The following is a 137137-nucleotide window of genomic DNA, read 5'->3' as shown; positions in this document are numbered from 1 at the left end:
TTATGGGAGAGGAACTGAGGCACAAAAAGGTTGAGTGTGTTGCCCAAGATCAAACAGCTGATAGAGATGCCAGGATTTCATCAAGGTGTCCTGGCCCCAGCACCTCCACCGTGAGGAGCACACACAGTGCTTGGCACACGGGAAGCACTGGACAAGTGACCGGGGTGCACCCGATGTCACCATGTATGCCTGTGAGAGTTTGTTCTTCACTCGCTGCTGTGTTCTACGGCCTGTGGCAGTCCTCAAGCCTCCCCACAATTTCTTCTTATTCCGGAGTGGGGCGTGGAGGGCAAAGCAATGCTCCCTCAGCCCCTCTGCTTCCAGCTCCTGTGTCCCCACTGGACCCTGAACCAGCCTAAGAGTGAAATCCAGTGGTGAGTCTAGCCCCTGTACTGGGCCCCACAACGTGTCCACAAACACCAAGAACAGCAAGCATTTTGCGAGCAACTGTTCTGATGGTCTAGGGTCACAGAGAAGGGTCTTGTTGTGTACACAGCCCTTGGCCATCTGTCTTGTGGGTTCCCACCAAATTCTCCCAAGAGCTCCAAATCCTCTCCCTGTGCCAAGCAGAGAGCACGGCCACCAGAGACCCTCCTAGTTCTAGGCTCGAATTGGCCACACCCGACTCTACCAAGGAGCTCAGAAAGCAATGAACCTTCCATTTACTAGGTCTGCCTTCTTTTCAAGGCATCAGGGAAAATGGAAAGAATTCCCTTTTGCTGTCATTGTCTCCATCACCGTCATCATCACGGAATAAAGGAGGATTCAGGGTCATGAGCAAGAATTGGCATATAATTGGCCAAGAATTTTAGAGCCAGGGATATTAATGACAGCGACAACGATGGTTAACAGTGATGACGGTGACAGCACGCTTACCGAGTACTTGCTGCCTGCCAGGCACTGTTCTAAGCCCGGCACGTAATTATCACCAGTACAGGTAAAACCCATGGAGGGTGGACTCTACGTTTACTGTGTTTAGTGCTTTACATAAGTTGCGTTAATTTTAAGCAGGTACATGATTAGCCCTATTTTACAGATGAGGAATCCAGTGCTCACAGATGAGAAGAGGCTCGCTCGAGAGCTCAGAGGTTGTAAGGGCGGGATCATTGCACACATGCCACCCCATGAGTCTGCACGGAACCAGGATGACTCGGATTTGGAGTGGAGTTTGGGGTGGAGGGTGGAGGGGAGAGGAGCAGCTGGTGGGAGGGGAGGGGAGGCACTGCAGACAGATGGCCGAGCTGCAGAGCGAGGTGGCGGTGGGGCCGAGGCCGCAGTGCATGCCCGGGTCTGTGTACCGATGTGCGTGCATCTGCATGTGGCTGTGGGCATGCACCGGGGGAGGGGGAAGCCGGCGCCAAGCACAAAGGTCAAGAACTAACCTCCCACCTCCCGGATTCGGGCAGCTGAGAGAGCCAGCTGCTGTCATAGGGGGCGGCTAAGCGTCCGCATCCGTCAGCCAGCCGTCATCGCTGCCCACCCCCGGGTCACGAATCAGCAGCTCCACTTACCTCCTGCCAGCAAGCGCTCTCGGGCCAGCTCTGTCACTGGCCGCTGAGCCTTTGGAAAATGTAACCCTGTCAGCCCTCACTCTGAGGGAAGGGGGTTTATGCTTCAATGCCTGCACACGGGTGCATGAGCTCGGCCACGTGCTCACACCAGCACAGGATGCACGCAGGTGTGCCCCCCCCAACATGCTCCCACCTGGGTGCACAGTGCTGACATACACATGCTCGCGGCCATGCACATAGAGCATATCTGCAGGTCTGCAAATGTGGTCACAGGCTGGCACACTACGTGTACTGAAGGCAAGCTTTCGTGTGTGCACTCACATTTGTACACAAACCACATACATACCTTCTGCAGGTGTGTTCTCTTACATGCATGAGCATGTGTATCCACCGATCCGCTTCCATTTTCCAACGCAAACAGGCACTCATACACATTCATGACATTCCCATGCAGTTACCCAGCACATAAATGTGTATCCCCTCAGATGTGCTTGTGCACACAAACCCCTAGCTCCACACATACATTCATACTGCCATATGCACATTTGTGTCCTTGCAGAAGAAAGCATGTGTGGCCTCAGGAACAACTGTCAGTTACAAATTCTAAATTCCAGGGCATAATGCCTATAGACCTGTATATGAGCACATAAGTCTATGTGCACGTAATAAACATGATCAGTTATAAGCATCTAAACAACAAGGCATCCTGAACAAGCATTCAGAACTACTCCACGCAGGGTAGCGCCTCGGTGGTTAGTCAGTGAGGCATCCAACTCTTGGTTTCAGCTCAGGTCATGATCCCAGGATCATGGGATTGAGACCCACTTCAAACTTTGCACTGATCGTGGGACCTGCTTGAGATTTTCTCTCTCCCTCTGCCCCTACTCTCTCTCAAAAAAGAAAAGAAAAACAATGAATGATATATACCCCATGCATCTGCCTGCCTACATGTATGTACCTCTACTTCTAGACCACAGTCCTCAGGCACCTAACCACCTCCAGTCACATGTACCTTCAGACAGACCCACCATGGTTCACGCACACTGCGTCACATGGGCCTGACTCACACACAAGCATGCACTCACACAGACTCGTGCATGGGGTCAGAGCCCTGGCACTCTGGTGCACCCCTTCTAGCGTGTAGCCTGCCCTGGTCCCAGATTGTCAGGTGTGCTGGGGACAGCAGGAATAGTGCCCGCACACAGAAATCGCCACTCATGCAGAATTGCATCTGCCGCAAACTTCTCATCTGCTGTGCAAATGATGATTAAATGTTATTGTGCTAGAGAAACCGGCAAGGAGGGATTCATTAGCTTTATTGTCAGGAAGGACTCCATGGGCTCCAGCGCCCAGCTCCAAGGCTGGCTTAACCCCTTGCGTGCTGGGGCTGCCATGCTTGCAGAGAATGAAGGCCCAAGAGACGGATCCCAGTGCTGGGCCCACGTGAGCCAGCCAGGGTGCAGAGAGCACTGGGGAGAGAATCATGAGTCCAGGCGCCCGCTCCAACCTCACCCCTTGTTGGCTGTGCAGCCTTGGGCTTGTTTCATTCATCAAATAATCTCTCACTCAGGTCACAGGAACATAAAAACACAGAGGCCATGGTTCCTCCTGAATGCATGGGGCTTCCTGGATGGAACAGCATTCCAGGCCAATGAAACAAAGACTGGAAAGCTTGGAGACATAGTAGCAGTGTAGGGCTTGTCCAGGAAACACTGGGCTGGGCTGGCTAGGGCAGGTGGAGGGCAGATCTTAAGAGGCCCAGAAAGCCCTTCCAAAGAGCTTAGGCCTTTTCCCCAGAACATCGGAGAAGCAGGAAAGGTACTTAGGGTTGACAGATAAAATACAGGGTGCCCAGTTCGATGTGAACTTCAGATAAATATCAGATAATTATTTTAGCATTAGTATGTTCTAAACATTGCAGACGACATACTTACACTAAAACACTTAGTCATTGTTTATCTGAAATTCACAGTGGACTGGGAATCCTGTATTTTTATTTGCCAAATCTGGCAACTCTATATATGGATTAGCATCTTAGACAGATCCTCCTGGCTGCTGGGTCCAAGGTAGGTTAGAGGGTGAGAGAAGAGAGAGGGAGATCCGTGAAGAGGTGGGGAGGCCACAGTCTCACCCTCCTCTCTAATCAAAGAGCCCTCAATTTTTAGCTGGGCACATGGCCATCTATCATAAAGACCACATTTCCTGGCCTCCCTCACAACTGTATTGTATGGACTGAGTTGCAGCCAGTACAATCCAAGTAGAATGGTCATATGGCAGCTTCTGGATACCTCCTCAAAAGACTGTTGACCAATGCCTTTTGCCTTTTCGTTCCTGCTCTTCCTCTTTTCTGCTGGGTGAACACAACCTGGGCCACAAGGACAAAGGCTGTACCCCATGGATGGCAAAATAATGAGCTAGGAGACGTGGTTCCTTTCAACCTCATGGGCCCACCATACCAATCCTGAACTGCCCCTATCCACACCTGGATTCCATTGAGAGAGAAATAAACTTTCAATTGTTGAAGGCACCTTTGTTTTTCTTCCCAAATAGCCAAGTCTACTTCTAGCAGATACAAGAAACTGACACAGGAATCTCAGCGAGAGACATTGAAGCTTAATCTGGAGCCAGCAACAGTGGGTTTGAAAAATATTTAAGAGGAAGACCCAGCAGGAGTAGGTGGGTGTGTAGATATGGGGAGTAGGAGCAGGAGTAGGGATGGGGGATAGAAGAGATCCAAGGCCAGAGGGTAAAGAAGGTTGAGGGGATAAGGACAATGGAGCTGGTATGGACCAGGGAAATCAGGAGAAGCCTAGAATCTGGATCATGGGAAGTCAGTGTGGTTTGGGTAGGTTGAGTGTGAGGGGCCTAAAGGTCATGTACCCTAGATGTGGAAATTCAGGACTGGAGCACAGGAAAGAGGAGGGGCTCACAAGCTCTGCTGGTCACCCTCATCTATAGGATCCCTAGAGCCATAAGAATAAGAGAGGCCTGAGCAGAGTGCAGAACTGTGGGATCAGAGGGTCCAGAGGAACGCTGAGAAAGCATCAGGCATGGATGGAGAGAGAGGAGCTATTTGGACCTCAGTTTCTCCAGCTATAAAATGGGGCAGGAGAGAGGGGTAACCTAACTTATTCCTAAAGTTTCTTCTTGATCTAACATTCAAGAATTCTTAGGTGTGATCTTAGGCCATTTATTTCCCCTCCCTGTGATCAGTTTCCCCTTTGGAAAATGGGGCTTGGGCAGCCCAGGTGACTCAGCGGTTTAGCACCGCCTTCAGCCCAGGGCCTGATTCTAGACCCAGGATCGAGTCCCACCTCAGGCTCCCTGCATGGAGCCTGCTTCTCCCTCTGCCTGTGTCTCTGCCTCTCTGTCTCTCTCTGTGTGTCTCTCATGAATAAACAAGATCTTAAAAAAAGAAAAAAAAGGAAAATGGGGCTAAAAAGAGTACCTACCTCATGGGGTTGTTTGGAGGACAAAGTGACCCACACTAGCACCCAGTTCAGTCCCCACAGAGAATAAGCAAAATAGACGAGAGTTGTCAGGACATGGACTCGAGGCTGCATGTGGGCAAAGGAGCAGTGGGGATGAGTCCTCTTCCCACTCCAAGCCCAGAAAGAAGTGCAAGCCTGGGGCCCTTCACCGGGATCTCTAGTGGGCACCTGCCTGTATACAGAACACAGAGCCAGGTGGGGAAAGGGGGGAAAATGTGGAGAAGGCACACTTACCCCAAGGAGATAAAGCCCAGCCTTGCCTGGAGAGACTGGAGGAAGCGAAGATCCAGGGACTGGACAGGCGTTAAGAGGGGGCAGAGGTAGGGTTATCTAGCCCAGAGGAAGGGCCGATAAGCTGAGGCCTTGGGGCTGAGGGCTCTGAGCTGGATCCCACTGGGCAGAGTGAAGATGTGCCAGCCAGCCGAGGACCCCAGAGAAACCTGTGAAATGGGCCTTCTGGGACCAGAAGAGCATGGAAGGAGAAGTGCTTTTAACCCTACACGTCCCGGGCCTCAGTTTGGTAGGGCCACCATAACAAAGCCCAGAAGCCGAGTTGTCTAAACAAGTGGACAAGAAGGATTCATTATTTCACAGTGCTGGAGGCGGGAAGGCTGAAATGCAGGTGTCAGCAGATTTGGTTCCTTCGGAGAACTAGAGGGGAAGGTCTGTGAGAGCAGGCCTCTCCCCAGCTTCCTTCCATGTGCTGCCTTCTCCTGTGTCTCTTCATCCCTGTCTTCCCTCTGTGTCTGTCTCTCTGTCCAGATTTCTCCTTCTTAGAACACCGGTCACATTGGATGAGGGCCCCACCCAAACTCTAGCATGACCTTATCTTGACCAATCACATCTGCAATGGCCCAATTTCCACATCAGGTCACGTTCTAAAGTACTGCCAGTTAGGAGAGCAGCATATGAATTGTAGGGGGACACCCCCTAATCCCGGACTCAGCACTTGCTGTCACCACAGACCCCTTGCTGGGCTCCCTTACTGGGCTGTGTGTGTGTCCTCTGCCCTTTGGTGGAGGCTTGTGTAATCTGACAGAGGAGGCCCTGGGACCCCAATGCCAGCTGGGATGGGTTAGGGATAGACTACTGTTTCCTCTCTTGTTCTTCCTTCATATCCATTGATTCACTCAGAACCTCACATTTAGGGACACCTGGGGGGCTCAGTGGTTGAGCATCTGCCTTTGGCTCAGGGCGTGATCCCAGGGTCCTGGGATCGAGTCCCACATCGGGCTCCCTGCATGGAGCCTGTTTCTCCCTCTGCCTGTGTCTCTGCCTGTGTCTCTGCCTCTCTCTCTCTGTCTCTCATGAATAGACAAATAAAATCTTAAAAGAAAAAAAAAAGAACCTCACATTTAACCACAGTCACACACAAATACACACACACAGACTCTCCATTCAGAGAAAACCTCAGAGACCCACCCATATACACGAAGGCACACAGACACACAGACACACACACCTGCAGAATCTTACACATCTTTTCTTGAATGTACCCGCTCAGAGCCATGGAGACACGCACCGAGATAGACCACGACTCACACATATCTCCAGACACACAGCCACATGCTAGCACATCCACATGGGCACAATGACAGTTGTGTCCAGATAGATGCACAGGGAGGGACACAGCTGTGACCTCACAATCACACAGCACAGATCTGCCCGCCTGCACTCTCATAGGCCTATACACCCACACGCAGACACAAAACCCACGGACAGAGGCATTCACGTGCACGCAAAGGCTGTCCCCATACACAGGACTTTTTAATCCAGCAGTGGTTAGCAGATCCTGGCATGCACACAGCATCCCTGTGGCCTCACAGCTCACCACTCACTCCCTAGTAATTGGAGGCAATTTAATCCCCATCCCGCCCAGCCAATCGTAGGCTCCCCAGAACAGGCAGTCATCAAAATGCGAAGCAGAGAGCCTCCTCCCCACTCTGGTTTCCCCATCTACCTCCGCAGTCGAGATGGGGATTTGCAAACCTAGACACACACACACTAAAATCCTGAGACTGTACACATACACACAATCACATATACACAGAAACAGGCACAATAGCGTGCATACACACACAGGCACAGGAAGAGAGCATACACAACACGTAGAAGGCACCATGAGACAGCTGGCAGCTCTATCTATCTACCCAGATACAAGCAGTTTCAGGTTTGGTGTGTATGCGTACACCTTTCCAGGAGTTCTGCTACTGTGTTTGAACACAGTCCACGGCACCTTGAGATGGAGGGCACATTGAACATAACTACACACAGACCTCAACCTGTCCTCAGTGAACATCCTCCCAGGGCGGCTGAGCATGTGACACCGACACGCGATGACAATGAAGCAGTGTGCAGGCACAGACACATGGGAGCAGGGGTACACATGCATGCACACAAAACACACAGGATGCCTCGCTGGCCCTCTGCACATCGCCACAGAGACCCATGGTCCCCGCCGCTGAACCCAGAAATGGCCCTGTTCCCTCACTACCTGGGGTGATTTCCCAGGAGAGGGGGAGCCACTCCCCCCACACACACTCCTGTCAACCTGCTGTTTGTCACTCCATCAAGGCCGGTGTGCTGACATTCAGAGCCAGCACTGAGATGATCACATTTAGCTGTAATGTACCACAGATTGCACTGACATTTGGAAAATATCCCACCTCGGGACCCATTCGACTTCAAACTTTTTTTTGTGGAAAAGGAGAGAAATGGCAGAGAGGGGGCAGAGAGGGCTTGCAATGTTCTGAAAAGGAGCTGAGACTCTCAGCCTCTCCTCCCAGAGATCCAGGGGCACTGACTGCTCCTGGGCATCTGCCTGGGGATGGGGGCATGGGGGAGGAGGGATGGAGGTCCCCAAGACAGAGACAAACTTCCAGACCACACAGCAAGTCTTCACAGGTGATCCACTGGGAGTCCCTCTATCTGGTCTGGGGCCAGTGCCAACCAAGTACCAGGCTTTGTTTTAAGCATGTTACGTCCATGTCTTCATTTGGGATTGGAAAACCTTAAAAAGTAGGAACTGCTATTGTCCATTTAAATGATGAGGGATCTAAAGCTCAGAGAGGTGAACTGACTTGCTCAAGGCCACACAACCAGGAAAGGCTGGAGCTAAGATCTGAACTCCAGGCTGTCTGACTTCATACCCCACCCTCTTTCCATCCACACAGGGCAAATACGTCAGGTGTGCAGTGGAGTCAGACAGATGCTGAATCCTACCCAGTCCCTGCCACAGAAAATGTTCCCCTCCTTCCCCTCTTCTCCCCTACCTCTCTCTGGCTGCCTTGCTTTCCTCTCCCCTCCCCTCCTCTCCACCTCTTTAAGCAGACCAGCAGTCCCCAGAATGATGACACAGTCTGGGCTGGCTTCCTGGAAGGGAGGAGGGGACTGTGCTGCCCCTGGAAACTTAGAGGTGAGGATAGTTAGGCCTGACATCTGCAGAATTGATGTGCAAGCTTCACAGAAAAGCCACTGGAAGCCATCGCCTTCTAGTAAATGGAACAATTGGACCCTTGCTATGTGACAGCTGCAGAGAGGCCAGGGTTTGGATGAGGGAGACTTGCCTGGGGTGGCCCAGGTCTCTCTGAGGTTGTGTCCAGATGGGGTCTGGGCAATAGGTGGCCGTCTGCATAAACAAATATCAGCCATAGATGTGCCTACCTTTTCCCCGGAGAAGAACCCACAGAGGACCCTGCTTAACTGAACTGGGCAATAATGGTGGAAATGCACACGGTGTGGTGGAAAAAAGATATTTCAAAGGGAGAGTGAAAATGACACAGTCTCAGGTAGTCCAAAAAGAATGGAAGAGGCGGGAAGATTGTCTGGTTCTCTGATGAGCTGATTAATCTCCTTAAATAACTTACAGTCCAACTTCCCAAAAGGCAAAAGAAAGTTAGGTTAATCTACTCTAAATGATTCCTGAGCTTCTCGGGGGTGGTAATCAATACACACACTCTCTCTCTTCATAAGTAATTCTCAGTAATTGCAAGAAGGAGGGTTTTTCTGTGGAAAATGACATTCTAGCCACAGAGAGAATCCCAGGCAAGGGGATCAATTCGCCTCCAGCTGGGGAGCCAGCCCTGCCAGTGGGAAGAAGCGGTGGGATGACCACCAGCACATTACATTGTGGACCACAGTGTCATCCCAATGTCTGTCTTCCTGCAGGAGCTGTAATTGATTGGGGAGGAAAGGGAGATGAAATGGGGAGAAAACTGAGATCTCCAGCAGAAGCAAAGACTGATCCCTCCCAGGGCCTATGTGATCGAGAGCACCACTAGTGCTCAGCACCAGTGCCCACCCTTGATACCATAGGAGCACCATCAATGGCCATTACCAATGCCCTTGGAAACACAACAGTGCTTAGCACCTGAGAACAGTTCTCGCCTGAGAACACTGTCAGTGACTTTGGGGCACCATCAAGGTTCACCAGTGCCCTTGCAAGCCCATCACCTATATTCTCAGGAGCACCCATCTGTGTCCATCTCCAAAGCCCTTGGGTAAACAACCTAACTGATGCCCGCAAGCATAGGGACTGGGTCCTTGTTAGTCATCACTATATCCCCGTTAGCCATAGTGCCCGGCACATAATAGGAGCTCAATAACTATCCTCTGAATAGATGAATAAGTGATTGAATAGGAAGGACAGGAACTTCTTCTTTGCCCCGTTGGCCACTCTACCACCCTATCCTCAGAACCTTACCAGGTAGGTGGTTGGATGGTGGATGGATGGTTGGTTGGATGGAAGGGTGGGTGGAAGGAAGGATGGAAGGAAGGAAAAAGAAGAAAGAGAGAAAGAAAGAAAGAAAGAAAGAAAGAAAGAAAGAAAGAAAGAAAGAAAGAAAGAAAAAAGAAAGAAAGAAAGAAAGAAAGAAGAAAGAAAGAAAGAAAGAAAAAAGAAAGAAAGAAAGAAAGAAGAAAGAAAGAAAGAAAGAAAGAAAGAAAGAAAGAAAGAAAGAAAGAAAAGAAAGAAAGACCTTCAGAGCAAAGATAAGTACCATCTGTAATTCCAAGCAATCAGCTCCTGAGATCAAAGTTCAATATGAAGTAATCCTGAAACAGAAGACAAGTCCACCTACTGGGCCCCTGTGTGGTTCTGGGCCTCCATGTGAGCCTGATGGCTTCACCTGATTCTCTGATGCAGTGGGGCTGAGGGTGGGGGTGGAGATGGGCAGAGGCAGGGAGGGCCTCTCACCTCCCAGCCCTACTCTCCCTGCTCCCACTCTCCAATTCGAATACCATTTTCTAGAATGTCCCCAGGTACTGGAGGGGAGAGCTCATTACCTGTGATCCACCCATAAAACCGTCAGTAGCTGCCTGCCGGCTGGAGAGCCAATTGCCATCAACTCTGCCTGGCAGCAAAGTGGGCAGGTAGGTTGAGGTGAGGGTACACAAGCTCTAGTCATCAGCCCAGCCCCTCTGCAGATGCCAGCTTTGTGCAGATCCAGCCATGACCCCTGGCAGAGCTGACTGCCTGGTACCTCCCAGAGGGCCACCCCAGGATGAGGAATGCTCAGTCCACCTGCCATGTATTCCACATCCACTGCATGCCACCCACTCCCTTGCACCACCTAATCCAGACCCTCAGGGCAACCCAGGAGGTAGGTCCAATCACTAAAGAGCCCCCTCTCACAGTTGAGGAAACAGGCTCAGAGAGGTGAAGAAAGTTGCCTAAAGTCACACTGCAGGGATGTAGCAGAGTCAGCATCTGACTGATCCCAGATTGATCTGACCGATCCCAGAGCCTGGCTCCTGTGGATGGCAGTTGGCAGCCTCTGAAGCCAAGTCACCCAATGCCAGCATGGGCATTGCTACACAGCAGCTCGGGATGAGAGCCCTCGCTACAGACACGGTTGACCACGTGGCACACCCCCCCACCCCCCGCAACCTATAACCTCTGTCAGTCACCTGGCTGTCTCCAAAATCCCAGCGCCATAGGATCAGTATCTAAAGTCAGAAGGCAGGGGTGATGGAACCTGGTGGGGAGTCTGCTAGCCCATAGCACACCTTCCCATAAATTAGAAAAAGTGACCCTCTTTGTCCAGGGGAGGGCCTGGTAACCTTGTGCAGTACCCAGCCTGCACCACCATGCATAACAGCCCGATCTTTGCTTTGAAATGAGATTCTGCTGCTAAATCACAGAACCTTGGAACTTCAGCTCTAGAAATATTATTGAATCGATCCGGTTTTCCCCATTTCAGCTATTCGAATACCATATTCATGATTTCTGACATATCTAAGTGCCACCTGGACTATTATTTACTGAATCTTTTTCTTCCAATGACCCCCATTTTACACCTAATTTTATTTGGGAAGTAAAACTTACATCAATACATTAAATGGATAAACAGTAACACAGGACATAGACGGTGACACAAAACACACATACTCAGGTAAAACGATATTATCATGGCCTGCTCTGATAATGCTACCAATCGAAGATTTAGTCTGTCTTAAGCCCTCTTTATTTTTTTTAAAAGATTGTATTTATTTATTCACACTGAGGGGCAAAGACGTAGGCAGAGGGAGAAACAGGCTCTCCTCCAGAGTCTGATGTGGGACTCGGTCCCAGGACCCCAGGATCACGCCCTGAGCCGAAGGCAGATGCTCAACCACTGAACCACCCAGGTGCCCCATTATGCCCTCTTATAACAAAGGGAGGTTACTGAGAATTAGGTGTTTCAGACATGCTAGCACCAGATCTGCTCAGAGAAGAAGGAAAGAGCTGGAAAGGAGCCCCCTCTCTTGCCAGGTGGTAGTTCAGTGTTATTTAATTCTGTTTATGGATCTTGGGGCCAAGCAAGTCACACTTTTGGAAGCACTAGGCTCGATGCTAACGGTCAGGGTTTCCCAGGGCTGACCCACTTGGCCACCACAACAGCCCAACATGAGAGCTGAGGAGGGTTCTCACTCGCCTTGATTCTTTCACTATGTGCTGTGTGTCTTTGGGTGAATCCTCTCCCCTCTCTGTGCCTCAGTTGGACAGAATATCCTCTATGGATGCTTTCAGCTCTGATATTCTAAAATTCTGAGATCTAAAAGGGGATGATTATATTGTCTAGGATGAGGGTTGGCAAACTTTATCTGTAAAAGGCCAGATCAAATAATAAACATTGTCCATTCTGAGAGCCATATGGTAGCTGATAACCGCTCATTTGTGCCATTGTAGTGTGAAAGCAGCCACAGACAATACGGGCGGGCATGGTTGTGTTCCAGTAGACCTCTTGTGACAAGGACAAGCAGGGACCAGCCACAGGTGGTAGTTTGCAAAGCCCTAGTCTAGATCTGGGAGGACAGAGGAGGCCCCAGGGTCAAGGGAAATCCCCACAAGGTCTGTGATGGGTCGGGTCTAGGTCCCCTGTGAGGCCCCAGCCTCCCCTCCAGGAGGGCTCACCACATGCTTCCTGGGGCAGCCGTGATCGTGCGTGCTCCCTTCTTTCCCCTTTCAAAACTTACTCATCGGAAAAGATCAAAGTCACTCTTCGAGGTGAAATCATGAACCCACTCAGAGCTGACAGGGCACTTCCACCCCGCATAGCCAAGACACACCTAAATCTCTGGACACTGACAGGTTTGGACCTGAAATCTCACTCCCCCTCCTCACCTGTCATGAAGACAAATGTCTTCACCTTCTGGACCTGGTTTATTCAACTGCAAAAAAGAAGAGAGAGGACTGATACATACCCATCCTCGTAAAGCTAATTGCAAAGGGGAAAAGAAGTTAATCTTTACAAAGCACTCAGCAAGTATTAGCAAGCGATAAGCCCTCCACACGTTACCTGTTATTATTATGAATAACAATACAGCCAACTCAGGCTGGCTCAACTCCCCCACGCAGCCCCGCCCGCTGTCCAGCAGGGCTTCCCCGCCACACATCTGCTGCACAAATCACCGTCATCGATTTCTTGGAAGGCAGCTTTAGGGGTTTTGTGATTTTTTTTTTTTTTAGTTTGATTTTAAATCCTGGTTTATTCTTAGTGCCTTAAAAGAGGAAGTGGAGATTTGGAGGCAGGCTGGATCTTTCTTGATGCTTGCTTTTCCTGCTCTTCCACCCCTGGCTCCCCACCCTCCCAAGCCCCAAGCCCAACCCACCTCTGCTAACCAGCATATGTTGTCTCTGACCTCTGCCCTGCCCTGGCATGGGAGGAGGGGATGGAGCCCCTCGTCCTCCTGGTGACTACCCTCACCCAAACCCACCCAGCATCTTTCTGGGCCTCCCTTTGCCATCCACCCCCAACCTTGGATGGGCACAGGCTCAAGAGCGCCCTAAAAGTCTGCCACTTTCTAGCTGTGTGGCCTTGAGCATATCATTAAAACTCTCAAGACCTCTGTTTCTTCCTCTGCAAAATGGGTACAGAGGTGCCATCTCCCAGCACTACGGGAGGAGAGAGTCAGGTGGAGGGGGGCTTTGCGAGTCCTCCAATGTTATGAGAGGGTCTCAGGGATCATTGCCTTCCTGGGACAGGGTCTGGCTGCCTCCCAGGGGCTGCTGGGTTCAGATGGAATCAGGCAGAGAGGACTTCCCAGCTGAGTGCTTCAAGCTCAGGCTCTGGAAATGTTGCAGCTGCCGCTCTGCTATGACCCAGCTGGGACCCACTGACAGCATCTTAATTTCAGCCCAAGCTCTTTTCCAGACGGGCTGCTAATTAGGGCTAATGGGCAGCTCTTCCTGCTGGCTTCCGGGGCCGCCTCCTCCTCTATAAAGCAGGCCACTGAACAGGGTCGTTGGGCTGATGCCTTAGGCCCCCTCGGCCAGTCAGTCCTCTGGGGTAGGCATTGCTCTCCATGTTTCTAGGCAAAGATGAGGTTTTTTTTGTCTTTTCACCTGACAAATGGGAGGTAGGGGAAGGAGCAATATTCATCCAGGCAGGCAGGCACTCCTTTTACCCTCTTCCTACTTTATGCTGGGCCTGTGGGCAGCACTGAGGACATGCACATAGTCTGAACCAGAAGCTAGACGTTCCTGCATTCAAAACTTAATTTCAAATCATTCCGGCTGTGTGACCTTGGGCAAATTATTTAACCTCCCTGTACTCAGTCTCCATGTTTATTATAACATAGTCCCTACCTCACAGGGATGGTGTAAGGATGAGATGGGGCATGACGGGCTGAACACAGTGGCCGGCAGCACAGCCCCACGAAGTTGGCAGAAGTCAGAGGAAGCATAAAGGGCCTTGAGTGCCATCTCAAGAAGCTGGACCTTCATGCCCAGAGAGCAATACACTGTGACTATTATTCTTACCTTGTTTACTTCTGTTCAATGCTTACTAAGCATCTCCAGAGTGCTGAGAATATGACAATAGCTACACTTATATAGCACTTACTGTATACCAGGCACTGTCCTAAGTACTAACTCATTTAATCTGTACAACAGCTTGACAAAATGGGTGTGATAATTAGCCCTATTTTACAGATATAGAAACTGAGACACAGATCAAGTAACTTGCCCATGAACACAGTCAGTATGGAGTCACCTACTGCTGTATAGACACGTTAGACCAAAATGTAGCAGCTTAACACAATCAATGTTTATTCTCTTAGTTTCTGTATGTCAGGAATCCTGATGCCATTTAGCTGGGGCCTCAGGCCTCACAGCTCCTGGCCAGAGACATCAGCTCCTTGGCATGTGGGCCTCCCCCAGGTGGCAGTTCACAACTTAGCAGCTGGCTTCCCTCAAGCAGCAGAGGGGGTCCAACATGGAAGCCTCCAGCTTCTTATAACCCACTCTCAGAAGTGAAATCCCCCCCCCAAAAAAAGTGATATCCCATCATCCTTGCTGTATTGTGTTTACCCAAAGCTAGCCCCACTAGGTCCAACCCACACTACAGAAAGCGGGAATATCAGATGCCACCACCTTACTGGGGCCATCTTACTGGCCTAGCACAGCCAGTAAATAGGGGAGCTGGGGTATGAATCCAGGGAGGCTGGCTCCAGAATCCGTGTTCTTTTCTTTTTTAAGATTTAAAAAAAATGTATTTATTCATGAGAGACACAGAGAGGCAGAGACATACGCAGAGGGGGAAGTACGCTCCATGCAAGGAGCCCAACGTGGGACTTGATCGTGAACCCAGGGATATGCCCTGAGCTGAAGGCAGATGCTCAACCACTGAGCCACCCAGGTGTCCCCAGAATCCCCATTCTTAATCCAGAATCTGGCTACACAATTGTTTGATGATTGAATGATGAGAAATTAGACATCATCCCCCGCCCCTCCTGAAAGTCTCCGTCTAGAGAGAAGCAGAAAAGTAAGAGAGTGAGATGCAAGTGCATTCCTGGAGGAAGGCAAAGCAGATGAAGCGGGAAGCCTGCCTGGAGGAGGTGATGCCCAAGCTGAGAAACAAAAGACAAGGCAGAGTTGACCAAGCAAAGAGGAGTGTGGGAGAAAATTTGGTGGCTAGAACAATTTGTGCCATGGCTCATGTGGAAGACTGGTGCTTCGTGTGAAGGCCAATGTGTGTGGGAGGAAGAGAGCCAGGGTGGACAGAGAAGGAAGGAGAGGTAAACAGGCCAGGTTGCAAAGGGGCAGTGGATATTATTCCAAAGAACTAAGGAGCCGTGGAATGTTGTCCACAGTGAGATTCTTGTCTTCAAAAGACTATCCTAAATGCTGTGGACAAGGGAAGAGGGTGGCTGGGGACAGAGGGAGGAGTGAGGAGGCTCTTCCATCCTCCCTCCCTCCCTCCCTCTCCCTCCCTTCTTTCCTTCCTTCTTTCCTTCCTTCCTTCCTTCCTTCCTTCCTTCCTTCCTTCCTTCCATCCGGTAATGTATGTTTAGCAAGACCAGCAATGTACTGTTCTAGGCACCAGAGATATAGCAATAAATAATACAAGGCTGTTGTGTCTTAGATGTCACATTCTAGGGGCGCTCGGGTGGCTCAGTGGTTGAGCGTCTGCCTTTGGCTCAGGGCAGGATCCCAGGGTCCTGGGATTGAGTCCTACATCGGGCTCCCCATGGGGAACCTGCTTCTCCTTCTGCCTATGTCTCTGCCTCTCTCTATGTCTCTCAGGAATAAATAAAATATTAACAAAAAAATTTTAAGAGAAGTCACATTCTAGGGGAAGAAAAAATTAAACTTACAAAGCTAATAAATAAAAAAGGAGAATTAGCAAGGTGATAGATGCCATGGGGGACAAAAAAAAGCAGAGTAGCATAAAAGTAGAAATGACCACGTTAGCCACATGGATTTAAACTTGAATGACAAGAAGGAGCTGGCTGTGGGAATGTAACATTGCAGGCAGAGAAACAGCCAGTGCAAAGGTCCTGAGGTAGAGGGGGTTTAGTTGGAGGTCAGCACGGCTGAGGCATACTAGCGAAGAGGGAGCAGAATAGGAAACAAAGTAGGAGACAGAGCCAGAACAAGAGAGGATGGTGCCAGATGCTGAGCCCTGGCAGCAGGGACGAGCGATGGGAATGCTGAGGAGCAGCATAAAGACGGCAAAATTGCCCTGCTGTGGGTAAGCAAATTGGAGTAACAATGCTGGGCCCCGTGAACCTGGGGAGCCCTAGCAGGTGAGAGAGGGAGGGGAGGCTGGCTCAGCCCTGACCCACTTTGCGTATAGGCCTGCTCCCTGTGGCCCCGGCCGCAGATTAACAGTCATCCCTGCAGCAGACCCAGGAGAAGGCAGCCGGTTAGGCAGCATTTGCATATTTGTTTAATAAAAAGTTATGGATGTACAAAGACGGATAATTAATTACCCAGCATATTTTCCCTCCCGTCCCTCCCCTCCTTCCCACATTGCCACCATGGCCCCAATTGCCTTCCTCGATTTCTGGCTGAGTCAGCAGAATCCTTGCCTCTTCTTGGGGGGGGCGGGGGTACAGGACCAATAAATATGTACTTATTAAGTGGGTATTGCGGCCACAGTCAGGCCTGCACAAGCAGCAATCCCCAAGCGTTCTGCTTGAAGTATTTATGCCGGTACCTAGGGCCACTTTAGCTATTTATTTTTGCAAAGAAATTAAATTAGATAGTTTGATAGCTTTCAGTGTAATTATGAAAAAAATTTACATGAGATGTTTATGAGGAGGGGATCATTAGGCACCCGAACCCCGAGGATATCCATTTGTTGGGACCCCCCCTTATTTCCTCTCCAGCCACTATGAGGAGGTGGGGAAGTATCCCTCCCCGGGGTGGGGGGGCTAAGGTTGGGGGTGGGGTGTGATTCAAATTGCTGGACCTTGAGCCCCTAGAGGGTGGGAGCTGTCTGTCCATTTCAGCAGTGGGCTTGGAGCTCCCCGGGGAACGGATGCCAGCCCCACAAAGCAAGGGGCTCCTCCCCTGGAGGACTCAGTTTCCTCATCTGTGACAATGCCTCCCTCGCCACACTGTTCTGGGAATTAAATGAGATAATGCAAGCAAAATGTTCCCTAACCAGAGCTGCCATTTATTGGGCTCTTACACTATGTCAGGAACAGCTCCTAAGGACTGTCTTGCATCCTTGTAACAATCGTTTTAAGCAGATGTCAGCGGGACCCAAGTGGATCAGCCGGTTGAGTGCCCAGGGTCTGATTTCAGCTGGGGTCACAATCTCAGGGTCGTAGGATCGAGCCCCTGAGGCAGGCTCCATGTTCAGAATGGAGTCTGCTTGTCCCTCTCCCTCTGCTCATCTCCTCCACTCATGCTCAATCTTTTTCTCTCTCCCAAATAAATAAATAAATAAATAAATAAATAAATAAATAAATAAAAGTCTTTAAGCAGATGTCCGTACTCCAAGCTTATCCCCATCTAATGGATGGGAAAAGTGAGACCAGGCTGAATTAGTTACCCCAGCAGCTCAGGACAGAGCCAGGTTTTAAACTGGGCAGCTGGGCTAAGCCCACTCCTCTGGTCAGGAGCTATGCAGCCACCCTGGCTTTCTTTGAGGTAGGTGGCTAGGCTCTTTCCCTTGCATTTCAGAGCTAAAGACCTACTACCTTCACCCACACCAGTGTGTAGCCAGGGAAACCCAGACCCAGAAGGAAGAGCACTGTGCCAGTGTCCCACTGCGCCAGCCGCGGGGCTGGAACCCTCCTAGAGTCTCTGCTTGCTCACCTCCCTGTGGGCTGAGTAATTAGCCAGGCTGATTAGCACTGATTGCAGCCCCCGCTCTGCAGGGCAGAAAGGGAGCCCTGCCTGGGAGCTGGGCCTGAGGGGGGGAGTGCAGGGCACCAGGGGTCCCTCTCATCCACCTGGTCCCTCTCTCACCAGCCCTGGAGGAGGCTGGCTCCTGGGGGCTAAAATCTGAGCTGCAGAGGGACAGGCCAGGAGACATACTTTTAAGTCCAAAACTGGGAAACTGAGGCTGGGTTGAGGGGCCTCCATGGGCCAAAGTGCTTTAATTCTAATTCTGGCTCTGCCACTTAAGCTAGCCATGTAGCAATTACTTAACCTCCCTGAGCCTCAGTTTCTTCATAAAATGGGAAGATGACAGTAGTCCCTTCTTCTCTGGGTTGTCATGAGGACAAAATAAGCTTCTGCAAGTGACACGCCTGATAAGACATGAGCATTTAAGAAACATCATTTCTTAAATGATAATAAAATCTAATAAAATCTTAACTTTATTTATTTATTTATATTTAAGATTTTATTATTTATTTATTTATTTATTTGAGAGAGAGAGGGAGAGAAAGCATAAGAGGGGGGAGGACCAGAGGGAGACAGAGAAGCAGATTCCATGTTGAGTGTGGATCCCCACTCAGGGGTGGATCCCTGGACCCTGAGATCATGACCTGAGCCAAAATCAAGAGTCAGATGCTTAACTGAATGAGCCACCCGGGTGCCCCAATATCATTTTAGTTTATTAATTACCCAAATCCCTGAAAGTAGGAAAAAGAGGGAACTGTCTTCTTAACCAGAGGCTGGATAGCTGATGCAGGCAGGGCGTAAAGGCAGGGTGGAGTGGCCCTCCTCTCACTATAGGAAGCCACCCCCCACACCCCCACACATTTGGAGATGGGCTGAAGAAGGCAACATCAGGGACTGATTGAATGTACCCGGTAAAATCACTCAGGTGAACCCTGATGAGGACGTGGGCCTAGCCAGCAGACGAGCAGGGTGCCTCGCACAGATCACTGGATAGAGTCAAAATTCCAACTTGGGCCACCCTGACCCCAGAGCCTCTAGGGCAGCTGGGGCACCAGCCTGAAGCCGCATTCTCTACGTGGGGAGTCACCCAGGCCCTGTAGAGGGCAGGAAACTGGCTAACCAGAGCACAGAGGAATCAATGGAGGAAGCTAATCAGGGAATCCTAGAGAGGACGCCAGACAAGATCCAATTAAAATGCCAGCCTCTATGAGTTCCCCATTTTAATTTTCCACAAATTAGCTTAAAAGGGGGAGGATGGAAATGAAGATATTAGTTTTTCTTTTCTTTTTTCTTTTTTCTTTCTTTCTCTCTTTTTTTTTCTTTAGAGCCAAGAGGGAAAATCCTTTGAGTATTATATTACTTGTTTCTCTTTTTAAAAATAAAATAAAATAAAATCACTCTCAGCTGAGGGATTTGGGTTCTGACTCTACCCTCGTTGGAGGCTCTTTCCAGGGCCTGCTTATTAGATTGTAGACATGGTAAGCCCTTTATAATATGAAGCACCATTTTTTGAAAGAGCACTGACTGTATACCTTCCAACCCTCACAAACCCCCAAGGTCAGCATGATTGCACCTGTTCACAGGTACCTGAGGCTCAGAGAGGTGAGGTGATTAGCCCAGGTCACACAGCAGGGATTTGGTAGAGCCTTGTCCTGACCTCCCAATGGCAGCCAGGGTCCTATCCAACCCCATTCCCCGGTCCCAGTCCCCACAGAAACCTACCAGATTGAGGATGGGGAGCCAGGCAGGGGCTCCAGCCTGCCTGCTGCATCCTGTGGGGCTAGTCAGAGGTCATTAGTAGTCAAGAGGCCCCACAGACTTCCCAGCCTGCACTCATGATGGGGTGGTCCCCCCTCCTGGCTCCTCCAGGGTGGCAGTGATTTCTGACACCCCTCCACACACACCTAGGAACCAGATCTCCATTTGCCATTCACCCCATGGCTGCGACCCAGCCTATTCATAACTGTCTCCTGGCAAAGGCCGGCTCCTGCCACCCCCACCACGGTGACTGGCCCGGGGAACCGGTACCCTTGACCTCATTGCAGTTTTCTCTGCTCCCTGCCCACCCCATCCTCTGGTCTACTGGAAAGAATTAATTTTGTTAGTGTGGAAATAATACAGACTTAGCTCAATGACAATAGCCTCCCCCCACCCAGCCTCCTACCTTAGGTGATAGCCCTTTCAAGTCCTAAAGCCTGAGAGCTCTCCAAAGCTCTGCTCCAAGTCCTGGGGCAGGATCCTGGCAGAAAAAGCTCTCCCCCTTCTGAGCTGTGTACCTTTGGAGGTCTCTGTGCCCTGTTTTCTCATCTGTAGAAGAGGATGATGAAAATCTAGCTGGAAAAGCTGTGGTGATGTTTCCAGGAGACCACAGACATGTGAGGCTATGGCACATAGGATGCTCAGTAAACGTGACCTTCCTTCCTAAAGGTGAAAGGCCCGGCTGGGATGAGGATCCCAGATGGAAGAAGAGGCTAAAAGGGTGAGAGAGGTCCCAAAAGGGATGGGGAAGGTGGGAAAATTAGGCATCAGGGGGTGGGTGACAGGTGAAAATACCTCCACTGCCTCCCTGGCCTGGTAGGAAGGGCCATGACAGGCCTGAAACATCCCAGGCCATTGGAAGTGAAGCAGCTCCCCTGCACATGGGGGGCACTGGGAGAGCCAGAGCTGGCAGTGACCCCCAAGGCTTGGTATGAACTTATTTAGGGGGACCTGGAGTGACCCCTCAGAGTCTGGGGGAGCCCAAACTAGGGTTTGAGGTCTAGTTCAGGGAGATATCTGATTCTGGATTTGTGCCAAATCTGTAGGTAAGCCCAAGTTTGGGGGATGTCAGTACTGGAGGGAGAGCTCTGAACTTGGGGCTGAGCCTGGTTGTGATGCTCCAGGTTTGGGGGTCTGCACATCCAAATTTAGTATTATCAGGACCGAGCTGAGCCCCCAAGCCTGTCAGCCTGTGCCTGGAACATATCAGAATTTGAAGTGAGCTCTGAATTGGGGTACACCAATATCAAGTATATGAACCCCACATCCGAGGAATGAAGTCTTTTTTGGGGAGCCCTGCTGTAAGGGTCTGAGCCAGCCCCGGAAGTGTGTTTAGGAAGGAGCTGGGCATCTCAGGGCAGTAAGGTGTGAGTCCTGGGTGGATCCCCAGGCAGCAGATGAAGACAGACAGCTTCCCCATCCTTCGTTTCTTCCTCCCTCCTCTCTCGGTGCACACAATCTCCTTTCTCTGGTTTCACCCTCCATCACCCATTCAGCCTCCGTCCCTCACCCCCACTTCTGCCCAGAACTGCTGACTCTCCAGGAGCTAGTGTTCTGAACCCCAAGCCTCAGGAGCCTCCACATTCCTTCCCTGGGGTGAGGAGGATCAAGGGATGAGGTGAGGAGAGAACCTACCATCCCCTCCTCCCCCAACAAGGCAAATCCTCCCCAAAGCACCCTTTGGGGCCCAGGGAAGACGGATCCTATTCTTGGGGAGCTCAGAGGCCTGCTGCCTTATCTAAGTCTCTGGAACAAGCATTTTGCATTTATTCCCCCAAATGTGTTGCCGAATTGCGTTCCAGCCCATGGCTCCCAGCCATCTGCAGAGAGAAATCCAGTTAGACCTTGTATAATAAGTTCCTGACAATCTTGCCGAGGACGCTGGGTCATAAAAGTCTCCTGGTTTTATCGCCGGTAACAGACACGGAGTGAAATTAAGTTGTCTTATCAAATTTAGATAATATATATCCCTCTAGAGTAGAAGGCTCTGCACGGGGCTTTCATGGTATGAGCCCAGGAGGGGAACGGAGTGTGTTTGGGGGGGTGTTCCTAGGGCTGTGGCACGGGGTGGGGGCCGTCCTGGAGAGCCTGGCAGGACTGAGTGACAACTGGACAGGGTGACTGGCATTCTAGGTTTCAGTGTCATCTGGGCCTGGATTTGAGACCTGCCTCTGTCATTTCCGTGCTGGATGAACTTGAACAACTTACTTGACTTCAGAGGGCCTCAGCTTCTTCATCTGTAAACTGGGTGGGACAGTAGCAATGCCTGCCTCCTGGGTTGTTGTGATATTTAAATGAGATGCTACATCCAACAGGCTAAGCTCAGTGCAGGACATGGCATGAGCATCCGATACATGTTTTCTGTCATTTGGGAATGGGAGAAGGGAAACAAGGGCTGGACATTGATATGATCTGGCCCATTCTCTTCCCATTTCATCAAGTGGGTTCCCAAGTCACCCCTTCAAGATCGAGCCATCTCAACTCTCTCCCACTTCAACTTGGACGCCCCCCACAAAGGGGCTGGAGGCTGCTGTGTTCCTGCCTCTGCCTGTGGTCCTACCGTTCAGTGCCTTGCCCCAGGCAATGGGCATGGGTGATAGGAAGCTTGGTTGTCCCTTTGCTAGTGGGATGGACTTCCAGGACATTACCCAGTGCTGCAGCTGGCCCTGGGAAACTTGTCCCACTGTCCCAGGAGAGGGCTGCCACACCCCAAGCAGTATCTGCCTGATGGAATTGACCTGCCTTTCTCCCACAGCTGGGGTCCTCTCTGTGGCAACCTCATACTTTGGCATACCTCCAGTGATGGAGACCTCACTACCTTGCCAGGCAATCATTCCATTTCCCTAGCCTGGACTTGAAACAACCTCACCTTATCTGACCCCTAAGCTAAGACTCATCCATGGCTTTCTTCCAGCACAGCTCGAGTATATATGAGCCTGTATGTGCTAATGGATTTCTCTGTGTGTGTTCCACCCTGTGAGTTCTAAAGGGAGAGAAAACTGAATGGGTACAGATCTGTATTTCCAAGGAACATACAATAAGACTCAAAAGAAAAAAAAGCTAATCTTTATTGAGCACTTACTATGTGTCAGGCATGAGTTACATGCATTAACTAATCACTATATTAACCCTGAAATGCTGTTGCTGTTATTTTTTTAAAGATTTTATTTATTTATTCATGAGAGACACAGAGAGAGAGAGGGGGGCAGAGACACAGGCAGAGGGAGAAGCAGGCTCCATGCAGGGAGCCTGATGTGGGACTCGATCCTGGGACACCAGGATCACACCCTGGGCCGAAGGCAGGCACCAAATCGCTGAGCCACCCAGGTGTCCCTGCTGTTGCCATTATTATCTCCAATTTACAGAGAGGAAATCTAAGGCACAGAGAGGTTAGTGACTTGCCCAAGGTCACACAGCCAGGACATGGTAGAGCAGTGTGAGTCCAGAGCTATTACTCTCATTTCCTAGGTATTCCTAAAGATTATTTAGCATGAAGGAAGGAAAGGAAAAAAGGAAGGGCAGACCCAGCTGTGAATATCCATCTCTTCCAAGTAATCTGGGCTCCTGAAGGGCAGGAAATGCATGTTATTCATATCTCTCTTCCCCAGAACCTAACACAGTGCTCAGCAAACATTAGGTCCTCAACAAATATTTGTGAAATGGCTATTTACTCATTTTTTTTCTCCCCCATTATCCCAGGAGCCCTCGGATGAAGAATTGAATTCTATTCATCTCTCCAGAACTATCACTAGCCCACTCTATGTGGATTAGGAAAAAAGCCGCAATCTTGTGACTATGGTTTGCCAAGCTGATGGCCCATTGTGGAAAGAGAAAGAAAAATTCCCTTTCTCTGGCATCAGGAGTTCCAGGTTGGCAAATGGAGCCCCGCTCTCCCAGGGATGAGGCTTTGTGCAGTACACAACCTAAATGACTGTCCATGGAAATCCTGCTCTGGCTCTCTAGGGCCCAGTACCGGGTCTGAATATGCAGTAGCCACCGTGTTTGTTGAACAACTATTTGCCAGTATTTGCCTCTCTTCTACCTTGTTTTGCCCATAGCCAATCTAAGCCCCAGGAGAACGATTGGTGGAAGAGCCACCAGCTGGGTGTCATGCGGCCATGGTGCTGATGGGGGAGTTTGCAGACATAAGGGGGACAGGCAGGGTCAAACATAATTGGTAAATATTTGTCTATCTAATCAGAGGGCCTTTTAATTAGCAATTTCATCCTTGCAACTGGTTTATTTTTTTTTTTTCTTTCTGCTGGAAGTCAATTAAATGTAACAGATGGAGGAGAACATGGGGGTTTCCTTGTCTCCTACCATCTGTCCTATCCCACCACCACCTCGCTCCGCCAGTAGCACCCACACCTTATTGGTGGAGCTGCCTGCCAGTTTCCAGAGGAGGGCGGGGCTAGGGCACTGAAGCGCTGAGGCAGTCTCTGAACCTGCCCCTGCACCCTTCCCAGGAAGCCCTCTTTGGTGCTCCAGGTCTCCCTGGCCACCCCACACATCTAGGCTGATCCTGTTGACTCGCCTATGACTCTCAAGTCCTGACACCCTCTGCCAGCTGGGCATCTCTACTTCCTGCCTGGGAGCCAGTATCGTGGGCTTGTTTCAGCTCCCACTGCAGGCCTGCCAGGGGCCCCGGTCCAGAGGGGACTCCGCTTTAATTCAACAAACCTTTACTGAGTGTCTGCTCTCCGCCAGGCAATGTATTGGGCACTGGGGATATAAATCGGGTCGTCCCTGCCCTTCTGGAACTTGTAGCCCACTGGGGGCAAGGGGACATTCATTCATTCATTCGCTTATCCTTTAAATATTTATTAAGCAGCACACCTACGCCAAGCTCTGTACTAGGCCCCAAGAACACAGGGATGAATCCATCCCTCCCCTTACTTTAAATAACTCAGTCAAGCAGAGGTGACAGATACATAAATTCATGCATTTAATAGTATTTATTGAGTGACTACATGAGCTAGGCATTGTCCTGGCTGTTAGGGACACAGCAGTGAACAGCACAGAGTTCATGTCTTCTCTAGCAGGGGGAGAGAGACAATAAGCAGATGGACGTATAATGGCAGAGGTGATCAGTGATTTGAAAAAATTGCCCATCATATTGTGTAGTGTGGAATCTGAGCTCCAAAATTAGAAGTCCAGAGCCTCCAGCAGGGCCTGCAAAGGGCCCTGATCACAGCCCTGCTTTCTCTGTAGGATCGTTTCTTGCCACTCCCCATGTCCCAGGCTACATCCCAGCCACAACCACCTTCTGATAATTCCTCCAACCTGCCATGCTCTGTCTTCAGACCTTCCCCCAGACTGTTCCTCGACTGCCACACTCTTCCCCTTACTTTTTGCCTGGCTAACTCCTCAGCTGAAATGTCCCTCACTGTCCCCTTTGGGTCTCTCAGGCCACGTGAAGTTTCTTTCACTACATTCCTGCAGTCACAGCATTCTTTCTATCCCAGGTCCTCCTTCCAGCTTGGCTGTTGCCCTCGTCCTGTGTGGGAGCCAGCCTGGGGCCCAGACTATGTCTGTCCTGCTCCTCTGCAATTTATCTATCACCAGCACCAGTCACGGCGCCTGGCATATGCCTAATCACCTATCTCACCAATATTGACTGGACCAAATTAAATCAAGTAGAGAAGAGGAGAGAGGACATCTCAGTCAGGGGCCAAGATTTGTAAAGACAAGGCAGCTTGAAAGATTCCTAAGTGTTTCAGAAATAGGGAGCACCCTGATGTGCCCAGATTAAGGAGAAGAGCAGTGTATGAAGCTGGAGTTAAACCTTGAATGTTAAACTGAAATGTCTAGACTTTATCCTTATTAAGCCAATAAGCCAACTTCAATCACTCACATTCCTCTTCCATGATTTTGCCAGAGATCCATGTTTCTGTACTACTGTCGGCTTTTTTCTTCGAATGATTGCTTTTTTTTTTCTTTTTTAAAAAAAATAATAGCTTTATCGAGATATAATCCACATGGCATAAAATCCACCCTTTTAAAAAAGATTTTGTTTATTTATTTATTTAGAAAGAGAATGTGACCGGGGAGAGGGGCAGGGGGAAGGGAGAGTCTCAAGCAAACTCCCTGCTGAACACAAAACCCAGCGCAGGGCTCTGTCTCCACGACCCTGAGATCATGACCTGAGCTGAAATCAAGGATTGGATGCTTAACTGACTGAATCACCCATCCTTTTAAAGTGTACAATTCAGGGGCACTTGGGTGGCTCAGTGGTCGAGCATCTGCCTTTGGCTCAGGGCGTGATCCCGGGGTCCTGGGATTCAGTCACATCAGGATCCCCCCAGGGAGCCTGCTTCTCTCTCTGCCTGTGTCTCTGTCTCTGTCTCTGTCTCTCTGTGTCTCTCATGAATAAATAAATTAGTTTAAAGAAATAAATAGGGTGTACAATTCGGGTCTGGGATTGAGCTCCACATTGGGCTCCCCACTCAGTGGGGAGTAGGCTTCTCCCTCTCCTTCTGCCCTTCCCCCTGTTCCTGCTCTCTCTGATAATAAATAGAATCTTTTAAAAAATAAACAAATAAATAATAACATGGGAAAAACAGTAACAGATGTCAAATAAACAAATAGGCAGCCCGGGTGGCTCAGCGGTTTAGCGCCGCCTTCAGCCCAGGGCTGATCCTGGGGACCCGGGATCGAGTCCCATATCAGGCTCCCTGCGTGGAGCCTGCTTCACCCTCTGCCTGTGTCTCTGTCTCTCTCTCCCTCTGTGTGTTTCTCATGAATAAATAAATAAAATCTTTTTTTTAAAATAAACAAATAAATAAATAATAAAATGGGAAAAACAGTACAGAAGTCATAAATCAAAGGTGATTCTAAAAATTAATATAATTCATGTATTCAATCAATAAACAATAATACTCTCTGATGACCCAGGCACCATTCTTGACACTGGGGAATACAGGCCTGAGCCAGACAAGTAAAGATCTTACTTAAACTTCCTGGTTTATAATGATATGGGGCAAAGCAAAAACCAAACAAAGGAAATAAATAAAAATGTCCTGCTCTGCAGAGAAGAGGCATCTATGATTGTATCTAGGGGTGACTTTGCTGTTGGATGATGAGGGAAGGCCTCTCTGAGGAGGTGGCCCTCAAGCAGACAGCTAAAGGAGGGGAATGCACTGGACATGTGAGGATCAAGGGGAAGAGAATTCTGGACAGAGAGAAGAAGGCAGAACTGAGCTGAGTGTGATTAGAACAGAGTGGACAGGAGAGAGACTCCCACGGGATGAACAGGGAGAAACAGACAGAAAGTCCCCCATCACATGGGGCCGCATAAACCACAGCGAAGAACTTAGATTTGGCGTAAGCCCAGAAAATGCCCTTTGAGAATTTTAAGCAGTGGAGCAGTATAATCTGATTAATGTTTTTAAAAGCCACTCCGGCTACTGGGTGGCAGAGTGCTGGGGTGCAAGGGGGAAGCAAGAGCAGTGCAGAGGCTACTCCAATGAGCAACTGAGGGGTGATGATGGCTCGGACGAGGGCCAGAAGCCATAAAGAGAAGTGGCTATTGCAGGATGTGTTTCACAGGTGAGGTTGACAGGCATGGCTGATGGATTGGATGGGGCAGGCCAGCAAGAGAGAGCCATCAAGGATAACTCCTGGATGCTCAGCCATCTACTGCAACAGCCGGCGAGAGGGGAGGAGAGCGCTGGGGTATCTCAAGGCTCTAGTTTGGACTTTCAGGTAGAGATTCTCATTGGCATCCAAGGGGTGTTGTCAAGAAGGCAGCCGGAAATCTCTGAGTCCGGAGAGGTGCAACCGGGAATCACAGGTGGTGTTTATGGCCACGGGACTGGAAAAGGTCCAGAACCCCCTGGCACACCAGCTCTAGAGGGCTAGCTGTGGAGGGAAAACCAACACAGGAGACTGGGGAGGAGCAGCCAGTGAAGAGGAGGCAAGCAAGAAAGGGTGGAGTGAGAAGCCTGGGGGGAGAAAGTGTTTTGAGAAGAAGGAAATGGTTGGGAAAATCTAGTTTTAAAACACATTGCGTTACTGAGTTCTAACCGGATACACTTGTTTGCTCACAGCTCTGAATCTGATCTCTCTGTGGCAAGAGGTGTGAAAGACAAACCACCCCCAAACCGAGATGTCCTCTCTAGCATTGAAAGAGAACTGAGAAGTTCCCAAGGAACACCAGATCATGTACCACCTAACGTTAATCCCTAACTTCCCGGGTTCTCCTGGGAAAGCACTTGGAGAACCAATTCTAGGGGCAAAGGGGAGTCATGGGACGCTGTGGATGAGGGCAGTGACAGGGTCAGATTAATGAGAGTAGAGAATGGACTGGGGGAAGAGAGACCAGGCAGGAAGAGAAGGGAGGAAGGAGAAGCACTGGGCCCGGCGAGAGGTGTGAGGTCAGGACTAAAGCAGAGAAGGCTGAGCCTAGAACTCTTCAGGGGGGTCACCTGAGCCCCCACTCAGACCGGACACTTACATTTCCATCTTGCTTTCTGCTCACCTCAAGTCCCATCCCTCCCGCCAGCTCTCTCTGGCCCTCCACATCCACCCATTCATTCCTACTCTGCCCAAGCTCTACAATGCTAGTTTATTGAGTACTTACTATGTGCCAGGCACTGTTCTAAGCACTTTACATGCATTACGCATTCAATCACCCCTCCATTTTACACATGAGAAAACTGAAGCACAGAGAGGACTAGCAAGTTGCCCAAGGCCACATAGTAAGTGAACAGTGGAGCTGGGATTCAAACCCAGGAGCTCTGACTTGAGTCCATATTACCGGTGACAGAGAAAATGGAACCCAATGTCCTCTCCTGCAAGAAGCCCTTTGTCAGTGAGTCACTCCTTGCATACCTCCTGTGATGGGTATTTCATCACCTCTCAGCCAGACTGCTTTGTTAGTCAGGTTGATTCCTAAATCTCTCTTTTTCTGTCCCTGCAATCTGTCCCCGGTAACGCCTTCCTACAGGTGATGCAGCAAAGGGCTAGGGGGTGGCACGGCGACACAAAGGTTAGAAGAAGGGCCCTAAAATCCAGTTGAGCTGGATTAGTAGCTGTGTCACCTTAAGCAAGTCCCCTCACCTCTCTGGACATCCATTTCTTCATCTGGCAACCTGGCTTGTGACAGAACCCACTTCTGTGTTGTGAGGATTGTGTGACAGATGCTTAGCCCTTGGCCTGGCCCCCTGTGCACTCTGGTAGGAGGCAACTGCTGGGGCGACAGTGATATATCTGCTTGGTGCAGACTGTCCCCTCCTCCCTGTGAGCCCTAGCTCCTCCCCTTAGGGTCTTCAATCCAGGTCCTCAGCCTCTGGCCACGCTGCTGTTTGTCCCTGTGCCACCCCTGGGCTCCCCCTCTGCCCCCCTCTCCCACTGCCCACCCTCCTGTGGCTCAGGTGAGCCCAGCTGCACCTGCTCTCTAATCAAGACGCCAGGGCCCCGCACCACCCGCAGGGCCCCGCAAGGCTCCTCACTAATTCCCTTTCCTCAATCAGTGGGCCACTGGCACTCTCATGGACTCTCTGCTGATTGCCCCTTTGTTCCCTGCCAGGCCGGCACCACCTCCAGGACTCAGTGAACCCCAGACCACCCTCTGGGTGCCCAGCTCACCTGGCTCTGTCCCTTAGGCTGAGGCAGGGCCTGTAGGCTTCTAAGGGGCTAGAGTGTGACTGGGGTGTGTACAAACAAAACCATCAGGAGTGTGTGGTTGTACACACACACACACACACACACACACTAAAAAACATCGACACACATGGGCAGGATGCAAAGCACTTACACATGTTTTCTTAAAGGACATCCACACTAACCAGGAAAAAACACACTTTTGGAGACAAAAACACACAAATACACACCAGGTGCATGAGCACATACAGGCACACATGGCACATATGCTCCAGCAGGTACCCTATCCATTCCAGCCTCTTTCAGCTCCCCCCACCCTTCTGCTTCTAGCCCCTCCCCACTTCTTAACTCTATGGATGGGTTAGTTAACGCCCAAGGCCCTCGGCCTGAGCGAGCACAGATAACAAGGCAAATCTCATTTCCAGAGCGAGTCTGTGCCTGGCTGCCCACCCCCCACCTTGCTACCGTGAACCTCAGGGCTGCATTCACAACCAGCCCCCCACCAAGCCTGCAACATCAGTAGGTGCTGATGGGCCAGCTGTCTGGCTCTTATCATCCCCCCAAATCATCGTGTCCCTTCCTGGGAAGAGGAGGCCAAGGCAGTCCCAGGGCAAGACCAAGACAAGCTGGGGAGGGCCTCTCCTGCCCAGTGACCCCAGTGGGACCTCAGCCCTCATTGTTTCCCTCTGGCTAGGACTGGCCTTGCTCAGGAGGCGAATGATCGCATCCCAGCCAGCTGGCTGCATCCACTTCCAGCCCAGTGGTCAGGGTAGATAGGGGTCCTCTGAGACCTGGGTTGGGGGGCAGGAAGACTCTGGCACTCTGGGTTTGATGAGTCCCTGGGTGCCATTCAGCACTGAGCCCGTCCCCCTGATTCACCTGGCCTAAAGCCCAGGGTTTTTGGGGAGGTTGTCCCAGACACTGTTGGCCAAAAGAGAGGGAGAAAGGGCCCCAGGGCTTTGGGGACCTACCGCCCCAACCCTTGCCCTGTTCCAAGACCGACTTTCAATTGAAACACACCAGTCACGCCATAGGACATTAGAATAACTGAACTACTTCCCCCGTGTTGTCAAACAGGGGCTGCCCAGAGCGCTCCCAGTAGCCCCAACACACTGGTCCCTACCCTGGCTCTCCCCTCTTTCCCAGAAATTAGGACTTCACGCCTCCATACAGGTGGGTAACTAAAGATGTGGAGTGTTACCCAGGACCAGGGTCCTGATCCTGACTCTGTTATCGGGCAGGGGGGCTTCAAGGAAGAGTTGGTGCCATAAAGAGAACACAGCCCCCCAGCCGAGGATCTGAAAGGGAAGAAGAAAGTCAGCAGAGTCTTCTCTCCGGGTCTCAGCCAAGGAGGAGTGGCAATGGCTCCCAACCTGAGCCCGAGCTTCCTCTGCCACTCACACTCTTTGCCACCCCCGCCCCCACCAGTACCTCCATCATCTATACAGATTTATTTCACGATAATTTCATTTCGTCCCTGGCTCCGGAAAGATGGATTGCCCACCGAGGTGATTGGGGAATCTGTGTTGGCTTATAAATTTGCTGCCCCTCTACGAAGCTCCCATGAAGTGTGCCACACTTGGGGGGAGGGGGAGGAGGATGGAGACGGGTGAATGTGACTACAGTCCATCTCTCCCTGCCACCTGAGGGGAGGGGTGGCAGGAAAACATAGGGAAGGGGGAATTTCCCTGCCTTAGAACCAGTGGGGTTCTCTGGGGTTCTCTCTCCACCTTTGCACAAATAAGTCTATTTGTCACTTGGCTGGCAGGATGACCCGCCCTCCTCCACGCCCCCACTCCCCACCCCCCCTACCCCCGGGGAGGCCTTCTCCTGCTGGCAGGCACTGAGCCTGCAGTGGAAAGAGGGGGCAAGAAGAAGCAGGGGCGGCTGCCCCCTCCTCCCTCCTCTCACTGGTCAGCAGGAGGCACTGTGCTGGAAGGGAGTGGGAGGCTTGTTGAAAGCTAGCCCCTTAGGGGAGGGAGAGCTCACGCTCGCATACATCTAACAAGCATGCACACACACACACAGAATAGTAGCACGCCCACACCAGCACCTGCTAGAAAGAGATTACAAACGCAATAGCAAAATCGAAGCAGCGTAGGAGAAAGGAGTGTGGGACTCGGAATGTAGGAGAGCCCGAAATTGGATACTGGCTGTCCTGTGTTCCCTTGGACCACGAACTCAACCTCTCTGAGCTTCACCTGTTCGACTGTAAGGATAACTAATATTCCCTCAAAGGGCTGCTGTCAGGATCAAATGAGGTGCTGTGTGAGAAGTGCTCTTGGTAGGCAGAATCATGATCACTGTGCCCCCCACCCGAGTGTGCGAGTGGGCACACACACACATGCATGTGTGCACGCACACTCACCTCTACCTTCTTTCTGCATCTCTCCATAGCCTGATCCACCCCTCTTTCCATTTCTGCACAATCCCTAACTGACCTCTCACCTCTGAACTCCAGGAACTGCCCAGAATGGTGCAGCTCAGAGCCCCCTGGGGCCACATTCGGGCCCTGTTCCCTCTCTGTCCTCTCCCACCCAAGTCACTTTATCAGCCCAAGCCACATAGCCCCTGCTGCCCCCATCCTTCACGCTCCTGGGTGTCAGGAACCCGGGTGACAAGTAAGGCTAGGGCTCGGAGGTCATATGGGACAACGGACGGGGGAACAGAAAGGACAGAAGTGAGTGGAGGAAGGGAAGCCACAAATGCCAAAAATTCAAAAATTTGGAGCAGAGACTCCAATGGGGAACAGGTGGTTTTCAGTCCCGGTGGAATGTTAGCATCGCCGGGAAGCTCTTGAAAAATACAGGTGCCTGAACTACCAGCATCACACCTCCAGCCCACGGACATTTTATGTGGTTGGTCAGGGATGAGGCCTGGGTCACTCTAGAGGGTCAGGAACTGGGAGCCAGGTGGTCCCCTCGCTGTGGGTGGGCCAGAGGTTTCCTGGCACCCCGCCACCCACCCCCCACCCAGCACATCCCCTGCAGGCCCCACCTGCTGTGCCCTCCTCCTGTCTCTGATCACACATTAGCCCCCTGCCTGCCTCCAGCCCCAGCATTTCATTTCCCCAGCCCTCCTCCCCACCTGAGCCCTTCCCAGGGGTCCGGGGTGGGACCTGGCCTCCTGGGGGATTCACCAAGGACCACCCTTCCACCCCAGCTGCTCAGGTGGGAGGGCGCCGGGAGAGGGCTCAGTTCCCAGTTGTGTGTATCCCGTGGCTTCTGCCTCATTAGTATTCCACGGAGAGCTGGCTCCACAGGCCCCAGGATTCGTTTGCCAGCCGGCCAGTTCCCCATCTCCCCAGTTCAGAGTGAGTAATTCTGTCCCTCCCAGGCCCATTTAAGGGAGTGAATAATTAGTTACATTCAATTAGGCCTCTCGCTGCCACTGTGGCTCCTGCCTGCCTCACTTGGGGGGACAGGCGCACTAATGAGCCGGCGCATGTCTGACACGGGGGAGCGGGTGTTAAACACCAGGAACCCAGCCACCCCTCCACCGGTGAGGGCTTGGAGGGAACAGGAGGCAGGAGATGAGAAAGGAGGGTGGAACCCTGGGGTGAAGGCGGGAGAGGAGGGAAGCAGAGAGAAGGAGGGGAAGCAGAGGAGGGGTGGGGCAAGAAGGAAGGGGCTCCGGAGGAAAAGGAAAAGAGAGGAGCCACTGGAAGTCCATCAGGGTGGAGTCCTTCCATGAGGCAGGCTCAGCCCTCCATGGAATCCTATGCAGCACTTAAAAAGTGTGTTTTCCATCTATATTTATCCGCAAGGACAGACGCCCACCATATACTGCTAGGCAAAGACTGCTTACAACACTGTATATGTAATAATAGCCTAAGTTAAAATATATATATATTTTTGGCACAGAAAACAAGCCTAGAAGGACCTGTAACTTGCTGTTGGCGGGATTGGTGGGGAGGCTTACAGGTGGTCTTATTTTCCTGTTTATTGCTTAGATGGGGGCGATGCAATGTACAGGTATGATTCTCATAATTAGCCAAAATAACACTTGTTCCAAAAAGAACAGGGGGAAATGGAATTGCCTGGAGAAAGAAGGAGGTGGGTGGGCAGGGAGCGAGCAGACCGCAGGGGGAGGGAGGGAGGGATGGGCTGAGACTGCGGGTGGGGGTGGGGTGGGCGGAGTCCTGGAGGGAGGCTGCTGCAGGGAAGTCACTGGGCACCGAGGCCCAGGGGACGCCGGTCTGCAGGAATAGAGGCAGGGAGCCCCAGGGACAGGGAGGGGGTGGGAATGGAGAAGCGACAGGGCCCGCTGGCCCCATCTGTCTGGGCAGGAGCTGCTCACTGACCTCGCCGGGCCCCTCCCAGAGCCGCCCCTCCCTGAACAGTCCTGGCTGGTCCCAGAGGCGCCTTCCCCTGAGCTGCCCCCAGCCCCCAGACTCCAGGATCACAGCATGGGGTGTTTCTTTTTCCTGTTTTTTTTTTTTTTTTTTAAATAAATTAAAACTGTATCTCCCCACCCCTGCAGGTGGGTTTTTAATTTTCTGTGCCAGAATCACTCTGGGGGAGAGAAATCCTTCGGGGCAGAGTCTTTAATAACTTCTGCTGCCCAAGGAATCCACTGTAGGCCTGCAAGCTGATGGGGAAGGTTTGTGCAAGCCTGCCTGGGGGGGAAGGGGGGCTGACAGTGGGGGCAGGAAGGGAGTATCACAGGATGAAAAGGACACCAAACCGAGCTTTGCTGCAGTCCCAAGGCAATTCCCTCAGTCTTAGAGCTTTGCAATATCTTAAACATAGGTAGAGCCTGGGCCCCCAGGAACTCCCTCCAGCTGCCTGGCTGGGATGTGGAGGAAGAAGATAGTCTGTCTTTGACATTGGCTTAACTCGGTTCTGGAACTTCCCAGGGCCTCAGTTTCCATATATATATAAAACAAAAGGATCGTACACAATCGCGTTCCTAGCCTCTTTTAATTCCAACCCTCTATGACATGTTTTCTTGGGTCCTCACTGACTTTTTATAATTTTTTAATTTAAAATTTTTTTTTATTCATGAGAGACACACAGAGAGAGGCAGAGACTAGGTAGAGGGAGAAGCAGGTTCCCTGCAGGGAGCCCAATGTGGAAATCGATCCCAGGACCCCAGTATCATGGCCAGAGCCAAAGGCAGACACAACCACTGAGTCACCCAGGTGCCCCTCTTTTTAATTTTTTTTAAATTTAAATTCAATTAATTAACATATAATGCATTATTGATTTCAGAGGTAGAGGTCAGTGATTCATTAGTCTTATATAACACCCAGAGCTCATTACATCACGTGCCCTCCTTAATGTCCATCACCCAGTTACCCCATCCCCCCCACTCCCCTCCCCTCCAGCAACCCTGTTTGTTTCATATGATTAAGAGTTTTATGGTTTGTCTCACTCTCTCATTTGGTCTTGTTTTATTTTTTCCTCTCTTCCTCTATGATTCTCTGTTTTCTTTCTTTTTTAAAAAAGATTTTATTTATGTATTCGTGAGAGACACAGAGAGGCAGAGACATAGGCAGAGAGAGAAGCAGGCTTCCTGCAGGGACCCCAATGAGGGACTCGATCCTAGGACCCCAGGCATCACGACCTGAGCCAAAGGCAGACACTCAACCACTGTGTCCCTGTTTTCTTTTTTTAATTACACACATGAGTGGGATCACACGATAACTGTCTTTCTCTGATTGACTTACTTCACTTAGCATAATACCCCCTAGTTCCATCCACATCACTGCATATGGCAAGATTTCATTTTTTGATGGCTGAGTAGTATCCCATTGTATATATATACCACATCTTCTTTATCCATTCATCTGTCGATGGATATCTGGGCTCTTTCCATAGTTTGGCTATTGAAGGCATTGCTGCTATAAACACTGGGGTGCAGGTGCCCCTTCAGATCACTACATTTGTATATTTGGGGTAAATCCCTTGTAGTGTAGTTGCTGGGTCTCAGGGTAGCTCTATTTTCAACTTTTTGAGGAACCTTCCTACTGTTTTCCAGAGTGGCTGTACCAGCTTACGTTCCCACCAACTGTGTAAAAGGGTTCCCCTTTCTCCACATCCTTGCCAACATCTGTTGTTTCCTGAGTGGTTTAATTTTAGCCATTCTAACCAGTGTGAGGTGGTATTTCATTGTAGTTTTGATTTGCATTTCCCTGATGCCAAGTGATGTTGAGCACTTTTTCATGTGTCTTGGCCATTTGTATGTCTTCTTTGGAGAAATGTCTGTTTATGTCTCCTGCCCATTTCTTGACTGAATTATTTGTTCTTTGGGTGTTGAGTTTGATAAGTTCTTTATAGATTTTGGATCCTAGCCCCCTATCTGATAAGACATTTGCAAATATCTTCTCCCATTCTGTCAGTTGTCCTTTGGTTTTCTCTCCCCGACTTTTAAAATTCTTAGAATTGGTATCATTTCAACATTGGGAGATTTCACATGGAAATCTGGTGGCAGCAATATACAACTCCTATTCCTTCAGGGCAACATTGAAAGGGATCGATTGGCTGCCCCCCAAAGATAGGCAGAGCCGGAGGCATAGTCACTTTGCCATAGTCTCTGCCTTCCTGACTCTTCTTGCCCCAGCCTGCCTCACTCTTTGGCTCCAAGGCAGGTGACTTTGCAATGCCTACCCTGGAGGTTAGTTGCTCTGGGCTTTCCCTATGCCCTGGACAGTCACACTGTCTCTTAATGGCCCTGCAACATGCACTTGTTCCCCTATTTGATGACCGGGCAAAATTCACAGGCTTTGGGTCAGCCTACTTAGGCCCAAATCCTAGCTCTAGACTTCAGACCTTAGCAAGTCATTCAGTCTGAGCTCACTGTAAAATGGGTCTTTTTAAAAAAGATTTTATTTATTCATGAGAGACACACAGAGAGAGGCAGAGACATAGGCAGAGGGAGAAGCAGACTCCTGGCAAGGAGCCCAATGCGGGACTTGATCCCACACCCTGGGATCACGTCCTGAGCTGAAGGTAGATACTCAACCACAAGCCACCAGGCATCCCTGTAAAATGGGTCTTATGAGATTGTGCATTATGTACAGTAAACCTATGGACTAAGACAATGCATAGGAAGTTCTTAGCACTGTGCCTCGTATACAGCGAGCACTTGAGCCACACACACTTTCAGCGACACCATGCACAGCCCTAGCTGGGGATGAGGCCACAGTGGGAATGAAGTTGATGCCCATCTAAGGAAGGAGGAAATAGAGAGGGTGGCTTCCAAATGGCCAGAAACTGAAGAAGATGCAGAGTATAAGTCGCAGGAGGCTCAGGCCTAGGGGACCCAAGAGAGAGGAAAGGCCTCTTCTCCAAAGTGAGGGTGGGATGTAGCTTGAAAGGCTGCACAAACCGCGGCCAGGGTCTTCGCATGTTACGCTGGTGCCACCTTCTGGCTGAATCGGACCTCACACCCACCAGCTACTCCTTCCAACCACAGGCCAGAGTGGCTCCTACAGTAGGGTGATCTTCTTCACTTATTTTTAGAATTGGCTGGACCCTTAGAATTCTTAGGGCACAAGTCTTTCTTTACACATTAGGAGGGAAAATTTCCAGAACTAAAGAGTAACTTTCCCAAGGTCACATAGAAAATTTCTGGCTGAGCTCCATAGAACCCAGAACCTGTTACAGCTGCCAAGCACCCCTTCCTTTTGTCAGGGACGCTGAGATACAAAAAAATGTACCTTCTCATGCATGAGCTCTGCTGACTCTTAGGGGGAGCCCCTCCCAGACTCTGTGTGATAAGGAAAGAATCCAGGTAGTTTATTAGGAGATTGAACTCAAGCACCAGTGGGGGGCATGATGGTGGAGTGGAGACAGGGGAGGGAAGGAAACCAGTGGCAGAGGGGCACCTGGGGCTTGATCCTGCTAGGAAACCTAGGAAAACCTACACTGCCCTTCAGATTTGTCCCTTCCAAGGGCAAGGAGGATGGGGCATCTATCCTCCACCTTTCATTTCTATTTGGTTGAGAGTATTCTGGGGGCATTAACTCTCCGGGGTATAGCTGACCCTCCGCATACCTGTACTAAGCATGCTTTAGAGACCAGGGAAAGCCCCCCAGGCAATCCATCCCAAGTGCTCCTAATAGGAAACTGTGGGAGGGCGGTAGTTCTCAAAGTGTGGTCCCTGGACCACCAGCTTGAGCATCACCTAGGGAACTTGTTAGAAATGCAAATTACCGAGCTCCATTTCAGACCTACTCAATCAAACACTGGCCATGAGCCAATCTTTTAATAAGTCTGATAGGTGGTTCTGACCTCTGCTCAAGATTGAGAACCTCTGACCTAGGAGAACACAAAGAAGACTCAATACCCCCTATTTTAAAAAAAAGAAAAAAAATACCCCCTATTAGGGGTATGGGGTACGGTCTCCATTTGCCAGATGAGGAAACTAAGCTCCTCAGAGATGAAAATGACACACCCAAGGTCACACATCACACAGACAATAGGTGACTGAGGAGGGTCTTTTGCCTCTTTCCACCATACTGCCCTGCACCGAAGTAAGTGACACTAGGATTTGGACTCTAGGTAGAGGATAAGGGTGCAGTCCCAAAGCTCCTCTTTCTCCACCCCGCAACCACCACTTTGTTCTGCTTTCTAAACCAAATGTCTCCACCTGGTTCATCCAAATGGTTCTTAAAGCTCTTCTGGGATGTCTGCCAAGCCAGGTGCCCTTCTCTTGGCTCTCAGCTGTCCCCAGTCTCCATCCAGGACAAGCCCTCTCCACCCTCACCCTCCAGCCAGCAGGACATAACGGGGGAATCCAAGGCAGCTTCTTGCTGGGGGAAAGGTTGAGATTCCCTGGGTTGAACCAGCCTGGTCTCATCCTCACCATGAATTTTTGTCCAGGAGCTTTGTGTGGCTCTTCCCTCTCCTTGTCCTATAACCTCCCTTCCCTCCCCTCCCCTCCCCTCCCCTCCCCTCCTCTCCCTTCCCCTCTGCTCCCACTCCATCTGCTGCTCCTCCTGGCTAGGCTCCCCCTCAGTTGGCACAGCAGGAAAAGAGAACAGGATGGTTTATTTTTATCCTAAGATACTGCTGGGGGGAAGGGGGCACCATCTGACCAAGAAGCAGGCAGCTCCTGTAGCAGTTGGGAGGTCAGAAGGAAGTGGGAGGCCCAGGACCTCCCCAGGAAGGAGCTACAGATGTAGGTTCCAGAGAGCAGGAAAATCTGGAAGAAGCAGCATAGGACCGAGAGTGGTGAGCTTTGAGTGGCACCACTGAGAATTGCTGTGTGACCACAGGCAAATCCCTTTACCTCTCTGGGCTCCCATTTTCACCTCTGTTAAAGAGGGATGTGGACCCTGCCTGCCCTCAAGGCTGTTTTTTTATGAACATGAATAAAATGAGGAGAGCGTTTTCCAAACACAATGCCAAATGTGAGCACACATGGAAACCGCCCCAGAAGGGCAGCAGCCTGGGGACGTTCTTATTATCCTCAGCAAGTGCCCTAATTCTGTGAGCCTGACAGCAAGTGAAACAGCTCATGTCACTCAGCATTTCCACCCTCATTTTCCTTTATACATGTTTGATGACTTTTTAATTATATAAGCATTAAATGGACTCACTTTCCTTTTGGGGAAAAAAAGTCAAACCTTCTTTTAACCCTTCCCCAGTGCTTCTCCCCCAACCCAGATATTACAACTCTTGAAGCTGTGCATTTCCTGTGTATCCTTCCAGAACACTTGTCATATCTACATATACCTTAGTGTGTTATGTTTACACACATCATATTGTTTGGGGGCAGGTGCTTTAAAAAAAATTTTTCCATACCCATCATTCTGCAACCTGCTTTTTTTTTTTTTTCACAACAGTGTTTCTGAGATCCTGTTGTATAAATATATTACAAATTTTATTTAGCCAGTCCCCTGCTGCTGAACAGCTAAGTGGCCTCCAGTTGTCCACTGTCACAAACAATGCCACAATGGCTCTTCGTGGGTCTTCCTGGGCTCGTAGAAACCACCGTGATATACACCTCAGGGCCCTGAAATGCTGGGTTGGTGGATATTACTATCTGGCCCCCCAAAAGTTTCATCTCCATCTTTAAAAGCAAGTTGGGAGGTGGAATGGGCTCCAGGGGTGGGGTGGAAGGTTCTCTGTTTCTGCAGCACAGGGGTGCAGGCAGGGGAGCACCGCCCCTTCATGCCCCTCCAGCAGCTCCAGGCTCTCCGGCCACGCGCCCACTCTCCCACGCTGTCACACTCCTGGGCACACGCTGCCTCACACTCTCTCCTGCACGGAGATGCGGCTCTCTTTGCCGTCCTCCTGGGTGACCGGCTGGCACCCATGTAAGGTCTCTTGCACCGGAGCAATGGAGTGCGGGGGCATAGGAAATTCCTCCAAGTCCTCCACAGGGTCCTGATACATAACCTTAGGGCAGCCAAGGTGTGAGGTAGCCAACCCTCCCCCGCCCCCCCAACACCTCTGAGTAGCCTTTCCCTTAGGAGACCCCTCCCCCAAACATAAGCCCCCTTCCCCTTTCCCAAAGGGAGGGTGGGTGCTGATTCAATGGGTGCCTCCTGCCCCCTGCTGGCCACACAGAGAGCATTGAGAAGCTTCCAGAGTGGAAGTCAGTGGATCCAAGGAGCTGCCCCTCCAGCCCCCACCCAGTGACCTGGCACCAACGCCCCCAGAGACATGGTTCCCCATGTATGAAATGCCAGGAAACATCAGATTTTGCCAACGGTGCCAGGGCTGCCCCATGGGGAGACTAACTCTGGAGATGAATGTAGGTTGGTGGTGCAAGGGGGTGAAGGGGAAAAGCCCTGCAGCCCAGCACTGGGAGTGAAAGTAGCTAATTCTGCTGCCTCCCCACTGGCCACAGGGGCAGATTCTGAATCAGTTGTACTGCTATAGAGGCAACAATGAGTCAGGCTTTCTTTCCAGTTTGCCAAAACCCTGAGCTGTTTCCCAGAGCTAACCTACCTTATTCTCTGGCTTCTTGACCACCTTTCCTAGAGAGACAGAGAGAGAGAGAGAGGAAAAACAAGATGGGATGGGCAGTTGGTGAAGCCAAATCAGGAAACAGGTGCCCAGTTCTACGGTACCATCTCCTCCCTCCCTCCTTCCCTCATTGTCTCCCCACCTGGGGACTCACGGATGCAGGCAGACACCAACAGGACAACAAGCAGGATCCCCATAATGATGGGGATCACCACTAGGGCTCTTAACCGAGGCTGGGGACCTGGAGAAATCAAGATTTCAATGATGGCTCCCCATCAGCAGCAGCCCCTGCCCCCATGCCCAAAGCTGCTGCACCTGGCTATACTCTAAAATCCTTCCATGCCTGAACTTATCTAAAATCAGGGGATTCAAACAGGTGGCCCTGGCAAAAATGAGGCCAGATGTGTTTAGTGTAACCAGCACATTAAAAAAGAATTCTTGAAATATTTGTCAAGTTTTTAAAGTTAGGGGATTGCATATTTAATATCAAGATATCTGGTTTCTCTAAGAAGTTTTGAAAGATCCAGAGACAGTGGGCCGGTAGCCCTACCGGGCACCCCTCGCCAGAACTGAGGAGTGGCAGCTGTCTCCACCAGCTCACCGCATGCCCCATCCCTCCCTACTCTGTGCCCAATGCTGAGGTCCATCAGCATTTGTTACAGAGGAATGGGGGGGAAGTAAAGTGTTTCTTAGGCCTAAGACTCTATCCTAAATGGAGATATGAAGGAAAGACCAGGGACTAGGGGAAGGCAAGTGAAGCATTCATCTTGGGACAAAATCTAAGGGGACAACAAAAAAACTCAGTAATCAATATAGTAATATTGATAATATTTTAATGTCATGTTTTGAAAAATCATATCAACAAACTATGGCCCACATGTTGGCTGCCTTTTCTAAGAGTTATATATTTATTTGAGAGGGAGAGAGAGAGATAGCACGAGTGGGGGAGGGGCAGAGGGAGAGGGAGAGAATCTCAAGCAGACTCCCCACTGAGTGGGGAGCCCCACACAGGCTCAATCTCATGACCCTGAGATCATGACCTGAGCCGAAATTGAGATCATAGCCTAAGCCGAAATCAGGAGTCGGACGTTTAACCGATTGAACCACCCAGGCATCCTTGACTGCCTGTTTTTTAAGTAAAGTTTTATTGGAACCAGGGCTGGGATTAAGCTGAGGCAAGTGAGGTGGGGCTGGATCACAGGGTTTGTTTGTTTGTTTTGTAAATTTGGTATTTTGTTCATTATGGACTTTTTTTTACATTAGTTTTGATTTTTTTAAAAACATGTATTAAATGTTATTTATCTTGATGACTGCATTTTCCTGGCACCTCCTTAAATACTGTGTCCAAGGCAAGTGTCTCACTCACCTCACTCCAGCCCCAGCCCTGCCAAGGGGAAAAAAACAGAGTGTCTTTGTCTTAGCCGTGACTTTTCAACTCATTAACATGACCTGCCCGTCCTTGAGTCTGTGACTGTGCTGTAGGTCAACCTCCTCATTCTAAAATCAAAACCGAGGCCCCGAGAGGAACAATGTCACACCACATTGGTACTTGAGATGCAGGGTGGCAGCAGATCATTGACAGAACACGTCCAAAGTACAAGAACCCATGCCAGGCACTTATCCCAAGCTGCTAAGGGAGCTGCTGTTATCATCTCATTTCACAGATGAAGAAACTGAGGCTCAGAGTAAGGAGGTGACTGGCCCAGGCAAAGCTGGGATACCTCAACCCCAAAAAGCTGCCTCCTCCTCTCATGTCACCTGCTCTCCCTCTTTCACCACCAGTGTTCCCTTTCAGTTCCCTGCCTCCCGGGCCTGCTGCCAGGGCCCATTCCCCAAGACTCACCACAGATAACATCAGTCTTGTTAGTTCCCGCCTGAACCTTCACCAGGCCTTTGGTTTCACAGCTGTGCACAGACAGATGTGCGCGCGCGCACACACACACACAAGGAACAGAAAGAAAGAGAAATTAAATTTCCCCAACCACAAGATTTCCAACCCGAGGGAGACCATCAAAACCAACAAGTTCAGGTTCACTGAGCATGGATGGTATGCAACCTCCTATGCTGATTATTATGGGAATGACACAGACTCTGTTCGCATGGAATTCATGAGTGCAGAGAAAAAACATCTTAAAGGAGGAATAATCAGTTGGAGAGTCCCTAATGAGTGCCATGCTTTGTCACATAGGCTAAAGTGAACTGGGACTCATTCAGAGAAGGGGAGACAAAGCCCACAATAGCTGGAATAGAAGTGTAATGAGTTCAGTCCTAAGGCAGGGCTTCTCAGTCTCAGCCCTACTGCATTTGGGGCCACATCTCTCTCTATTGCAGGGCTATCCTGTGCTCTCGTAGGATGCTTAGCAACATGACTGGCCTCTACCTTCAAGATGCCAGTAGCAGTCCCTCCCCAGTTGTGACAACCAAAATATCTCCATATATTGCCAGATGTGCCCTGGAAAGAAGAATCGCTCCATTGAGAACCTGTGGGTTAAGAGAAAGCCTGCCCTAGTGGAAGCAAGATCTGAGTGGCCCTGAAGGATGTAAATTTAGACCAGCAGCACATTCTGGCTAAAGCAAGACAACGTGATTTGAAGGATTCAGTGATGGGGGGGTGGGGAACATGCCAGATGAGGTTAGGGAACGACGCAAAATTGGGCTTTAGAACTAGAGCACTGGTAATCAGCCATGAAGGTTTCAACCGGATTCAGCTGGTAAGTTGCATCAGCATCCAACCAGATGACTACCCAGTGACAGCACTCAGGGGGCCAGAGAGCTCACAGGAGAAATTATGGAAAAGTGGACAGCCAGGAGCCCTTGCAGGCATCTCGATATGGGATGATCAAGACATGGTCCCAGGAGAAGTAGATAGAAGAGAACATCACCAAGAAATTTACTTCTAAAGTGGGAAAAAAGCTTCAAAGCTTCAAAGAAAGCACATACATACCAGTGCTTAGGCATCTAACAGACATTCCTATGTGTCTTTTCTTCATGCCTTGTGAGATGAAAGTCATTCGCATTTTCCAAATGAGGGCACCAAGGCCCAGAGGGTCACACACTTATTGTAGAGTCACGTCCTTTCTAAGCTGTCCTGAGGCTGGAACCCAGAGCTCTGATTCTACTAACCAAGATGCCCCCGGGTTATCATTCAACATTTATCAGTAAAGATTTATTGAGCACCTACTGTGCATTGGGCATTGTTCTGGGCATAAGGAATGCATCATTGGAAGGAAAAAAAAAAGCCAACTCTCTACACTGAAGGAATTTGCAGTCTACTGGAGCAAGGCAGAAGGAAACAAATAATAAAGTATATATGGAATACTAGTATTTGTGTGGAAAATACGTGTGTCTGCATGTGTATGTGTGTTTATTTGTACATAGAATCTCTGGAAGGACACACAAGGAACAGTAGCTGCCTCCAGGGAGGACCGAGTGGCTGAGGAACAGAGTGAAAGGAGACTTATCACCATAGGCCCTTTTGTGCCTTGTATCCCATGAGCCTGTCTTACCCATTTTTTAAGAATTAAGTGTAAACAGTTAATTAGGCATGTGTTTAAGGGTATTCCAGACAGGAGAGTTTGATGCAAGAGAACAGACGGTGTTGAGGGGATTACAAAGTAGCATGCGGAAAGCAGTCAGGAAGTGGAGCTGGAAGGTTGGGGCCCGTGCGAAGGAGTCTGGGTTTCGTCCTCAAGGCACAGAGAGCCATGAAGCATTTTAAATAGGGAGTGCCGTGATCCAAAATACACTGTAGAAAATTCACTTTGGCAAGAGGGTGCAGAGAGAGAGCAGAGCCAGGGAGGCCGGTAAGGAGGTGAAAGCACCATCCAGACCACAGTGATGACTGTGAAGATAATGAGATGGAATCCCAAAACATCTGGAAGACCAGATGGACAAGATCTGCTGACTGCTTAGGGAGGGACCATGGGACAAGTGCCCAGACCCATGGGACTGTCTTCCCACAGGGTGAGAGGGGTGGGCAAGTGAGCCCATTTGGTGCCTGTGGATCACCTGCATGGAGGTGGACCCTCAGTGGTGGCATGTGATTGTCTGGGACCTAGGACACAGATCAAGATGTTATTTGGGAACCATGGATACAGATGAGATGCTCAGAGGAGGTGGGCAAAGTGATTGGAGAGTAGAGCCTAGAACAAAGGACAAGGAAACCAGGTTGGAGAAGCAGAGGAGGGGTAGAAGGAAAGCAAGATAGGTGCCACGGTGCCCCCAAGAAGGGAGTTTCATGAAGATTGAGAGATCAGCAGCATCTGTTACCACCAGAGACACACCAGGCAAAAAAAAAAAAAAAAAAAGCTGAAAAATGGTCTTTTGGTCAGCCACGGGGATACTTTAGAAGTTCTATGAGTGCACAAGCGTGTGGACATGGGGAGCAGGGCCTAAAGGACAGGTGACCAGATAGAATGGAAGTAGTCTCACATCCCTCTTATGGCAGGAAACACAAGGAATGAATCTTTGTACCTTGTCCAAGGGTGACACTTTTCCAAAGCAGAAGACACATTGGAGAAGAAGCCGATGGGGCAGGGATCGCAGATGGTATCAGAAATCCCTGTAGCTGGAAGGGAGAAGGTGGCATTCATCATCACAGTGGACTACCTGTCCGGCTCTCAGGGGAACTAGTGGATAGGCAGGGCAGGAAGAACTGCCTATGTCACTGGCTGTCCCCCAGCACAGAGCTTCCCTGACCACTGCAGTCTCTAGGAAGCCTCCTCCCACTGCCCTCCCAAGGCAGATACCCAGGGCTGGAGGCAGGATGAGAAAGGTTCCATTTCCTGCTCACCAAGCGGAGATACCAGTGCAGGTGGTCCCTCCGCCTCCAAGGCTGAGTGCACGGCCCACCCCCTCACCTGGAGCCTCAGCTCCTCTCTCCTGCCTGAGGAGCTGATTCCCAGACAGGCCACATACCGATCTGTTTGACTCCCAGGCCAGGGGGGCACAGGCTGTGCATGGTGCAGCTCTCACAGGCAGCGTTGGTACAATGCAGACCTTCATCGCATGTGCAAGTGGTGTCTGTTTCTGACGTGCCCTCCTTCTCGACATGGAGCCCTAGGTCTGAGTAGAGATGGCAGGAAGGATGAGGACCCCTTACCAGTCATCCTCGGGGGATCTGCTCCTCACACATCCCGCTTTAATTTCCTTAGACCCTCTTCCAAGTATGGGTGGGAATCAAACTGTTTAACAACCAGTACAACCCAGACTGCAGCCAATCAGAATCGACCTTGACTAGAAAAAAAAAGCTAAGGCTGCATTGTCAGGAATGAGCTAGACTATCAGCCTAGCTCCCGCTCACCCCTTCCCCAGCAGCCCACGCACTGGGGTCGCAGTATTTGTGCTGGTGACAGTGTCTCTCTGCGTTCCAAGTGTCTAGGAATTCGCCTGTTTGGCAACGAGTGCATTCCGTGTCAATGGTATGTAGGCAGTCATTCACCAGTTTCTCTCCTGCAAAACATTGGGAAATGAGATGGCTCCCGCCAGCTCAATGAGTCAGACACTTACCAAAAACTGAACAGACTGGGGTTTTAGGGCGAAGGGGTTCAAAGATGACTTTCTCGGACCCTTCCAGACTCCATAGTCTGTTGGAGTTCATGGGAGAGATTGGAACCCTGGTCCTGGGTAGGCAGAGAGGGAACCCAGAACATTCTGACAGCAGGGAAGGGATGGGAAGACTCGCAGGAGTCATTTAAGACTCGAGTTGACAGCAGACACTTGGAGTCTGCCTCTGCCAGCAAACCAAGAAGGGTCGCACTCTGGGGCCAAGGGTTTAGCAGCAGCTCACCTGGTGGGCACATATTACAGCACTGACTGTCTACTAGGTATTGCTTTTCTCTGCATGCAGTGCGTGGTTCTGGGTAGACCTAAAAACAGAATTGGGTGATTTGAGGGAATCTTGAAATCTCTGCTGCAGCCTCTATGGCAGGAAATCAGCCAGGACAGAGGTTAGAACTGAAATGAAGTCCAAAGCAGAAAAAATGGAGCCTGCATATTACTTCGTGTGTTTGTTTTTAACTAAACTGCCAACTGATGTGATTATAAAAGCACCCAGAGGATCGGTCTGGCATTTTACAAAGCGATTGCGCTGGAACATCACAATATTCTCTGAACTAAACAGATCTGCCTTTTGGCTTGACTCCTGAGTCTTTCCTCCTCCCAAAGACCCAGAAGCACATGAAGGCTCCTGTACCTCCCCTGGAGTCCTGAGGCTGTCTGGCTTCAGCTAGTCCTAGTTCTGGCTGGGGCTATATTTAGTATTTGGCCGCTTCCTTCTATTCTTCTGCTCCCCACCCCTTTCCCCTCTCCAAACCCTCGTCATCTGATCATCCAACGCCTCCCTGACGAAATGTCAGGACTGTGAAGCTGGCAAGATAAAACCCATTGCTTTTGCTTTACAAATGGTAAGCTGAAGGTCCAGGGCGGCTGAGGTACTTGCCCACAGCCACACAGGAATAGAATCCGATGAGAACTCCGGTCTCAATACTCCCCCATCTCCATCAACTTAGGTCTTGACTGTACTATTTTTATTCCGTCCAGTTACCAGCCATGCTATTAATTACTTCTCATTAATTTAAGGACATCGATTTTAAATGTAAACCTTATATCATTGCCATGAGAGAAGAGCCAGTATCACTTCTCATAAATAAAAGGTAACCCTAAAAATAAATTCAACTTCAGAAGCACAGCAATGTTATTAAAACCCAGCTGGTTGCTCTGCTTGCTGACAGGCCTCTTCTCCAAGCTCGCTCTTGGTTTTTGTTTAAAAAGGAGGATTAGCAAGTGCTGGAGAGGTTTTAACTATATTCTAGCTCCAGAGACTTCCTCCTTGAAAAAAATGAGAAGGATTTTAATAAAAGTATAAAGTGAATTTTTGTTGTTTAGTTCTATATCCACGTGTTCCCTAAAATCATGCTACACTTTGGGAACAGCCAGTGAAAAAGAACATAGGCTTGAAAGTCAAAGCGCTTAAGGCTCCAATCTTGCCTTTGTAACGCTTACTAGTTATTTTGTTTCTCATAGCCTCAGTTTCCATATCTCTCAAATGGGAGTATTGACCGCTCCATGGATAAGGTTGTGAAAATCGGAATGAATACATGTATGCAGCCTAGCACAATAGCTAGCCCATAGTAGAGGCTCATTAAATAGTAATTTCAATTACCATAAATATGTAGCAAATATCTGCTGGGATGACTAACACTCTGGATTCTGCCTAATTGGTGGCTTTCATTCAGCCTGGGTGAGAAAACTACTTAGAATCACCTTACTCCAAATGGAGAGGGAAATATAAAGGTCTGTTGCTTCTTCCTGCAACCCTATGGACTCTCCCACCAGACTCCCAGTGCAACGGAAGTCCTCTGTGCCATTTTCAAACCCATAAAAAATACAGCTCCTTCTCTGAAGGTTTGTCAACCCTCAGTTCCTGCTCCATAGCTCCAGTCCTTCTGACACAAAGCATCTCAGGACCAAGACTCCCAGAGGCAGGCTCTGGAATCAGGCAGAGGTAGACTTATATCCAGGTTCCACCTAACTATGAGAACTTTGGCAAGTTATTTCCTCTCTCTGAGCCTCAGTTTGCTTATCTGTATAATGGAGGAGTTGAAAAAATCAGACCAAGAATGCATGCATGTAAAGCGTTTTGCTGAGAGCCTGACACACGGGAAGCTCTCAAAAGTAGCCCTTGCCATTGTTGTCACCATCCAGTCTACCTGGAACCAAAGTTGGCAGTATGCTCATGAGAAGCCCAGATCACCCTTCACCTTACCTCCCCTGGCTCTTCCTCCAATCAATCCCTCCTACAAGACTCCTCCTCCTCCTCTCTCCAGCTCCACCTTCTTCCTGCCTCCTTTTTCCCTAAGTAAGAACCATGGCTTAGAGTGAAAATGAAAGCTCTGGGAGCAAAGCAGCTTCCCCACTGACTCTCTTCCCTTGTTGCTGACTCCCCTCCCCAACCCCTCCAAGGGTCTTTCCTACTCAGCCTTCAGTGCCAGAAACTACACCCCTTGAAACCAGTGGGGGGGCCAGAGGGGCTGGGATGAGAGGGGCAGGTACATGGGGAATTCCCAGCCTCCAGAATGAGGAACTACAAAAATACTCTTAAACAAAAAGTGAGTCAAGTGTGGGCTTCTGAAAATCCCGGAGACATGCTTGGTTGGGCATAACTGAGACTTTCTGGTACCCAGAGAAACCCCTGCTGGTCTCCTAACCCTTTCTTGGGTCCCACTAACTCTTCACCACCACCACCCCCAGGGGTCCTCTATGTCATCTTAAATTCAATGAGACAGCCACACAGCCTTGGGTATTCCTCCTAGGTTGGATCACCCAGGATTGTGGGGTAGGGGTGGGAGAGTTCAAAGTTCCTTGCCTTCTTAAAGAAGCACCCACGCTTGTTCCCACAAGATGCTCTGGAAGAAGGCAGCCCCAGATGGCCAGACCATGATAACCACTCACAAGAGGCTAGCATCTGTCCACAACGAAAAGGAACAGGAAACCGGCCAGACCCGCCTCTTCCCTTGTCTGGCCTCCCTTCTCGCCTCTGAAACCCCTCACCAGTCTTCCAGGCGGCCAGCCTCTGAGGCAAACCCAGACTTCAGTCTTTTGACCAAATAAAGGCTTGAGGCTCCCCAAATCCCAACCCCATCCACGCCGGAGATGCACATTTCTTGCAGTGCCCCCAGTTTGCGCCCTCTGTAGGCTACCTGGGACCCCAACCTGGAAGGAGACAGAAGCAGCCTACCTGGTCCAGTCGGGACCCGAGGTACCTTACCCAACTTCTACCCACGCTTCTGTCCCCCCAAAATCAACTGGGAAGGTCCCGTCCCCGAAATATTGCTTCTCTTCCCATTTCCCCACTCTCAAGTCCCCAAATTCCCCTTCGGGTCAGAGCAGAAGCTCAACTCACGGTGGTCAACAAGGAGCCCCAGAAGAGACAGCGCAGAGGCAGGAGAACCATGGCGAGGTGAATAGCAGGCAGCGGAGTAGGGGCGCGGGACGTCTCTAGTAACTCCCCAGCCCCTGCCCCCGCCCGCCCCGCCCAGGAGATGGGCGGGGTCTTCGGGGACCAATCGTGGCCGGCTTCGTTGGGCAGGGCGGAGCTCCTGGAGACCCTTAGCGCCGGGAGTTCCCCTGAATATTCCCGGGAGTCTAACTGTCCCGGGAGTTTAGGGACGCGCTTTAGGCGCAGGGGAGGGCGCGTGGGCCCAGGAAGAGCACTTCCTCCTCGCCCCTGGGGCTCAGAGGCCACGCTGAAGAGGACAGAGAGCTAGCAGTCTTCCCGGAAGGCTAAGGGATAGACTAGAGATCCCCACGTGCTGGGAAGATGCCCCAGGGACCACCCCCACGGTTCTTCCCCGCAGCCTCCGGGAATTCCGGCAGAACCGAAAGTGTCCCCACCGCGGATGGAGAGGCCTGAGGAAGTTCCCCTCATCCCTGCAAACGGGAAGGCCACCGCTGGGGCTCGGGTGACATTTCAAGGAAAAGAGTTAGTTTCCCAGCTTAAAATTTCGCTCTCTTTCAAAGGAAATTCCCTCAAGGGGGCACCGCGTCCCAGCCTCCGCATCCATCCATCCATCCATCCATGCATCTATGCATCCCCACCAGAGTATATTCCATCCCATTCCAGGCCGGTCCCTGGAGAGAGGCACTTAGAGTAGTAGTACATCAACCTTTCGTGGGATCGTAGGACCCACGAGAATCTCAGGGGACTCGGGACCCTCTCATTCTGCAGCAATCCCGACACCCCTGTGCCTACATTTCCTGGGTTCTGGCTTCTAAGCGGTTCTTCAACCAGTGTTAGCACTCTCTATTCAGTGGCACCAAACCCCTGAATTCTATTCTAGGCTCTTCCTCTGATGGATTGAATTTTGTTGAGCCTCAGTTGTCCCCAATGGAACCTAAGGAACTTGAACTAGACAGGTGTTGGGGTGATGATGACCTTCCAAGTTCTGCATTTCTGGACCAGGCCAAAAGGCCAGCTGCATAGATCAGGGAGGATGGGAGAGGAACGGGCTGCTAACCCCACCCTCCTGGTTCAGCCACAAAGGGCATCCTCCTTTCCAACACATCTGCTACTCATTCAGAGGCTCATCATCTCTCACCTAGGCTGTCCCATTGGTCTCACTCGTTCACTAGGCCCCTGTTGAGGCCCTACCAAGAGCCAGGCAACTCTCAACTAACCCTCGCCCACTCTTTCCCCCTCTCATTGTTCGTCCTGGTCAGTTCTCTTTGCAAACGCCAGATCTGATCTGATGAGGACACTTCCCTGCTGAAAAAACGGCTTTGGGCTCCCCCACCCTCAGGATGGTCCAGACTCTTTCTCAGAGCACAGCAAGCCCTCCTCCACTCTATCCCCACCTGTCTTTCCAAGTTCACTTCCCGCCATGTCCTCCCATCCACACTGGCTTCCTCTATACTCTCCTTCTCCCCATTTTCAAACAATCTTTTCTCCTTTCTTTTTCTTTTTTTTTTTTTAAGATTTATTTATTTATTCATTCAGAGAGAGCTAAGAGAGAGGCAGAGACACAGGCAGATGGAGAAGCAGGCTCCACGCAGGAAGCCCGATGCGGGACTCGATCCTGGGTCTCCAGGATCACACCCTGGGCTGCAGGCGGCGCTAAACCGCTGCGCCACCGGGGCTGCCCTCCTTTTTTTTCTTTAAGATTTTATTTATTTATTCATGAAAGACCCAGAGAGAGAGGCAGAGATGTAGGTAGAGAGAGAAGCAGGCTCCTTGCAGAGAGCCTGATGTGGGATTCAATCCCAGGACTCCAGGATCATGACCTGAATCAAAGGCAGACACTCAACCACTGAGCCACTCAGGTGCCCCAAACAATCTTTCCTTCTTACTGTGTCTTGCTGTTTCCTTCTTTCCCTCTCCTTCCTGGAACCAGCTTAAATTTTGCTTCTTCTTCAGTTAAGCTTCCTGTTAACTCCCGGAAATACAGATAGTCGCTCTACCTTAGCCCGTCCTCTGTGTTCCTGCAGCATTGGTATGCTGGACTAGAACTCCATCTGTCTGGCCTCATTGGACTGTGAGCATCTTGAGGACAGGACTGAATACATCCCAGTTCTGGGCATCTAACAGGACACCAATACACATTTGCTGAATGAATAAAAGAGTAAGTGGGTTCAGTAACTTCTCATTCCCAGCACAACCTCCATCAGGAAGGATGTGGGGAGAGGAAGTGCAAAGCTGGTTGGTAGTCACTACACACCTCAAGCTGATGGTCAGATGCCAATAAGCCAGGAACACTTGAAATCAGAGTCCAGAGCACTTCACAAAAGCCACCCAAACATGCTTGGAATGAAGAGAACATTAAACTATCTTTTCCCTTTTAACTGACTTCAAAAAGCAAGCACAGTTTTAATTCCTTTGGGAGGGGGGAGGGCGTTACTATAATAACTTCAGCCATTACTTATTCTTTATTTGCTTGATTCCAAAATTGGGCCCTTCACAAAACTGCCTTGGGAAGCCAGTACACAGAATTAAAACATTAATTATATTATATAAAACGTATCATAGTCGCAATTAAAGCAGCTTAAATTAATGTGTGAAAGAATAAATAGTAGCCTTCGGGTTGCCCCATGGGGCGAAGACCAGATAAGATAAAGGAAGATATTTTAGTATACGCATATCCAAAGAAGACATGTGCTGGCGGCGACAGGCCAAAAGAAGCCATAGAATTTTCCTGGGCTGAGCAGAGTATTCTGGAAGAGGAAAGAGAAAAGATGATTTATGGGGACAGTGGGTTCAATGACAGGAGTAGGGCAAAGGACATTCCAAAGAGTGGAGATCTAGGATTTTGGAATAACAGGAAATGGCCTTTTCAGCAGTGTGGGGGTCACAGGGCCACGTGGATAGCTAAGAAACAGGCCTGGAGGTCAAGTCCATAGCACAGCCAGAATCTGGTGAGCATATGATTCTAATATGCAAACTCCATTGTGTTACTGTTAGGTCTGAAGCAACTCCACAGAGCCCTCGCTCCTTAAGCTCATGGGGTCTTAAGGCCATAGGCTCACTGAGCTGCATCTCTAACTGTCCTCCTGCCTTCACCTTTCTGCTCCAGACTATGCTGTCACCTCTGCCAGAAAGCCCTTCTCTGCTCTGCTTTCTTCAGATCAACCCCATCTTATCTTTCAAGGCTCGGCTCAGGTGCCCCTTCTCTGGAAACCCCGCTGCAACAGCTAGCTACCCTGGAATGTGCACACCTACCTCCCCATACCCTCTCAGAATCCTGCAGCTGCTTGCCTAAGCAAGACTCCAGCCCTACCACACTGTATTTCAATTATTCTGTTTACTTATGGAACCAGTTTACTGAGGCAACGCAACTTGATGGGGCATAATAATGAAGCTTTTCCCCCTAATCTCTACCTTCAGCATGCTGTGTTGAATTTCCCTGTTCCATCCCTTAATGACATCTTGGGCAGATTGCATTACTTTTGGATCACTTTCTGTTTTTAAACCTCCATCCTTGAAAGCTTTATTCTCAAACTCAATTTAAATCTCATTTTGTCTTCTCCCTTATTCATCCAAGGGTTGACTTGAGCCAGGATCCTGCCTTTTTGAATAAACGGTGGGGGAGGGGAGCATAGCCTGGTTAGGAAACATGCCCCTGTAACCTCCCTCTTATTGAAATTGGGAGGAAGGAGTGGGAATAGCTCTGCAATAGCCCCCTCTCTGTTGGTTGACCCTGCTTTCCTGACTAACCCGGAGTGGCAAGCGTTCATAAATGGTTTCTCATGTGCCTCATGAGTATATTTCTTGTGGGCTTCTCTACTGCAGTTTTCTGACGGTGGCCATCCAGTTCAGGCCTGAACTTCCCTACCCTGCCCTACCACCTCGGCTTCTGCCTCTGGTGGGACCCTGTTGCTCAGCAATCAGCCTGGTTGGGTGGAATGCCAAAGAGCTTAGCTAACTACTGCAGGGTCTCCTTGACTCAGAGAAGCTCACACATCCTGGCCAGCTACTCCACAGTGACTCCTCTCTCCACCTCTCTTTTCCCTTACACAGACAGGCATGGGGGAACATCAGCAAGTCTACTGCCAAGTAGACCCCCATTGGGGAACAATATCCCAGCATCCTCTTCTTGTCATCACCCTTCAATCTCCAGAAAAGACTACCAACTATAGAGGGGAGAGAAGGGAATTATCTTTCACCATAAACACTTTACTCCTCAATAAAACCAAAGAACTCCTCCCTCTCCAGTATTATAATTGAGCAAGGAGGAGGAAAGTGAGCTTTTAGCCAGGAAGTAGAGGGCAGTTCTGCCCTCTTCAGTAAACCTTGCAGGGAGAGCATCTGGCTCCATTTAGAATGCAGGGTACACAGGGCCTATTTGCTTTGGGCTGTGGGACATAATATCAATTCCTAAGTAACAAGGAGTTCCCACTCAGTAATCCTTATGTTGGGCCATCATTCATACCTAACTTGATTCTTGGGGAGGAAGATCTTAGTAGCCTGATGTCCACACAGAGCCCAGGCACATGCTGAAGGCCAAGCAAGTTGTTGAATGATGTGGGTTTATAAAGTAATGAGACTGCAAGGGATCCATCAGGATCTACTTGCTCATTTTCATACTGGGGAGTTCCTCATCTCCACCAGATGACCAGGCTCTCTAGCTAAAAATCCCAGGCCCAATTGCAAAATTTCTTCTATCAGCTCAGCATAGTTGGGGTGGGATTTATCAAAGAAAACTAAGAAGCTCAGAAAAGAACCCAACCATAAATTAAAACCCAAGAGCCAGCAAAATAGATGGGTGAGCTGACAAGGTATGGACATTCTTTATCTGGTGAAAGACACCTACTGATTTGGCTGATCCTGATTCCTAGACCTCAGGTCTAGTCCTCAGCCTTCTCAGGCTCTGACGTCTGGAATATGAGATGGCTTAGTTGGGGGAGGGATCCAAATTCTTTACCATGGCCTCAAGATCTTGCATGATATGGTTTCTGCTGACCACTCCCTCCATTCACTCACTTGCTGACTACACCTCAGTCACCCAGGCCTCTCAGTTCCCATCTCAGAGCCTTTGTCTGTGCTGTTCCCTCTGCCTGAAAGGCACCCTGCCCCCATCCTTCATCAGCTGACTCTTCCTCACCATTCAGGACTCAAGGCAAATGGCACCACCACAGAGAGGCCTTCTCTAATAACCTTATCTACAGTGAGTTCCTGTGATGCAACCCACCTTCCCCTCTGCTGTCCTCTCTCACAGCACCTGTTCTAGTCAAGATCATTATGGAAAGCAAGAGAAGACAGAGCTGGTGAACTTAGGTAGAAGAGAACATTGTTGGAGGGTGTCAGGTGGCTCATAGAACTGATGGGAAGGCTGAAGGACCAAACTCGGCAGTAGCAACCGTGGGAGATGGGACATAATCAAGACTCTGCTACAGAACAAGTCTTACAAACCAGCTCTGTCTTAGCCAACCTCCAAGATGGCCGGCCCCCAGTGACCCCAACCTCCTGGTCTTTACATCTTTCTGTAGTCTTCTCCCTCACTGTGCCAGGGTTGGTCTGCATAACCAACAGAATCCAGAAGAAGTGACAGCATGTCACTTCCAAGATTAGGTCATAAAACTGAGATTTTATGTGGCCTATGTGCTTTGTAGAATATTGTCTCTCTCCCTCACCTTCCCTCTTCCCTGCTTTCCTCCCCCTCTCCCTCTTCCTCCTCTCTTCTTCCTTCTCTTATCAGGCCCACTGGGGAAGCCAGCCATCCTGTCAGGAGAATACTCAGGCAATCTATGGAGAGTCTCACAATGGGATGCCTGTGTGGCTCAGTGGTTGAGCATTTGTTTGCCTTTGGCTCAGGGTATGATCCCCAATTCCCCAGGATTGAGTCCCGCATCAGTTTCCTTGCATGGAGCCTACTTCTCCTCCCTCTTTATGTGTCTCTGACTCTCTTTCTGTGTCTCTCATGAATAAATAAATAAAATATTAAAAAGAGAAAGAGAAGCTCACATGGCAAGCATCTGAAGCTTCTGGCCATTAGCCATGTAAGAGGAATGGACCCTCCAGCTCCAGTTAAGCCTCAGTTAAGTGAAGCCTAGCTGACACCTTGACTGCAGTTTTATGGGCTCCTAAATGTTTTGTTATTTCAAATCTCTAAGTTTTAGGGTAATTTCTTACAAAGCAGTAGATAACTAATATAATCAATAAGTGACTCTGTTTTTGTTTTTGTTTTGTTTTCAAAGAAAGATCCTGCTGAAGGAGGGCATGTTTTATTTTTTTAAGATTTATTTATTTATTTATTTATTTATTTATTTATTTATTTATTTATTTATGATAGAGGGAGAGAGAGAGGCAGAGACAGAGGAGGAAGGAGAAACAGGCTCCATGCCAGGAGCCTGACGTGGGACTCAATCCCGGGACTCCAGGATCACGTCCTGGGCCAAAGGCAGGCGCCAAACCGCTGAGCCACCCCTCAATAAGTGACTCTGAATGTGAGCGTCATTCCCTCCAGGTTCAACATCTTGGGAAGGAATATCAGAATCGCCATGCTTGGTTTACACTCCATATTCTGGCTGCCAGGGGGTAAGAATAACTATCTGTGCCTTCCTGGCCCCTGGTGGGTCCTGCCCCACCACCATTCCCAGCAAATAGGATGGGTGCTCATACGCTAAACAGCCAAAGTAATCCATTTGTACTGCAATGTTCCATCACAATATTAACACTAGTTATAGTTCTCTGTGCAGGGTAGCCTTTCTCTCCTTTCCCCTCCTCCTCCTAATTTTGGGCATACAGCAGAGCCCCAGAACTAAAGAAAGCAGATACTTTCTTGGCCCAATAGTATAGGAGAAATATCCTCAAAAGTCAAAAGCCTGAGCGCCTTAAGAATGCCAAACTCTGAGTTCCTGGGTGGCTCAGTTGGTTGAGTGTCTGCCTTTAGCTCGGTCATGATCCTGGGGTCCTGGGATTGAGGCCCGTGTTGGGCTCCTTACTCGGTGGGGAGTCTGCTTCTCCCTCTGCCCTTCCTCCTTGCTCATAGTCTCTCTCTCTCTGTCTCTCTCTGAAATAGATAAATAAAATCTTTTTAAGAAAAAGAGAGAGAGACAGAGAGAGAGAGAGGGAATCCCAAACCCTGAGGAAACCTCAGGGCAACTTCTTCTCAATGGATTAATGGGGAAAATAAAATAAAATTTGGGAATCAGAATCAAAAGATACAGTTCTACATCTTTCCATATAACCAAACCCCAGTGAGTAATCAAACCTTTCCTGCTCAAGATATATGTATGAAACAGATACTTTAAAACAGATAAAAAATTTAGCCATGGTCCCATTCCAAAATTAAACGAACACTTTATTTGTACATATCACCTTTTTGTCCTTGTCCATATGTACCTTCAGATTTTTCTTTCCTGAGGATATCCTAGATTTCCTGTTCTATGTTTTTTCGTAACATATCATATGTATTATTTCCACTTCTGTATACATCTATTTTTTTTTCTAAATATCTCTATTGTGGAAATCATTCCAGGTTAGCAGACACAGATCTGACATTTCTTTTTTAATTACTCTGTAATATTCCATGATATGGGCTTGTCACAACTGATTCAATTGTTCTTCTGTTGACATACGACTAGGCAGCATCCAGGTTTTACCACTGCGCAGCATACTGTGACAACATGTACTTGTACCCATATGCTTAGGCATTTGTGCTTATATTTCTATAGAATAGATTTCTAGAAGTGGAATTTGTAGGTATGTATATTGTGAATGAGAACAGTATTTACAAAACACTTGGGAAATTCACATATATGAAGAGGTCTTTTCATTCTATCACTAGATGTTATCATTCATTTTAATATCTGACAGTTAATGGGTGATGAGAGCCCATGGGCTTTAATTTATATTTTCTTAATTATTAGTGAAATTAAGCATCCTATCAGATGTTTATTAGCCATCTGGATTTCCTCTTTCATGAACTAACTGTAGATATCCTTTGCCCATTGTTTTACCAAATATCTTTTCCCTATCAATTTAATTCTTCCATGTATTCATGCAACAATTATTCATCGAGCAACCACTACATAACACATTGTAGGGTTATAGTTTTGAACCAGGCAAGTCCCAGCCCTAACTAAGAGTTTTTTGTGTGGTTTCAATATTAACTCTTCACTATGTCACACACCTTGAATATCAGCTCAGATGTCTAATTGTACCTCCAGGTTCTCCCCATAACCATGCTCTGGAAGACTGCTAATCTTTATAATTTTAAATTTTATGATGTAAAATACCTAATACCAAGAACCACTAGCCATTAGTTTGTTAGAACAAAAAGAGCACTTAGTACAATCCCATAGGTAACGTTTTGCTGGTACCACACTTTAATGCCCTCCATATTCACTCTTCCATCCCTCCTTCAAGCACCTGCGATCTTCTCCTGAAGGGCCTTTTTGGGCCACAAGAACATATTTAGCTCTTGAGGGGTCCAGGACAGAAGTGCCTGGGGGAATGTCCCTGGGAGCAGCCTTCTACTATTGACAGACAAAGAGCTGGTGAGTGAACACCCCAGTTCCCTCCTCCCTTAGGTGGCATAACTCAGAGGTGTGTGTTCTACACTATCTCCCCCATTAAGATTAATCCTCAGTTGTCCATGACGTAACCAGCATATGAACCCACCCTGCGATGGCTTCCTTCCCTCCTGGTTTCACTTCCCCACTCCAAATTAACTACTTGCACTTGGGTCATCTTCCAAATTAACTACTTGCACTCAAATCCTTGTCTCAGTTTCTGTTTCTGCAAGACTTCAACTAAGACTCCTTGGTTTGCAGATGAGGAACCAGCAATGGAGGTGGTATAGCTTGATGAATAGGAATGTGACCTCTGAAGTCAGAGGTCTGGGTCAAAAACCTGGTTCTGCTCTTGACTGTGGCCTTGAGTAGATTCCTAATCTCTGATTCCTTCTCTGTAAAATTCACACAGTTATTACAAGGATTAAATTAAGTATATCATTTCCTCAAAATAATCAGTAGAAAATTATATTAATCATTAATACTAGAAGGACTCCTGGGTGGCTCAGTAGCTGAGCGTCTGCCTTCAGCACAGGGCGTGATCCTGGAGTTCCGGGATCGAGTCCCACATCGGGCTCCCTGCAGGGAGTGTTTCTCCCTGTTTCTCCCTCTGCCTATGTCTCCGCCTCTCTTTGCCCCTTTCATGAAAAAATAAATAAAATCTTTTTAAAAAAATCATTACTACTAGAAATATAAGAAAAATGCATCCTAGAGAGTACAAGTAGCTCACCTAAGGTCACATAGGAAGGTGGGACTCATGTGCCATTTCAGAAGACTCTCATCTTCTGTCTTCCCATGGGCCAGAGATGTCACAGTCATCAGGTTCCACTTGTTCTGGAATTTGAATACCCCTAGACTTAGAGAAGGAATTGAGTATTTATCAATGCTCTCCAACAGAACTTTCCGTGATGATGGAAACACTATATCTGCATCCAACGTGAGAACCACTAGCGAAACTACATGTGCCAATTAAGCACTTGGAATATGGTTAGTGCAACCAAGGAAGTGGACTTTTTCTTTCATTTACTCCTAATAAATGTGAATAGTCACACACAGCTAGTCAGACAGCTCAGGTCTAGAGAATAGGGGTTGGGCAACTATGAGAAGACTCTTCTTTTCTTCTCCACCCCCCCTTGCCTGCTACCCCATCTCCCAGCGCCAGCTAGTCGGGACCCCCTTCGCGGCACCCTCCACCTTTCCCTCCTTTGTACATGCTGGGTTCTATGGCAGGAAGCAGCAGGGACTGTGACTATGCTATGTATGTATTTTCACACATCCAGCAAGGTAAAACAAGCTCCTTTGCAGTCCCCATGTTGAAAGACAAGACGAATACCTGCTATAAATAAAGCTGAATAAAGATCCTTTTCTAGATGGCTTCCATTGTTCCCTGTTCCCTTATACTATTCATGCTGAGATAATTTCCAGCTTCTCAGACCCTCAATGGTTATAAAACATACCATTACCTCATTTTCACTTCATTAGATTTACAGGTCACAAGACCACTTTGATCCTTACCAACTTCATCTTTAATGGTTTCAAAATAATAGTGCTTTCCGTTTCAGTGTAAGCCCGATACAGAACTTCCTACTTGTGTATTCTTACATCTTCTGCTTCCCCTTTAACTCTCTCTCTAGACAATAGTGGCTAATGGAGTTTCCCAAATGCCAGTGTGTATTTCACATCCACGAAGATGCGCCCCGCACTGCTCTGTAACCCCACAGTAAGAGCAGTAAAAGCAGTCATTTCTTTCCAAACCGTCTAATCCTGACGGATGGCATGAAAAGGTCCTCCTGAGTCATATATCCGATAAACCATCAGCTCTCCAAAGCTGCATTTCCACAGCACCTTTAATTAACTCTGCAGGGCACAATGGGACACGTGGGCTCTGGAGCCTGGCAGACGTGGGTTTGAATCCTGACTCTGTTGCTTAGCTGTGGGAAAAATAACTTAACACTTTTTGAGATTCAGTTTCCACATCTGCAAAGTGGAGGAATGGGATAATTACTTTGCAGGACAGTGGAAGGACTAGATTTCTATGGAAGCAGGATACTGGCACTAAAAGCACAAACTCTACCACTAGAATACTGCTCTGTGACCTTAGGTAATTTATCCAACCTCTCTGAGTTTCAATTTTCTTGCCTATATAATGTTGACAGTAATAATGTCTACCTCTTAGGGTGTTGGATTAAGTAAGAGTGTATATATATACATATATATATAATATATATAATATATATTCACCTGCATTTATGTATATATATGTATATTCCTCGGAGAGTGACTGACTCAAAGAAAGCATTCACCTCTTAGTATGCCCTAAGGAGAGTTTCTCATCCCAGGCATTAACTACTTTCTTTAGAGCAGGATTCTTGTGTGTGAGTGTGAATGTGTATGGTGTGTGTGTGTGTGTGTGCGTGTGTGTGTCTTGTGGAGTCCCCTGAACATATGGAGAGGTCTTTAGACCCTTCTTAGGAAAACATTTGTGAATGCATAAAATATGATTAATGGAGATACAAAGAAAACCAATTATATTGAAATACAGTCATCAAAATGTTAAAAAGACAAATGTGCACCATAGCGCTGTATGTGCTTCTTCGTTAATGGATTACATAATAAGATCTAGTGGCAAGTCTAAGATTTCCATAATTTCAAAGTAGTGATGAGTGCAAATGATAATTCAAGACATCTGCAATAACTGTAATGTGATAGGAAATATCTGTGATTTCTATTGGAGACAATTTAACAGGCTCTACTAATACCACCATTTGTTGCTTACACTCATAATGGAAGGAAATGCTTCATTTCGGTTAGAGGTAAGTGAGAATAAGGAGGTAGGTTCTTCCCATCCAAGTTCATGAACCCTGGGTTAAAGCCTCCTGCTTAATATTTAGGACCCCTTTATCCTCAGCTATGAGTCCAAAGCCACAGATTAAGAGATACCCCCAAGATTCCCCTCATATCCTATTCACTGACCTCTGATTGGAAGAGTAATTTCAAGACAGAAGTGCATATTCCTACAAGAGCCGTGCATCAGGATGACAAACCACTACCAGCTTGCTAATGCTTACTGTGCAGTACATGGTAGGCACAAAGTGTTCTAAGTGTTTTACAGATGTTAACTCAGCAACATTCACAATAATCCTTTCAGAGGTCCTCTTACTGTTTTACAGAGAAGAAAATTGAGGCACAGAGAGGTTAGATGACAAGCCCGAAATCACACTGTGAATAAATGGTAGAGCTAGAATTTGTAACCAAGTAGTCTGAATCCATGGTCTGTGCTCCTAGCTACCATGCTATACTGTCTTTCCACTCTGAGTAGGGACAAAGAGTCAGATTTAAGGAAAATCTTGTTAACCTTAAACATAAAACATCCAGTTATTTTACTAGCCAAATGAGTTTATTTGGGAATCACAGAGGAATTGCAATCTGAGACATGCAAGCTATGGCAAACCACAGGCAATTCTGGAGCCCAAAGCAGAGTAACATTGCTGTATGAAGAAAAAGGAGGACATTGGAAGGGGCTGCTCTGAACAAAAATCCCTTGAAAGAAAGCTCAGGGTGGTCATGGCTCCTCATTGAATGAGTTGTGAAGTTTCTCATGGGCTAGGATGTTGCTGGGTGAAGAGAAAATCTTCCTTCCTCCTGCTGGGGTAGCCAAGTGAACTTCTTCCTGCCCAGGAATGTGAAACAAGCTGCATAGGAAAGTTTGTGGGTGAGTACTTCCCCTTCAGTGCTTCCCAACTCCACAATAGCTGAGGTTTCCCTTTATTAATTTTTGCAATCTTAAGGATGAATAGGAATGAATTAAAGAGGTGACAGAGAAGGGAGGATGGAGATGTAGGAAAAAGGTTAGTAAAGTATTTAAGCAGAGGGAATGGGAGGTACAAAAACCCTGAGGTGGAAATAATGTGGTGAATGTAGGGCCTGAAACGACACCAATGGGGCTGCATGTTGGAAAGCAAGGGGGACCTTGGCAAAATATACATCTGGATGGCAAAATTCCAGATCTTGCACGGCCTTGAAGGCAGGGTGGCTTTATCATTATCCCAAGAACCATGGGGAGAGACAACCAGATCCGTTATATAAAAATATTCTAGCTATAGAAGAAAAAGAACTGGAGAGAAGAAAAGGTGAAAGCAAGGAGCCTAGTTTGGAGACAAGCAAAGTAGTGCAAGCTAGGGGTGATGATAGCTTGGACTAGGTGGTTGGTCAGGAGGGACCAATTTGAGAAACATTAGAGGGATGGATCTGGTGCACTGGATATGGGAACGAGGGATAGCTCCATGGCAGACTGTATTCCCCAAAGGTGGCCACAGCTTTGTCTCCCATCCACAAGCTCTGCTCACAGTGAGCCCTTGCTATTCCTCCCATTGAGAGGGGGCCTTGAATCTGGCCAGCCTCGTGAGGCATATGACTTCCATGGCTATGTCAGAAAAGGGAATACAGGTCTGGCCTGATTCTTTCGGCTGCTTTCCCAGGGCCCTGAACTCCATACTCCATGAAGCAGCGTAACTGCTCTGAAGCCACCGTATTGTAAGGAAGCCCAGACTAGCCCATGCAGAGAAGTCATGTGAAGAGAGAAGGATGTCCAGCCAGCCTCCAGCTGCTCCAGCCCCCTGCTATTCCAGAGGCAGCCACTGTCTGATGAAGAGGGAGCCAGAACTGCCCAACCAAGCCCTTCCAAATTCCTGGTTCCCAGAAACAATGAACAAGAATAAAATGCTTGCTTTACATCACTAAGTTTTGAATTTGAAACATTCGTCCTTCAGATTCTGTCTCTACTGACTTGGCCAGTTATCCAGTTCCAACCCTCATAAAAGAAATTTAACATTCTTTTTTTTTTAAAGATTTTATTTATTTATTCATGAGAAACATAGAGAGGGAGAGAGGCAGAGACACAGGCAGAGGGAGAAGCAGGCTCCATGCAGGAAGGCCAATGTGAGACTTGATCTGGGGACCCCAGGGTCACACCCTGAGTCAAAAGTGTCCTGAGATTTAACATTCTCAGTTTGGGTAATTTATTTTTTTTTATTTTATTTTTTTTATAAATTTTTATTTATTTATGATAGTCACACAGAGAGAGAGAGGCAGAGACACAGGCAGAGGGAGAAGCAGGCTCCATGCACCGGGAGCCTGATGTGGGATTCGATCCTGGGTCTTCAGGATCGTGCCCTGGGCCAAAGGCAGGCGCCAAACCGCTGCGCCACCCAGGGATCCCGTGGGTAATTTATTTTTTTAAAATATTTTATTTATTTATTCGAGAGAGAGAGAGAGAGAGAGAGAGAGAGAGGCAGAGACACAGGTAGAAGGAGAAGCAGGCTCCATGCACCGGGAGCCCGATGTGGGATTCGATCCCGGGCCTCCAGGATCGCGCCCTGGGCCAAAGGCAGGCGCCAAACCGCTACGCCACCCAGGGATCCCCAGTTTGGGTAATTTATGAGAGATTCTGAAACATGGTAAATGACTTTGAGGTATGTTATCTCTGTAATCACCAAGCTTAGGGGTCTGTAAACCTGGGATGAGAGTTGTTGTTTTTTAAATATTCTGAAGTTCTACTCCAGACTCACTGAATCAGAATCACCAGGAAACAGTGGCCCAAGACTTGGCTGACCTGTCCCTACTCTCTGATATCATCCTTAACCATTTTTATGATTATTATACTTATATTCTATTTCTGTACTCCCAACATATGTAGGCAAATTTGGAGATGTATCCTTTAAGAATTTCAAGTGAAGGGAGGCATTAGTCAGATTGCCCTGGTGATCTGAGTAGCACAAACAATATTTACTTACCAGCATCAAAGATAATTATTTTTTAAACATTTTCATAAATATATTTCACATGGCTCTGGAAATAAAACAACTAAATATGTGCCATCTAGAATAATAATTGAAACAATGTGAATTGACCCCAAAAAGGAAAAGATATTATAGAATCAATAAAAAGTAGAGCACCTAGCTGCCTCGGTCAGAGGAGCATGTAACTCTTAATCTCAGGGTCATGAGTTCAAGCCCCACATTGGGTTTTTATTTTCTAAAAAAAAAATAAACTTAAAAAAAAATAGGAAATGGTATGAAATTAATGAGAACACTAAATTTAATCCTCTTATAAAAGAGACTATTATATGATAAAGAAGAGATACAAAAATGATTTGGGGGTTATTTGGTGTTGAAATGGCTTGGAGAAAGAGGGAATCTAATTGGCATCATACATCAAAATCGGTATTATTAAAAGGAGAAAAGTAGGGATCCCTGGGTGGCGCAGTGGTTTGGCGCCTGCCTTTGGCCCAGGGCGTGATCCTGGAGACCCAGGATCAAATCCCACGTTGGGCTCCCGGTGCATGGAGCCTGCTTCTCCCTCTGCCTGTGTCCCTGTCCCCCCCCCCCCCCCCCGTGACTATCATAAATAGATAAATTTTAAAAATTTTTAAAAAAAGAAAGGAGAAAAGTAAACCATGGTAACATTAGAAAGGGAAAAAATATATTTATTAAGTTTTCTGGAGGATGGAAACTCAAAAGTTAAAAATAAGTCAACAGGGGATCCCTGGGTGGCTCAGTGGTTCAGCACCTGCCTTTGGCCCAGGGCATGATCCTGGAGATCCCGGATCAAGTCCTGCATTGGGCTCCCAGCATGGAGTCTGCTTCTCCCTCTGCCTATGTCTCTGCCTCTCTCTCTCTATGTCTATCATGAAAAAATAAATAAAAATATTTTAAAAAAGAAAAAATAAGTCAACAAAGCTGTGTTCCTTCTAGAGCCTTTGGAGGAAATCTGTTTTCCCACCTTTTCCAGCTTCTAGAGGCCTCCTGTGTTCCTTGGCTCATGGCCCCATCCTCCACCTTCAAAGCCAGGAGTATAGTAACTTCTTCCACTAACTACCACTTTCCTCTCTACCCCTCATCCTACTGTCAATCTCTGCTTCCATCACCACATCTCCTTCTCTGACTGACCCTTTTACTAAGGACCTTTGTGATTACATTACATTGGGCCCACCTGGATAATCCAGGATCATCTCCCCATCTCAAGATCCTTAACCTACATTTGCAAAAGCCCCCATTGCCTTGTAAGGGGATATATTCACAGGTTCCAGGGATTAGGATATGGATATCTCCAGGAAGTCACTACTCTGACTTCCACAGTTGTACAAAGCTATACTGACATCGATGGGTGTGTTATAGAGGCTGGTCTCCCTGATGGCTGGGAGGGATCATAGGGTGGCTATTCTGCAGTTCCCTGAGCTGCTCCTTTCAACATACAACAGAACTTGTCAAGTGGGGGCCATCCCAATCTGATCCACTTTGTTGGCAGAATGTTACTCTGAGGAGCTATTAATTCAGTTGGGGTTCACCAGGAACTTAATATCACAACAAAGTCCCCTCCACCCCCACTCCAATGTCCTGGGGAACAAGGATTTATTGACCACTCCCCTGCAATATTTATTCAATTTATTCCATTTGTGAACAGAGTAGCCCATGAAAACCTAAGAGCCTCTGTTTTCTAGGGATATCTAGCAAACTGTGAGCACAAACAAATCTATAGAAAGACATAAACCATGGGGTCATAATACATCAGGATATCCTACACGATAAGCCAGACGCGATTCTAAGAGCGTTATGCATGATAAGTATTACCTCATTTAACTTGCTTCATGTTGACCTTATGAGGCACATACTATTCCTATTCCCATTTTACAAATGAAGAAAAGGAGTCATGGAGGTTAAAGAACATGCCCAAGTCTGCCCAGCTAGGAAGTAGTAGAGCAGAGTTGTGAATGTAGGCTAGTCTGATTCTACAGCCTATGTTCTGATCCACTCAGGTCTTGTAAATGGTAAATTCCCTGATTAGGTTTAAGCTAAGAAGGTTGAAGTGTCGGAGTTCTGTGTACATGGCACACCAGGTAGATGCCCAGGGCCATACTGGCAGGTCCCAGGCAGGCTGGCAATCACCCCACTCTCTGTGCCTCTTTCCTCCCTTGTCACCTATTGGCAAGGACTCCCTCCAACACCAGCATGTAGGAATGAAGAATTTCTTGGCCTCTGTTGGGTCATGTGAATCCTTTGGGAATTAGAAAGAAGAGATATTAATCATTTCACCTGCACATAATAATGTATGTATGCACATAATATTGCAGAGGTTTCTCGTTAAAGGACAATTGCTGGCTGAAAAGGACAGAGCATCACAGCATCACCACTTCTGTGTATTCCTGCCAGAAGTGTAGAACGTGGATCTAACAATGGAGAAACATCAGACAAGTCCCAATGAGGGCTGTTCTACAAAATAAGTGGCCTGTACTCTTCAGAAATGTCAAGGTTATGAAGGACAAAGACAGACTAAAGAACTGCCACAGATCAAAGGAAGCCCAAGAGATGAAAACTAAAGGCAACATGTAACCCTAAACTGGGTCCTGGACCAGAAAAACAAATTGTTTCTTTTGCTCTAAAGGACATTAGTGGAACAACTGGTGAGATTCAAATTAGGCCTGTGGATTAGACGATATAGAAATAACACAGAGGAAATAACACTCATGTAGAAAGTTATAAAGCAAACAAAGTAAAATGTTCAATATTTGGAGAATCTTGGCAAAGGACATTCAGGAATTCTTTGTACTATTTTTTGTGACTTTTCTGTAAATCTGAAATTATTTGAATATTTGAAAAATATTTTTAGAAATCCTGAAGTCTAGAGCCATAGTGCTTCATTATGTAGTAAATGAGAATTGCACTTAACTGTCAGCACATCTGAGCTCTGCACACTTTCTGTGTCTACAGAAAAGGCTAAGAAGTGTTCTCATGAGACATTACCAGAGCAAGACAGCAAGAAGTTCCTAAACCATGGAATGCAGTGCAACTTGGAGGTCAAGAGCCCAAGTTGTTCACCTCTACTGCTCTGTGACTTTAGGCAAGCTATATTAGCTCTCTGTGCCTCAACTGGCTCACCCGGAAAACTGACATAATAATAGTATTTGCCAAGGAGACTATCTAAATGACATTAGGAAAGGGAAGGAATTCTTTTACAAGACCCAGAACACCACAAACCATAAGGGGAAATGTTGAAACATATGATTACATTAAACAGCAAAACTTATGAATGACAAGACACCATTAATAAAGTAAAATGACAGAGAAGACCTAATCCTAACAGTAGATTGGTATCCAGAATATGTAAACAACTCCTGTGGACCAATAAAGAAAACAAAAATGAACCCAATGGAAATGGTCTAGAAATATCAACAGGGGGCTCATAAAGGAAGTAACTTAGATAGCCTGTAAGAAAATATGCTCAACATCACTAAATTCAGGAGAATTAAGACTAAAAGAACAGAGAGATCATTGCATATCTATAGTCATAAGCAAAAATAAGTGAATGAATAAAGTCTGAAAGTATCTAAAGTTGATAAGGGTATCTAGAAATGATACTTGAACACTGCTGGTAGGAGTATACATTAATACTTCTTTGGAGAGCAGTCTGGCTAAACCTCCTAAAGTTCAAGATGTAATATATACTACAAAGTCAGCAGTTCCACTCCTAAGGGTGTATCCTCACACATATTCCAAGGGGGTATGTACTAGTGTAGTACACTTTGTAGTAGAAGGAAAATCTGTTTCTTAGTACAGATACACAAACTATGGCTGATTCATACAATAAAATACTATATAGCAAATAAAATGTATATATTAGAGCAGTAGTTCTCAGACTTTAGGATGTATCAGAATCACCAAGGAGGGCTTGGGAAAGGGCAAATGGCTGGGTCCTTACCCTTTTTTTTTTAAAGATTTTATTTATTTATTCATGAAAGACACACGGAGAGAGAGGCAGAGACATAGGCAGAGGGAGAAGCAGGCTCCCTGCAAGGAGCCTGATGTGGAACTCGATCCTGGATCCCAGGATCCTGGATCCCAGGATCATGCTCTGAGGCATGATCTCAACCACTGAGACACTCAACCACTGAGCCACTCAGGCACCCCTGGGTCCTACCCTTGAAGTTTTCTGATTCAATGGTTCTTGGGTAGGGCTGAAATTCTGCATTTCTAACAAGTTCTCAGCTGTTACTGATGCTCCTTGCTGATCCACGGGCCACAAAACTAGTTATAGGTCTCAGCACAGTTAAATTTAGAAAACCTAACAGAATTAAAAAGATAAAAGTTGGGAAAGGATACATAAAATATATCTAAACACATTAAACAATAATATACAGATTGAAGATATATTGATATACAGATACACCTTTATAATAAAAGTACAAAATATATGTCGGAATGTATTTCAGGAGAGTGATTATTTGGGAAGGGAGAGCAAGGAAATGGGAAGAGAGTCTTAGCAGTGAGTAGAAGGGTATGTATTATATTTTTTTAATGTACTTTTAATGTACGTTTGAAATGTTTAGGAATTTTTGAAGTTCAAATTATATAGCACCTATCTCATGGATGGATGTGAATAATAACTAATATAATGTGAAATTTTCTGGGTGAGAAAAGATAGGAAGATGAAGTTGGGCCACAAAAATCTCTGTCTCTGTATATCTAACCAGAAAAATAGTAATAATTAGAGATACCAGAAAATTAAAGGAATTAATCAATTCAGCCAAACAATGAAAAATCATACTTTATGGCATAAACATCAAAAAGGAGCAATCGAGGAAAGAAACAGAAGATTCTGAACTGTGTCAAGTGTGTCACGTGCCCAGAAAAGGATACCAGGAAAGCAGGCAAATCCACAAAATCCTGAGACTTCTCACCTACAGTGAGTGAACGACCTGGGGAAAAGTAAAGAAAAACAAAACAAAACAAAACCCTGGGTGTATATGCCCCTATCTGGCTCCAGGAGCTCTCAGCAAAGGTGGGAAAAACCACTCAGCTTCCATTTTCCTGGGTGCCATGATGAATTATGAATTTTTAAGTACCCGAAGACCATTTGTCCATAGGCATCAGGCACACCCTGCGCTCATCACAGGTGAGACAAACTAGACAATACGGTGTGTCCCTGTTTCTTTTCTTCAAGTACTTACTGTTTGTAACTATACACTCAAGTGTGATTATTCACCTAATTCCTCTCTCTCTGCTAGGCAGTAATCTCCAAGATAGCAGAGATGGGTTTGCATTTGCTGCTGACGGTGCTTGGAAAGTTGGTGTCTAATAAATCATGGGGCCACCTAGTAGGTATATAATAAACATTCAGTGAGCAAATGAGTGAAGGGGGCAAAAAATGAGTGGTTATCAAAGAAATCTGAGTTCCCATAGCCATTCCAACTCCGCAGCCACTATTTTTACTTGGCATGCACTATTCACCAGGAGAATAACTAGACCCCCCCCCCCCGTAGACCCCCCCCATGGGGTCTGAGGCATATCCTGGCTAACAAAAAACCCTACCTGATTCATAGAGCAATAGCTGCGATTAATAAAGTGTATTTACAATTGTGTGAGCAAATTCCACTCCCTCTGATAAATTATTCTAGGGATTAAATGAACAATACAGCATTTTACATGCTTCACAGGAAATTTATTTTTGACATTGAATAAATATTGCAGGAAGAAATAATTCCAAAAGAACCTGTAACTGGATCACCAGAAGCCTTTTGCCCCTTGTCTGCGAAACGAGTAGGGTACACAGCCTATTTAGATGTAAATTTAAATAAAACGTTTTCTCTACCTCTCTGCTCTCTTTGTTCCTTGGGATCCGGAATTTACAGGAATGTGTATACACTATTCTCCAACACACACATCCACATTGTTTTCTGTTTCGCTTTATGAAAAACATTTTAGGATTTCAGTGACCTATCTCCACAGTTAGAATGGAAAGAGCTCCAAAAATTAGAAGAAAGGCGAAGCCTTTCGTGGCGGACGGAAGGGACGGAGCGTGGACCCAGCCTTAGCCGGGGACGCCGTTACTAGGCAACCCCTAGCGTTCCCAACCGCCGCCGGGGAGCCACTTCCCCCTCTCGTTGCCAAGGAGATTGACGCCCAACTCAGCCCTGCCATAAACCCGCGCGCTCTTGCGACACTGCCGCGCCTGCCGCTGCGTGCGCGCCCTCTGCCCCCACTCTCCGCCCCGGCCGCCATTGCCTCGTGCCCGCGCCGGTCGGTTGGTGGCGCCTTTGTCCTACGGCGGGCAGGTGGGCTGAGGTGGAGGCGGCAGGGGCGGGCCTGAGGCGAAGGAGCGGCCGGGAGCCCGCCGCGCTGGTAGCGGTGAGTGCCGGGAAGCGGTGGCCGTCCGCCGAGGCGTGGGGCTCACGGCAGGCGGTTGAGGGGGCCCGGGCCGGACCGGGAGGCTGAGGCGGGAGGGCCCGCTCGACGCGCTGTCGCGGCCGCGGCCTCGGCTCCTCTCCGGGTGCGCGCGGAGCTGCGCATGCCCGGTGCGGGGCGCGGCCTCTGGCTCCCGTCAAGCCCAGGCCCGGGCCAGCCGGGGCGGCCCGTGGTGGGCTCGGGTCCGGGCGGCGCCGCGCCGCGCCCGCCTCTCTGCGCGCGAACCGCCGGCAGTAGTTCTCCGAGCTTCTCTGTAGGGTAGGCCTGCACACCCCGCGCCTGTTTCTCGAAATGGTGAAGTCGTTCGCCTGCGGGTCCTCAGCGAGTCGGTGGCGCAGGTCGGGATTCGAACTCGGACACAGGCGGCCCGGCCCGCCACTCCGGGCGTTCTCCCGGGCGCCGCGCGGCGAACCGAGCGCTGGGCCCCGTCGCCGCCGCCGCCGCCGCCGCCGCCCCGCGGCCCCCTGACAGCATCTTCGAGGCGCCTTGTCTCCTTGGGTGATACCCGCACTCCTTTTATAACGCGGACCCCGGGCCCACAAACTGTGCCCGAGGTTACCGCGGAAATGAGCGCCGGCGCCCCAGTACGCTGGCTCTTCCGTCTCCTGACCCAGGGCACTCTCCGCTCCCAACAACCCGCCGGGGGCTTTTTTTTTTTTTTTTTTTAATTTTTTTTTAAGGACGGCGTTTCCCAAATTTCAGTCTCTCGCGTTGCACCTTTCTGTCCGTGTACCATCTGTACTGCTATTTACCAAATGTTAATTTTTTTTCCTTTTAAACCGACTTTTTCTTCCTTCTTAAATGAATTTAAGGTGGAAACGTAAATCACAAGCCGTATAATGGAAAGCCAGTTATTTTTCTAATGCTCATAAACAAAATAAATACCTATCTATTAAAATAAACAGTGCGTCCTTGTTCCTCCTGAAATTATTCTGCGTTCCACGCTTTGGGAAACGCTGCCCTAAGGAGTATGGGGTTAATTGTGGTCCTGGCTTTCGCTCTGTGCACAGAATTTTTCCCGGAGGCATAGCGGGTTCCATGAAATGCCCCAGGATCTTCGGGGATGGTAATTAATATTATAAGGCTTTCTTCGTTGTAAGCCGTTCTCATTGTTGATTTACAATCCGTAGTCCCAGGGAACCGCAGGAACTTCAGCTCAAGTGCACCCGGTGTGCCTCCTCAGTGTTTTTGTAGCGTTGCGGGGTGTGGTAACCACCTGACAGTTTCTGCATAATGACGATGGAGCAGTTTTGGTTTTTGACAACTCCAGATTTAATGTTTGTATGAGTCAGTCTGGGTGTGAAAACTAACTTTCATGTTGCCTTTTTCCAACCAGTAAAGCCCAAGCTCTTTGCATTGTGAGTAATGGGGATCTCTTGGCCGTTTAACATCTATTTCTTCCTATACTCTACTTTCTTTGCCTTTCTTTTAGCTCATCTGTCACTCTCCAGATACTCTTTGAAACCTCTGATACGATCTTTTAACCTAAAACATAGAAACTAGCTTTCCATGTAGAATGTGCTGGAGAAACCATATTTCAAGGCCCAGTGGAAGGAATTTTTCTAGGTGCAGGTTGTTCAATGTCACATGCCAATGAACACGCATTTAAAGAAGGATTTAGGAGCTCCTTTGTACTTGCTAGATCAGATGCTGTCAATTGGTGAATTGTTGAATAAAGCTAATTAGATCTTTCAAAGAAAGGGAGGCATTGACAGATTAACTTATTTCTGTAAACAGTCTGTTCTATTTGTATGGCCTGTTCATAAACTGTTTTTCTGTGTGAGAGAGCAGATTTACTTTAATCCATTGAAAGGAAACTCAGAGAAGTGTGCTTTTAGGCCATTCAGGTGTTGTTTTCTCAACAGTTTAAAAAAAAAAATCCACATTCCTTGGGGTTACTTTGGTAAGAGCAAAATGTAGAACTTACAAATAAGGCTAGGATGATTTTCTTCACATTTCTCAGCATCGGTCCTGTTTAGAAAAGAAATGAGAATTTTTTACTCAAGTCCATTTCAGAACTTCAGCAAATGGAGCTTCAGTCTGCCAGTGCTCAAAAGCTAAGTCCTTTGGTGAAGTTTTAGAGGTGTGATGAAAAAGAGTGCCTTGTGGTTTGAAACTTCATTCTTAATAACTATTGCAAAGCATTCCATCCCTATGGCCTGCAGATGGCAGTGCCTTTGTATGGCTTGTTACTACTGTGAGAAGTATTGGGAATCACTTGTGCTTTTAAGAATGAGAAATCTGGAAGAGATGTATTTAATATTTTATTCCCTTCAACTATCATTGTTTCTTTGTTTTTGACTCCCCACGTAAAGAATGAAATGCAGCTCCTAAACTGTTAATCTTAATGGTAATGATGACGTAGATCCAGCAGTGCATATGATTTACAAAGCAGGTTTACAGTACCAACTCATTTGTTCCCACCAATCTTGTGAGATAGGTGAGGTATTATTATTGAATCTTTTTTGTGTATGAGGAAATAATGGCACAGAGAAGTTAGATTTTTTTTGTCCAAATCACGTATTTATAGAACATATTCAAGATACTACTGAAGATAAAAGATTTTGTGGTCAAGCAAAATTGAGAAATATTGAGATTAAGAAGTGTCCTTATTCCAGAACTTTAATATGCCCAACATATGCACTGTAGATGTCCAAGAAAGGAAGATATTATTGGTGCCTCTTTTCTTGCTATCCTGTATGTATCTTTAGATCCTAGTGTTTTCCCAAATGGACTATTCTTTCTGCCGCACTGTTTGCTCTCTATACCTTGTGGTTTACTAGTGATTATCATGTGTCTTTGAGACAAGTGCTTTTAAAGCTCAGTCAGCTTTTATTGTGCCAAAAGATTTGTCCTGTGAATAGCATACACGTTTCTCTAGACTATTTGGCTTAAGCAGAGTTAAACTATCAAGAAGTTAAAAGGGCAGTGACCAACAGAAAATTACCCTCTATGTTACTTTGGTTAATGAGAAGTGTTAATGAAAGGATCAGGATAAGGCCACTGTCTGCAGCAGCAGCACATTAGAGAAATATGAAGTATACTGACAGCTAAATATATAATACCAGCATGCCTGCTGCTTTTTAAATGGTGGTTTTATTACCACCAGATATGAATATTTATAGGGATGATCATTTTCATTCTTTATCCTATCACTAAAAAAACTAAGATAATAGGTCAACTAGACCAATTACTTTTTTCTTTCTTTTTTTTAATTTAAATCCAATTAAGTAACAGATAGTGTATTATTAGTGTCAGAGGTAGAGTTCGGTGATTCATCAGTTGTATATAACACCCAGTGCTCATTATTAATTACTTTTATGTTAAGAAAATAATTCTCCAAAGAATCAGAACTTTTCCCCTTATTTCATATTCAAAACATTATTGTTGACCTACATAAAGACCAACAACTTTAGGCAAGGATCAGGGCAACTTAAGTTGCATTGGAGAATTTATAAAGCAGAATGTTTTAGAACTTTAGCTGTATAAAATGTCTTGAGTGGTCTCCTGGTTTGGATCGAGAATGCTTGAATTGCTAAAGATTAGGTTGATCCTGCAGTTAGTGAGCAAGCTTTGGAGAACTTTGAATTATGAATAATTTGACTTTAAATGAGTATACTTAATTATGCATTTGGAGATTGAGGTAGTAGTAACATGTATTTACCATGAGAGGATATAAGAAATTTATTTTTAAATCTTATCTTTTGGATATCAAGAATAATCTTAAATTATTCTTGATATCCAAAAGAAAAAGGAAAAATATGCTTTCGTTCAGTACAAAAACTTAGATTATAAACTGAACCTTTCTTTGAAAAATTTATATTAGGACAGTGTCAGAGTCACTAGAACAGTTTGTTGAAAATACATATCAGTATACAGCTCTCTAACGCCTCAACTGACCAGTCTGTTGAGGTGGGGCCTGAGGTATCTGCCTTTCAGAAGCAACCCCTGCAGTTTTTATGCACATTAAAGTTTTAAGAACCCCTGATTTAGGCTTTAGAAAATGAGTTTTCACTGGAAACAGCAGATTCTAGTACTAATCTAGTAATACTTATATCCCAGATTACTAATAGAATTGGCAACTCTGGTTTATGGTTGGGTATACATTTTAAGCAAAACTGTAATTTAACTATAAAATGTTCTTTGGCATTATAGTTTGAACTCGAGAGGTAATAGCAATAGTTAGAATATCTGTAGTTTTCAGTATTTTAATTCCTTCTATTCACATCAATAGGATGCTTTCACCTTCTTGAGAACAAAGGAAGCAGACCTACCAAGATTCCATGGTCGGCTTATTAAATTTAGATTTGACCCACTTTGCTTTTAGTGGTGTAGATATGAAATTATGTGTGTGACCATTTTTCTCTTCTTGCAAAGAGATGCATTTAGATATGAAAACCAAATGCCTCAGAAGAAGCAGGAGTTTTAGCCTCTGCCAGCAAAACAATCTGCAGAATTCAGACAGAACTTTAGTTGGCAGTTTGCCATTCAAAGAAGTGGATATTATGCTATCAAAAAGTGGCAAGTTCAGTGGTTAATATTTTTCTTGCTATTTTATAACTAGCTAATTGGGAAAAGAAGCTTAAGTTCTCAGGATACTTTTTAAACTATCAGATGAAATTAAAGAGTTGTTGGTGCACACTCCTCCTTGGTGGGTGGGGGTGCTGACCTTATAATTGGACATTGTTACTACGTTTATTACAATGGAAACTTGGTTGATGATTCCATTTCCTTTGGAGGTAGCAATGTAGTTATGTTTTCTATATTGTTTTCAAAGGTTATACTTTGACAGATTTTAGCCATTGTCATGACATTTTCTTTGTAACATTATGTTTATGGGTTATTACTCCTTGAATACAGGAGTTAAAGAGGTTTCTAAATGGAGGATCTGAGTATATGTTATGCATAAGCTAAAGGGATAAATAGATAATACAGTTCCCAAATACTTGCCAGGAATCACCTGAGAAGCTTGTTATAATACAGATTCCTAGACTTCATCCTCAGATTCTCAAAGTTTGAGATGGGGTCTGAGAATAACGTTTAACTTCATGGGTGATGCTGATATATCTTCATTAAAGGAATGCGACGTGAAGAATGAAAAAAAATGTGTGTGTGTGTGTGTATATATATATATATATATATAAATGAAGAGAGGGAGCATGGGAAACTAATGGGTATAAAGAGTTTTAGTTTTGCAAGATGAAAAAGTTCTGAAGATCTGTTGTACAACTGTGAATATACTCAGCATACTAAACTGTACATGTGAAAATAGTTCATGTGAAGGGCACCTGGCTGACTCAGTCGGCAAAGCATGCTACTCTTGATCTTGGGATTGTGGGTTCAAGCCCCACACTGGGGCTTACTTTTAAAAAATAATAGTTAATATGATCAATTGTATGTTATATGTTTTTTATCACACTTCTTAAAAAAAAAGTACTAGAAAAAAATAAGGAAGAGTGCTTGGCTGTCAATTTCTTCCTGAACAGTAGGTTAAGCTAATATTGTTAGCAATTAATTACTGACTCTGGCCCTAAGTTTTTTTAATATTCCTTAACTGAAGGTAAAATTGTAACCTTTTAGACATTTTTCTGGTATCTCTTTCCTTGATTGTCAAACCAGTGACCCTTGAAAAACATCAGTATAATAGGCAATATTTTGAATGTCTTAGGTTTATATCCTCCCAACCCCCTTTTCTGGATAATATACATATAGGAAGCTTTCATTAATTTGGCTTTACTGAGACTCTATTATGGTAGCTCAGTTTACACAAGCCCTCTTGCCACCAATTTTTTCCTTTTCAAAGTCAAAGTGTTTTGTGACCTTTCTCTAACTCTGGCTTGCATCTGTAATTCCACTCTCTTTTCTTCCTCCTATCCCCTCTTCCCTACGTTACACTTCCTTTAGTTTTTCTAATTATATTCTTCACACCATTCCTTCATCTTTACATGTGCTGGAATGACTTCTCTCTTGCGGGTAAACTCCTCATCCTTCAGGATTCAGTTTCTTTTTAGGCCATCCCTTACTCCTCCATGTACCTCCTACCCCTTATTTTTTCCAATCTCCTGTCTGCCCTTTTCTTCTCCCCTGCCACATATACAGGCCTTCATTGTCTTTGCTATAAACCAACTTTTGATTATATTATGATTATCCGTGTATATGTCCCGCTCTCCTTTATTAAACAGTGAACTCCTTTAAAGCAGAGACTTTAGTCCTGTTATTTCCATATGTGTAAGGCTTAGTACAGAGTGTGACACATGGTAGGCCTAGAGGCATTTGATGAGCTGATTATAAGCTGTCCTTTCAAGTGTGTTAATTTAGTTCTGTAAGGATCTCTACTTGTACAGTTGAGTTGAAATTTTACCTGTGTTAAATAAACCTGTATATTACATTTTTTATAGCTCAGACTGTTACTAGTTTGGATTAGCTCAATCTTTGTGAATCCTAATTAGTGAGTTTTTTCTCTTAGCTGATGTTCTCCTTGAATCCACATAACCAACACAGGTAGAATATCCATTTCATCAGGTTGACTAACCATCCCTTGCCCCTGTTAGGACTAGAACTCAGATATGCTGATTAGGCAAGTGGTCTTTCCTCGAAAGAAATAAAAAGGGCAGGAAATTAAATGTTGATAGAGAATTTTTGTCTGAAGTGTTGAAGTGAATAGAATATCAGGAGCAAAGCCAGAAACATTGTACAGTTGACCCTTGAACAACCTGGGTTTCAACTGCAGAAGTCCACCTATATGTGTGTTTTTTTTTTACAGTACCATAAATGTGTTTTCTCTTCCTTATGATTTCCATAATATCTTCTTTTCTCTAGCTTACTTTACTATAAGAATACAGTATATAATACAGATATCATAAAAAATTTTGTGTTAATCACCTGTTCGTATTATTAAGGCTCCAGTCCACAGACTATTGTTTTTTGTTTTGTTTTAAAGATTTTATTTATTTACTCATGAGAGACACAGAGAGAGAGAGGCAGACACACAGGCAGAGAGAGAAGGAGGCTCCATGCAGGGAGCCCAACGTGGGACTCGACCCCGGGGCCCCAGGATGACACCCTGGGCGGAAGGCGGTGCTAAACCACTGAGCCATCTGGGCTGCCCAGCATAGGCTATTGTTAAGTTTTTAGGTAGTCAGAAGTTTTTTGGCTGCATGGGGACAGCACTCCTAATCCCTGCATTGTTCAAGGGTGAACTGCAGTTTGAGGTGATAGAAATTGAAGTGGTAATTGAATAAGTAAGTTCTGCCCCGCTGGGTGTCTAAGGCACTTAAACATTGGTGTGACTGGCATAGACTGGTCCTTTTCCAGGTTCTGTCGTTTTTGATCAGGGAGTCTTAGCAAGTGCTAATAATGGAAACCATGTTTTTCCATTCCCTGTTGGGGCAGCATAGCATAATGGTTAAGCACTTTGGTGTCAGACAGACCTGGATTTGAATCCTAGCTCTGAGCCTCCTGGTCATCATGTGACCAAAGAGAAGTCACTTCATTTCTCTAAATATCAAATTTCCTCATTCGCAAAATAGAGAACATAATAGTACTTTAAGAGTTGTAGAAAGGATTGGATGATATAATGCACATGATGCTGTTAGTGCAGGCTCTGGGACAGAATAAGCATTCTGTAAATATAAGTTATTGTTTCTCCCATTCCTGTACATAGGAATAATAATTCAATACAGTTAAAGATAGAATAATTATTTTAATTAGAGAATGAAGGAGATAATCAAATATGAGGGAATGCATAGTTTTTAAAGTAAGCTTAAAGGATTGATTTAGAAACCATAATCAGAGCATTCTCTTATCCTTGACTCATGACAGTATAACTGGTTTCATATCCCTGATGTTAAAATATACCTCAAGATCATCTTCATAAATACAGTTTAAGTGAAAAGTCCAATCCTTTCCCCTCCCAGTTTGAGGAGTTTAATGTGTGATAACCGCTTTCTTGCCAGTATGGTGTTTTAAATGGCTTTATCTTTATCATCACGTATTTCCAATTTAGTAATTACTGATTGTTAGTTGGTTTTCGACTAAGCTTTTGGAGAATTTTATTTCATTCGTAATCACTTATTGAAATTGTATAGGCTTCTGGATTCTTTCAACTGCAAACAGTGGTACTGTCACTAAGTACAGCGATTCATACTGCACTTTGTTTAACATGGTCCTTATGGTTTTCCATTGTGATAACTTGTGATAAAAACTGATTTTAAGGTGAAAAGAGTTTTTAGGATAGTACAATTAAAAAATAGAGCAAAGCAGTTTTTGGTACTATGAATGAAACATGCATTTTTATTTATAGCATTATACAAAAACCGTTGTGTGAACCCTGTCTAGCATATTAGTCTAAAATAGTACATTAGGCATTGTGTCATTCTTTGAAAGTTCTTTGCCCCAATCTTTTGTGACTTAAAACAGCTCTACCGTTTCCTGTGTGACATGTTTTCTAGATTATTTTCTCGTTTGTTCCTTTTATGTAGATTCCTTCAGTTGGTATTTTTCTTATCTAAAAATCCTTACCTGAAAAGTGCTTTTAACTATTTTCAGAAGACTACTTAAAAGATATTCAGGCCAAAGTACCTTGTAGTGATGGTGATTTTTGAATGGCATTCACCTTGCTAATCTACTTAACAAAGTCTAGAGGTACCAACCAGGCTGAAGTGAGAGAGGTGCTAAGAGACTGACTTTGGATCTTAAGGCCATTTGGCAGGAGGAGAAAGAAGCATCACAGTTGCCATTATCCTCTCGTTGATTAAATTCCAGTTGTGGTTCTCTACCAGATGTCCAGAAAGGTGCCCAAATTGACTTTATGTCTTTTTTTTTCCTTTTCCTTTATATTATTTTTATTTCCTTGAGGTAGACTATATGTCTCTAAAAGGATTTAAGAAGGTAAAAATCTGATTCATCTAATTAATACAAAAGCCCCCTTTACCAGTTCCAATATTTACATTTTCAAAGAGAAACTTACTCAAATGAATGTCTAACCTCCCTTCCAGTTGATGGGTCATTATGACAAAAAATTGAGATGGGGCAAGAGGTTTTTTCCCCTTGACTCTTTAAATCTTTATTACACTTTTGTGATCAGCTCCCTGAAGTTATCTGTTCTTTTGGTAGCTTCTCTATTCTTCCTGCATTTCTGAACTCAGAGGTTTTCAAAAGTTCTGTGTGACCATGTGTTAGGATATTTTTGTGTATTAGGATTAATAGTGATGACAGTATTGTTTTCATAACTCTCACTGAAACCCATCCCCCAACCCTCCTCTAACCTGAGCAGTCCTTTTGGGTGGCAGTGAAACTATCAGAAATTTCCAAGTCTCTATTTTCTCCATATCTCACCCAAAATGGAGGTATATAACTCTTAAATAGAGGTGAATAAACAAATACTTGACACTTAAGAAAAAAATTAAGAAAATGGTTTCAGAGTTCTCTTTTTTTACAGAGGAAACATAAGCCACACTATCCAAATATAATTAATTGCTTTAGATTATTTGATGAAAATACATATTAGGAAGCAAATTATAATCAAATGGTTTAAAGATATAATAATTTTGAATTTTAAATAATTTGCCAAAAATTGCAAAAAAATTTCACTAACTTCAAAGTAAAAAAAAAAAAAAAGTACAGTATTTACCTCATTCATTCTAAATAGAACCAGTTTTGCCCCAAAAGTATGTAATTCATGACTACATTGGTCTCCCCAGTCCTATTTGTAGGTGCTCACAGAACTGGATATAATTAAACAGTGTAATAGTCCTTTTCATTTCATATGGGCAAATTATATAACATTAATAGAAACTTGCCAACTAAAATAGTACCATATGTTCTGTACTGTAACCTAAATGTTCAGGTCAAGTCAATGTTTAGAGAAGTTTTCTTTATTCACAAGACCATTTAATAGTATTTGGAATCCTGCTGGGAGATATGGTGCTTATTTAGAAGATATCTTCACACCCCTACCACCCTCAGTGTATTCCAAAGATACTTTAAAAACTATTTAATCAAAGAGATGACATTTTCCTCTGAATCCTAGTCACCCCATATTAGAGAGCAGTACGAAGTGAGTAGACTAGGTTAGTAGGCCCTTCTAAACCTGAACTGATAATCTCTACAATAACACATAAGAGAACTAGGTATTATTCCCTATAAGATTTATCATTATATGATGTGTAATTCAGATATTGCCAAACTTTCAGGGTTGTAAGTGAAAGTTCTACTTGCCATACCAAAGCCATAGTCAGTACTGGCTAAGTCCTATATAGACATTATTTTCTGATCGTTTTAAAATAAAAGGATGATAGCATTGTGTCTACTTAATTGAAAAATATGAGAAGCAACTTGGGGTGAAATATGCTTCTCTTAGATTTATGTTACTTTCAGTTTATCAGAAGTCATTTTTCTAGATTATAATAGAAACTGACTTAAAATGAAACTGAAGATCATTCTCACTTGAATAGAAACTCAAAAGTTGACAACATAGCAGGGTACTGTGATCTCACATCATAGGACTCCCGTTGGAATTTTTTAAATACATAATTACTATTTTAAAGCACTCTAATTATGTGAGTGCTTAATACCATTTAATGTCATTAAATACACTACTAATTGCCTACTATGGAACAAGGGGAACAAAATTATACTGCAGCAGGACACAGTTTCATTTCTTCATTCAACCAAAGATTCAGATTTTTAATACATTTATTACTCTTTAAGGCATAAAAATTGGCCTTTGTTACCTTTGGGCATAGATTGGTACATTTCATTTCCTTAGATATTGCATCAGTTCTTCCTTATATGTGGTGTTTTTATTATTCACTTCAATTTTTTCAAAGCAGATTTGTTTTTCTCAAGCAGACTTTAACTACATAAATTAGCTTTTCTGTAAGTTTGTATGATTCCACTGTTCTCCCTTACATATTAGTAAATGCCACATTTCTCTAATGAAAACTTCTTATGTGGAGTGTTTTACTATCAAACCAAATACCAATTCTTATTCTTAGGTACTTACCTGTGAGGGTTATAGTTGCTAACCTGTAATATACTTCATTAAAAAATTTTTTCCTACATCTCATTCTAGAACATTCTATCCAATGGGATGCAACACCGAGCACATTAAAAGTAGGCCCTGCTTCATGGCATATTGGAAGTTTTAAGACAACAGCCAACTGTTTCTTCTTTATAACATAAAATGGAATTATTTGCCTTTGCTCTTTTTTTTTTTTTTAACTCTGTCTCTCCCACTGTCCTGTACTCACCCACACAAAAAAAATTCTTACAGCTGACACTCCAAAGTCTAGAAGGCAACCTTTTCTACTTTTGGAGGGGGCAGTTGTTAGGTTTGGGACTTGGCAGAGTGTTAAAGCATTGTGTTAGCCAGAAAACTGAGGGATATTCCTTACCAAACCATGACAATGTACTGCCGTAACTTAATAAAAATTGCCCAAGTGACAGTGTGTCTGCTGAATGGATTTTCTTACACCATCTGGTTGTCATTGTAGTTTTTTTGTTGTTGCTTTCATTTGAAATGTGCTGATGATTTTGTTTTTATTCCGTAGCATTGAACAGATGGGTTGATTATTCTTTTCAGATATTAATAAGGCAGCGGAAAGAAGAAATATGAATACGGCTCCATCAAGACCCAGCCCCACACGAAGGTAAAGTACCCTGAAGCAGTGAGTTACCTTGGGAGAGTTGGGCTCTGGGGAGTTAAGCCCAACTTCGTACATCAAGGGTCTTTTCTTCCCCCAACAAATCAGAAACGCTCAAGCAAACAATAAGAACATGAACCTTGTGTGAAGGGCCTTGCTGCTTTTTTTAAACATACATCAGGAGATGCAGAGAAGCTTTGCGTTTTCGGTGACAAACCCAGCAAGTTCAGCCTGCAACATGAGTTGCAGGCGATTGGAAGAGGATAAACCTCTGTCTGTCCCCAGCTCACGTGTCATTGGGAGCCTCCACAGCAGGAGGAGTGCCCCAGGGTCGTTGGTGTGTGCCATGCTGCACTGCAGTGGGCAGCAGAGATTCGACTCTTCATTCCAAATGGCTGCCGGTCCAGATGTTAACCCAGGTTTATGGAAAGTGCTGCTTGAGAGATGGCTGCTGTGCCTGTGCTGCAGATCCCCTGTTTGCTCGCATGCTTGGGTTACCATTTGAGGGGAAATAAAAAGGGCAAAAACACTCCACTCTCAAAAGTCTCCCTTTTTCTTAGCTTTTCTGGAAATAAAAGGCATTTCCTTAACATATACAAAAGAAGTAGTCCTGATGTATACCCTTGAGATACGCATTAAATTGGCCCCTTCTCTCAAAGAAGAGCCTTATTAACGTTACCATTTACACCAAAGATACAGTATCCAAACTAGCTCCCCAACAGTACACAAGTGGATGCAGTGTGTGCACTTTTGTGTGGAATGCAGACAGATATGGTATATTTCATATCTGGTGTCTTTGGTGGCCCAAATGGATACTCAGTATGGATTTTGCTTTTGCCTCTCAGTAAAAATAACAGTTTTCCACAATAAACTACGTATCTAAACTACATACGATGGTAGGCGACATTTCCTACAATGAATGGAACACTGCTCAGTATGATGAATCCTAGTCTGTACTGGTAGCTCCACAGGTCACCTGGAATAATATACCCAACTAACTTACACATAACATACAGCTGTCCTTTGAGACAAAAACATCTATTTTTTTTTCCTCACAGGAGAAAAGGCTGCTCTATGTTTGGTGTATGTTGCCCCCACTTGGATGTAAAGGGTGGGTATTTTGTAAGCTACCAGGAATAGATTAGACATGACTGCTCTGTGAAGTTCAAGCAGACTGTAGCAGCAAGGTAGTGATTTCTGTTGGATTCTTTGAGCACTCTGCCGTGCAGAGGAGTTAAATCTGACACCATAACTACAGCTACACTACAACCACCAAGTGGATGCCCTGGCCATCCATTGGTCTCACTGCAGAAGTGAGCATACACATTGGTATTCTGTTCTCTCTAACAGCATAAGGAATACCTGTAGCTTGCAGGTAAATACTGTGTTGATTGATTTTGTGGGTATGTGTGAGTATCCTGAAGAACTTAAATGAATCCTGCAGAACTTCAGCAGTTCCATATAATGTCTGCTTCCATTATGCTGCACCAAATCATGCTGTAGATCTTGGGAAGTCCCATATTTGTTGCTTCTCATTGCCCCAGTAAACATGGAATACAGGGGGCTACAAGTTTACATCAGATGGTCTGAAATATGGGGCATTCATTGGAAGCTGTGGTTGCCAACTGGCTTGAAAGGAGATCCAGTGTGTATCCAGTTTCCAGTTTCCACACAATGGATGTGTTCCTGAACTAGGTAGCATACCAGAAGGGTGTATGGAATTGGTAACTATAAAGACACTGACTTCAATAGTAAAATCCTCTCCCCTCTTTTGTCCCCATGATGCTTATAATCTCTGGATAATGTCTATGTATTTTTGCAGCAACCCCCCCTCCCCAAAAAATAACAAAAAACAAAGCACATTGCAGAATACAGAGTAGTTCCTGTTTGTGCTCTTGATTTATATCATCTTATTAATAATTCTTAGCTAAATACTGTTAATATTTCTAATTGAATACAGTATTCAACAAACATTGGCAATGTTGAGGAAATAACCATTTCCCCTGCTTGGAATCCAGTATAGCTGTTGCCAGGACATTAAATTAAAAAGATTAATTTCATCCCAGTTTAAAATGCAGCTCTATAATTTCATCTATAATGAAAGAAAAAGCTATATGCTTTTATTCTTTTTTTAAATAGATTCCCCCCCCAAAAAAAAAACATACAATTGGAGGGGATTTTTAAAATGTTCTCCCTACAGATATATAAATATGTCACTTTTATATACCTTTTAAAATATCACCTTCCTCGGAAATAATTTCTAAAATGAGGTTGTTTGGGATGTGGATAGGGCAGTAGCTTCCTGCCTTTTTTTACAATCAATAGGAGGCACAGTTGGGCTAATTTAATTTCCAACAAGAATCACTCTTCCCCTTTGGTGCTATGTCCCTAACTGGGTTCCTCAGCATGTTATTTAACATGATGAAGTGTCATATAGTCATGCTTATTAATCAGGTTCAGGGAAGAAGGATAATCACATTTAGTAAAATCCCTTCTGAGCCTCATCTAAAACCTGAGTAGAGAGTCCCAGTTTTTTACTTTTAAGAATAAAAATTTTAAAACTCTTAAGCCAGACAAATTTGAATATTGTACTCAAAACAGAACACTAACATTTTGTTGTCATCACATTGATCATGTATTGTCTCTTACAGGATACTAATAGGGCAGAAATAAAATGGAATAAGTAGGCAAGATGGATGACTAGCTTGGAAGAATCATTTCTCTAAGGGTGAACACTGGATATCACTCTTTGGGTGGATACTTCCAGTCAGAGCCTTGAAGTAATTCCAGATATACCAGTCTGTTGACAAGAGCCAAACTGCCGCCTTTTGGCAACCCTAATCATTTATGTGTCCCCAGCCGTAGGGAATGCATTGTTCACAGGGGGGAAAAAAGCATATTTGTGGCAAATATTTCCCTTAAGTTGTATTTTTATGTCTTCAGTGTTGCTCCTTTTAATAAAATTGTTTCTAAGTATTCTGGCAAGACCTTTGTAACACCTTGTTTTGCTGGACGTTAACCTTGAGTGTCAAAACACCTAAGTATCTTTGGGAGTTTTCACAGGATTATCACCTCTTCAAATGTCTCTAAGCCACAGTTCTGCTGGCATTGCTCTCTATTCAGTAATGTGCCTCCCTAATGACTCCAGCTGTCAGTGTGTAATTCTGACAATATTGGTCCAGCCAAGCACAAAACTCTGCATCAGGAATCTGCTCTGGATCAAATTTCGGCCGGAATTCTCATTATTTAACCCTTGGACCACTTCACTGGACTCTTGAATAACATTACTTAGTTACCATGTAAGTTGTCTAGCATTGATGCTAGGCACTGGCCCTTACCCTCTTCAAACACTGGACCATGATTCTGGTCGTACCTCAGATGTTCTCAGTTTCTATCTTCAGCTCAACACCCTGGCAATCCAGGTCTTGGAGCATACCCCTACACAGTTGTGGCCTCCAAGTGAGAGTCTGCATTTCCTAAACCTTCCTGTCTGACATTAAAAAAGAGCAAATAGAACCAATTTGTCTACATCAAAAGCTCTGCAGAGAATTTTCCCCACGTGTTAAGGATGTTAAGCTTGGTGCCTCTTTTGGTGAAAGTCATCGGGGATTGGCTCATCAGAAATCCTAGCTATAGACAAATTTCTTATGTGGCTCAAGATGAATTCTATCTGCTCTACAATGCTCATTCCTTTGACAACCAATTGCTCCTTGGGTATGAGACAACACTAGCTCTAGGTGGGCCTCGCAAGTTACGATTCCAGGCTACGATCACCTCTGCACTCAGTTCTCAGCAAGTGCCACCTCTACCAACGGAAAACTTTTCTATTTGTGCTTAAGAAAATCATCAGCATGCTTCCTAGGGAGAAACATGGACACTTAGAAAACTTGGATCTGTGAGGTGTGATATCTCATTGCACCCCATATCCTACCAGCACCTAATGGCAAAATACTGCACAGGTCTATTGTTTCCATTTCTCACAGTAGCATGGAGCCATTGTGGTGGGGGATCAACATCACACAGCAGCCAGCTATTTAGATAATGATATTTGTGGATGGTATCTGACAGAACAGAAGTACCAAGAACTATTGAAGAATTTTTTTTCAGGAGCAAAAAAAGAAAAACCGGCCCGCCCAAAGAAAATATTCCAGTGAACAGAAAGGAGACGCCGACAAAAAGGACAGAGGCCCTCCTCCATGACATTCTGTAGAACCAAGGCCAAAGGACACCATCCTGGGCTTGTGGTTTCAGTCTCTGGAGGAAAAGAAGTTCAAAGTCCATCACAGTCTTCCAAGATGATCATCTGTCATTTCTTACTCTTTAGGTTCTCAAATACCTGGTGCTCTGCATACCTCTTTAGTCCCAGGAAGAAAAGCATTTCTACCAGAAGCATGTCACTTAACCATCTGAGCCATGGCTTTTCCTTTTACCCTTCTTCTCTTACCTCTCAAATGTTTCCAAATGATATGACTGTATTTCTCTCAAGGCAAAGAGCATTTGGCTTTTCTCCCTCAACTGAATAGATGAGAAATTTATAACTACTTTAGTAGTGTTTGTCATCTGCCTTCAGTTTGTGGACCCTGGTGCTGAAATTTATGTAACTGGTTCAGTTTAAAGGTTCAGTTTCTTTTTAGCCTCTAGTGACCTGGTACCTGAGGGTACACTGCATTTGGTGTCCAGTAAAAACCTCTGGTGCCGTGAGATGAGATTGTGAACCTATTCTCCAGAAACTTGCTTTTTATAACCCACTTGTTGTCTAAGGTCAAGCATCTCATTCAGAGGCTTCATCTTTGCGGCACTCTGAATCGTGCACCCTGTACCTCCCTTTTATTAGCTGGTTCTTGTTTTGAGAAAGATGTTGGGGCCAGCAGCAGGAGCGCTTTTGTTCTGGGGAATTCTTTGTTTGGGTCCTAAAGTGACCCCAAAAGGTTTTTTGTTTTTGTCTCTAGAAGAACAGCTTCTGCTATACTGCTCCTCTTTTGGAGAAAGGAGAAAAGCTATGCCTTTTCATATTATTATCTTTTCTGTTCCTACTTCCACCATTCCTTTGGTTCTCTCCCCCATGTGAATATCATCTTTTCTACATTTTACTCAGAAGGCAATTGAGGGGGAATTAGTTTTGTTGCACATGGACTTAGATTCATTGAGGGAAAGGGAGTGCTTGCCTTCCCGCACTAGAAGCATGAACTGAGACTTTGGGAATCTAGGGTTGTGGTCAGCCTCCAGGGATGGACTCTGACAGGTAAGTAAGGTATTTCAGTGGATTCAAAAGAATGAGAGCAGTATGGCATTTTTAATTATCCTAAGGCTGTGAATAATGTGCTGTGACTCCGTGTTCTTATCTATATCCGCACCCCTCATTTCCACCACGAAAGACTTTGTGTGTGGTCTTTGGTCTGTTAGGTTCATGTTATATCTCATCCCTGATTGCCAAGAACACTTGAAATCTGATTCTACTTCTAATGACTACTTCTGACTGCTCCCCAAGTCAGGTTTATCTGCTGATCATTAATCCAAAAATATTTACAGTTATCCCTTCCCATAGGATCCTAAATGTTGTCCCACATTACGTACTAAACTCCCTGGTCTCCCATATGTTTGTTCCCACAAATCAAGAGTACTTATGAGCCTTAAAATATGTACAAGAACTTTTCATAGATCCAAAATTGGCGTTTGAATTATTTTTGCTGTGCCCATGTGGATGAAGTGAAATTGAGGCTTTCGACCAAGCTTGATGGCATCATGATGGCTGCCTAATATATGTAATCATGGCAGATGACAAAAGTATAAATCAAATAATGATGCCTGCTCACAATTTAAACATTTATTGAACTCCATTCTGTTGTCCTAGAGATCCAAAGACTTCAAGAAAGCTTACTCTTTAGTAGAGAAGCCATGTAAACAGATAATTACAGAACTGTGTGATAAGTGCAGTGATAGAAATATGTACAGGAGCAAAATTCATTCAACATAAGTCATGGGGCATCTGCTGCATGCCAGACATTATAAACTTACATAGTGGGTTGATAGTGGAGAGTCAGATTGACAATCCTTGTCCTCGTGGACTCGCAGTCTAGTAGAGCAGACAGCCGTTACACACGTAAATAGATATGTCAAATTGTGACGAATGACAAGTAAAAACAGTGCTATGAGAAAGTGTGGCCGGGATTTAAGGGCAGAAAATAAACTTTTAGACTCTTAGAATCAGGAGTAAGAGACACATACTCTATGCTGAGACTTAGAGAATGTGTACAGATCTGTTCTTGCTGCCCAAGTAGAGGCATCAGGAAAAACCGTGACTAGTTACAGGTGAAAGGCCAGCATGGCTAGATAGTGGTAAACTTGGGACTGGAGGGGATGAGGTTTGAGAAGACAGCCAAGTTTCTTACCAGAGATTTTGGATTTAATTCTCAATACTGTGGGAAACCAGTGAAGGGTTTTTACATATTTGAAAAATCACTTTAGAATAATTTGGAGAAAGATTAGAAAAGGAGCAAGAGCAGAAATGGGGAAATCTTTCACCATGGTAGAAGTCTCTTGGCTATGGTTTTAGAGAGAGAGGTCATTATGGATTGGCCTGCAGCATTGCTAATGGATGTCAAGAAATGTGGACAGAATTGATAATCAGTTTCAGAGAAAGAATGAACAGAACTTGCAAATGTGATTGGAAGAGCGGATGGGGCTTCAGAAAGGATGACATTCAGTTCCCTGACTTGAGCAACTGAGTAGGTGGGTGTGCCATTTACTGAGATGGAAATGACTGGAGGAGGAGCATGTTTGTTGGGAAAGTCCAGGAGTTTAAGGGCAAATTTTATGCAGGTGCTGATCCTTAAATAGGTCAAACAAGAAGACATTGTGAAAAGGTAAATATCAGATAGAGATGAGTAATAGAAATAGTAAGTGCTCTAAGAGTTGAGCAGCAGGAAAAATCAGCAGTTATTAGGGAGATTAGAGATTCTTGGAAGATTTGAGACATGATCTTGCCTGAGAGGAAGGCACAGGAAAAATATTACAAGTTGGAAAACTATATGAATAGAAATCCTGAAGCAGATAGGATCATGTGAGTTAAATCATTAGAACAAAACTGAGAAGGTTGAATCAGGAAATGAGAGAACAATAGTAGGGAAGGGTCCAGATTTGTTAGGGAGGGGTATCTAGAAGTATGATTGTCAAGCTGCAATTGGTAACAGGTGGAGATTGGGATGGTTAATCTGGTATTTATGTGTTGAATGAATTGAAATCTGGAAGATTGGTTTTGGGTTTGGGTTTTTGTTTTTTGGAAACTTGGTATCAAGCATAAAAATAAGGGTTTGGGTTATACTTGTGAATCCAGAGGGAATGAAAAGGAAAAGTGACAAGGATTCTACTGACTAAATGGGGAAAAGAAAGGAAGAATCAGCATTTCAACATTGACTTTCAAGAACATAAGCCTTGGTTAACTAGAAAGATGATTTTCGGCAGAAGTGAAAAATTTGGGAATGGGACTAAGAAGTGGGTTGAATAAGAAGTTTCTTTGTTTTTGTTTTAAAGACTATTCATTTGAGAGAGAGAACACAAGCAGGAAGGGCAGAGGGAGAGGGTGAAGCAGACTCCCCACTGAGCAGGGAGCCTGATGTGGGGCTCAATCCCAGGACTGTGAGATCATGACCTGAGCCTAAGATGCTTAACCTACTGAGCCACCCAGGCACCCCGAATAAGAATTTTAGACATTTTGAGACTGAGTTTCTGGTGGGGTGGGATGTCTTATGAGGAATATTGAATGGGAGTGGCCCAAACATATTTGTGACTTCACAGTTAAAAAAAAAATTAATGAAAAGGAACTGGGTTCTGCATTAAATTCAGATTGAGAGAGACCACTACTCAGTAACTACGTTGTGAAGACAGAAAAGCTGAATGTCTTTATACTTTATTGCGTGTGTCATGTTGTGCTTTTTATCCCCCCTTAATTTGATTATCCTGCTCAATATTTTAAATGACGTTTTCTGTACTTCAGGAACAACTACTTTGATCACTGTTACTTTGTATGAGATTGTGCATTTGCTCCTTTTTTTCTTCATGAGTCTTCATATGTCCCTCCAACTTTCACCCCTTTTAGAATCTCTTTCAAACATGTCTGGTGGGGAAAAGCAGGTTCTAGGGGGAAGATGCTTCCACTTTGAAAACCTGGAGATTGAGATGATAGCATGACATGTGTAAGGAATACTGAATTACTCCCTGATACCTGACAAATACTGTGACCCCTGCCAGAATCTTTGGCTTTGAGTCATACATTATTCTTTTGATGTCCTAATCCTTTGAGATCCTGGAACCTACTAGTCTTTATTTGCTGACCAGTTGGGTGACTGTCTTCAAATTTTAGTCATGTTCTCACTGTTTGGCTGCCGTGTTTTAGAGAAAAATGCTTGGAGAGGGTGGGGGCTTCCTCCAATAAAGAGCTGAAGGGTTGGCTACCTTCAATTTCTTTGTCTTAGCTCCTTCTTGCTACCTCCCACAGAGATCCATATGGTTTTGGAGACGGTCGAGATACACGACGTGATAGATCCCCAATCCGAGGAAGTCCAAGGAGAGAGCCCAGGGATGGCAGAAATGGCCGGGATGCCCGGGATAGCAGAGCCATGCGAGATCCGCGAGACTTGCGGGACCACAGAGATAGCAGAGACATTCGGGATCACAGAGACAGCAGAAGTATGCGGGATGCTCGGGACATGAGGGACCTTAGAGACTTTCGTGATCTAAGAGACTCTAGGGATTTTCGAGATCACCGGGATCCCATGTACGACAGATACAGAGATATGAGAGACTCCCGAGAGCCCATGTACAGGTACATATATAGCCATCTGCTTGGATTTCTGTTGTTTTTTGTTTTTTTTTTTGTAAGTCTTTTTTATGGGTGTTCTGCTGAACTAATTGAAGGCTCTGTGAGGGCAGCGACTTTATCAGCCTTATTTTTCTAATGTCTAGCAAGTGGCAGATGTGCTACTCAATAAATATTTGCTAAATGTGTGAATGTTTGATGAATTATGCTTAGTGAATGAATCTGGATCTCTTCATGTGACCTATGAAAGGCAGCATTGTATAGATGGGAAAAAAGCACAAATCGTTTTCGCAGTGCACAAACACAGGGAAGATACACACGTGGCCAGCAGGTCTGTGAAAAGAGGCTCAACATCATTAGTCAACAGGGAAATGCATTGTCAAAGCCACAGTGAGTTACCACTTCACACCTACTAGGATGACTATAATCATCTATTAAGGAAAGCAACAGCAAATAACAAGCAATAACAAGTATTGACAAGGCGTGGAGAAATAGAACCCTCCATACGTTGCTGGTGGGCATATAAATAGTGTGGCTGCTATGAAGAACAGTTGGTGGGAGATTCCTCAAAAAATCAAATACAGCAGAATTACTCTGACCCATCAATTCCACTCCTAGGTATATATCCAAAAGAGGTACTCAAACAATTACTTGTATGTAAATGTGCATAGCAGCACTCTTCACAGTAGCTGAAGGTGGACAAAACCTGAATGTCCACCAAGAGATGAATTGATATATCCATACAGTGGAATACTGTAAAATGGAAGGTAATTCTGACACCTGCTACAATAAGGATGATCTTGAAAACATAATGCTAAATGAAATAATCCAGACAAAAGAACAAATGTTGTAGGAGTCCACTGACATGAAATATCTAGAGAAAGCAAATTCATAGACAGAAAATAGATTAGCAGTTACAGGGATGGGAAGTGAAGAGTTACTGCTTAATGGGTATAGAGTTTCTGTTCTGAGTGTTCTGCTCAGGGTGATGAGAACTTTGTGTTTCTTTGAAATACTATTTATATATGTATTTTAAACCATAGTTTTAAAAAAACACTTTTAGGTTTTTAGGCAAGAGGGATGGAGAAACATCAAAATTAATATCCATAGTTAATTGTCAGTTACTTTGCATTTACTTTAATCCAGGGACTATTCTGAGAGCTTTTTGTACATCCCGACCCCCCCCACCCCAGTCATTTTGCAATGACTGTTAACACAGTCACAGCCACAGAGCTGATAAGTGGTGAATTTCAGACACAGACCTTGTTTGTCTAATCTATATGCCCTGCCTTACTGTGTCGCTCCCTTACAGGGGACTGGGTGTTGAAGAATTCTGTATCTGAGTTTTACAGCATAGGTGAGTTTTAACTTTGTGAGCATTTCTTCCACTTTTCAGGAGAGAAAGCTCTTATGACCGATACCTGCGAATGGATGACTATTGCAGGAGGAAGGACGATGCTTACTTTGACCGCTACAGAGATAGCTTTGATGGACGAGGCCCTCCAGGCCCAGAAAGTCAATCTCGTGCAAAAGGTAAAGCAGCAGTTTATTTCTGTTACTGGTAGAACACTTGATAAATGAAACAGGAAATGAATAACCAACTGGAAAGGGACTAATGACTTGGTGGAGCATTCCATGAAAAAGAAATACAAATAGCCTGCTATAGTGTGTAGGGATCATTCAGCTTAAAAGTAAATCATCAAAATGCAAACTATTTTTAGAAAGTCCTGAAGAATAATTTAGAGAGAATGTGTATGTTATGATCTTGGCCTACAAATAGTTCAGGATTCACAATAAGGCCTATAACTTATTTTTTTTTTTTTTTTAAATAATGCTGTTTTGGGGTTTTTTTTTTTAAGATTTTATTTATTTATTCATACAAGACACAGAGAGGCAGAGACATGGGCAGAGGGAGAAGCAGACTCCCTCTGGGGAGCCCGATGGGGGATTCAATTCCAGCACCCTGGGATCATGACCTGAGCCAAAGGCAGATGCTCAACCACTGACCCACCCAGGTGCCCTGTAACTTTTTTTTTTTTTTTTTTTAATTTTTATTTATTTATCATAGTCACAGAGAGAGAGAGAGGCAGAGACACAGACAGAGGGAGAAGCAGGCTCCATGCACTGGGAGCCCGATGTGGGATTCGATCCTGGGTCTCCAGGATCGCGCCCTGGGCCAAAGGCAGGCGCCAAACCGCTGCGCCACCCAGGGATCCCCCTGTAACTTATTTTTATAGAAAGGAACAGTCCATATTTCAGTTTTCCTTGTTGGTTTCTTACAGAGCGTTTGAAACGTGAGGAACGACGTAGAGAAGAACTTTATCGTCAATATTTTGAGGAAATCCAGAGACGTTTTGATGCTGAGAGGCCTGTTGATTGTTCTGTGATTGTGGTCAACAAGCAGACTAAGTAAGAATCCTTTGGCTATTTCTCCTGCGTAAGGAGAAAGGTTAGAAGAGAAATTAAAACTTCCTTTGGCAGTTGTACCCACTGAATTTGGGCTGTGTATTCTAGCATTGCTCTCCTGTGTTCACCCAGAGTTATGTCATTTATAGCTTAACAGAAAACCCATTACAAACTGGCTCTGGCCCCAAAGCGAAATTTTAGTTTGCTTGACTGGGAGCTTCAGATATGGCCACATCCAGGGTCTCAAACCATGTCATCAAGACTTGGTCTCTGAGTCACCTTCATTCTCGGACAAGCTTTCTACCTTAAAAGACAGAAGGGCACTGATCCTAGACATTTATCTTAGCAGAAGCTTCTCTTTCCCAGTGCTTCCACCTAAAGGCCTGGAACTGTTTCTCACTGGACTGACCTAGTTCACTCTCCCATCCTTGAACCAGCAGTGCTGGGATGCCTTGATTGGCCAGGGCTAGGTCATGTACCCATTCCTAGAGCTAAAGGTGCAGTTGGGCCTATGGAATCATGTGGACAGGGTAGGAGAAGGGTGCTTTCCCAAAGGAATATTGAAGAGAGAATATATGTTGGTCATGCAAAGCAATAGATGCTCCCTTGATGGAAAAACCCGAATCCCCAGTGCTTTGGGAGGCACATGTCTCTGCATTTGTCAGCCAAGCCTTCTTTGTGTAGTGCCATGATCTTGCAGAACTGTTAGGAGACCCTTCTAGCCAGTCCAGAGTTTACAGTACCTCTCTGCACACCTCTTTTTCACATTATTTCCTAAAGAGACTGAGCGGAGAGGCAGAAGGAAGCATAGCAACTTGCAGCTTGGCACTAGCTATCTTCCCTTTCCCCAGGTGGTTAGTAAATAACTTCATGTGTTTTCTAGCAGTTTGGGGTTAAAGAGCTAATTTCAAGGCAGAGACTAGGGAAATAGGTGTTGGGACACCAAGCGGCAGGAAGAACCTCCAGGCTCTGGGCTGCCTTGTCAGAGATAGATACCGCTTTAACTGTAGATGGCTTTTTTTTGTTCTCGACACATGATAATAGCTGTCATTTTCTGAGCACCTACTCTTCTACCCCTTTGCTGGTGCTTTACTTAAATTATTTTTAATCTTTACACTCCTCCCGTCACATATATATTCATTCAGCTCATTTCCCATATGTATGACGAATCTAGGTACTGGGGCTGTGATGGTAAGCATGCACAGGGCCCCTTCCTGTTGTGGAGCTTACACCCTCGTCAGGCAGATGACAAAAATGGATGTATTGGTGATGAGCCCTCAGAGAAGAAATACATCAAGGATCTAATTTAGATTGGAGAGAAGGTCAAGGGAATGACAGGAACTGAGCCATATTGTTCTGGTTTTATTGGTAAAGAAACAGTTTCATAAGAGGTTAAAGGATTTGCTTAAATCTTCACACGTAAACAATAAGGCTGGGATCCAGACTTCTCTTTCTAGCATTAAAGCCCATGTCTTTTTCCATTATATTATGCAGCCACCCCAAAGACAGATACATGTTACAAGTCTTAGGCAGGAGGATGGTGTTTAAGGAAGGACCACTGGACTACAGGACCAAGAGAAGGACCTGGGTACTAAGTACTGTGCTGTTGGCAACTTGTGTGTGACCTTTCTTAGCTAGTCATAACCACTCTGGACTAGTGTAAAAGAAGGAATTGGTCTAGATTCTTGGATCCTGAAGTGGACACTAGGGAGACACTGGATATGCTAAGATTTGAACTCGTGATAGGAGCACACTCCTGGCTGAGGTGCAGCAGTGTACAGATTGGGAGCTGGTCAGGGAGTGCTCACCTGGATCCTATTTGTTTCTACAGAGATTATGCTGAATCTGTGGGGCGAAAGGTACGAGACCTAGGCATGGTAGTGGACTTGATCTTCCTCAACACAGAGGTGTCACTGTCACAAGCCTTGGAGGATGTTAGCAGGGGTGGGTCTCCTTTTGCTATTGTCATCACCCAGCAACACCAGATTCACCGCTCCTGCACAGTCAACATCATGTTTGGAACCCCACAAGGTATGGAGGCCCAAGTATATCAGAATTCCAGAGGTAGTCACTAGTCCATTAATTCTTTCATACCTTACTCAGAAGAAGCAGGTTTGGGCAAATAACTTGCAGGTCACTCAAATATGGTAGGGCGCTTTTAGAAGCATACTGGAGAAGCCTGCATGGTCATTTCTTGAGTCTGATATTCTTTCAGTGGAGACAGTTCTGGGCCTACTGTATAGAACACCGTATATTTAGCCCATAGGTATAGACAGTAGGATACTGGCAAATGTTTAACAACTAGTTCTGGGGAGGGATCAGGAAGCAGTGTGGTTTACAGCATTGGCTAATCTCTGTGGTGTAAATGCTCCCACTTTGTCCTGTTTCAAGCTACCAACATGAAGTCACTTGAGAAGAGATGCGCACCCTGGCGCACACTGCACTGAGCGCAAGAGAATCCTTGATTTCACCAGACTTCGTGATAAGGGACAGAGAATACAACAGGCGATGAGGATACTGTGTACAAGTGTATTAGAGGAGTTGAAGGGGCAGAAGGGCAAGGAGGAGGCCCAGGAAGCCCTTGAAGCCCTTCCCTGAAGTCGCTTTTAGTAGTAGTAGTAGTAGTCCCAACTCAGAATGTTGGGACTCAGACAACTGATGCCCTGGTCATTGCTCCTCCAGGGCAGACTTTTACCTTTTCCCACCACACTCGGAACCTCTTTACCTGATGGGTTGCACCCATAACCATAAAATACGTAAGGTTCTCCACTAGGTCATTTGGTCATTTGTCTCTCGAGTAGTTCTCAAGATGTGTGAGGACATTTATGTAAAGTTCTGAGGCTTCTTACCACCCTGTAAGTCATGTTGCCCCCAGCTGAGGAGAGGAGGTTATTTAGGGTCACATTTGATCTTAATCCATGACCTTTGAACTGATGAATTCAAAAACAGTAGGCTGGCTCTGTGCTGAGCATCTCAGTGGAGAGCAGGCTTTACAGAAGGCCTTTTTTGGCACCCTGCGGCCTGCCTCCCATGGTTATTCCCTATGTGGTCTTTTTGAATCTCTGGGAGATGGTCGTGTTTCTTTGATTTTTGCTACAAGTCTGTGATCTAGGAATTCCCCCAAAGAACCAGCTCTGTGAAAGGTGTGTGTTCCCCACCAAAGAAATCTATTCACTTATCTTCCCAGCCTTCATCTCCTTCCTCTCTGCTCCCTATCCCACAGCTTTTTGTCACCAAAATGGTTTTCTTGCTGGTTTGAGGTTAGGAAAGGCCCGGTAGAATCCAGCAGGTAGGCACTCAGGTGTGTCAGGGGATAAAGTAAGTCCTGTCATTCTCTCCTGCAGAGCATCGCAACATGCCACAGGCAGATGCCATGGTGCTAGTGGCCAGAAATTATGAGCGCTACAAGAACGAGTGTCGAGAGAAGGAACGTGAGGAGATTGCCAGACAGGCAGCCAAGATGGCCGATGAGGCCATCCTGCAGGAAAGGGAGCGCGGGGGCCCCGATGAAGGAGTGCGTGGGGGGCACCCTCCAGCCATCCAAAGCCTCATCAACCTACTAGCAGACAACAGGTACCTCACTGCTGAGGAGACTGACAAGATCATCAACTACCTGCGAGAGCGGAAGGAGCGCCTTATGAGGAGCAGCACCGACTCTCTGCCTGGTGAGCTACGTGGCAGGGCCGAGGTGAAGTTCTGACTCTGCATTTCTCTAACCCCCAGGCTCTGTTGGGAGGGTGGCAGGCCCAGGCTCTTTGGGGTGGGTAAGGGGAATGAGCTCATGCCCTGGGTTCTCCCATGGGCTGTCCTTGCTGATATAATGGTAACTTAAGATCTGGGAAGTGAATTTCATTCCCTGTAGTTAATGTGGTGTTGGGTGGGCTAGGATTGCTGGCCACCTGGTAACTGAGATGGATGCCCTTTTTTTCCTTAAGTAGTCCTCTGGGGCAATTAAGCTGTTTTCTGGGGACAGCACATACCATGAAGTAGCCCCTTTGGGAAGTTGATGTTATAGTCTGTGTATCATGTGATTGATGTGATCAGTAATTGTTGTTCTTCCCTGGCTGCTAAGCCTCCTGCCCACGGAGGGTATTTCAACCCGATACCTCCTCCTTCTGTCTTTTAGGCCCGATTTCCCGCCAACCACTCGGGGCGACCTCGGGTGCCTCGCTGAAGACACAGCCAAGCTCCCAACCGCTCCAGAGCGGCCAAGTGCTCCCCTCTGCTACACCCACTCCAGCTGCACCCCCCACCTCCCAGCAAGAGCTTCAGGCCAAAATCCTCAGCCTCTTCAATAGTGGCACGGTTGTGGCCAATAGCAGCTCTGCATCTCCCTCAGTCGTTGCCGGAAACACCCAGAACCAGAATTTTTCCACAGCAGTGAACAGCCAGCCTCAGCAAAGATCACAGGCCTCTGGCAATCAGCCTCCAAACATTTTGGGACAGGCGGGATCTGCTCGGAACATGGGCCCCAGGCCTGGGGCTCCTTCCCAAGGGCTCTTTGGCCAGCCTTCCAGTCGCCTGGCACCTGCCAGCAACATGGCTAGCCAGAGGTCTGTGTCTTCCACAGGTATCAACTTTGACAATCCAAGTGTACAGAAGGCTCTGGACACCCTGATCCAGAGTGGCCCTGCTCTCTCCCACCTGGTTAACCAAACCACAGCACAGGTGGGGCGGCCCCAGGCCCCAATGGGATCTTACCAGAGGCATTACTGAGGCTAATCTCTCAACTACCCCCAGTCCCCTCATCCCCTGGCCTCCCACCTACTTCGTTCAAATAGTTATTTGGAGGATGTTCTCTGCGCCTCTCCAGGTCTACATCGAATGTTTCTACCACCTGCTCTCTTCTGCCTGAGGCTGTGTTGCTTATTCCTTCCAGAGTCAGAGTTTATACTGCATTTGGGGGTGTATCTTTTTTTGTTGTTTTTGTTTTTTGTTTTGTAGAAAATAAATATCTCTGGGGTCACTTGGGCAGTATAGGTGTCTCAGTTTATATGTCATGGGTTACTCTGGTCTCCGTCTGCTGGATATGGAGGTTGGGGGACAGGAGGAAGCCAAGCACGATCGGCTGAGTTTAGAATGGCATTTCATGCCAGTCGCCACCGCCTTTATTAATTTTGAATTTACCAAGGTTTTCTAGCTTCGCGCAGGCCGACCAGAGCTCAAGCCCCTATTCTGTAACTCCTGCCTGGGGTTGCAGAGGGCTTGGTCTGGGCTTGGTCTTGGCTAGGCCAGCAGTGTTGTCGTTGTCGTTCCTCATCCCATGTTTATGGGGCCTGCTTGAGGATTCATAAATGAAGTATTCTGGAGTTGTTGAGAAGTGTCCATGGCAGCCATAGAAGGAAGCACTTTTCTGCATCATCCAGGGTGGTTGGTTTAGGGTTTTCTTTCTTTTTTTTTTTTTTTTTTTCCTCTCCATTTCATTGGAGTTTCTCCAGTGGACCGAATAGCTCCAGTCTCCAGCAGTTCAATAGGAACTGTGAATCTGGACCCTGACCACTCACCCCCTTAACATTTCTGTCAGCCTCTTCCTCTCCAGTGCTAGTTTTCATGGAGGCTCTGAAAAGGCAGCTGGAGACTCTGGCAGGGAACACCCCCCTCCCTTTTTTTTTCCCCAAGTGATTGAGCTTTTGGCTCAGAAATCAGGCTCTTATTTTCATCTGGACTCCTGTTCTGTTTTCTGAGCAGCAGGAGGTAGGGACCATTTTGATGTCAGACTTTTGGTAGCTGGACATGTCCTTGTTACAGGTGGCTGTTCATAACTTTTGAGCCAGAGTGAAATTATTAGAGGGAGGACTTCTGGCTGCTGCTCTAAATGGAGCCAAAGGAAGCTGCCCTCTCCCTAGGGATGGTGCTCATTAGAGCCCTGTGGATCAGTCTCAAGGGGCCCCTGGCAGGGACGAGGAAGAGCAGTGACTTCAGCTGAGTCCCTGCCAGTGGCTGAGCAAACAATGATTTCAAAAATTCAAGGTCCCCAGGTGGCAGCGTTTTACGTTCTGACCTGTTTGTGTTATAGAGTGTTTTTTTTTTTCTCTTTGGAATTCTGTGTTGTTAATAAGATGAGATGATTACTTTTTAATTAAAATGAAAAAGTAAAATCTGTGTTGTCTTTTTGGGGTGTGAATATCTGCAGGGGCATTCCCTCTCAAGGTCAGAAGGTGAGGGTCCCTGATGGAGCACAGACTGGTTTCCATCTACCCCCTTTGTCATCCTCTTGTGGTCAGGCCTGAAGACCTCCTAACCCTAGGCTCTCCTCATGCATCCCACCTACTTAGAAGCTTCCGTAACAGTCAAGAACTAAGCCTACTGGCTAATTTTGATGCTGTGTTAAACATCCTTTTTTATGGTAGACTTATAGTGTGGCAGCAGGCTCGTCCTCTTACTCTAAGAGAGGAAAACAGGATCCCAAGGAGGCCATTTCTGGCCCCTGGCGTGAGGCACTCTCCTATTTTGATTTCCTCTCAGTTGCCACCTTCTGTTCTCGCGTTATGTGAGGAGTTGAGAGAACCATAGAGTCCTAGAAGCTGTGAGTGCCTGCAAGAGCATTTAAGCCAGCCCCACTAGGAAACCCCGGGGCAGGGGAGTGAAGGGACTGCACTAGGCCTCCGGTGGGCTAGGGATCGTGCCAAGCCTGACCTGCTGAGTGCTTGCTCTAGGAGGATGATGGCAGTGCTCTCCAGGACAGGGCTCCACGGCAGTCTGAACAGCAGGCAACCAGCCCCTTTCTGTCAGTGAAGGTCAGGGTGTGATGTGATGAGCAAACTAGGCTCCTGAAGAGCTACCTCGAGTACCCCTCTTCCCACCTATTCCTCTTTCCCCCTTAAGTGTCCAAACAACACACCTCAGGCTGTAAAGGGTATAATAAAATTATTTTTATTGCATTTTGTGCAGACGGGAGTCTAAAAAATACAGTAAAAGCTGTAAAGCATTAAATGGGAGCATTCAACAATGAAGGAAAGAACCAACGCGCTCCTTTCCGTATTGGCACGAAGAACACAAGATCAGTACTGAGGCAGAATGCGGAATACTGAAACACACTGAAAATTAAAGGCAGGCCTAATAATAGTAATAAATAATCTTGATTTGGTTTGCAACCTCTCCTATATACAAGGGTTTCAACTTCATTGCATTGCCCTGCACATAGATCGTCTAAAACAAAAGCAACACTAGTTATCACTACAAGGCTATTGAAATATTGCACTCGGAATAAAAGTCACTTGAATGGACATGAAACATCTAGCTACAATGGTTATAAAGATAATTTGATGAGTGACTTGTGATAACATTCATAACAAATATTGCACATGTAGCACAGAAAACTTGGGTTTTGTTGTGGGATGTTTGTCTTCATCAACGGAAACTTTGCTCTTGCCAACCAGACATTCCGGGCCCAGACAGCATAACTTTGGTTCCCTAACTGGTGTTGATACAGCCCCGTTCCCCTTCTGCTCAGCCCACTGCTTCGCTGGGAAGGCTGGACCCAGCTGTGGTTCTGGGAGGGCAGTCTTCAGGAAGAGGCCGGGAGGGGAGGGGGGCGGCCTGGTGTCCTAATACAACTTTCTAAAAAGTCTATCTGGCCCCCTCATCAAATCTCAGAGGGCCTTGGCCTAACGGGGAGATATCCAGACCTACCTCCAGCCACACCTGACCCAGTCTATAGATGGCAACAGCTCCAGCTCTTGGGCTCAAAGGGAAGGAGGTGGTGAGGTCAGGAGTACCCAGTAGCCCCAGTTCTGGGAGGCAGGCAGGATGTCTAACTAGGTGCAAATGTCAGGGCCCTGGGGCTGGAGGTACTGAACCCAGTCCCAGAGGGCGCTGGAACGAGCATGCAGGGCCTGCCCCCTTAGTATCGTGCCCTGGGGGAAGGGAACCCGCCCAATGCGCCTTCCCTAGGGATAGAGGGCGCCTCTGATGGGGCTGCTTGGAGCAAAAGCGCCAAGGACTGGAGTTGGAGAAGCCAAGGCCTTGGGTCCTAGTTGGAGGAGGGCAGAGGCGCTAAGAACAAAGCACATGGCGACTCCAGCCCTCCCTCAGGCCCAGGTGCCTGGGAGACGCAGCTGGAGGCCGCTGCTGGGCGGCGAGGCCCGGCCCCGGGGCGCGGAGAAGGCGACGGGGTCCCCGCGCCCCGAGCTGCCAGCTGCCGGACGGGGACAGAAGAGGGAACATCAGGGGCGGCGCTGGGGCCTCCCCGGTGGGTCTGGCCCTAAACCCAATCGCCGCCCCCCTCCTCCCTCGCCTGTCCCAGGGACGCAACTCCGGGGAGGGGACGCCCTCCAGCTCCCCGGATTCAGTCTTTGGCGAGGAGCCACGGGGTCGGGCGAGCAGGCGACGAGCTGACGCGGAGACGCCTGCCCCCCGCGAAGGCACGGGGGCGGGGCTTCCTCGGCCGGCGCCCACCCCCGGGGAGCCCCGCCCCTGTCCCGGCGGCCGCGCGCGCCCCCGCCGCCGCGGGGAGGCGGGCCCAGGACGAGCCCGACGCCGGCTCACCCCCTCTCGGAGCAGAAGTCGCGGGCAGGTCGGAAGCCAGGGGCGCGCGGGAAGGGCGAGGCGGCGAGAGCGGGGCGGGGGCGCCAAGGGGCCAGGACCGCGACTCCCGCCTGGGCCGAAAGCACTTCTGCTCCCAAACTCGCGGACGTCCGGGAAAACCCAGCCTCCCGGGGCCGCTGCCTCCCCGGGCGCCCCAGCCCGAGAGCTCGACAGCGGCGGGCGGAGAAGTCCGTTGCGCTTCTAGTCACAGAAATATGGGGACGTTAAAAATACACGCGATGTCTCCTGTACACTATGTATAGGCGCGGCCCCGCCGGGGGGGGGCGGCCGCTCGGGCCCAGGCAGCCCCCCCGCCGCGCGCCCGCGGGGCCGCCGAGGAGGACCGGGGGCGGCGGAGGGTCGGCCCCGCGCCTCCCCGGCCTTATTGCAGCGTCTCCTCCGGCGGGGCGAGGCTGGGCCCGCGGAGCAGCGCGCCAAAGGGGCGCTCGGGCTCCGGCCTCCGCGCGGGGCGGTCCTCTCCGAGTCAGCCCCGAGCGGCGCGGCCTCCGGGCTTCAGGCAGCGGGGAAAGGGGCCGGGCGCGGGCACAGGGTCTGTATGTAAACGGTGACAGCGGCAGGGGGCGCGGCGAGGGCTCCGGGGCCGCCGGCCGGGCGCGCTCGGGCCCGCGTGGCAGGTGCCGGCTCTCAGGAGTAGATGGTGATGACCTCGCGGCCGCCGCCGCGGACCAGCATCACCCGGTCCAGGTGCTCGGTGAGCACCTCGAGGAACTCCATGTCTGCGCGCGCGTCAAGGAGAACGCCTGGCCCCGCCCCCGCCGGCCGGAGGTCGCGGTGGACCCCCCCCCCCACGGGCTCGGCTCTTCCACCCCAGGGCTGGGACCGCGGCCCCCCGACGCCCGCCTCGCTCCCCCACCCCGCACCTTAGGGCCAGGATACAGTTTTCGTCACCGTTGCGGTTGCGCGGAGGTCCGGGCATGTTGAGCAAAACCAGTTTGGCATCCCGGGATTTCTTCACGATGACCTCGTTCAGCCGCACGGCCGTGTGCATGCGCCGCACGTTGGACTGGTTCCTGCGGGAGGCGGGAGGCGGGAGGCGGGGAGGGCGCGTGAGCTGGGCGGCGGAGAGCTGGACCCAGCGCCCCCCTCCCCAGGCCCAGGCCCAGGCGCCCTGGGCGCCCGGCACCTGCTCAACCCCACACCTCTCCGGAGACCCCAAAGGTCAGGGGCACGAACTGAGGGCTCGTGGCTGAGTGAGGAGAGCAGGGACCCCGGCCAACCCAGAAGAGCGAATAAAAAAAAATCCGAAGCACTTACAAATTCTCCCACTCCCTTCAGGAAACACAAGAGAAGCAACGAGAGGAAGAACGAGAGAGGGGTCAGCGGAGGAAGGAGGGACTGAGGACTTGCCCCCCGCGCCAGGGCATGCTGGTCCCGCTCTCCCGGCCACACGCCCTCCTCTCTTTCACTGCCTACACCTGGGAGTGCCGACCCTCGGCCACCAGCCCAACCCCCAGGTTGTCAGATGGGGAAACCCAGACAAGGTCTGGGCTCAGTCTTCCGCGGGGACCTCCGCTGCTCGCTCGCTCTGCCATGGGGAGCAAGGACCCTGTAGGCCCACCCCACCCGACCCCCCGGCCTCCAGGCCCCTACGGCTTCATGCTGAAGAAGTCCTTGATGCCCTCGGAGGAGACCGGACTGGGGCCCTTATTCTTCTCTGCCACCGACTTGTCCTTGGTCCAGGTGAGATGCACCTTCTCGGGATCTCCCTCGCCCTCCCCCTCAGGCTCCTCCCCCGGGGACGGAGAGCTGCTGGGGCAGCTGGGAGCGCTCTGGTCGTGGATCAGCTGCACCTGAGAGATGAAGGAAAGGGCAGCACGTGACTCCTATTTAGAGACCAAAGCTTCTGCTCCCACTGGCTGGGGCTAAACCACCCAGCTGCACACCTCCTCCTCTGGCTTCTCCTCGCTGTCACCAGCTGTCTCTTCTGGGACGTTGAGGCGGAGCCGAGTGTTGGCTGGATTCTTTCTCCGGATTGAGCCACGAGACTCATCTGTGATACTCTGGATCTAGGGAGTGACACAGGTTAGCACCAGCTCTGCTCTCACTCACCACCCATTCCCTGCCAGGAGCTACCGTGGGAGCTGATGTTCAGCCACAGAGGCACGCTTTCGGGAACTGTACCAGTTGTTAAAATGTCGCAGTGCTTGCATACCAAATAGCTATTGGCCCACTGACCTGGCCGCTCCAACTCATCTGCAGAACCCCTGACCTCCCCACCATCCAGCAACCAAAGGGTTAACAGTTGGCCCAGCAAGGCTCTATCTTAGCATATGGTCCAGTACCAGTTGTGATTGGTCAGTGCACTTGCCATTTCTTTTTTTTTTTTTTTTTACTATCACCCCTGGACAACATCCTCGGAGTATTCATCTTTCCCAGCTCAAAAACGTACCCATCAGTCCTTTCCCTGAGCACCCAGTAACCACAATCTGAGAAATATATTATTCACACCTGGGAGGCCCCCTCAACCATGGTCTGTCACCCTCACCTGTAGGATCTGCCACCCATTCCACAGGCACCCTGTCACCTGCCCCCAAAGTCCTCAGTCCCAGAGTACCGTGGCTCATTTCCCCCAAGGACTCTGTTCCCTGAGGTGGGGCTTTCGTCCCAACTCCAAGGGACTAGTGGTCCCACGTTACTCACACCTGGGCAATCTTACACCCATACCCCATGGGAGGCTCATCGTCATTATCCCTGAGAACCCATCAACCACATCCTAGGAAGTGTGCCCCCAACTCCCACCATTAGCCACATCCCTAAATATCCATCTCTTACCCACTCTCACAGGGTCTGTCACATGATCCCTTGTCCCCCACACTCGCAGCCCACGTCCCTGAGGAATCATCATCCATACATATTTAGCTTCCACTGTTCTCCGTTGGGCCCCAGAAACCACATTCAGAGGGGGAAATCTGTCACCCATGCCAAAGCCCTCTGCATCCTGGCTGGCAGGCTTGGTAGGTGCAGCTGCAGTGTGCCCCTGCTGCTAGGAAGCCCGGTGCTGGGAGGGGGGGTTGAGGGGAAGAAGGGTGATGAGTAATGCTCTAGGGTGAAGGCCGTGCCAGTGACCAGGAGCATGAGCCCTGGGCCATCCCTACTGTGCAGACCCAGAGCTGGCAGGAGCTTGAGGCTCTCAGAGCCCAGCCGGGGCAACCTTACCTCCCGCTCTCGCTCATTCTTGGTTAAATGCATCTGTTTGAGGATCTGGGAACGCTGCTCCATCACCAGTGTCTTCTCGTAGGTGTAAGCCGAGATGTCGCTCTCATGCTGTGGGCGGGCAGGGATGGGGGCAAGGGAGGAAAGCAGTGAGTTCGGGTGCAAGGCCAAGGGAAGGGAGGCAGACCCCCTTCCTTCTGCCAAGCTGGGGCTTCTCTGTTTAATGACCTAGGTTAACCAATAGCTGTGGGAGGCAAGGATGAAGCACAGGGCAATGCTCCTTGAAGGCAATGCAGCTCATTCCCTGCTCAGCCCAACTCAGGACCAAGAGTATGAATGGGTGAATTAGTGAATGAGTAGATTAATTAATTACCTGGCTGAATGGAGAAGGGGAAGAAATTTTAAAGGAACATGGTGATGAATGAATACGTATATGGATGAATGGGTGGTTGAGTGAATGAATACATTAATGAATACACAGAGGGATGGGTGGGTGGATAAATAAACTGCAGGAAAAGATGGACAAGGGGCTCTGTAGTGTAATTGTGAGGGGCGTGGACTCTGAAGCCAACCAGCTGGGGTTGAAATCCTGGTTCTGCCACTTAGTTGTACTGTTGGGTAAATTACTTAACATTTCTGTGCCTTCCTAATCTATAAAATGAAAATGTTGATAGTTGTATCTATTTCACTGGTTGTTGTGAGAATTACTATATGTAAAATATATATGTATATATATAGTGCATGAGACAGTGCTTCACATACAATGACATGACTATTATAAAAGAGGAGGGAGGGAGGGAGGGATGGATGGACGGACAGACAGACTGACTCTTGGGTGACTATATGAGAGTCTGAGAGGTGGAGAAGGTGGGGAAGGGATCCACCATCATCAGCTGATGGATTTGGGAGTTGCCTTATTTGGTGTGGGGTCAAGAGGAAAGAGGACCAGGGAGGACTCCGAAGGCTCAGGAATGGCTCCTGGGCACTCACCATCTCCACCACCTCGACCTCTGCGGTGATACGTAAGTGGTACAGAAAGGTGGTCAGGTCCTTCTTCATCTGGATGCTATTGTCGTCCATCTGGGCCACCGTGAAGATACGCATCTTGCACTTCCGCCAGACCTGGAGGGGAGAAGGGGACCCAGAAAGGTCCAGCCCAGATGGAGTGAGGAGATCCAGAGTCAGAACCTCGAGAGGCCCCGTCCCTCGCCCTTCTCACCCACCTTCCCACACATACACACAGACCCGAAATCCTCTATCTCAGCGGCCTCTCCCTACAAAAACTCCCCTTCTTAGGTAAGGGTCCCCCATTAAAGTATCCCTTGCTTGGGCGGAGCATTGCTCTCCTTTACAACGCAAGCACACCTGCAAGAGGAGACCAAATCAGTTCCTAACATCTCAGTTTAAGGGAGGTGATCAGCCTGCTTTCCCAGGAGCTCTTGGGGAGGCGGGCCCTGACCAGAGCCGGGGAGCCATGAGCGCCCTCACCTTGTGGTGCCGCAGCAGGAAGGGTAACAGCATGAGCATGCCTCCATCGTGCACGATCCACCAGACGTCGATGCTGCCCTCGGAGAAGCGCTCGGGATTCCCGGGGAACATGGAAACGTTTTTGGTGACCAGCAGGGCCAGGTGACCAGCTGTGGTTTCCCGGACCAGCTCTGGAGAAGGCCAGAGACAGGGCCAGATGGGAAAGCAGTGATCCTGGTCCCCTCCCGCACCAAGCAGCAGTCACAGAGGCTCCTGGCTCCCAGCGTCTCACCCCACCCTGCCTTGGCCTTGGCCTGAGTCATCAGAAAACCAGCATCCATGTAGGTTTCATCACTTAATCTTGTTTGGATTTGGGAAAACCTCTCAACCTCGCTGGGCCTCAGTTTTGCCATCTGTCAAGTGGCAATAACACCACCTGCCCTTCCTATTAGGAACTCTTCTGTGCACCTCATTTATCCTCCCAACTGCCTTCTTTTTTTTTTTAAGATTTATTTATTTATTTATGATAGACATAGAGAGAGAGAGAGAGAGAGGCAGAGACACAGGAGGAGGGAGAAGCAGGCTCCATGCCGGGAGCCCGACGTGGGACTCAATCCCGGGACTCCAGGATTGCGCCCTGGGCCAAAGGCAGGCGCTAAACTGTTGAGCCACCCAGGAATCCCCCTGCCTTCTAACTATGACCCAACTATAAAGGACACAGAAGAGCCTGGAGTCAGTAGGGCAGCCTTTAGTTTAACCAGCTACGTGACCTAGAGCAGGATCCTCAATCTCTCTGTGCCTGTTTCACACCAGTAAAGTAGAGATAACAGGTAATAGCCCTCACAGGACTGCTGAGGGGACGAGAGGCTTAGAGAAAGCCTCAACTTGTCTCACACACAGAACACAGTCTACAAATGGTAGTTATATTATTACCAAGGAATCTAGTGCTCAGAGAGGGGAAGTCACTGGTGAACCAGCACACAGCTAGGAAGGGCCAGAGGCGAGGTTTAGACCCAGGCCTCTCTGACTTCATGGCTGTAGCTGTTTCCACTGCCCTCCACTGACTCCCTCCCAGGGCCCACCAAGCTCTGCAGGGTCCCAGACTACCCTGAGTTCACACCTGAGTCCCCAGCACCCAGCACAGCCTCTGGCATGGGGCCAGCTCTGAACACCAACACCTGCATATTCCACACTTGTCATGTCTAGGAAATAGCCCCAGGGCCCAAGAAGGAGAAGCCACAGCCCGACACTGCCCCCAGCCCACCCAGTGTTACCAATGAAGTTCCTCCACGTCTGATGATCTTCCTTCTGCCGCCAGTTGCGGGGCCAGCCGACGAGCACGGTGTTGTGCTGCAGCCCCCCGAGGCCCCCAGACTGAATCAGATGTGACACACCATCACGCAGGTTGGAGGAAATCACCACCTGGCAGAAGCCTTTCACCTTCTCTGCCTCCATCAGGCGCCGGATGGACTAGGGATGAGGGGGCGGGGAGGGGGTGGCAGCATGTCAGATGAGGCTGAGCCTCAGGCCTCCCTGGCCCTGCACAGCCCCTCCTTCTCGGGGCCTCCCTTCCTCCTGTCTCTCCCCTCCATCACCCCCATCTCCCTGAAGCTCAGCTCCGATCAGGTCAGCCTCTGGCACCAGAATCGTGCATGGCTCCCCATCACCCATGACCCCCATTCCTTGTTGGTCCATCAAAGCTCTTCACAACCTTACCCAACACTTCCCCGCACCCTGCCAGCACTGCCAGCCCTCCACCACCTTCCAGACCTCCCCCTCCCACTGTATATTCCACCCTACCTGGTTCAACCCAAATGTTAGCTTCTCAGAAACCACCCCCCACCCAGACCAGAATGGAACCGGGCTTCTCTGCGTGCCCAGACAATTTGCTTTTAACAACTTTTAAAAGTCAGCATTAATGATAAGCATTTTAAATGTACATTGCACCTGGATTATGAGGTTAGTGTTTCTGATGCTCTCATTTTATAGATGAAGCTATTGAGGTTCAAAAGAATTAAGACTTGCTTGCGGCCACATGCTAATGAGTGTCCCCATTCCACTCCAGAGCCCTGACTCCATCCCCCATACCCTGAACTACTACCCTGATGCCAGAGGGCTTCGGCTCCTACCTCTGCCACCTCCTGGCTGTGGGACCTTGGGCAAATCACCTAACTTCTACGAGCCTCAGTTTTCCCATCTGTCAAATGGGGGTCGTGACCACTACGTCATTTAGAAACAGGCAGGATTACAAGACATGATGTAAGGTAGAATGTTGCCTGACAGACTGTAAACACTCAACACATTCTATTGCTCTGATGATGTGAACTCCAGTGAAGCCCCATCAACAGCAGACGGGCTTGGAGCCTTCTGGGTGTGTTCCAGCTTCCCACTAGCCTGTGAGCGCCTTGGGGGCTGAGATTCAGTCTCATACATCCCCCATCTCCCCATGCCTAGTACACAGCACATTCTCAGCCACTGCATGTTGAGGGAAGCTGCCCAGTGGAGGCCTCCAGCTCTGGGCCCTGACAGATTGGTGTGAACGGCCCAGTGAGGCAGAAACAGCAACTGTCACAAGCCATTAGGGGTGCCCCTCCCCATCTCTCCCTGCCTCTCTCTGGCCCCCTTTCCTTTCTCCATAACTAGCCACAGCCCCAAGGGGAGAGAGGCAGGGATCAAAGACAGAACCCACTTCCTCCGCCACCCACCAGGTTCCAGACACCTGCGACTGCCCCATAATGCAGAGGGGCCTGCCCCTGCCCACCCTGGCTCTAGACACTGCTCTGAGAGCATGGGCCCATGGATGGGGACAGGAGCAGGTGACCCAGAGCCAGGGTCCCAGGCATAAATCTCGGCTGTGCTTCCAGCCAGCTTTGTGACTTTCGGCAAGCTGCTTTCCCTCTCTGGGCCTGTTTCTTCCTGTACTAAGTGAATGCAGTGCCAACTCCATGTAGTGTAGGGATCGCAAGAATCAGGGATGTGGAAGCACTTGCAAGATTCCTATTTTGGCAGGGAGAAGTCTGGAGCAGGAGTCAAGTAGTCCTAACCTGGGTCTCTGTTTTCTGTCCTTAGACAAATGCCCTGACTTATCTAAGCCTCAGTTTCTTTATCCATAAAATGGGCCCGTTTAGGGGCACCTGGGTGGCTCAGTGGTTGAGCATCTGCCTTTGGCTCAGGTCGTGATCCCAGGGTCCTGGGATCAAGTCCCACACCGAGCTTCCCACAGGGAGTCTGCTTCTCCCTTTGCCTGTGTCTCTGCCTCTCTCTCTCTCTCTTTCTCTCTCTCTCCCTCTGTGTGTGTGTGTGTCATTAATAAATAAATAAATAAAACCTTTAAAAAAGAGAGAGAGAGAAACCTGTCTTCCTGAGTGCCCTGCCCTTCCCCTCCCACCAGGACCTTGGCTCACCTCCTCTGCCCGCTGGGCCTGGGGATGGTTGTCGAGAAAGGTGCCCTCAAGGACGGAACCCACAATGGTCAGGCCCTTCCCTGCCTTGAGCTGGGAGGTCAGTGAGAGCAGTTGTGGGTGTACCACATTCTGGTCTTGGTCCACACGCACCAGCACCAGTAGCTGTGGCCTGCAGAGGATGCAAGGTCGTGTGAGCCATTCAACACCCACCTAACCTCCACCCACCACACACCACACACCCACACACGGTACCCCTGTGAGTTTACTAGCCATCTGTCCTCTATAGCCCCACCCACCTATACCCCCATCCCTCACCCATCCACCTAAACATCCATCCATCTATTTCCTTGAACATCAACCCATCCAACCAGACACGCACATCCACCCACCCACCTTCTCATCTCTCCATCCACCTCACTTATCCATCCATCCATTCACCCACCCATCCATTTTATCCACCAGTCACCCACTTGTATCCATATTAATTTACCTATACATGCATTATTCACCTAATTATCTAACATCCACCTGCCACTGTCCATTTACAAATTCATCTATTCAGTTCAAGAGCATTCTCTAAGCACCCTGGGCTAGACCCCGTGTCAAGAATTTAAGAATTCACAGACAGATCACGCAAAGCCCTGGTCTCTGGTAGCCCCAGGTTAGCAGACATCAGCAAGCACCAGCCAACTATGTGCTTGGCATGGTTCAGAGTTCAGGCCTTACTCTCAGCAAAGTGACCTGAGGGAGATGAGTGAGGGCCAGGCTCGCAGAGCCCTCAGCTAGAAAACACCCTGGGTTGAGAGGAGGGAAGTTAAGATTCTGCTTCCAATACAGCCTTCCATGAGACCCTCTCTGGCCCCTGACCTTCACACGAATAAAGTAGAGGGATTATTATTAGTCTAGAGATTTCTAGGAGTCTCTGTAACTCTCAAAGTGAATGAGGCCACCTCTCCCAAAGCAAATGCTACATGGTATTACATTCATCTGTCTCTGTGTGTGCCTTCTCCATGGAACCATTAGCTCACTAGGTCCCACAGACTGGAAGGGCGCCTGGCACACACCATGCATTCATACATTTTTAAAACACATGGTGGAATGAATGGAGGGCTGAAACGATGGTAGCTCAGCCCGGCCCCAGGTGCTGCAGGTAAGGAAGGTCAGACTCGGCTGGGGCTGAGAAGGAAACCACTGTGGTGGGAATGGTACTGATTATACAAAGCAAATGAGGAGGATCAGACCCTGCTCCCTTCCTGTCCTTCCCCTGGGCCCTACCATGAGTGCCTGGCCACCTACCTCCAGTTCTTCGTATGTGGGGGCCCTTCCTCCAGGCGTAAGAGGGCATAGCGTGCAGCACTGAGGGACAGGCCTCGGATCCCATCGCCCCACTCCTTCTCTGCCCTAGGGGCCCAAGGGGGATCAACCAGGAAAGAAAGCCAAGGGCATCAGTAAGAACCACACACACTGAAACGGCTGCCCCAAGGCAGAAGATGTGCAGCCATCCTGCCACCTCCTTTTCTCAAAGCTTCACCTCTCCTTCAGCTCCTGCCTTCTGTCTCCCAATCCCACCCATCACTCCTTCCCCTTCCCCATTTTTCCTTTATCCCCACCCCTTCCCACCCTTCCCCATTCCCTCCCCTTCCTATGCTTACCCTCGGTACTCAATGTACTTGTAGATGAGCCCAGCGATGAGCATGGCCACCAGGGCATAATACCAGGAGCAGATAAACATGAGGGCCAGGCAGAGGCTCATGCCCAGGAAGGAGAGTGTCCTGGATGATGGAGGAAGACCCAGCTTCTGAGCCCTGGCAGAAATGTCCCTGGTGCTGGAGCTCAGACAGCTGGAGTTAGATAGGGTAGGGAAGGAGACCCTCTCCAGAACCCTTCTCATGCTAGTTGGGCTACAAAAGCTGGAGACATGGAGGAATGTCAAATCCCTATTTGAGTTTTGGATCCTTAGGCCTAGGGGATGGGCTGGGGTGAGGTGGGGGCTGGGGTGGAGATGAGAGGGTGGTTCTGTCAGGCAGGGAAGGGGACAGGGCACCTACCAGTGGTAATATCGAAAGCGTGGCCTCCAGTTGGGTGTCCTCAGCAGTGTCTGGACTGCACAAGCCAGGTTCACAAACATGTAGCACATCAGGAAGAACCTAGAACACAGAAAAGACCCAGGAGAGACAGAGATGCAAAGGGAGGCAGAAAGAGAAAGAGAAACATAAGAGAAGAAAGGGCAGGAAAGAATAAGAATTTGAGGAGGTGATCAAATCACATTCTCATGCTTCAGAAGGGATTCAAAGGCCAAATCCCCTTACAACACACCTTGATCCATGTGGGAATGAATCTCCATATAACAAAAGACAGACTGTTAAACAATTGGGTGGGCTATCCAGGGCCACAACCAGAGGATCCAGGTAGAGAGACACGCCCCCTCCCTCAGAGCTATTGGGAGGGAAAGAGGCCAGCACGCACATAGAGAGGATGGGGGCGACCTCGTCAAGGGATGCGATGAGGATGCCAATCTCACAGATGCAGGCAGTCAGGAGCAAGGCCCATGTTGGTTCTCCATTTGCTTTGCCATGGCCAAAGACCTGGAGAGAAAGCAACCATCGTAGAGGTCTGAGATCTTAGAGATGTCTCATCTCTCCTCCAATCTTGGGAATCAGTGCAACAGAGGCAGAAATCCCCTAACCAGTGAGGAAATGGGGAGCAGATGCTGTATCCTTCAGGGGGTATGCAAGGGGATGCCAGGCTTTGGCTCTGTCTCTCTTACTCTGGCATTGGTACCTCAGTGCAATGAAGTTTGAATGATCACTTAAGGAGAAAAGAACCACCTGTGGGACAGATAGAGAGGAGCCCTGGGAGCCAGCAAGTGGCCATGACCATGTGCTGCATAAATCTTTTTTTTTTTTTTTAAGCACCATGGAGAGAGCTTGCCCTTTGGCTGCCTCCCTATCTGATCACTCAGCCAAAGGAGGGCCATTTGTTTCTCCCCTCAGAGCAGACAACTCTGCCCCAAGAGATGGCACTGCCATGGGCCAAATCCCAAATAAGGCACACCCATTCTTCTCAGTGGCAGTGCAGAGCGGAAGGGCCTCGGGGGGCATAGGCTCACTGGGTGGCCTCTCTGGGCAATGGCTTGGCTGGCTGGTGTAGTGGATGGGCTGTTCTTCTCACACTCCACCTCCCACTGACCTGCAGGAAGGGCACGATGCCATCCCGGGAGATGGCCTGCAGCAGGCGTGGGGCCCCCGTGAGGCTCTGCAGCCCGGCCCCACAGGTGGAGAAGAAGGATCCAATGACAATGACCCAGGGGGATGGCCAGGCCAGTGTGCCCACCACCAGGTTGCCATTCACAGCTTCTCCAAACCTGGAATGAAGCAGCGAGGGGATAGGAGATGCTGGATGAGCAATGCTGCCTCAATTTCCAGGGCATGTCTCCCACACCAACCTCAGGACCAGCTGTATGCCCACTCCAGGGCTAGGCTCCAAAGGAGCAAGAGGAGGAGACAGGGCTTGTAAGGCCCTGGGGATTTTCTGACTGTGTGGTCTTGGGCAATTCGTTTGCTCTCTCCTTGCCTCAGCTTCCTCAGCTGTAAAGCAGAACCATTATAAACCTATCTCATGTGATTGGTGACAAGATAAAAGGAGATAGCACAGGTAAAATGCTCAGCAGCATGCCTGGAACAAGATGCCAAAAATGATTAGAGCAAATGGTCAATTATGGGGGCGCCTGGGTGGCTCAGTCGGTTAAGTGTCTGCCTTCAGCTGAGGTCATGAACCCAGGATCCTTGAATTGAGCCCCACATCAGGCTGAGCAGGGAGTCTGCTTCTCCCTCTCCCTCTGCCTGCTGCTCCTTCTGCTTGTGCTCTCTCTCTGTCTTTCTCTCTCTCTCAAATAAATAAATAAAATCTTTAAAAATAAAAAATTATCAATTGTGTAAAACTATGTTAATCTGGTAAAATCTCTTAGCTTATTAGAATGTGTCTCCATCTGAAAAATGGGGTTCTGGTCTCATCATATGGTCATGGTTATGCAGTGTGAGAATCAAAGTAAAGCATTTTCTAACAATGACACTATCTTAAATTGAAAGATGCTGCCTCTGTAGGCAGAGATAGCCCTGTCACTGGAGTGTATAACCAGAGGTTTGCTCAAATGGGCCATTGCTGAAGGACTACAGATGAAGGATTTTACTGGATGACCTGCTGAATCTTTTGGAATCCTGTGGGAGGTCTACGATCAAATGAAATAAGTGGAGATTAAGTTGCCCTAAAAGTGAATAAGTGCAATATGTGCAAATTGTCCATTTGGCCAAGTCACTCCTTTGCTTAAAACCTGTCAGAGTTTCCCCCATCTTCTATAAAATAAAGCTCTAATGTCCTGGTACCAAAAACCAGGCTTCCAGAACTGGTTCCAGCCTCATTTCCCTTACAGAAGCCACGATGGCACCATGGAAACTGACTTCTGTGACAAGACCTCCTACTTCACCCGGCTAGTGGTACATGCCCACATCCTTCAAAAGCGTATGTTCCAGAAGCTCTGAATTGCTTATAGCTACAGGCACCCACATGCACATGCACACACACACACACACACACACAGCTATTTCTCTCCTCCACCTTTGTTCATGCTGTTCCCACTGCCTAGAGTGCCCTTCCCACTCTTAGTCACCTAAGTAATCTCTACTCAACATTTGAAGTGAGAAGGATAAATGAGAAAATGTGTAGAAGGCACTTCCAGCATCACCTCCTCCTCCCCAGCCCCCTGCACACTGAATTGCAGTCTCCTTGTACTACCAGAGCCCCTGTACTTTATTTTATCCCACTTCTGCTGCTCCACATTCCAAATCTGTTGTTGACTATGGTTACCAGCCCCGAAAGAGCTCCTTCAGGACAAGAAGCATGTGTCATTTATGTTTATTCCCCCCAGAACTCTGGACAGTGACCAATAAATAGACATCTAGGAAATGTTAAATGGGTTAATAGATTTTAAAGAAAAAAAAGGGAAGTAGCATTAGAGAGAGAGAGATAGAGAGAGAGAGAGAGAGCATCCAAAATTCTTGAGCTGGAGTGACAGGAGAAAGATAAAATATAAGAAAGTGGGTTTGCAAGCAGTCCCCTGTTACCTCCCTCCCACAATTCCCCTTGCACAGGCTCAGCACTCCCTTCTGGGTCTGTTTCCCAGAACTTGGCCCCCTATACCCACCACCCAGAACAGGATCAGCCCTGATTCCCTTACTTACTTGTCCCGCAGGACGACCCCCTCAATGCAGGCCCCAAACAGAACAACAGAGCTGATATCTGTAGCAGGGGATGAAGGAGAATCCCCAAGGTGACGTTCCCCTTTCTCCTCCCAAACCAGCTGGGCGGGAGGCAGCGGCTTCAGCTGCCCTCCCTCCAGGCCTCCCCACCCAGTGTGGTTTCAGACCAGCAGTGCAGGATACAGACAGCAGAGGTGGTGGCAATGGCCAGGATGGTGCCAGTGGGAATTGACTTCTGGGCATCCCGTAGGTCTCCAGAGCGGTTAGAACCAGCCATGATCCCTGTAAACAGAGGAGCAGCTAGGACAGTGTCCACAGGAGACCAGACAGAATAAGAAGAAAGGACAGCAGCCTCGGAGTCAGGAAGCCTGGGATCTAGTCCTGGCATACCACCTGGTGTGAGACCTTGGGCACATTACTTGGCTTCCCCCAGCCTTAATTCCCTCATCTATGCAATGGGAACTGGACTGTTAGCTCCTGTCTATGTGATGAGATTGTAGGACTAAGAAATTCCCCCACATCATCATTGACTCTCTCTACCCATCACTCCCAGGCTGAATCCTCCCTCTCTGAGCTCCCCTTCACCTGTGACTGAGGGGAAGTAGATGCCAACCAGCAGGGTGAAGTAGGAGGTCATATCACTGAAGACATAAGGATGGTCCATGTCGATAGGGGTGCCCTCCGCCAGGCCCACCGAGGGCATCCCACGCCTCTCCACAATCACCCCTTTGGTTAGGTAGGAGCTCCAAAGATTCTCTGTGGGGGGAGACAAGATGTTCATGAGGAAGACCAGAAATCGGGGTGCTAGAGCTATAGGGCCAGGAGGTGGGGTGGACAAAAAAGAAGGATCAAGGTCAGCCATTTCTCACTCCTCCTGGAGGCCTTGGCTCTATTTTATTTCCACCAACATTTCCTAAACTCCTGCTTTGGGCCAGGTCATGTGTAGAGGCTTTGTACATGAATCATATCTAGTCCTTGCCCTCAAATAATCCAGTCTGGTGGGGTGAAAAAACACATAAAGACCTATCTCTGACCGATTCAACATTCTCAAACTGATCTCAGTGCCCAGACACCTCAAACCTTTTTTGCATCCTTTATCTCAACAAATGGCATCACCATCAATTCAGACAGTTTTATGTTGCCCTCAACTACTCCCCTCCCCCCTCTATTTCAAACCATCTCCAACTTCTGTCCATCATTCCTCTAAATATTTCTCAAATATGCCCCTTCTCTCCTTTCCAGGGCTCCCCCACTTCTGCACTATTGACATTTTGAGTCAGATAATTCTTTGTTACGGAGAGCTATCCTACAGCACTGCAGAATGTTTAGCAAAATCACAGCTTCTACGCATTAGATGTCAGTAACAACCATCTAGTAGTGATGGCAAAAAATGTCTCCAGACATTGCTACATGTCTCCTGATGGGCAAAACAGCCCTGGGGGAGAACCACTGCTCCATTCCCACTGACATCACTCCATCACTCTAAGTTAGAAAAACATCATCTCTCACCTGGACTCAGCATTAGCATCCTCCTGGACTCCCTGCCTCTGTTCTCTCTCCCTTTTACCTCACCCATATGATAAGCCAGAGTGAACCTTTAGAAATGATCTGACCATGCTCATCCCTTATTTGAAACCCTCTGGTGCTCCTCATTGCCCTCAGGACGTGGTTCAAACCCTTCAACATGGCTTCCAAGGCCTGCCACAATCTGGCTTATGCCAGCCTCTCTGACATCATTTCTTGCCCCTCCTTCCTTTGTACTTTATGCCCCAGTCATACTAAATTATTTGAGGTTGGAAAGACACAATATGCTCTTCTCTGTCTGCATGCTTTCAGGCAAGCTGTTCTTCTGCCTTAAGTCCTTTATTCCCCTAGTATAACTCAAAATCTCTTATTTTTCCCCAAAATCCTTCTCAGATGAGTCTAGGAAGCCTTGTCTTGCCACCTTATACACATGACCCATCTCTCCCCTGTAAGGTTTCTGTTCATTGAATCTACATCTACTCATATCACAATTTATTTCCTAATACATCTGTGTCTGCCATTAGACTCCTTGAAGCCAAAGACTATGACTTATTTATGTCGTATTCCTGGTGCTCAGCACAGTGCTAGACATTAAGTAGATGCTTAGTGAATAGTTGTTAAACTAATGACTTTCATTCCTACTAGGTGGTAAGATACTTGAAGGCTCCCTTTCATCTCTCTTCCTCCATGATGCCAAGGACAGAACATGGCCCAGAGTAGGTGCTCAATTAAAACTGACTGAATTTAAGTGAATCCCAAGGAGAGTTCCTTAATCCTGACCGTTTAACCCACAATCCCTGTAGTGTTCCCTGGACATCAGCCCTCTTCCCTCCCCCAGACCTTTGATGAGGCCACTGGCAGCGCCAGGGATGCCCTGGATCTCCGTGACATTATTTCGGGTGAAGTACTCATCACAGGTGGCGTTGAGGAAACGGGAGGAACAGAAAAGGCCCCAGAGCCGTGTGGTCACCGTCTCATTTCCTTCCCAAGCCAGCTTGGCACAGACATCAAAGCCATGGCGAGACAGTGTGCGGTTCCCCAGGAGGCAGATCCTAGGGAGAGAAACAAGGGAGGAAGATGGGGGAGGGACATAACCTTGTCTTGGCTTCACAATAGAACCACCGGGGGAGCTCTAAAAAACACAGATCCCAGGGCCCCATATCCAGAGATTCTAATTTAATTGGGATGGAGCACAGAGTCGGTGTTTTTTCAAAGCTACCCCAAGTGATTTTAATATGCAGCCACCGCAAAGCACCGTTTTGGTGCAAAGCTGTGTTTCAGCACCACGGACAGCAGTCTATGAACGTCGTCCTAGCCGTGAGATTTTCAGGAAATGTGTCCTAAAGAGGCAGAACCCACAGAGATCTGAGCCCCTAGACCCTTTCTTCTGTGATCTTTCCCAGGATAGAGAATAGGACAACACTAATAAGTTGTCCTATTCCAGGAATTTGTCCCCATCCAGGAAATGCTTCCTAACTTAAACAGTCATCCCTTCAGAAATTGTCCCGCTTGATTCTTCTTAAGTCCACCCCACCAGCAAGCAGTTGACCCTCAAAAGGGAAACTGTGCCAACCTCCAGGAACATTACCCCACCCTGTAGAGATTTCCCCCAAACCAGGGGAGATTTTCCCTCCCAAGGGAGGTTGCTCTGAATCCACAATCACTCAGATTCTGAGAGATGAGGTGAGGGAGGTTGGCAGAGGCTGGCATCACAGACCCTGAAACGGAGCCAGGGAGAAGAAGGACAATGCCTTAGGCTCAGAGTAACAGCACTTACGGGAAGTTGGGTGGGTCGAAGGCAGATTTGATGACCCCAGCATAGATGGCCAGGATGGAGAGGATGACACAACCCAGGAAGACAAGGGCAAACTTGTTGACATACTTGACGCCCACAAATACCACAGTGGCCATGCAAGTGAGCACACAGGTGCCATATACACGCATATTGTTCAACATGGCTGCTGCCTCCCCACTGGCATCTTCTGCCTTAAAAATGGCCATAGCTGGGAAGAGGTAAGCCTGTGGAAAGGAGGCAAGGATGTCAGGTGAGTGACACAGCAAGAACTAACTAAGAATCACCCCCAAGGATATAACCTGAAGTGCAGGAAGCACTTTGGAAAAAATACGCTCATCATAGCATATTTACAGAAGTGTAAGACTGGAAATGGCATCCACTGATAAGAGGAAATGTGATCATCTGTATCCTTTTGGCACATACATTTATATTTTCTAAAACTTCCATGTTTATTATTATTAATGTTTATGTTCTTTAAAAAAGTTATTTTCACTCTAAATGTTATTTACAAAGGGAGTTTCTAGCTATTTAGGGAAATCTATAGAATTCTACATTACAAAGACAGAATACAATATCATATACTTAAAACAAAAAAAAAAAAATAGAAGGAAATACACCCAAATGTTAATGGTGATTTCGGGCAATTGTTATTTCCCTTTTTACATTCTTTGGTATTTTTCCAATTTTACACAATGGGCAGAACTGCTTTTATAATAATTTTTAAATTATTTAATTGTTTTAAGTCATGGAGGTCTATTATTATCCTCTCAGAATTTGGCCCTTTGGTCTTTTATTTGCCATCCATCCTCCCTGTCCCCATACTCCTCCATTCTGCCCCAAACCCAGAAGCTGCATCTTTTAGTTCTAGTTCTCCAAGACAGTGTGGTAGAGTGGAAAAGCACTGGCTTTGGGGTCAGAAAAGCACAGGTTCATATTCCTTCCACATGTTCCCTAAACTCCCTGAACTCTGCTTTCCTCATCTCAAATTCTTCTCTTTTGCAACCCACTGGTCACCAGCACCAGCCTGCCTGGACAATGAACATCCACAGAGAAATCAGTACAGTCCCAGGCACATGGTAGGCAATCACCTACTACGTAGCTATGATGTGACATTATTTTTATTATTTCTACCACGATTTTACTCTTAACAACCCACCTCTGCCACTTGGTAGCTGAATGACCTTGAGCAAGTCATGTCACCTCTCTGAACTTCTCATTTGTAAAATGGGCATAATAATACTTGATCCTTGTGAGGATTCAAGATAATGACTGTAAAGCAATTGGAACTCTGCTGAGAGCACAGTGGGAGCCCAATGAACGACAGTTGTTCACGTTACGTAATTACCGTATCTTGTCTCCCCAACTAGATTGTGAATTCTTTAAAGACAGAACTACACTTCCTTTTGACCTCACTGAGTGGTTTGGACCTCTCCCCAGGAGGAGACGAGGAAGCATTGGTTAACTGACTGACAGCCTGGAACCCCACACCTCCTCCTTGGCCCCTCTCACCAGTAGGATTTCGATGGTGCCCAGGATGTACATGGCCCCAGCAAAGGTAGTGCCCAGGTAGAAGCAGAGGCCCACGGCGCCCCCAAACTCTGGGCCCAGAGACCTGGAAATCATGTAGTAGGAGCCGCCAGCTGCAGAAAGAACCTAATGTCAGCAAGAAGTTCAAGGGGACCTGGGCTGCCATTGAGGGTGAGGGGGCTCAGGGACAGAGGTGAGAAAGGAGTTGTTCTGGGCCTCACACCTTACACGGTGCAGCCTAGGACTGGTGGGAGACTCAGCCAGCCACTCTGAATGGATTTTGCAGCACTAATTACCATGTTGCTAATTACCCCTCTAAGGAGGTCATGGCTCAGAAAAATAGGATGACAGAGAAGAGGGTCTCAGGCAAAAAGGAGATCTTGCATTGACCTGTTCAACTCCATAAACTGCTTCCCTCCCTTCTGCTTAATACTGCTGCCCCCACCCACCCCACCAAATCACAGCCCGGCCCCCAGGCTTGCAATATTGCCTCTCCTGGTCCTGACAGCCCATGAAGCCTGTGGCTCTGTCCTTCTTTCCAACCATCCAGGCACCCCTCCCGACCATCCAGGTCCCTTTCCCCTCAAGCAGCCCCATCACATACCAGGTACAACACCATTAGTTGCAATTGCACTCATGGAGATGGCCGTGAGCATGGTCTGTGAGGAGAGAGATCATCAAAGTGGCAGCTAGGGTGGGGGCCGCAGTGCCCTGGGAAAGGGCCAAACCTTCCTACCCCATAAACACCTGCCAAACCCACAAGTCCTTGCTGAGCTTCTCCCTGGTCCTGTTCCAATTTCTACTCCTGCCAAGTCCTTCTTGTCAAGAAAACCTCTTATTCACCATGCACACAGGAGAAGCACAAGCTACAGCATCAGAGAGCTCTGGAAATCCCAGCTTGGCCTCTGACCAGCTGTCTGACCTGGGACAAGTCACCTCACTTCTCTAAGCCTTGGTGCCTTTATCTATAAAATAGGTACACTGTAGGGGCGCCTAGGTGGCTCAGTCAGTTAAGTGACTGCCTTTGGCTAGGATCATGATCCCAGTATCCTGGGATTGAGCCCCCGCATCATTGGGCTCCCTACTCAGTGGGGAGCCTGCTTCTCCCTCTCCCTCAGCCTGCCACTCTCTCTGCTTGGGCTCTCTCTCTCTCTCTCTTGAATAAATAGATAAAATCTTTTTTAAAAAATAAAATAAAATATATATACTGTATTCCTGCCTAAATGCATATCCTGAATCTGATCGTGAACAGATACGTGACAAACCCAGACCAAAGGACATTATACAAACTAACTGATCCATACTCTTCCAAAGTGTCAATGTCATGCAAGACAAAGGAGGAGCTGTTACAGATTAATGGAGGCTAAAACGATCTCATAAATGAATATAAACATGATCTTGAATTTTTCTTCAGTTACCAAGGACATGATTGGGACAATTGGCAAAATCTGAATAAGGCCTGCAGATAAAACCTTATTAATGTGTCACTGTTAAGACATCATTAATGTATCAACACTAGTTTCCTGGGTTTGATAATTGTACTGTGGTTATGTAAGGGAATGTCCTCGTTTTTAGTAAACACACGCTGAAGGATTTAGGATAAAGAGGCATCATGTCTGCGACTTGCTCTCAGATTCAGGAGGGAAAAGGTAGTACTTAAGAGAGAGGATGGAATAAATATGATAATGTATTAACATTTTTCCTATTCTTGCAAATTTTCCATGTCTGAAATTATGTCAAAATAAAAGTTAAAAAGAAATAAAATAGGTGTACTAGCATCAGTACACACGCAGATGTGGCTCAAGGGTCACGTGTGAGGGAATGGAAACATGACGAGAAGGAGGTGGTTAGTAAATATTTGACTTTTTAGGGAGGTGGAAAGGATTCTGTTACAAAACTGTTTGTGGCATACTCTCACGTTTTGTGAGTCTGGGCCTACCAAAATATTAACAACTGTAGTTTTCTAGGTGGATTTGATTTCCTTCTATACGCCTATCTTTTTCATCAATGAATCTGCATTACTTGTATAATTATACACACACTCACTCACACACACGCAAACACAGATCTAGGTGAAACCTGGTTAGCGGCCATCAGGGACCAGCCTGTGAGAGGCAGGAAGGACCAGTCAGACCTAATTTACTCTCAAAGATCATACACAGTGGTTCCTATAAAAAGCTCAAGTCTCATGCTTCCCCACCCCCTGCCACCCCTGGGGTCCCTGCTCTGGCCCAGTGGTCAGGGGGTGGGAAAGGGAAGGTGTCACTCACACAGGAGCAGCAGATGAAGACCATGCAGAAGGCTTCCATGATGCCTGCGATGCCCACCACCCAAGTGAGTCGCAGGAAGAGGATGACACCAAAGATGTTCTGCAGGCACGGGAGGTACACGCCCATGAAGGTGCCCATGCGTGGGGCCTGCCAAGGACACCAGCATCAGTTTCTGCAGCTCCTAATCACTATGAACATCCCAGACCCACTCCTTCTCCCCGTTCTCCATCCCCATCCCTTCATCCCTCCTCCCTCTGGTTTTTACCCCCCTTCCCTCTCCCCCCTTCTCCTTCATCTCTATCCCTCATCTCCCATCTCTTCCTCACCCTCAACCCCTAACTCCTATCCTTCTGCCTCCATCATCCATCCCTTCAACTAACACTCTTTTGTCTCCCCATCCTTCATCCCCTCTACCCCTCCTTCCTCCCTCATCCATTTTTCCCCAAGGCCGTCACCTGCACTGGCTTCTTTTTTCCACCCTCATTGTTTTCTGCCTCTTCATGCTCCCTACTTCCCTGGGGCAGGTTGGTGTAGTTGGCCAGGCCACTGAGCAGGGAGGACACCATGGGGCTGGTGTCCATCTCCTCCTGTGAGGGGAGGGTGGCAGTGATAAGACTCAAGAGCCTGGGGGAGGGCCAGGTGACTTACATGGTAGGAGGCAGGGAGGGATGGGGGCAAGGAAGGCAAACCACTGGGGCTGGGATGACATGGGGAAGGAGGAGGAAGAGGCATGGAAAACAGGGAAAGAAGATGGTGGGATAAGGCGAGGGAGTATCAGGGGTAATGGGAAGGAGAAGAAGGTGGACCTGAGGAGGAAGTGGAGAGAAGAACACTTCCTGAGGGAGGGAAGGCAGATGAATGAGGAAATGAACTGGGGAAGGGGGGAGACCCCAGCAACCCACCTCAAACAGGGCCATGTTCTTGCCATCATACTCCCTTCCTTTCTCTGTGTCAGTGCTGTTGATGAAGGGGCTGCTCTCCTTGGGGTTGCCATCACCTGAGAAGGCAGAGGTTCCCATCAGGGGTCCAGCACCAACTGGTTGTCATCCCTGTGTCTGCGCATCCAGCTGTGTGGCCACTTTAACTCCCTGCACCTCAGTTTGCACATTGGAAAAACCGAGCTAGCCGCGTTTTAGTTGACAACATGTATAAAGAGCCTAGTGCACTTCCTGGCACATACTAAGTTTTTAATGAACACATAAGTGCTTCCTTGCTCTTGGGGGTCCTTCTTCATTCAGCAGGGCACCTCAGACTCTCCAGGTTCCCTTCCTTGTCCATAACTGGGACCATGGTGGTGTTCTGGGGTGGAAGCATGCTCTCTCCCAGAGGCAAAGATAAAGAATACTACAGCTCAAGGCCCAAAGGATACTCCACCTCTTGGAGAAATGACCCATTTGGCAACTCCTACGCAACTCATGCATCTTCAGTCAACACATATTTACTGAATCTCTCCCATGTGCCAGCATGGGCATGTGGAGGGAGGGAAGAGTAGACAAAGACTAAGTCACCACTTCTGCCCTCAGGGAACCCACAGGCAGGAGAGATAAACCAGTATTCAGGAATTTCCAACTGAGAGTGGTAAATTCTGTGACTGAAGATGAACTAGGGACTACAAGTGGGAATACAAGAGAGGCATTCAGCCCAGCCTGGGAGGTCACGGAAGGCTTCCCAGAGGAAGTGACGAGTAGGCTGAGAACTGAAGGATGAGTAAGAGCTAGACCGGGAGGGAGACAGGAGGGTGTTCCAGGCAAAGAGAACAGCAGAACAGCATGTTCGCTGGCCCAGAGGGGGAGTGAACAGAGTCGGTCAGAGAAGCTGAAAGAAAGTCTGAGGAAGGGGCACAGAGGGAGGGGCTGAAAGGCGGAAAGTAACCTATGAAAAGATGAGCCTCAGAAGGTATGGGCTGGGTCCTTAAATGATTAGCAAAACATGTTAAAGATTTTGGCCTTCATCCAGAGGACAATGGGAAGTCATGAAGAGTTTCAGGCCAAGAAGTGCCACGAACAGACTCGTGTTTTAGAGCAATCACTCTGGCTTTTAGATGAAGAACACAGATGCTAGTTCGAGACTTTCAGTAATCCGGGCAGGGGCTGATGATGACCCAGACCAGAGCAATGCAGGGCAATGGGCAGACTCAAGAATTACTGGCACATATTTCTATGCCAGATGTTTGGGGACGTGAGAAGGAAGAATCTGGGATAATGCCTGGGGTTTCTAGCATAGGTTAATGGGTGGGTGATGGTGCTATTTGATAAATGGGGGAAGAGAAGAGACTGGGGGTGGGGAAGATGCTGAATTTGATGGAGGGTAAGATAGAATAGGCCACTTAAGCAAATACAGCCAGAAGCCATACAGAGTCTGGGACCCAGGAGAGAGGCTGGGCAGAGAAAAGATAAGGGTAACCCAGGAGAATGTGTGGAGGAAGTGTATGAAACCGTGCATCTGAATGAGATCACCCAAGGAGAAAGGCTCTTGGCCATCTAGGAGAGGTCCTTTCAAAGAGATAAGGGGACCCTCCCAGGCACTTGCCCGTGGCTTCAGCGGGCACCCTTTCCCAGTTCCAGGACTGAATCCCAATAGTAGACATCTCTCCAGACCCTGGGGAAACTCCCCAATAAATAAATCCCAAGTGAAGTTGAGGCCCTATGTATTCCGAATTTCCTGTCCTTTCATCTCCTGCCATGTTTCTCTCCATCCCCATCTTCCTAAAGCCTCCCCTATCCTTCTCCTCCCTAACTCCTAGAAACTTGCCTTAGTCACCCAGCCAGGGTCCATCCCCAGAGCATGACCTGTTACAAATACAATCTCATCCTGACTCAAAGTTGTGAAAGGGAAAGCGATGCCTCACCAGCTCAAGGGACACCCACCACCTTCTCCTGCCACCACCTCCACCTCATCCATCAAGCCGGAAACTCCTGATCCCCAAAGAGGGGGACATCATCACCTCTTTCTTGTCCACACATATGAGTTCCTGAAAATGGCAGACCTGTCCCCTCAGTGAGAACTAGCACATAATAGATGCTCAGGGGAAAAATGTCATTGGACATAAGTTCCCCCAGGCTCTCTTCCTGACCCCCGGGGTCTCAGAAGAGCTGTCTGGGGCCAGAGAACAGAAGAAATAAAAGAGAAGTGGGTTCCTCCTCCTTTTAAAATGCTGACAAGATGCTTCATATTCTCACCACACGGTGGTGGGAACCAGAGGGGTTGAGGGGAATAAGAACAAATTTCTTGATGATTAAGGGAAAGGGCTGGGATCAAGCTTTAGGTTCTGGTCCCAGCTTCATTGGCTGTGTCGCCATGTTGGTCAAGTCACTTAAACTAAGCCTCAGTTTCCTCCTTTGCAAAGGGATAATAATTGTGCTTAGCTCCCAGGGCTGTCCTGGGGATTAGGGGAAATAATGCCTATTGGGTGCGCCTGGCACATAACCGTAACTATCGATGCTATTACAAGTACAGTTATTATTCATGTACTTGATGCCTTACTCAGCTCGGGCTCTCCATCCCATACTCCCCAAGCGCCAAGATTTAGGGACCCTGTCCCCTGTGGGGCTGGGTCCCTCTCCCGGCGGCGTCCGCTCCGGGTCTCCGGGTAGAGCCCTTCCCCTCTACCTTTCACGCCCCCTCCGAAGCCCCTCCTCTTTCCCGGGGTCCCGGGGCGCGTGCGGGGCGGCAAGGGGGGCGTCCTGGCCCGAGACCCGGCTACTAGGCAGCCCCGCGCCGGTCTCCATGGCGACCGCGCGGGCCGAGAGCGCAGCGCCGAGCCGAGGCGGCCACGCGCCCGCAGCCGCTTATGTAACGCGACGCGCAGCGCGGAGCCAGGCTCCGGGCCGGATCCCAGCTAGGAGCTGAGGGCCGGGGAGAGGGCGGCTCGGCAGGCTCGTCCTGGGTCCCGCCCTTCCACCCGCCATCTGGACGGGCCGCCAAGGCCGCCAGCCTCGTCTGCCCGGGGCTGATTTTTGTCCCCTCCTTGGAACAGCGGGCCCGCTGGTTGCGGGGAGAGGGGCGAGCCTCAGGAGTTCTCAGAGGAGCTGGGGGACTCGCCCTGAATCCCCAGGGCCAGGACGTAGGCTGCTGGGTAGCGGCAAGAGGCGCGCGCGCGAGAGGCAGGGCCAGACTGAGGCTGAGCCCTCTCCGCCCGGCCCCCGCCCCCGCCCCCGCCCCCTGGGAGCTCTCAGCCCGAATCGGCTTTCAATTAAGCTGCGGCGGCCAGAGCTCCTGGGGAGGAAACAGGCTAACGGCTCGACCTAAGGAGCCTCCCCCGGGGGCCTGGGGCCAGGCCTGGGGGAATCCCCAAGCCAGATTGGGGGAGTGGGGGAGGGCCCCAGACCCCAAGGGGATAGGAGACTGGGACCAGAGACAATATCCTTCGGTTCTTCTTTAGTCTAGAGGAGCCCCCTTACTTGTTGGGCTATTACCACCTCCCTGAGGTCAGTCCCCAGGTCCTCACCTACACCCCCAGGAACCTAAGATCAGAGATGGCAGAGGCTCTTGGCTATTCCCTCCAGCCCAGCGGCTTCTTAGAGCCCTCTATGACCACCTTTGGGCATCATGGGAGTCTTTCTCTTTCTGGGACCCCAAACACCTGACCCAGGTCCTGGCCACTCTAGTCCCAGGTCCTGGACCCTACACAAAAAGAGAAGGTCTCCAGATGGGCCCTCTATACTCAGAGTCCAGAAACTAATGGAGAATGGGTAGAATAGAAGGGAGTTCCTAGTTGGATTCCCATTCATACACAGAGATGCCTCTTTCCTAGGCCTCCTGAGACCCCCATGGAAACCCCAAGACCCAGTAAGGCACAAACCTCAGAGTAGAGAAAGCAGGGGCTAGGGGATCATACCACACACCGTGTCTGAGGGGAGCAGAGATTATCTCTCTCAGGCTGAGCAACTGTCCTCAGAGTGGAGGCATCTGAAGGAGATCCCAGATGCCAATGACCCTCCCCATACACACACACACACACACACACACACACACACAACTCATTCCCTGGGCACCGCGTCGGCATGCCTAAATCTGCCGCAGACTCGACTTTGCCAAACCCTCTTCCCCCATAGCTGTAGCCGAAGCCTGCTGGGGAGGGGGTGGCTGCTGGATGAGGCAACCCCAGGGTCACTGGGACGATGGATGAGCTAGCTGGCCAGCCTGTGGTTCCGACGCCTGTACACCACTCAACCTCAGGGACGAACAGGGGGTCTCAGACAGAGCACTGGGGACCCTAGTGTCCACAGTCTTCCCAAGTGGCCACTTGGCTCTGACTTGGATCCAGGATCTGGAAGACTTTAAGTTTAGGCTCCCAGTCTTTCTAGAAGACCCGGTCTTTCGGTCCTTAGGGGTCTTTGGCCACCCCCCAGGGAAGTCTGCAGGAGTCTCAAGCCCAGAGGGTCAAGCAATGCCCAAGGGAGCGTTTGAAGGCGCGGAGCGCAGACAGCCGGAGCGGGAGGCGCGCTAGTGCGCAAGGGACGCAGCGCCGCTGGAGGGTGGGGGGTGGGGGCGGCTGACAGCCGTGATGGATGGCTGAGACCGCTGGGGGGCGGCGGGGGGCCTGGGAGCCCGAGGGGGTGGCTGGCCCCGAAGACCTCGGAGCAGGGAAACCGTGGAGGAGGGCGGCGGAAAGCAGGAGCGGCGAAAGGACTTGCTTCAAGCCCCTGGGCTCCTAGAGAGTCTCCGCACCCACCGCAGCGCGTCCGCAGTGTCCGCTCCGCGGCGCCGGGGATTCAGCCGCCGGGACCCCCATTCCTGAGGCCTCACTGGGGAAGATAGCAGAGCTGACTAGAAAGGCTCCCCCTTGCCCCGCCCTGGAAACCTCATTGCCATCCCAGGGCACCAGAGGAAGGGAAAAGGGGGAAGAAAGGAGGGTGATCTTGCTTCCCGTCCTGAATAGGAACCCTTGGGCACGCGAGAGGGAGAGGGAGAGGGAGATTCCGCAAAGTAGAGCTGAAAAAATCTCCGGAGGAGATACGCTTCTGTCTGAGGTCGGACCTGGGGCAGCTTTGGGGGAGGGGGCCCGGATTGCACCAAGTGTCCCCTTAAGGAGACACTGCAGCCCGGACGGGGGCTGTCATATGTCTCCAACCCCCCATGGGCACCTTCCCCCCACCTTTCAGCTGGAAGTCTCAGAGCGAGGGACTGCAGCAGACTGCACCCCCCCACCCCCTCCCCGCGCCGCCGGTCAACGCTCTGCGCCAGGACGCCGGGGTCCCTTCTTGGGGAAAGGAACCCTCCTCCCGCCCGTCGAGGTCCACGTCAGCCCATTCTAGCTCTTCCATCCCCTTCCCACGGCCTCCCCCGCTTAGCTAACCCACGTCTGCCCCCGGGCTGTGGGCAATGGCAACCCCTCGGCCCCCAGCCCTGCCCGGGGCGCGGCGCATTCCAGCACCTCGGACAGCGCCTGGCGCATTCCAATGGAGCCGGGCTCCAGGCCGCCTTGGGCGCCCACCGCCCCGGTCAGTCTCAGCCTCTTCTCTGAAGGAGGCGGCCCCCGCTCTGCCTCTAACCCTAGAGCTGCCTCCTCTCCTTGCCGCCCCCTCCCTCGCCGCCCCCGGGCCGCTGCTTACCGGGGTTGGCTCCCCCATCGCCGTCCTCGCAGTCCGTCAGGTTGTTTAGCATGGTGGCGGCGCGGCGCCGGGCCCGGGGATGGCTGCTCCGCCTCGCCCGCGCCCCTCTGCCCGCCTTCGCCGCTCTCGCTCGCTCTAGCTCTCTCTCGCTCTCCGCTCCACGGAGGAAGAAGCTGCAGTGCCCGCCCGCCCGGCGCACACACACTCGCACACGGACACACGCTCACACCCGCGCGCGCCCCCTCTCAGCGGCGGCGCTGCTCACCTCATCCCGTATGCAGGAGGCGTGAGCCACTGGCGGGGTTTTGGGGGGGAGCGCGAGAGGGAGGAAGAAGAGGAGACGAGGGGCGGGCTGAGCGCGGCTGGAGGCCCCCTCGCACGAAAACCGGGGGCTTGCACCGGTAGGATGAAGGGGATGCTGCGGGGGACGGGGGCCTCGCCTCCCACGAGCAGACGCAGCTCCGCCCGCCCCCCACTCCCCGGCACAGGCGGGGCCGGCACGTGGGCAGGTGCCATCCCGCGCCCTAAAAATAACGGCAGGGAACTAGGTCGCGGCCGCGGGGAGGCGGCCCCGCAGCGGCTGCCTGGCTGGGGGTCTGGGGTGACCCCTAGGGGGAAGGCGAGGAGTACTGAGGCGGCGGGGGTGGGGCGCCATGGAATATGGGTCCCTGGGGAGCCTGTCTGCAAAGCTGGGGAGGCCAGCCCTGAAGAGGAGCAGAGAACCAGGCCCTTTCCCAAACCGCTGTTCAAAAGGTTGGAACTGGGGGCGGATGGGGGAGGGGGGTTGAGGTTAGAGCCCTTAACTGAATCAGTGTGCTGCCCCCAAGGGTTCAGGGTCACTGGGCTGAACTGTCTGTCTCATCTTGTCTTAAAATGGGAAGGGTGGAACCTGAGGAGTTGCAATGAACCCTCTCATTGTGCTTAGACTGAATCCTAGCATTTCACCCCCAAGACAAATTCCAGGAGTCCACAGACAGGGACCCTCTGACTGTAGAATGACCCTGGGAAGGAGATGTGATGAGAAGGAGAGAAGGCAGCAGTGAGATTCCAGGGATGGCTGACTCCCCACTGGGGATGGTGCAGCCTCAAGGGAGGGCAGGCCGGTAGGAGGCTGGCCGGGACAGAGTGGGGGAGGGAGGAATGAGGCCGACTGTGGGTTTGGGACCAGATTTTCTCCTGGGGCGGGAGTGTCTAATCCCCTAATCCTGGATTGCTTTCTGAGGATTCCAGAGCCAACCCGCTCTCTCCATTCCTCCCCCTCCACTGACACCAGTCCTCCAGAAGCTTGATTGTCCTGGGACCTCTCTGGGCCAACCCCTAGAATTTAGACTTAAGCCAGCAGTGGAGACATCTCAGGAAGCAGCATCAAAGGTATGGACTCTGTGTGTCTCTGAAAGATCTAAACATCCAAGGGTGAGAACAGATTAAGGGGAAATTATTTTCAGACTCACCCTAGCCCCCAGCACTGGCCCTCTAAGTTTCAGGAGAGTTCCATGGCTGGAGAGGATCACATCAACCATCTTATCTAAAAGACAACTTTCATCTTATAGATGAAAAAGCTAAGGCCCAAAGAGGAGAAATGACTGCCTATGGACACAATGCCAGCAAATGGCAGGATTTAGTCTAGAATCCAGTTTGCTTTATTCTAGTTTAGGACCCTTCCTCAACATAACTTCTTTGAAACATTGGTCTTGCCTCCAACGGAAGGGACAAGGATACAGTCAAACCAAACTGCTCAGCAATCTCTGATTCTTGGCTACCAAAAAGGGAACAGGGAAGGGTCTGAGATGAGCTCTCTCCCCTTTACTGGTGGCCAGGCTTCAGAGGTGCAGGACTGAAGGGGCCCCTCAGCTGGCAACTGGAAGTAGGCCCAGAAGACTTCAAGGGTCCTAAAAAAATCTGTCCACATGACTAGAGACCCCATTCTAGGACATGACTTTACAGGGCCATTGACAGGACCCGCTGCTCAGAGTCCTTGCACATATTTGTCAGTGGCTTCAGATCAGGTCAATCACAGTCTTTGGCAGCTGACTGAAAGGGGTTCGGAGGGACCCACCACTAAGGTATCACTACCACCAGGGTTTATGGATGCTGGAGGGCCTCGTTAGGGTGGAGACCTAGCTATTCAGACAAGGCGTAAGAATTGGTCTTCTTGGGGGGCCCTGGCTGACTTGGTTGAGCATCTGCTTTTGGCTCAGGTCATGGACTCAGGGTCATGGTCTCAACCCCCACATCGGGCTCCCTGCTCAGCAGGGAATCTGCTTCTCCATCTCTCTCTGCCCACCCCTCCATTCATGCCTTCTCTCTCTCTATCTAATAAATAAATAAATAAATAAATAAATAAATAAATATCTTTTAAAAATTGGTCTTCTTGGCTTTCCCAGGGAGAAAATCACCAAAAAGATGAGATGAGTTTAGATTCGTGACAGAGGTTAAAAGGATAGCAGGTGGACAGACCAATATTCAATAATTTCTAAGCTCTCCACTCCATATACACCCCACCATCACCGCCACAAGCCACAGCATTATGGTTTTCCACTACTCATAGAGACAGGTAACAGCAAAATGTGTAGCATGTTTGTCTGAGAAGTGCTGTAAAATAAATGCTGAGATTTTTTCAGCAACTTCAGATCTGGGATGTCCCCCTGGAGGTACTTCTATTCATTTGTGGTCCAGAGCCCTGGCCACACAGGGACTGAGCCCACCCACAGGAGGAACCTAGATCCCAAGCGAGTGCAGGTGAAGGCAGGAGTGACTCCTCTTCTCTGGGTGCTCCGTCTGCCTACCCTTACGGGAGTTCCTATCCCACAAGGCATCTGTAATTCAAGACATAGTGAACTTACCCTGTTCTCTGTCCCCAAACTGTGTGTATCCCTGGGAAAAATTAACTTCCTCTTTCTGGACTTCAGTGTCTCCATCTGCAAAAGGGTTAGGTCACATACATCCAAGGAACTTCTTCTCACTCTGAGAGCTCTTAGTGCTCTCTCCATTTATTTCAGACTAAAGCCTTGGAGCCCTCCCTGAGGAGCCAAGACCAAGTAAGGAAACAGCCCCAGAGGGAGAGCCTATACCTTCAAGTAATGCTCCTACTTCTCAAGGAGAGTGGTCCCTACTCTGGCTTTTCAGGCCAACCCTCTCAGTGAGGCTTTGAGAAAACACCATTGCAGGTACTACCTGCACTGCCAGCCTGGTCTCAGCCAGTAAGGTCACCAGTAAGGTGACCCTCAGCTCTGAGCCCCAGGAACATGGCTCAGCATCCTATCTCCACCCAGAGCACTAGGAAGATCGAGGGCTAGGGAAACTCTCTCATTCTATCAACACAAGATGCAGGGTTGGGAAGGGTTCTGTTTCTGAATTCTGAATGTCTAAAGTTCACTCTTCTCCCACCGTGCATTTCTCAGAGAGAAAAAGGTTTCAGGGAAGCTGCCTAAGTGTCAGGATGTGGGAACTGGAAGAGACTTTATAAATTATTTTTTGCCATCCCTCATTTATGGGAAAATTTAAGTCTAGAAATGAAAAGGTACAAATTTCTTCATGGGGTAAACTTGTGGCAGACTGGGGACTAGAATCCAGCTCCCTGACCTCCAGTCCAGGGCTCCAACCACTGACCCAGGATATAAGGCCATTTGGAGGAAGCTGGAGCCACCTGACTGGGTCTTCTTTCCACAGGAGGTAGACGTAGTGTTCCTCCTCATGGCTCAATCTCTACCCATCCTTATCTGCATATCATTACCCCCATGACCTAACCCACCCACCCCAGCTGTCCCTCTGGAGCCAAGGCCCTGAATTCCCTCTTTCACTCCTCTCCCAAACTACATGCCTGTCCTCCAGACCCAAAACCCTCACAGTGAATTGATGAGTCCAGCGCACAGCACACCCCACACACACAGGGCTCGCCGCAGAGCACGTCAACCACCATCGTCTCCGTGGCAACCGGGGGCTTAATTAACAGGCTGCAGCCCTGTCACCATGGCAATGGCACCCCAACAGCCCCCCATTCCCCTACAGATTCAACCCATCTTTCTTCTTTCTCAATCTGGACCCCCTTTTCACTGCACCACCCCCCACCCCCACCCCACCTGGAAAGCTGGTGTCCACAGATCGCTCTGGTTCATTGAGAAGAGGGGAGGGGAGATGAGGGGGATGAGAGAGAGAGAGAGAGAGAGAGAGAGAGAGAGAGAGCAGCCCGTCACCATGGCAACTGCAGCCCCGTTCATAACCAGTTTGTTGCCATGGAGATTCCCGGGGCTCACCTTGGGCTGAGGTACTGGGCAGTGAGGTTCTGAGTCCCGGCTTGAAAAGGGGGTGATTGGAGAACAACCTGAACAGACTGGCGATCTCCAGATCAGATATTTATATGAATAACTCAGTGTCATTCTTCCCAATTTACAGATAGACGGAAACATGAGGTTTGAGTATGGGGGAGGCAGAGAACTTCACCCTTCTAGATCATCAAAGAATCTTAGCATCTTTATGGCTACAATGACCCTCAGATAGCTTCCTGTTCAACTCCTTTATACTACAGATGAGGAAACTGAGGCTCAGACAGTGGAAGCAACATGCCCAAGGCGACACCACAGAGCTTGAGCTAGAGCAGGGATGGGCTATCTTATGGTCTTGCTCCATCCCCCTAGCATAAGTCAGCTCCTTCTCATGCATGGGAACACATCTCAACTCCTGTTAGTCTTAACTGAGGCCCAGTGCCCTGTCTTGCTCCTTCAGAAACTGGGGGACAGTGGAAAGAGGTATAAAGGGATGTGGGAATAGCTCAGAGTTGTAACAACTGACCCCAGGTCCACTTCTAACCAGCCAAATCATTATTAACCTCCCTATACTGCAGATTACAAAACTAAGGTATGGGGGCTGCAGCCCAGGATTAATGGTGGATTCAAGAATCAGCCTCTGACTTGCTTCTTTCACCCCCATCAGTTAGGTTCCCACTACAGCTGATCCCCTGGCAGCAGGAGGCACTTCCAGGGGCAAACTCCACCCCATTGGTCCAGAATTAAAGATAATGCTCATACACAAGTGACCTCCCAAATGTCTCCCAACCCTTCCCCATCTTCCACATGCTGTCATTTCTCCCCATGGGTCTAGGTGAGGACAAGGGGTGGGGAAAGCATCTACTTGGGACCAGAGGACTGATGCAAGAACAGCTGTGGCAAAGACATCACCAGATTTTGTTTCCCTTAAGGAGCCCTTGTCTACCCACCCCCATGCAGTGACCTACCCAGAAGGAAGTGCTGGAGGCACCCCTCAGAGCCAAAGATGTTAAAAATCACCCAAATAATTCTCAAGATGAAACTTCTAATAAACTCATGCACACAAGTACCCACCCCACATGACAGACAAATGAATACACATATCAACATGCCCATCAACACACTGGAAGAGTGACACACACAAGCACTGACTCACTGACTGCCCCACAGGTCATCAGAGCTCATGTGGGATGCTCCTCCCTCAGGACACACAAAGATACACACACACTGCCTCTGCCACAAGCACACAGTATTCCAGATTCACATCCAGCTTGCACACACATACCTGCATACCCAAAACTGGGAGCCATGTTTTACTTCAACATGCAGGAGCCTGGGAATGTGAATCTGTCAGTCACCAAGGAAGGAGAGACTGGCCATCTTATTCTCAAGCCAGCGGATAGGGAACGAGAGGAGAGTGGGCAAGAGTAGGAGAAGCAGGAGCTTACAGCCACTCCCCTTCTCATCTGACAAACAGTAAGCACCTACTAAGTGCCAGGCTGTGGGCATGGAACTTTGAACACAAAGATAAAAGGATATGGTCCCTGCTTGTGACTTACAGGAGCCACACAAGTGGCTGGGACATGGGCTCTAAGGGTGCAGTGGGTGGGCAGGAGAGGAATGACCGCCTCTGCCTGGAAGCAAAGGAAAGTGAAAAAGGTTTTCAGGAGAGGTGAAATGAGCCATAACCTACAGAGTGAGTAGGAGTTCCCCTGGCTAATGGAGGTGGAAAGATGAACACAGATAGGTATGCCTTGGGAGCAGATGAGGAAAGAGTCTGAATGACAGACAACTGCATTGGTCTTTATCCTAAAAGCGACAGGGAGCTTGTGTGGAGGATGGTTAGGACAGGATCTGAGGCAAGCAGACCAGTTAGGAGGCTGAGGCCATGGCCCTGGCGGTGCGAGAAATGATGGAGGCTTGTAGAGTGACAGTTACTGGAAGAGAGATGGGACAGATTCAGGATTAGTGTTGGGGGTGGGTTGACCACAATGTGAGGACCTATTCCATCCGGTGAGAAAAAAAAAAGGAAGCATCGAGAATAGCTCTTGGAGTTCTGACTTTTGAAACTGTAAGGATGGAAAGGATATTCATGAAAATGAGGAGGGGGGGATGAGAAAGGAGGCAGACAGTTTATGGGGAAACACGGAGAATAGAAAGAGCCCAGGAAATCCCAAGGGCCACGTCCAGGAAGCGGTTGGTTCAGGGGCTGGAGGTCTGCGGAAACCTAGGCCTCGGTTTGCTCATCTACACAACGAGGGAGTTCACCAAAGAAACCCCTAAAATGCCCCCTCCAGGGCTGCTGGTGCTTAGTTTTGCTGCAGTCAGCTCACCTGCGGCTCAGCAGCGACCCCTGGCGGCCCAGGGAGGCTCTTCCTCCTCCCCGTGCTGGGGCCACATCAAGCCGATTCGCCGTTTCTTGCAGACCTGAGGGGCTCAGCACCAGGAAGGGGACCCCTAATAAGTGCCCCCTCGGAGGAGACTGTGAGTGCATCCAGGATACACCGAAAGCTAAAAGGACCCTTCACCTCCCCTCTTCTTTAGCCTGCATGTAACTTCCATTACCAGACAACAGCAATGGGGTCCTCCAGGAGCACGCCCCCAATCTAGCCTGAGCTTGCTCCACCCAACCCTCTTCTGGAGCTGGAGCAGAGAAACTTAAGTGAGTCTCCCAGGCTCGAGACTGGAGACCCCACAGAATCCTGCCAAGATCTAGCTGCCCAAAAGTAGCTTCTCTTTCTCCCATCTCCTTCCCGGGATCCCCGGGCTCTGTCCGCGACGTCTCCAGGGAGGTTTGTAAGATCCTCCAGGCACCAATCACCTGCAGAGCCAAGCACCAGCCCTAGCGTCCGGGACTCATTTTACCTCCCGCCCTCGACCCCACCCCTATCTTCCCGGCACGACCTCTTCCTCTCTGGTCCCGCCCTTTTCTGCCCCCAAACAGAGATAGTCCTGCCTCCTCCCATTGCCTTTGAACCCAGCGTTTAATCATGGGGCCCTCCCCTTTCCTTGGTTTCACCTCCTCCCCTCTGGATACGCCCCTTACCCGAGTTGGCCCCGCCCCTTTAGTGCCCTCCAGGTCAGCCCTCCTTCGACGGCCCCTCCATCCCGAGATCCGCCCCTTCGCCTAGAGCCCCACCCCCTTCGCTGTGCCCCGCCCACCTCGGATCTGGCCCCTCCCCCCGCCACTTCCCACCCGGCCTCCTGCCCTCCCCGCTGGGTCCCAGCTCCTCTCCCTCGTCCCGCCCCGGGCTGAGACCACCCCACGCCCAGCCCTGGCCTAGCCCTTTCCAAAAGAAGCCCCGCTTCCCAGGCCCCGCCTCCTCCCTCGCCCCGCCCCCCGGCAGGCCCCGCCCCCTGCGGCCTCTACCTTTGGCGTCTTCTCCGGAGAGGTGGCGGAGCTTGGCTGCCGGCTGCGGGTGGGACTCTAAGTCAGGGGTCGCGGCGGGCGCCGCGGGGGGCAGTGAGGTGACTGTGAACCTGCGGCTCATGGTGCGGAAAGGGGCCGGGCGGCGGCGGTACGGGCCCAGATCGCACAAGTGGCCGCAGCCCGGCTCAGCAGCCCGAAAGAGCGGATTCCCCCCCGTCCGCCGCCCCCCACCGGGCGCCGCGCCGCTCAGGGTCCTAGTGCCCGCTGCGCTAAGCCGCAGAACCTGGCCATTTCGCTCCAAGTCCCCGGGCTCTCAAGTCTAGGAAGCTCCTGAGGATCGCACCCGCACCTGAGAACCATCCCTACACTGGAGGCCCTAGTGTGTGGCTCCCGGAGCCCAGGCCCACCTGGGCTGGAGTCTCCTAAACACCTGGGATTTATTCACTCATTCAGTCAACGCATCTTGACAGTGCTCCTGTGTTTCAGGCAACGGTACTAGGCACTGGGGATACAGCACTGACTGGCTTCCTGCCCTGGTATGGCTTAAATCCTAATAAGGAGTGAGGGGAGAAAGATCATAAGCGAGCAAACGCACAGTCAAGATAATTTGAGATTCTGGCATACGTTAAGGAGAAAAAATAGGGCCCAGGGATGACCACCAGGGCGAAGGACTAGTTTAGAGGGTGGTCTGAGAAGATCCCTCAGAAGATGTGATATTGTAACTGAAACCTCCCTGATGAGAAGGAGCCAGCTATGCAAAGATCTGAGGGAAGAGCTCTCCGGCAGAGAACATAGCAAGTGGAAAGGCCCTGGGCTGAAAAGGAGCCTGGACTGTTCAGGGAGCAGCAAGAAGGCCAGTGTGTCTGGAATAGAGTGAACAGAGGTGAGAATGATAGGAGATGAGGGAGGGGAGGAGGGCAAGTCATGTGCTCTCTTGAAGGCTTCAGAGAGGAGCCGTTGAAAGTTCTTGAGCAGAAGAGTGATGTGATCTGACTTGTGAAGACCCAACTAAGAGCAGGAGTGGAAACTGGGAGTCTAGGTAGGAGGTTCCTGT

At 48.3% G+C, this 137137-nt stretch overlaps 3 protein-coding genes across 23 annotated transcripts; 1 reads left to right on the top strand and 2 right to left on the bottom strand.

The window, feature by feature from the left end:
* Positions 1-39235: 39235 nt before the first annotated feature.
* On the bottom strand, positions 39236-70030 carry CD40 (CD40 molecule). 15 transcript variants are annotated; one of them, XM_077873425.1, is made up of 10 exons: positions 69497-69883; positions 58584-58709; positions 46137-46215; positions 45674-45799; positions 45266-45412; positions 44822-44915; positions 42192-42253; positions 40491-40589; positions 40331-40359; positions 39236-39775 (listed from the first exon to the last, which is right to left on the bottom strand). In XM_077873425.1, exons 3-10 carry the CDS (start codon positions 46147-46149, stop codon positions 39626-39628), a joined length of 720 nt encoding a protein of 239 aa, XP_077729551.1. In that variant the 5' UTR covers positions 46150-46215; positions 58584-58709; positions 69497-69883; the 3' UTR covers positions 39236-39625. The 15 variants fall into 15 exon arrangements, with proteins under 15 accessions (XP_077729551.1, XP_077729552.1, XP_077729557.1 ...); XM_077873426.1 differs by having other exon boundaries at positions 58584-58687; XM_077873431.1 differs by lacking the exons at positions 58584-58709; positions 69497-69883 and adding exons at positions 48114-48202; positions 49251-49374 and having other exon boundaries at positions 45651-45799.
* NCOA5 (nuclear receptor coactivator 5) lies at positions 69875-97932 on the top strand. 3 transcript variants are annotated; one of them, XM_077873415.1, is made up of 8 exons: positions 69875-70032; positions 81674-81740; positions 90229-90555; positions 91946-92082; positions 92832-92958; positions 94787-94986; positions 96300-96620; positions 97082-97932. In XM_077873415.1, the coding sequence occupies exons 2-8, from the start codon at positions 81703-81705 to the stop codon at positions 97669-97671; spliced, it is 1740 nt and encodes a 579-aa protein (XP_077729541.1). In that variant the 5' UTR covers positions 69875-70032; positions 81674-81702; the 3' UTR covers positions 97672-97932. The 3 variants fall into 3 exon arrangements, with proteins under 3 accessions (XP_077729541.1, XP_077729543.1, XP_077729542.1); XM_077873417.1 differs by having other exon boundaries at positions 96300-96643; positions 97082-97270; XM_077873416.1 differs by lacking the exon at positions 90229-90555.
* A 1875-nt stretch (positions 97933-99807) lies between these two features.
* Positions 99808-136276, bottom strand: SLC12A5 (solute carrier family 12 member 5). 5 transcript variants are annotated; one of them, XM_077873414.1, is made up of 26 exons: positions 136084-136276; positions 122800-122894; positions 122353-122484; positions 121898-122044; positions 120232-120286; positions 119610-119740; positions 118083-118324; positions 117146-117357; positions 115367-115537; positions 114965-115063; positions 114764-114821; positions 112716-112890; positions 111993-112111; positions 111575-111673; positions 111179-111298; positions 110823-110927; positions 109527-109695; positions 107397-107592; positions 106144-106313; positions 105646-105777; positions 104659-104766; positions 103386-103508; positions 103093-103292; positions 102757-102771; positions 102379-102512; positions 99808-102218 (listed from the first exon to the last, which is right to left on the bottom strand). In XM_077873414.1, exons 1-26 carry the CDS (start codon positions 136202-136204, stop codon positions 102127-102129), a joined length of 3420 nt encoding a protein of 1139 aa, XP_077729540.1. In that variant the 5' UTR covers positions 136205-136276; the 3' UTR covers positions 99808-102126. The 5 variants fall into 5 exon arrangements, with proteins under 5 accessions (XP_077729540.1, XP_077729539.1, XP_077729536.1 ...); XM_077873413.1 differs by lacking the exon at positions 136084-136276 and adding an exon at positions 128452-128660; XM_077873410.1 differs by lacking the exons at positions 99808-102218; positions 102757-102771 and having other exon boundaries at positions 102386-102505; positions 103071-103292; positions 136084-136275.
* Positions 136277-137137: the final 861 nt, after the last annotated feature.

Source organism: Canis aureus, chromosome 26 (assembly GCF_053574225.1).
Source record: "Canis aureus isolate CA01 chromosome 26, VMU_Caureus_v.1.0, whole genome shotgun sequence".
NCBI lineage: Eukaryota > Metazoa > Chordata > Mammalia > Carnivora > Canidae > Canis > Canis aureus.
The sequence above is the reverse complement of the archived record's forward strand: the minus strand, read 5'-3'. Positions and strand labels throughout refer to the sequence as shown.

Coding starts and splice junctions, on each gene's coding strand:
- CD40 (XM_077873419.1), bottom strand. CDS start 69,604: ATGTTTTTCATAAAGCGAAACAGAAAACAATGTGGATGTGTGTGTTGG. Junction 40,360..40,490: donor CTGCATCCGTGAGTCCCCAG/GTGGGGAGACAA, acceptor CTGTCTCTCTAG/GAAAGGTGGTCAAGAAGCCA. Junction 39,776..40,330: donor TCAAGAAGCCAGAGAATAAG/GTAGGTTAGCTC, acceptor GGCTGCCCTAAG/GTTATGTATCAGGACCCTGT.
- NCOA5 (XM_077873415.1), top strand. CDS start 81,703: ATGAATACGGCTCCATCAAGACCCAGCCCCACACGAAG. Junction 90,556..91,945: donor TCCCGAGAGCCCATGTACAG/GTACATATATAG, acceptor TCCACTTTTCAG/GAGAGAAAGCTCTTATGACC. Junction 94,987..96,299: donor CATGTTTGGAACCCCACAAG/GTATGGAGGCCC, acceptor TCTCTCCTGCAG/AGCATCGCAACATGCCACAG.
- SLC12A5 (XM_077873414.1), bottom strand. CDS start 136,204: ATGAGCCGCAGGTTCACAGTCACCTCACTGCCCCCCGCGGCGCCCGCC. Junction 105,778..106,143: donor TCCTGCTGCGGCACCACAAG/GTGAGGGCGCTC, acceptor TCTCCCCTCCAG/GTCTGGCGGAAGTGCAAGAT. Junction 103,293..103,385: donor AGGAGAAGCCAGAGGAGGAG/GTGTGCAGCTGG, acceptor TTCATCTCTCAG/GTGCAGCTGATCCACGACCA.